At 42.8% G+C, this 126,327-nt stretch overlaps 3 protein-coding genes and 1 long non-coding RNA gene across 4 annotated transcripts; 3 read left to right on the top strand and 1 right to left on the bottom strand.

Annotated features, from left to right (window-relative positions):
• Positions 1 to 6,698: 6,698 nt before the first annotated feature.
• Positions 6,699 to 11,109, top strand: LOC137358648 (tubulin alpha chain). The gene is made up of 4 exons (XM_068024793.1): positions 6,699 to 6,878; positions 8,239 to 8,461; positions 8,690 to 8,838; positions 9,654 to 11,109. Exons 1-4 carry the CDS (start codon positions 6,876 to 6,878, stop codon positions 10,632 to 10,634), a joined length of 1,356 nt encoding a protein of 451 aa, XP_067880894.1. The 5' UTR covers positions 6,699 to 6,875; the 3' UTR covers positions 10,635 to 11,109.
• Positions 11,110 to 12,263: 1,154 nt separating this feature from the next.
• Positions 12,264 to 25,673, bottom strand: LOC137358637 (uncharacterized). The gene is made up of 3 exons (XR_010971263.1): positions 25,561 to 25,673; positions 19,131 to 19,254; positions 12,264 to 13,724 (listed from the first exon to the last, which is right to left on the bottom strand). It is a non-coding gene; the product is annotated as an uncharacterized lncRNA (long non-coding RNA).
• Positions 24,630 to 28,850, top strand: LOC137358636 (tubulin alpha chain-like). The gene is made up of 4 exons (XM_068024772.1): positions 24,630 to 24,812; positions 26,171 to 26,393; positions 26,675 to 26,823; positions 27,637 to 28,850. Exons 1-4 carry the CDS (start codon positions 24,810 to 24,812, stop codon positions 28,615 to 28,617), a joined length of 1,356 nt encoding a protein of 451 aa, XP_067880873.1. The 5' UTR covers positions 24,630 to 24,809; the 3' UTR covers positions 28,618 to 28,850.
• A 15,467-nt stretch (positions 28,851 to 44,317) lies between these two features.
• On the top strand, positions 44,318 to 108,047 carry lmbr1l (limb development membrane protein 1-like). Its single transcript, XM_068024876.1, has 17 exons — positions 44,318 to 44,486; positions 68,852 to 68,936; positions 75,653 to 75,686; positions 77,804 to 77,943; positions 80,227 to 80,330; positions 81,919 to 82,045; positions 83,575 to 83,643; positions 84,450 to 84,514; positions 86,830 to 86,902; positions 88,090 to 88,176; positions 88,297 to 88,373; positions 90,211 to 90,288; positions 91,945 to 92,018; positions 92,808 to 92,898; positions 94,218 to 94,284; positions 98,505 to 98,666; positions 103,123 to 108,047. Exons 1-17 carry the CDS (start codon positions 44,427 to 44,429, stop codon positions 103,203 to 103,205), a joined length of 1,476 nt encoding a protein of 491 aa, XP_067880977.1. The 5' UTR covers positions 44,318 to 44,426; the 3' UTR covers positions 103,206 to 108,047.
• The last annotated feature ends 18,280 nt before the right edge of the window (positions 108,048 to 126,327 follow it).

Genomic DNA, 126,327 nt, shown 5'->3' with positions numbered 1-126,327 from the left:
GACTTACTGAAAGGATATTGGCAAGTCCCCATGACCACTCGAGCAAAAGAAAGTTCAGCATTTGTCACCCCCAATGGCTTATACTAATGTAAAGTAATGCCATTTTGTTTAAAGAATGCCCCAGCAACTTTCCAAAGTCTCATGAACCAGGTAGTAGCTGGATGAAACAACTGTGTTGTCTACCTGGATGTCCTGTTAGTTTACAGTGATACCTGGGAAGATCACCTGAACCATCTAAGGAAACTCATCAAGGGTTTACAGAGAACCCACCTAGCTAATCTAGCAAAGAGTGAGTTCGCTCAGGCCAAAGTAACCTAATTAGGTGACATTGTAGGCCATGGTCAAGTGTTGCCAAGGGCAGCAAAAGTGCAAGCCCTGGTAGATTGCCCCATTCCCCAAAAAAAGAGGGAATAATGTGTTTCCTGGGAATGTGTGGGTTTTACCAAAAATTTGTTCCAAATTTCAGCACCATAGCTGCACCTTTAACTGACTTGTTGAAGAAGAGTGTAAAAGTGATATGGTCAGAGTGGTGCCAGATGGCTTTCAAAAAGTTAAAGGCAATCTTAACAAAAGATCCAGTATTAGCAGCGTCAAACTTTCACAAGTCCTTTAAAATGGCTATTGATGTCGGAGTGAGGGCCGTTCCATTCCAAGATGACGATTCAGGCCTAGAAAGGCCAATTGGCTATTTTCCAAAAAAATTAAATAAACATAAAAAAAATCCAACACAGAAAAGGAGGCATTAGGGCTCCTACTCACCCTTTCACATTTCAAAGTCGATGCCAAATACAGACATTGAGGAATTCAAATTTACACCGACCACAACCCCCTAAAATTCCTGGATAAATTCAAAGTTAAAAATTCCAGACTGTTTCAATGGAACTTGCTTCTCCAGGCATTCAACCTGAAAATTGTACATATAGCTGGAAAGAACAACATTATAGCAGATGCCTTGTCCATAATGTAAAACACTGTACAACCAAAAAGCCTGTACATAAGTCATGACTGGAAGCCTGAGATTGACTGAGATGAGTTCACATGGGATGAATGTGGACATGTCTGCTATCCTATATCATACTTTCCTTCTTTCTGAGAGAAAACAAAAAATGAAATACCAAGGAATTTCATTTTTTCCCTTTTGTGGGGAGCCGTGATGAAATAAACAATGGAATGGAAGAATTATGAATTTAAAAAGTCAACTGTTAAACAAAACCACAAGAACATGGATACTTGTACCACAGTCAAAATGGAGTAGCAGTCACGTGACCCCACCTGTACTGGAAATCAACAAATCTGTCTACAAGAATGGAACTTGTTAACCTGTCTGAAATAGCTCTGGGGAGAATCCCTTTGAAATTGAAAAGAGCACTATTGCATATTCCTCTTATCAGCATGAATGAAATAACAAAGGATACTGGAGACAGATAGACTCGCAACCCAAACCAATATTGAGTAGGTGTGAAGTAGCACTGTATTAACAAAAGGGCCCCCATTCAGACATCAATCGATAGCCATGGTCTCCACATTCTAATCCATTATGTGGTCACACCAGGGGAGCAGGCCACTCTAATATGATGAATTTTTTTTACCATAAAAAAGGGTAACCCTCTGGAGAGATAGGGGGAGATCAAGCCAACAGCTTCAGAAAGCAGTCCAGCCAGGGACTGTCAAAGAGATCTAGGCAAGCAAGGAAGAAACCCTGCTGCCAATTCTACACTTCAACTTGCTGCAGCAGAGAACATAAAGTGACCACCACCTCCAGTCTGAAGTTTTAACCATCAGAAAATCTACAACATCTCAACAAGTTCAAGACTACAAACACCCAGGCCTACACCTTTAAAAGAAACTGTCCTCCAGAGAAAGTTCAACAGGTTTACTGTAAACTGTGAACAACTACCTCACTTTCAACTTTAAACTACTTACCCTTTTTCTTTCTATCTATCTATTCTTGTGTAAGTGTGTGTGAGTGGATGTGTGCATGGGTGAGGTTGTAACCATTTCGGGAATTATGTAAAATAGTTATTTTTTTTAACCTACAAGAAAACCTGTCACTTGTCTATTTATTTGACCTGAAAGACACTCCGGGGCTAACACATCATTTTAACAAAACAAGATTGCTGTCAGTTGAGAGGTGAACAGTGGGAACCACCCACACCCCTTTCCAGCTGTCTATAACAATTTATAGAGCACCTTTAATGTAAATCTATGGCATTTTACAGGAGCGATTAACACATTTTAACACCAAGCCACATAAGGAGATATTAGGATAAGGAAACAAAAGCTTGGTGAAAGAGATATGTTTTAATGAGCATCTTGAAGGAGGAGAGAGAGGTTTAAGGAGGGAATTCCAGAGCTTAGAGCCTAGATGGCTGAAAGCACAGTTGCCAATGGTGGAGTGAAGAAAATCAGGGATGGACAAGAGAAATTGATGGGCAGGTAAAGGCCAATGGGTCCATCAAGCCTGCCCCATACCATGATGGCCAGGGCATCATGACTAGACACTGCCTTGTCTAGGTGCAGTACACCAGATGTGGTCTAACCAATGACCTGTACAATGACTTTTTTTATTCATTCACAGGATGTGGATGTCACTGGCAAGGCCAGCATTTATTACCCATCCCTAACTGCCCTTGAGAAGGTGCTGGTGAGCTGCCTTCTTGAGCCGCTGCAGTCCGCCTGGCGAAGGTGCTCCCACAGTGCTATTAGGGAGGGAGTTCCAGGATATTCTCCCAGCTATGATGAAGGGATGGTGATATATTTCCAAGTCAGGATGGTATGTCACTTGGAGGTTGTGGTGTTCCCATGAGTCAGCTGCTGTTGGCCTTCTAGGTAGTTGAGGTCATGGGTTTTGGAGGTGCTGTCAATGACGCCTTGGCGAGTTGCTGCAGTGCATCTTGTAGATGTTACACACTGCAGCCACGATGTGCCAGTGGTGGAGGGAGTGAATGTTTATGGTGGTGGATGGGGTACTAATCGAATGGGGTTTGTCCTGTATGGTGTTGAGCTCCTTGAGTGTTGTTGGAGCTGCAATCATCCAGGAAAATGGAGAGTATTCCATTTCTTGACTTGTGCCTTGTAGGTGGGGAGTCAGGAGGTGAGTCACTCGCTGCAGAATACCCAGCCTCTGACCTGCTCTTGTAGTCACAGTATTTATGTGTCCAGTAAAGTTTCTGGTCAATGGTAACCCCCAGGATGTTGATGGTGGGGAATTCAACAATGATAATGTTGTTGAATGTCAAGGTGAGTGGTTAGATTCTCTCTTGTTGGAGATGATCATTGCTTTGCGCTTGTGTGGCACAAATGTTCGTTGCCACTTAGCAGCCCAAGCCTCAATGCTCTCCAGATCTTACTGCAGGTGGGCACAGACTGTTACAATATCTGAAGAGTTGTGAATGGAACTGAACACTGTGCAATCATCAGCAAACATCCCCACTTCTACCTTATGATGGAGGGAAGGTCATTGATGAAGCAGCTGAAGATGGTTGGGCCTAGGACACTACCCTGAGGAACTCCTGCAGTGATGTCCTGGAGCTGAGATGATTGCCCTCCAATAACCACAACCATTTTCCTTTGCGCTAGGTATGATCCCAGCCAGTGGAAAGTCTTTCCCCTGCTTCTCATTGACTTCAATTTTACTAGGTCTCCTTGATGTCACACTCACTCAGAGGCCGCCTTGATGTCAAGGGCAATCACTCTCAGCTCACTCTGGAATTCAGCTCTAAAGTAGGCTGTAATGAGGTCTGGAGCCAAGTGGTCCTGCCCGAACACAAACTGAGCAGCGGTGAACTGGTTATTTGGTGAATAAGTGTCGCTTGATAGCACTGTCAGCAACACCTTCCATCACTTTGCTAATGATTGAGAGTAGGCTGATGGGGTGGAAATTGGCCAGAATGGATTAATCCTGCTTTTTGTGGACTGGGCAATTTTCCACATTGTTGGGCAGACGCCAGTGTTATAGCTGTACTGGAGCAGCTTGGCTGGAGGCATAATTAGTTCTGGAGCACAAGTCTTCAGTACAATGGCTGAGATGTTGTTGGGGCCTATTGCCTTAGCTGTATCTAGTGAGCGCAGCCATTTTTTGATGTCACCTGGAGTGAATTAAATTGGCTGAAGACTGTCTACTGTGATGGTGGGTACCTCAGGAGGAGGCCAAGATGGATCATCCACTTGACATTTCTGGCTGAAAATGGTTGCAAACGCTTCAGCCTTGTCTTTTGAACTGATATGCTAGGCTCCATCATTGGGGATGAGGTATTCATGGAGCCTCCTCCTCCCATTAGTTGTTTAATTGTCCAATTAGAAGGGCAATTAGGGATGGGCAATAAATACTGGCTTTCCCAGTGATGCCACATCCCATGAATGAATAACAAAAACTCCATCATTATTATCAAGCCAAGGGACCAACCAAAGTGAGGGATCTGCCAGGCCATGAGGTTACAGATTGTTGTGGAATACAATTCTGCTGCTGATGACCCCAAAGCACCTCATGGATACCCAGTTTTGAGCTGCTAGATCTGTTCTGAGGGAGCACAGTGTCTGCCAGTATGCTTGCGGCCTTCCGTGACTGGTGAGCACCAGAGGGACTGGAATGCCTCATCCACACCCAAAACCAGATTTTAATTTGATTTGTTAAGTTTCCTTTAAATTTTTGTTTTTGTGAGTTTATTGGTTGTGTCCCTTTAAGAAGGAGGCACTCACTTCCTTATTAATTGACTCTAACACCTGCCAGTCATCATTAATATAAAGAGGTAGATCTGCATCTATCCTATTTAGTATGTACCACACAACACAATGGTGGATTATCTCAGTATGAAGACAGGACGTTGTTTCCACAAGGACTGTGTGGTGGTCACTCCTACCAATACTGTCATGGACAGCTGCATCTGTGACCGGTAGATTGGTGAGCATGAGGTCAAGTAGGTTTTTACTCTTGTGTTGGTTCTCTCATTACCTGCTGCTAGTCCAGTCTGGCAACTATGTCCTTCAGGACTTGGCCAGCTCAGTTACTAGTGATGCTACCAAGCCACTCTTGATGGATATTGAAGTCCTCCACCATGAGTACGTTCCATGCCCTTGTTACCCTCCGCTTCTTCCCAAGTGGTGGTTTACATGGAGGACTAGTGATTCATCAGCTGGCGGAGAGTAGATGGTGATCAGCAGGAGGTTTCCTTGCCTGTGTTTGACCAGATGCCATGGGATTTCATAGAAGTCAATGTGGAGTTCTCTGACCTACTCCCTCCTGACTGTATACCACTATGTCGTTGCCACCTATGGTGGCTCAGTCCTGTTGGTGGGACAGAACAAACCCAGGGATGGTGAGGGAGGAGTCTGGGATGTTGTCTGAAAGGTATGATTGAGTGTGACTATGACCAGCTGGTTTCTTAACTCGTCTGCAGGACCGCTCTCCCAATTTTGACAAAAGTCCCCAGCTGTTAGTGAGGAGGGCTTTGCGGGGTTGATGTGCCTGGGTTTGCCTTTGTCATGTGTAAATTTGGTGCCTAGGTCCATGCTGGGTGCTCTGTCTGTTTTTATTATTATAGATTTTAGTTGTTTTGGTACAACTGAGTGGATTGGTAGGCCATTTCAGAGGGGGCTGAATTATGTCCTTTGATTTATACTGAATGGCTCTATTAATACAATGCAATATTCTATTAACTTTATCTATAGCTTCTCTACATTAGTGAAGAATATCTATATACAATAAGACCGAGATATCTCAACCTGTTTCAGTATCGCTCCCTGCAAGTGACACGTGTACTCTGTCGGCCCATTTGCCAAAGAAGTCTAAGAACTGCTGCCCTAACATGTTTAAATTTCTTTGCCGTAGATTGCATTTCTCTAGTGTCTTAAACATTGCACAGATTTTGATCTCCTTCGCAAACTCAGTGACCAAACAACCGTCATCACTGTCCAGGTCATTCATTAAAATAGCACACAGTAGTGGGCCGAGGACTGGTCTCTGGGGGGACACCACTAGTAATGGGCCCTTGGGCTCAGGCACATCCGTAAGCGACTGGGTGCAGTTTTGCACTGCATACTTCTATTTGAATGTTATCCACGCTGAAACCACATTTAACCAATATAGGATAATTTTTTATAATGCAGCAAAGGTTGGGCATGTTTAAAGTAATGATGCACGGCATAATTTTAGTATAATCTGTGTAGCGTCTGTCCTTTTTTGACATTCTTAAAATAAAGAGTCAAGGACACATGAGGGAAGTGTGATGTAAATTCGGCAGCAACTGCAGGCTCGGTCAAATTGCTTTTTCTCATAGTCCGCATTCTGCAATCTCGTTCATCCCCGCCCTTACTGCAGATGCCTGCAGGGAACAGATTTTATGATTCATATACTGAGACCCTATTAAAGTTTCCACTTGCGCTTTTTTCTGCAACCTTCTTACAAATATTAAGCAGATGAAATGTGAGGGCTTTTCAAAATGTCACTTTTTAAAGATTTGATCTTTGGAACATGAAAGCTTTGAATTAAAGAGTAGAGCTGGAGGAAGAAAATACATGTTCCACTTCAAATCTCATCAGTTGCTCATGCAAAAAGTACTCGCCCCTTTTCTAGTACATTCTGCAGTGGGTTTTTTTTGCGCAGTTCCTGAGATAGGATTTGTACCGTTAAAGCTGACGTGTTTTCCAATATCGATATTTGCCCAATCAAATTTGACTGACATCAACTCCCGCCACCCTACTTCTTCCTCGCAGCCAATATCAACGAAAGACCGGAGTAAAGCCGGCCTCCACCAATATAAAATAGCGCGATCCGCCAATATTTCCTATTCGGTTACTTATATCGACCCGTTACTGTCGAGCAAAGTAACAATCATCTTTTATAAATCTCAATTTCATTGATAATATAACTTGAAAAAATGGTGAGTATGCAATATTCGAACACTTTCCAGCATGTTTAAAATTAGTTTTTGTAATGTCCATAATTAGGATATAGTAATATTAAAATTGTAAATTTTCTCACTGAATTCATTTTGTCGCAATCATGATGCAGTTTCTGAAGATTCTGGGCTTGAAAATAATGTAGCAATGAAGCCAATAATGTGGCAACATTGTTAAATTGAGACCCAGTTCATCTTCAATATTTTATACTGCTATGGTATTAAATGATTTCTCTTCGCCCCCACTCCCAACATAACCTAACAAAGATGCCAATGTGGTGTTTGTTTGGGAGAAGTGGCTAATCGATTATTTCGCTTGAGTGAGGCAGAAAATGAGCGATTTTGGTAGCATCCATGTGTCTAATGCGCTGTATTGGTTGTAAGGAGGTGTTGTTATGCACCTTGAATATGAAGTTTACCCGCGAGAGTGAGAATCTTTCCTTTTTTAATCTCTGCCTTTTTAAGGCGCTCCAGCGAACACCTTTTTCGCTTTAAGCGATTGTTTGATGTAGAGGAAAAGCGCGGGAGTCGAGTATCGCTCAGGTTAACGTGTGGGTGCGTAGTTTAAGAGGAGACTGAGGGTGGAAACGGGAGACGGCCGGACAATGCAGTCATTCTTGCTCTGCAACTTAAATTGATGCAAGATTGAAAATCAACGGCACTGATTGGTTACCGGGCCGCATAAGGATGTTGTTCTATGGGTAGATCGGCTGGAACTGTGACCTCGTACCCGCCTTAGCGTTGATTTCGGCTTGTCTTCAGCATTGTAACTGGATTCCCGCAGGGGAATCTGGTGGCGGCTGTTGATGGTTAGAGACGGTCCACGGCTCAGCCTGTGTATTAACATGGCCGACACACTCTGGCCTGTTGGTGCCGCAGTGTGCACTGCATTGTGGGAATTGTAGTGCCTTCACTGGTTCCCGCGCAGTCGAGAGGAGGCAGGAAACTACATGTCCCATCGATCCTTGCGCGAGTGCCCTGCCCCCATGATGCGGAGTAGTGACGACAGCGCTTGGTCCCACTCTCTGCGCATGTGCAGTCTCCCCACACAAAGTGCCAAGTGGACACTTGGTTCATTGACCCAGTGTCATCTACTAAAAGGGCCACCTCAGCTGAGGAGCTAAACCATTCAAATGTTATGAAATCCAACCTATTACACTTGAAGCATATGCCCTGATGCTTCATTCCTAGGACTTTTTAAATTGCAGTTCTCAATTGCATGTGGAATTTGTCATGCGCTTTGGGAGCTTTCTATAAAGTAATGGTGTCCTTTTCAAATGAGGTACAGTAGTATATACTGAAATAATATCTGTATTTATTAATATTCTTTCCTCTCCCACAGCGTGAGTGCATCAGTATCCATGTTGGTCAGGCTGGAGTCCAGATTGGAAATGCCTGCTGGGAGCTCTACTGCTTGGAGCATGGCATCCAGCCTGATGGACAGATGCCCAGTGACAAGACCATTGGAGGCGGAGATGATTCCTTCAACACTTTCTTCAGTGAGACAGGAGCAGGCAAACATGTTCCACGAGCTGTGTTTGTAGACTTGGAGCCAACTGTAATAGGTAGGTGACAAATCATTTATGTCATTGCTGTTCATGAGCTTTTTGGAGTGACCGTTTTCAATTAGATTTGAAAGCAGTTCTTTGATGTATCCCAAAAACTAAACATAAGTCCTTGTGTTTAAATGGGTTTTCAATCCGCCACTTTTTTCTAATCATAAATCACCTTTTCCTACCTGTTTAATAATCCACAGCTGAGTAATGAAAATATTTTTTTTTCCTTTTTTCCAGATGAGGTTCGTACTGGTACTTATCGCCAGCTGTTCCACCCTGAGCAGCTCATCACTGGGAAGGAAGATGCTGCCAATAACTATGCCCGTGGTCATTACACAATTGGCAAGGAGATCATTGACCTGGTTCTGGACCGAATCCGTAAACTCGTGAGTTGCATTTTAAAATCTGAACAAGTAGTATGATTGTAGTGCCTTCAAAAACTGTTAAATGAGTTATTTTTGTCACCTTGAAAACATAACTGCACAATTATACTCCCAAGTTCTGAATAGGCAGTAAAGGAATGATCTAATCTTTGCTCAGTATAGTTTAAAAGAAAAACGTTACAATCTCTGGTTGTAAAACAGAGACATCCTATGAAATAATTTTTGTAGTCTAATCTAGTAATGTAGGAAACAAAGCAGCCAAATTGCATGCCAGGGTCTCAACAGCAATGAGAAATGACCAGATAACTGATGGTTGTGGCCTCCTGAAAGGGTAGTTTAACATCTCCACTGAAAGTTGGCAAGTCTGACAGTGCAGCACAACCTCACTACTGTATTAGTGTCAGCTAAGATTACTTGCTCGAGCCTCAGTCTGAAGCTTGTGGGTTCAAGACCCACTTGGTAAGATAGTCACTGCTGAAGGTCACAAGATGTCGTGGAGACATGTGGAAGTGGCCTCTTTTGGTTAACTAATTGTGGTTCAGGTGGATGCCATTGGCCTCATTTACTTCTGATGACAGTTGTCAGCTGTCAGTAATATGGGTGTTGCCTGTAGATGAGGCTTGGATGTATTTGCCTCATGGGTAGCACAGCAGTATTTCATTTCCCAAGTTTACAGAACAAATTTCTATTTGGAGAAGTGATGAATGCTGCCAGAATCCATGTTGCTGCTTTTAGGAAAGTGGATGCAAAATGAGGAAAGCGTTTCTTGATGTGCTTTACACAGTTTTTATTTTTTTTTGCTTTTTTTTTTTTTACAGGCTGACCAGTGCACAGGTCTCCAGGGTTTCCTGGTCTTCCACAGCTTTGGCGGTGGCACTGGCTCTGGTTTCACATCCCTGCTGATGGAGCGTCTCTCCGTTGACTATGGCAAGAAATCCAAGCTTGAATTCTCCATCTATCCAGCTCCACAGGTGTCTACAGCAGTGGTAGAACCCTACAACTCTATCCTGACCACCCACACCACCCTGGAGCACTCAGATTGTGCTTTCATGGTTGACAATGAAGCCATCTATGACATCTGCCGAAGAAACCTAGACATTGAAAGACCAACTTACACCAACCTGAACCGCCTCATCAGCCAGATAGTGTCCTCTATCACTGCCTCCCTCCGCTTTGATGGTGCTCTGAATGTTGATCTGACAGAGTTCCAGACCAACTTGGTGCCATACCCACGTATCCACTTCCCACTGGCCACCTATGCACCAGTTATCTCTGCTGAGAAAGCCTACCATGAGCAGCTTTCTGTGTCCGAGATAACAAATGCTTGCTTTGAGCCAGCCAACCAGATGGTCAAATGTGACCCCCGCCATGGCAAGTACATGGCCTGCTGTCTCCTTTACCGTGGTGATGTGGTGCCAAAAGATGTCAATGCAGCTATTGCTACTATTAAAACTAAACGTAGCATCCAATTTGTGGATTGGTGTCCAACTGGTTTCAAGGTTGGTATCAATTACCAGCCTCCCACTGTGGTACCTGGAGGTGACCTGGCCAAGGTTCAGCGAGCTGTGTGTATGCTGAGCAACACCACTGCCATTGCTGAAGCTTGGGCTCGCCTGGACCACAAGTTTGACCTGATGTATGCCAAGCGTGCCTTTGTTCACTGGTATGTTGGTGAGGGTATGGAGGAAGGGGAGTTCTCCGAGGCCCGTGAGGACATGGCTGCTCTCGAGAAAGATTATGAAGAAGTTGGTGTTGACTCTATTGAAGGGGAAGGGGAAGAGGAAGGAGAAGAATATTGAAGTGTTTTTCACATCACAATAGGGTGCTGCTGTAACAGGGAACCAAGATAAAAGTATAAAACATTGTGAGTTCAACATAGTGACTTGTAATTGAAGATTGACTAACTTTGAAGTGGGGGGGTGGGGGTCCTTCAATTTGCTAATCAGTTACACACTGCTGCATGATTCATGTCCATTCTTCATTCAAAACTGGAATGATGTTTGTATTCCATATTTAAAGCAAATGGCTCTGTTATAACGTTCTTCTACCAATGTTGAGTCTCTATTACCATATTTCACATTGTTATGCAAGCCTCTTCAATTAACCTCAGTTGGCTTTACATCAGTGGATAGATAGTCATAATTTAAGGTGTGATGTCAGCTAAAATTTCAGTGATCTGTAGAGATGTGCAGCATTGTGAAAGCAAACTTCTATTGCATATGTAACTCACATGTTCTGTCTTGCTTTCTCAATAAATAAGATCCCTGTCTTTCATCTGCCTCTGTTGCATTTTAACATTTTGTTAAACAGATCAAACATAAACTGCTGCTCTCACTTTCTACCAGAATCCATTGGCTAATGGGGCACAGCAAAACTGGCATCTTCAGTATTAAATGGAACTTGGTGGTATTTTGGAACCTCCCAAAGTTGATCCATAGCAAAGTTTAAAAAGGAACTTTGACACAATCCTTTGTATTCTAGGTACTTAAAATTGTGTGATTGCCCGAGATGAAGTGTGCATTCAGATGTTGATATGCATTGAAACAATTATATTGGGTTGACATAACAAGGGATCATAATTTCTCAAATGTTGCCACCTTCCCAGCAGAGATAACTTTGAAGTAAATTGAAAAACCTAACATGGGAACCTTTTTGTGCTGTGGTGTTTAGGGACTACGTAACATTTGGGGCTTGGGGTATATTTCATGGCTTGATCAGTTGATCAGCCAACCTGATGGTAGGGTTGGTTTAATTTTCACCGTTCTGTTTGTGGTCAGGACAGGGGAAAATAAATGTCCAGCAATTTGACGAGTGTAGATAGTCAACAAATTCAGGATCAGACTTGCTCCAATGACCTATTTACTTCCTTCTGTTTTGCTTTTGTTTTTTCAATTGCCCCCACCCAAAAAAAAAAAAGTTTGTATGTCAACTGGATGAGAAATTCTTTAGGACACATGGGATTGTGGGTAATGAATATTCAGGATTGGGTTAATAAACAGGACATTTTTGGGGTGGCAGGCTGCAACTAGTGGATAGTGCAAGGATCAGTACTTGGGCCTCAGCTGTGTACAATCTACATTGATTATTTAGATGAGGAGGGAACTGAGGTAATGTATCCAACTTTGCTGACAATACAAGTTAGGTCAGAAAGTGAGGAGGATACAGGGAGCCTGCAAAGGAATAGGTTGGGTGAGCAGGCAAGAACAGCAGATGAAATACAATGGGAAATTACCACTTTGGTCGGAAAAATTACAAAAACATTATTATTGACTGGGAAATGCTTACATTCAGAGGGACCTGGGTGTGCTTGTGCATGAATCAGTTAACATGCAGTTACAGCAAGCAATTAGAAAGGCAAATTGTTATATTAGCTTTTATGAAGGAATTAGAGTAGAAGAGTCAAGAAGCCTTACAATAATTCTAGAGCGTATTGGTGAGGCTACATCTAGAGTCCTGGGTGCAGTTTTGTCCTCACCGAGGGGAGGACATACTTACTCTGAAATGAGTGCAACATAGCTTTACCAGATTTGATTCCTGGGATGAGGGGATTCGCTGAGAAGAGGTTGAGTAGACTAGGTCTATATTCCCTGGTGTTTAGAAGAATGAGAGGTGATCTCTTCTTTGGCCTCCTTGTCTCGAGAGACCATGGGTAAGCGCCTGGAGGTGGTCAGTGGTTTGTGGAGCAGCGCCTGGAGTGACTATAAAGGCCAATATTAGAGTGACAAACTCTTCGACAGGTGCTGCAGAAAAAATTGTTTGTCGGAGCTGTTACACAGTTGGCTCTCCCCTTGCGCTTCTGTCTTTTTTCCTGCCAACTGCTAAGTCTCTTCGACTCGCCACACTTTAGCCCCGCCAGCTCTGGCGATCGCTGGCAACTGACTCCCATGACTTGTGATCAATGTCACAGGACTTCATGTCGCGTTTGCAGACGTCTTTAAAGCGGAGACGTGGACGGCCGGTGGGTCTGATATCAGTGACGAGCTCGCTGTACAATGTGTCTTTGGGGATCCTGCCAACTTCCATGCGGCTCACATGGCCAAGCCATCTCAAGCGCCGCTGACTCAGTAGTGTGTATAAGCTGGGGATGTTGGCCGCCTCAAGGACTTCTGTGTTGGAGATACGGTCCTGATGCCAAGTATTCTCCGGAGGCAGCGAAGATGGAATGAATTGAGACGTCGCTCTTGGCTGACATACGTTGTCCAGGCCTCGCTGCCGTAGAGCAAGGTACTGAGGACACAGGCTTGATACACTCGGACTTTTGTGTTCCGTGTCAATGCGCCATTTTTCCACACTCTCTTGGCCAGTCTGGACATAGCAGTGGAAGCCTTTCCCATGTGCTTGTTGATTTCTGCATCGAGAGACAGGTTACTGGTGATAGTTGAGCCTAGGTAGGTGAACTCTTGAACCACTTCCAGAGGTCGCTGATATTGATGGATGGAGCATTTCTAACGTCCTGTCCCATGATTGTTTTCTTGAGGCTGATGGTTAGGCCAAATTCGTTGCAGGCAGCCGCAAACCTGTCGATGAGATTCTGCAGACACTCTTCAGTGTGAGATGTTAAAGCAGCATCGCCAGCAAAGAGGAGTTCCCTGATGAGGACTTTCCGTACTTTGGTCTTCGCTCTTAGATGGGCAAGGTTGAACAACCTGCCCCCTGATATTGTGTGGAGGAAAATTCCTTCTTCTGAAGACTTGAACGCATGTGAGAGCAGCAGGGAGAAGAAAATCCCAAACAGTGTGGGTGCATGAACAGAGCCCTGTTTCACGCCACTCAGGATAGGAAAGGGGTCTGATGAGGTGCCGCTATGCTGAACTGTGTCTTTCATATTGTCATGGAATGAGGTGATGATACTTAGTAGCTTTGGTGGACATCCGATCTTTTCTGGTGATCTAATTGAAACAAATTTCAAGGGGCTTAGCAGGGTAGATGCTGAGAAAATGTTACCCTGGCTGGGGAATCTAGAACATGAGGTCTCCGTCCCAGAATAAGGGGTTGATCATTTCGTACTGAGATGAGAAATTTCTTCACTCAAAGGGTTGTGAATCTTCGGAATTACATATGAACGTATGAATTGGAAGCAGGAGTAGGCCACTCAGCCCTTCGAGCCTGCTCCACCATTCAATAAAATCATGGCTGAACTGATTACTCCATGTTTCCACCTACCTCCGATAACCTTCCACCCCCTTGCTTATCAAGAATCTATCTACCTCTGCCTTAAAAATATTCAAAGACTCTGCTTCTAACGCCTTTTGAGGAAGAGAATTCCAAAGACTCACGATCCTCTGAAAGAAAAAATTTCTCCTCATCTCTGTCTTAAATGGGCAACCCCTTATTTTTAAACAGTGACCCCTAGTTCTAGATTCTCCCATAAGGGGAAACATCCTTTCCACATTCACCCTGTCAAGACCCCTCGGGCTGTTTCAATCAAGTTGCCTCTTACTCTTCTAAATTCCAGCGGATACAAGCCTAGCCTGTCCAATCTTTCCTTGTAAGACAGCCTGCCCATTCCAAGTATTAGTCTAGTAAACCTTCTCTGTACTGCCTCCAATGCATTTCCATCCTTCCTTAAATAAGGAGACCAGTACTGTACACAGTACTCCAGATGTGGTCTCACCAATGCCCTGTATAGCTGAAGCATAACCTCCCTACTTTTGTATTCAATTCCCCTCGCGATAAACAATAATATTCTATTAGCTTTCCTAATTACGTGCTGTACCTGCATACTAACCTTTTGTAATTCATGCACTAGGACACCCAGATCCCTCTGCATCTCAGAGCTCTGCAATCTCTCACCATTTAGATAAAATGCTTTTTTATTCTTCCTGCCAAAGTGGACAATTTCACACTTTCCCACATTATACTCCATTTGCCAGGTCTTTGCCCATTCACTTAACCTATCTATTATCCCTTTGTAGCCTCCTTATGTCCTCTTCGCAAGTTACTTTCCGACCTATCTTTGTGTCATCAGCAAATTTAGCAACCATACCTTCAGTCCCTTCATCTAAGTCATTTATATAAATCGTAAAAAGTTGAGGCCCCAGCACAAATCCCTGTAGCACACCACTCATTACATCTTGCCAACCAGAAAATTACCCATTTATGCTTACTCGTTTCCTGTTAGCTAGCCAACCTTCCTCCATGCCAATATATTACCCCCTCCACCATGAACTTTTATTTTCTGCAATAACCTTTGATGTGGCACCTTATCAAATGCCTTCTGGAAATCTAAGTACAATACATCCACTGGTTCTCCTTTATCCACAGCACATGAAACTCCCTCAAAGAACTCCAATAAATTGGTTAAACATGATTTCCCTTTCACAAAACCATGTTGACTCTGCCTGATTACCTTGAATTTTTCTAAATGCCCTGCTATAACGTCTTTAATAATAGCTTCTAACATTTTCCCTAAGACAGATGTTAAGCTAACTGGCCTGCAGTTTCCTGCTTTCTGTCTCCCTACTTTTTTGAATAAAGGAGTTACATTCGCTATTTTCCAATTTAACGGGACCTTCCCTGAATCTCGGGAATTTTGGAAAATTAAAACTAACGCATCTCACTAGCCACTTCTTTTAACACCCTAGGATGAAGTCCATCAGGACCCGGGGACTTATCAGCCTGCAGCTCCAACAATTTGTTCAGTACCACTTCCCTGGTGATTGTAATTTTCTTGAGTTCCTCCCTCCCTTCCATTTCCTGACGTACAGCTAATACTGGGATGTTACTTGTATCCTCAATAGTGAAGACGGATACAAAGTATCTGTTCAATTCATCTGCCATCTCCTTATTATCCATTATTAATTCCCCAGACCAACGCTCACTTTGTTAACTCTTTTCTTTTTTAAATATCTACAGAAACTCTTACTATCTGTCTTTATATTTCTAGATCGCTTTCTCTTGTACTCTAATTTTACCTTCCTTATCAATCTTTTAGTCATTCTTTGCTGTTTTTTATATTTTGTCCAATCATCTGACCTGCCTCCCATCTTTGCGCAATTATAGGCTTATTCTTTCGGTTTGATACTATCTTTAACTGTTTTAGTTAACCTTCCCTGCCCCAGAGCTGTGGATGCTCAGTCGTTGAATATATTCAAGACATTGATAGATTTTTAGATAGTAAGGGATATAGGGGTAGTGCAGGAAGGTGGAGTTGAGGTCGATGATCAACCGTGATCTTGTTGAATGGTGGAGCAGGCTCGAAGGGCCAAATGGCCTATTCCTGATCTTATGTTTTTATGTTCTGAATTGGAAGACACCCACAAACCAACCTTAGCAAGAAGACAGTGTTTTCAGGAAGGGGTGGGAAAGACATTTGAGGAACCACCACTTTCTACAGTCACTTTAATTTTGGGGGTGCAAACATGCTGCCTTATATCCACTCACTTTCAGATATCTTTATCAGCTATTCTGTGGCAAATGCTGAGTGTGTGCTCACCTTCGGACAAGGAAAAGAGCATCCTTTAGACAAAATTTACTGTTGGTATTATATCACAACATACCAGCAACCAGTTAAACATCTTGTTGCAAATAAACATATCCAAGCTTAGAATTAATGATTGAAGACATCTGAAGATGCATAATTAATGAACAAAAATTAAGGTTTATGAAATGTAAGTTTGCAATATTACATGCCATCATGGTCTACGACTGGCTTATTTGAGTCTAACTTTAAAGATTCTTATGTAATAACATATATAATGTTGAATCAGAACAATTTTTCTTTTAAACAGAAAAACCTCTTAAGCAGTGACTCTAGTTCTGATTTGAAAATGAAGAAAGCTCATACATTGATCCCTCTGAACTGAGAGCACATTAGAAAAGAAACATCCAGGAGATAAATGTATCATTTGGGAGAGCTCAACAGATGTTTCGGTACACTGATCAGCAGCACTGACTCACTGTTGTTCAGGTATAGTTCAATGTGCACCTAGTACCTCACCCAGGTGGTCATTCTTAACATGTAAACCCAGTCTATGAACGTCAGTACCTGGTCTGTACTGAGATAGCTGATCTCAGCTGGAGTAGCAGTATAGGCCTGGGTTAAAAAGCTCCTGCTTACTGTACAGTGAACTCAACTGGAAGGTGTTTACAGGTGGGAAGACAGGATAAGGCATTGTGAGAACAACCCCCACCCCCATCTCACCCACACACAATCAAATAACCTGTTGACACTTCTTCTTCTTCTTTGGCCTCCTTGTCTCGAGAGACAATGGGTAAGCGCCTAGAGGTGGTCAGTGGTGTCAGTCGCTGTGAGGCAACTATGGAGTGACCTCTCCATGGCGCATGCCTGGGCGAATGTATGGAGGTTGAGAGTTGCCCAAGCGTCAAAACCCCCCTCTCGGCCTTTCTGGTGGGGTCCAAAGGAGTGCAGAGCACGACGTTTGGCACCGGTATGGCTGCAGGAACTGCCGGAAACATGCCAAAGGTGACACATGACCGCCTACGGGGTTCCACTCCGGATTTTCTGTTAGGGTTTACTCCCTTAGCCGTGGTCTCTCCCGAGACGCCCACAAGGCAGCTGTTCATTTGACAAATAAAACAAGTTAGGGTTATACCCTCATAACCAAAAAATACTTGCTGCAGTCAGGTGGGAGTTGAACAGTGCAAACCACCCTCACCAGGTGGCCGTAACCAATTGGGGGCTTGTCTGGGATCTGAACTGCCAGACAAACGGGAAATTTGGAAAACGGGAGGGAAAATTGACCTCTAAATTGTGGAAGGGTAAACAAACAGGTTTTCTTGTACTCTTCTGTTTTCCTCTACAGTGCTAGGAACAAAAGAAATGGCCACATTTAATGCTAAGGAGTTTGTGCAGCAGGGAGAGATATCCCATGATACAAACATACGAACACGAATTATGAGAAGTAGGCCATTCGACCCCTCTAGCCTGCTCCGCCTTTCAAGAAGATCATGGCTGATGTGTGTGTGTCTGGAATTCCACACTCCCATCTACCCACGATAACCTTTGATTCCCTTGCCTAACAAGAATCTATCTACCCCCACCTTAAAATTATTCAATGACCCTGCCTCCACCACCTTCTGAGGTAGAGTGCTCCAAAGTCGCACAACCCTCAGAGAAAAAATTTCTCCTCATCTCTGTCTTAAAAGGGCAATCCAAATTTTAAAATGGTGCCCCCTCGTTATGGACTCACCCACAAGAGGAAACATCCTTTCCACATCCACCTTGTCAAGACCATTCTTGATCTTATGTACTTCAATCAAGTCTCCACTCACTCTTCTAAATTCCAGTGAAAACAAGCCCAGTCTGTCCAACTTGTACTCAAAAGACAACCCGCTCATTCCAGGTATCAATCTAGTAAACCTCCTCTGAACCACCTCCAACGCATTCATATCCTTCCTTAAATAAGGTGACCAAAACTGCAGCAATGAATAAAGAAGGCTAATGGAATGCTATCCTTTATGATGAGAAGAATTGAAAATAAAAGTAAGGATGTTATGCTTCAGTTATACAGGGCATTGGTGAACAACAGGTATACCGTTTTGGATACTGTTGGGGGAGACGACTTACCAGGGGTAGGCAATGGGATACAGGTCTCTGGCGCAGAGTCTGTCCCTGTTGCTCAGAAGGGAAGGGGTAAGAGGAGCAGAGCATTATGTACCCTCTCCAAAGCCTCCACCGTCCTTCTGGTAGTGTAGTGACCAGAATTGCATGCAATATTCCACTATGCTCACACATGAAGAGTAACCACTTGGGCTGAAGTACCGAAAGCTGCCAGCACCCATGTAATACAAAATGGGTTGAGCTGTACTACCCTTGAGAGCAGCATGTGAAATGTGGATCGAATCAGCCCTCAAATGTCTTTACTGAGTTATAAACTGAAAGCACAGTCCCATTTCCCTAAATCACAAGAGCAGAAAATTTGGGCAATGGTCTCAAAAATCCCACTGATCCATAGTTAATATTACTTCATCCTGAACTTTTCATCCCAAGCAACCTAGCACCACATGACTTGGGCACTATGATGCATGGTAAAGAGTAGAATGTCAATCAACTTGCCAATACCAAAATCAAGTGTGATCTCATGGAAAATTTGTATGGTAGATACATGTTGAAAAGCTTAACATTCACTGCCTGGGGTCACACATTAATAACGGGCACTTAGTCAAGGTACAAGAGAGCAACGAGCATCCATGGAACAAATTGGAAGAGAAAACAAAGCGCAGTCAGGCTTTTAAAATGTTGCACGATTGACACATTTGACTAGTTTAAAGTAATTTCAGAAATAAAACCAATATTTTTCAAACTCAATGAAAGATTAAAGGAGAATTTTTACCTCAGGCTGGGATTTAGTTCCAAAGCTTGTTTACCATACCAAACTGTGGCTCTCCATGTGAGCCTCAAGTGTTGGGAAGCCGGCACCTAGAAATTTGAATTTTTCCCTTATCTGGAATTTGTACCTAGGAACATATATAGGAACAGGAGTAAGCTATTCTGTCCAATGAGCAAATCCACCATTTTATTAACTATGTGCATTCCAACTCCAATTTTCTGTCATTACTTCAACAACAATGATTTGCATTTATATAGCACCTTTAATGTAGTAAGACATCCAAAGGGACTCCACAGGAGCATTCAACGAATTTTAACACCAAGACATATAAGGAGATGTTAGGACAGGTGACCAAAAGCTTAGCCAAAGAGATAGGTTTTAATGATTTAACGAGCATCTTAAAGGAGAAGAGAGGTTGGGAGAGTATTCCAGAGCTTAGGGCCTAGATAGTTGAAGGCACAGCCGCCAGTGGTGGAATGAAGAAAATCGGCGATGGGAAAGAGAAATTGATGGGCAGAAAGAGGCCAATTGGTCCATCAAGCCTGCCCCACACCATGATGGCCAGGGCATCATGATTAGACACTTAATTGACCAATCCTCCAGATGTGGTTGAACCAATGACCTGTGTAATGACTGAATTATTTCCTTTGATTTATAATGAATGGTTCTATTAATACAACCCAATACCCTATTAGCTTTAGCTACAGCTTCTCTACATCCGTCACTGATCTGTACACAATAACCTAGATCTCTCAACCTCTTTAAGTAATGTTCCCTGCAAATGATATGTGTTTTCTATGTTGGCCACAACCAACATGCATGATGCAACATTTATCTAAGTTTAATGCCATTTGCCAGATTTTGATATATCTGCAAATTTACGAACCATACTCCCAACATCATCGTCCAGATCATTAACAAAGACCGTGAAGTGTAGTGGGCCGAGGACTGACCCGTGGGGGACACCACTAGTAATACGTCTCCAGGCTGAGACACATCTATTAACTACAACATTTTGGATTGGTGCCAATTCCTATGTCAGTATTTCAAATTGCTACTGATACAAGATTCGATCTTGTGAAGTAACCTAATGTGAGGTACCTGACAAAAGGTTTTCTGAAAATCTAGGTGGACAATGCCTATTGGATTTTTCTCATCCACTTCCCTGGTGACTTCCTTCAAAAACTATCCAATTTGCACAGCACAATTTATTTTTCCGGAAGCCGTGTTGTGACTTTCTAATGGCCCCTTCCTTCCCAGTGATCAAAAGTGCATCGCTTATGATCCCTTCCAGTATGTGTGAGGAATAGGCTACAGTGGTGCACTAAACTCCCAGAAAATTTGTCTCAGCATACTTGTGGGGCATGTGACACTCAGGTTTATCAGATACTATGCAAGCTATGTTCTTTGTAATTTATATATACGTATCCAATATTCTTGATGCCCTTCAGAAATGTTACTGTAAATACTGGATGGTTGTTTGTTTTCATCATCTGTCCTTTTTTGTTTATAGATCCTGAGATGGCCTAGATAAATGGTTCTCAAACAGGGGTCATGGATCCCAGGGGTCCATAGACACTTTCTAGGGGGTCTGCGAAATAATCAATAATGTTCCTGGGCTTTTGCTGAACATATTTTACAACAGTGGCAGAGGGTCATCTGACAATAACAATAATGCTGCACCACAATTATTTTCAAATGGAATCATTGTATAATGACTTATAATGGTTAGCACAGAAGAAACTTCTGTTGTATTTTGGATCTTGAGAACTGTACAGTTTACAATTACTTCCAGAGTGGTGCTGTGGTTGAGATAAGAGTAAGGCAGGCTTGGTGCAAGTCAGGAGGAAGAAGGGGAGTGTGGGCTGGCTGTCTCACCAAGGACGGGAGTGCGCATGGAGGAGCGCTGAAAACAGCACAAAGATTAGCAGGTGGTGGATGCCAGAAAGTTGATTGATAATAGTGTGTGTCTTTAACTTCTGCTATTCTCCAGATTTGGGGTGAGACGGGGGATGCTAGAATTCTAGACCTTTTGGTGGGAAAAAACATATTTTAGGCCATATTAGTGCAGAATTTACTGCTGCTATTAGAATTAGAATCAACAGTTTGTAAAAGGTGCTACATTATTAAAACACCCTTTAGGTGCAGTATTTCATATTATGAGCATTCTATATTATAATTTTGATGGGAGATCAATGATTATGAATCCATTTGAAAAGAGCTCCTTCACTCAAAAAGGTTTGAGAACCATTGGCCGAGATTACGTGCTTAAATCTCGAGTGGGGGTTAAATCCACCATCTCTGATGCAGAGGTAAGAATGCTACCACTGAGACAGAGGTCTGACGTCTGATGCTTTTCAATGAACTCACCAAAAAAAATCTCTGTAAAGGGAATTGGGTGCAGTTTCACATTTAAACATATAAAAAGTATCTTATATTGAATATTGTAATACAGCAAATGCATATTAATAGGGCATGTGACACGCAGGTTTATCAGATACTATACAAGCTATGTTCTTTGTAATTTATACTTATGTATCCAATAATATTTCTCTATAGTTGAATTTTTGGCTTTAGACTTTGTCTTTGATACCCTCCTGAAATGTTACTGTAAATACTGGAAGTTTTTTTTGTTTTCGTCATCACTGTTATTTTATAGTTCCTCAGACACCCTAGACAGGTTCCACTGCTTAAATCTCTGGAGTGGGACTTGAATCCACAATCTCTGATTCAGAGACGAGAATGCTACCAATGAGACAGAAGGTTAAAATCTGATGCTTTTAAGTCTATTAACTTTTTTTTTTATATATTCAAAATATACTTTATTCATAAAAATCTGTAAAAATTACATTCCCAAACAGTTTAAAACAGCATCAAGTCAAAAAATACAAACAGTGCAAAGATGATCAGTTTCCTTCAATACAATCATGAGTTGCCTCACAACCCTTCCATTTCATTGTCATGCCATATACATTTTTACATTTACAGCACACAAAATTTTCCCGATACAGTTTGAGGGGTTTCCCATGGATCCAGCCCCTCAGTTCAGCGTGCTGGGGGGACCTTACACTGTGGTCTTTCCCCATTGAGCCTTTCTTGCGGCTGTCCCAAGCTTTAGTGCGTCCCTCAGCATGTAGTCCTGGACCTTGGAATGTGCCAGTCTGCAACATTCGGTCGTGGACAACTCTTTGCGCTGGAAGACCAGCAAGTTTCGGGCAGACCAAAGGGCGTCTTTCACCGAATTGATAGTCCTCCAGCAGCAGTTGATGTTTGTCTCGGTGTGCGTCCCTGGGAACAGCCCGTAGAGCACGGACTCCTGTGTTACAGAGCTGCTTGGGATGAACCTCGACAAAAACCACTGCATCTCTTTCCACACCTGCTTTGCAAAGACACATTCCAGGAGGAGGTGGGCAACCGTCTCTTCCCCACCACAGCCACCGCGGGGGCATTGTGTGGAGGGGGCGAGACTTCGGGTGTGCAGGAAGGATCAGACGGGGAGGGCCCTTCTCACCACCAGCCAAGCTACATCTTGGTGCTTGTTTGAAAGTTCTGGTGATGAGGCATTCCGCCAAATGACTTTGACGGTCTGCTCGGGGAACCATCCGACAGGATCCCCCGTCTCCTTTTCCCGTAGGGCCTTGAGGACATTCCGTGCAGACCACTGCCTGATGGACCGGTGGTCAAAGGTGTTTTCCCGCAGAAACCTTTCCACGAAGGATAGGTGGTACGGCACGGTCCAACTGCATGGAGCGTTCCGCGGCAATGTGACCAGGCCCATCCTTCGCAACACCGGGGACAGATAGAACCTCAGAACGTAGTGACACTTGGAGTTTGCGTACTGGAGATCTACACACAGCTTGATGCAGCCGCACACGAAGGTGGTCATCAGGATGAGGGCCACGTTGGGTACATTTTTCCCGCCCTTGTCCAGAGATTTGAACATCGTGTCCCTCCGGACCCGGTCCATTTTAGATCCCCAGATGAAGCGAAAAATGGCTCAGGTGACCTCCACAGCGCAGGAGTGGGGTATGGGCCAGACCTGCACCACGTACAGCAACAACGTGAGCGCCCCACACCTGATGAACAGGTTCTTACCCACAATGGAGAGAGATCGCTGCCCCCACATGCCCAACTTTTGTCGTACCTTGGCTACTCGCTCCTCCCAGGTTTTGGTGCACGCCCCGGCCCTTCCGAACCATATCCCCAGCACCTTCAGGTAATCTGACCTGACGGTGAAGGGGACAAAGGATCGGTCAGCCCAGTTCCCAAAGAACATGGCCTTGCTCTTGCCGTGGTTAACTTTGGCTCCCGAGGCCAGTTCGAACTGGTCGCAGATGCTCATCAGTCTGCGCACGGACAGCGGATCCGAGCAGAAGACGGCGACGTCATCCATGTACAGGGAGGTTTTGACCTGAGTGCCTCCGCTGCCTGGGATTGTCACCCCTCTTATGCTCACATCCTTCCTAATAGACTCAGCAAAGGGTTCAATACAGCAAACAAACAAGACTGGGGAGAGAGGACAGCCCTGTCTGACTCCAGATTTGATCGGGAAACTTTCCGATTCCCACCCGTTGATTGAGACTGCGCTACTGATGTTGGTGTAGAGCAGTTTGATCCAATTGTGGATTCCCTCCACAAACCCCATTTTGGAAAGCACGTCCATCATGTCGGTGTGCGATATCCTGTCAAAAGCCTCCTCCTGGCCCAGGCTGATGAGGCAGGTGTCCACCCTCCTGTCCCGAACATAGGCGATCGTATCCCTGAGTAGCGCGAAACTATTAACTCACCAAACAAAATCTTCCCTTTGTAAAGGGAACTGGGTGCAGTTTTGCACTGCATACTTCTATTTGAATGTTATCCACGCTGAAACCACATTTAACCAATATAGGATAATTTTTTATAATGCAGCAAAGGTTGGGCATGTTTAAAGTAATGATGCACGGCATAATTTTAGTATAATCTGTGTAGCGTCTGTCCTTTTTTGACATTCTTAAAATAAAGAGTCAAGGACACATGAGGGAAGTGTGATGTAAATTCGGCAGCAACTGCAGGCTCGGTCAAATTGCTTTTTCTCATAGTCCGCATTCTGCAATCTCGTTCATCCCCGCCCTGACTGCAGATGCCTGCAGGGAACAGATTTTGATTCATATACTGAGACTCTATTAAAGCTTCCACTTGTGCTTGCGCTTTTTTCTGCACCCTTCTTACAAATATTAAGCAGATGAAATGTGAGGGCTTTTCAAAATGTCACTTTTTAAAGATTTGATCTTTGGAACATGAAAGCTTTGAATTAAAGAGTAGAGCTGGAGGAAGAAAATACATGTTCCACTTCAAATCTCATCAGTTGCTCATGCAAAAAGTACTCGCCCCTTTTCTAGTACATTCTGCAGTGGGTTTTTTTTGCGCAGTTCCTGAGATAGGATTTGTACCGTTAAAGCTGACGTGTTTTCCAATATCGATATTTGCCCAATCAAATTTGACTGACATCAACTCCCGCCACCCTACTTCTTCCTCGCAGCCAATATCAACGAAAGACCGGAGTAAAGCCGGCCTCCACCAATATAAAATAGCGCGATCCGCCAATATTTCCTATTCGGTTACTTATATCGACCCGTTACTGTCGAGCAAAGTAACAATCATCTTTTATAAATCTCAATTTCATTGATAATATAACTTGAAAAAATGGTGAGTATGCAATATTCGAACACTTTCCAGCATGTTTAAAATTATTTTTTGTAATGTCCATAATTAGGATATAGTAATATTAAAATTGTAAATTTTCTCACTGAATTCATTTTGTCGCAATCATGATGCAGTTTCTGAAGATTCTGGGCTTGAAAATAATGTAGCAATGAAGCCAATAATGTGGCAACATTGTTAAATTGAGACCCAGTTCATCTTCAATATTTTATACTGCTATGGTATTAAATGATTTCTCTTCGCCCCCACTCCCAACATAACCTAACAAAGATGCCAATGTGATGTTTGTTTGGGAGAAGTGGCTAATCGATTATTTCGCTTGAGTGAGGCAGAAAATGAGCGATTTTGGTAGCATCCATGTGTCTAATGCGCTGTATTGGTTGTAAGGAGGTGTTGTTATGCACCTTGAATATGAAGTTTACCCGCGAGAGTGAGAATCTTTCCTTTTTTAATCTCTGCCTTTTTAAGGCGCTCCAGCGAACACCTTTTTCGCTTTAAGCGATTGTTTGATGTAGAGGAAAAGCGCGGGAGTCGAGTATCGCTCAGGTTAACGTGTGGGTGCGTAGTTTAAGAGGAGACTGAGGGTGGAAACGGGAGACGGCCGGACAATGCAGTCATTCTTGCTCTGCAACTTAAATTGATGCAAGATTGAAAATCAACGGCACTGATTGGTTACCGGGCCGCATAAGGATGTGGTTCTATGGGTAGATCGGCTGGAACTGTGACCTCGTACCCGCCTTTGCGTTGATTTCGGCTTGTCTTCAGCATTGTAACTGGATTCCCGCAGGGGAATCTGGTGGCGGCTGTTGATGGTTAGAGACGGTCCACGGCTCAGCCTGTGCATTAACATGGCCGACACACTCTGGCCTGTTGGTGCCGCAGTGTGCACTGCATTGTGGGAATTGTAGTGCCTTCACTGGTTCCCGCGCAGTCGAGAGGAGGCAGGAAACTACATGTCCCATCGATCCTTGCGCGAGTGCCCTGCCCCCATGATGCGGAGTAGTGACGACAGCGCTTGGTCCCACTCTCTGCGCATGTGCAGTCTCCCCACACAAAGTGCCAAGTGGACACTTGGTTCATTGACCCAGTGTCATCTACTAAAAGGGCCACCTCAGCTGAGGAGCTAAACCATTCAAATGTTATGAAATCCAACCTATTACACTTGAAGCATATGCCCTGATGCTTCATTCCTAGGACTTTTTAAATTGCAGTTCTCAATTGCGTGTGGAATTTGTCATGCGCTTTGGGAGCTTTCTATAAAGTAATGGTGTCCTTTTCAAATGAGGTACAGTAGTATATACTGAAATAATATCTATTTATTAATATTCTTTCCTCTCCCACAGCGTGAGTGCATCAGTATCCATGTTGGTCAGGCTGGAGTCCAGATTGGAAATGCCTGCTGGGAGCTCTACTGCTTGGAGCATGGCATCCAGCCTGATGGACAGATGCCCAGTGACAAGACCATTGGAGGCGGAGATGATTCCTTCAACACTTTCTTCAGTGAGACAGGAGCAGGCAAACATGTTCCACGAGCTGTGTTTGTAGACTTGGAGCCAACTGTAATAGGTAGGTGACTGCATGTGTAACAATTGCCACATAAGAGGTCCTGAATTAAATGGTAGGTGACAAATCATTTATGTCATTGCTGTTCATTAGCTTTTTGGAGTGACCGTTTTCAATTAGATTTGAAAGCAGGACTTTGATGTATCCCAAAAACTAAACATAAGTCCTTGTGTTTAAATGGGTTTTCAATCCGCCACTTTTTTCTAATCATAAATCACCTTTTCCCTACCTGTTTAATAATCCACAGCTGAGTAATGAAAATATTTTTTTTTCCTTTTTTCCAGATGAGGTTCGTACTGGTACTTATCGCCAGCTGTTCCACCCTGAGCAGCTCATCACTGGGAAGGAAGATGCTGCCAATAACTATGCCCGTGGTCATTACACAATTGGCAAGGAGATCATTGACCTGGTTCTGGACAGAGTCCGGAAACTCGTGAGTTGCATTTTAAAATCTGAACAAGTAGTATGCTTGTAGTGCCTTCAAAAACTGTTAAATGAGTTATTTTGTCACCTTGAAAACATAACTGCACAATTATACTCCCAAGTTCTGAATAGGCAGTAAAGGAATGATCTAATCATCTTTGCTCAGTATAATTTAAAAGAAAAACGTTACAATCTCTGGTTGTAAAACAGAGACATCCTATGAAATAATTTTTGTAGTCTAATCTAGTAATGTAGGAAACAAAGCAGCCAAATTGCATGCCAGGGTCTCAACAGCAATGAGAAATGACCAGATAACTGATGGTTGTGGCCTCCTGAAAGGGTAGTTTAACATCTCCACTGAAAGTTGGCAAGTCTGACAGTGCAGCACAACCTCACTACTGTATTAGTGTCAGCTAAGATTACTTGCTCGAGCCTCAGTCTGAAGCTTGTGGGTTCAAGACCCACTTGGTAAGATAGTCACTGCTGAAGGTCACAAGATGTCGTGGAGACATGTGGAAGTGGCCTCTTTTGGTTAACTAATTGTGGTTCAGGTGGATGCCATTGGCCTCATTTACTTCTGATGACAGTTGTCAGCTGTCAGTAATATGGGTGTTGCCTGTAGATGAGGCTTGGATGTATTTGCCTCATGGGTAGCACAGCAGTATTTCATTTCCCAAGTTTACAGAACAAATTTCTATTTGGAGAAGTGATGAATGCTGCCAGAATCCATGTTGCTGCTTTTAGGAAAGTGGATGCAAAATGAGGAAAGCGTTTCTTGATGTGCTTTACACAGTCTTTATTTTTTTTGCTTTTTTTTTTACAGGCTGACCAGTGCACAGGTCTCCAGGGTTTCCTGGTCTTCCACAGCTTTGGCGGTGGCACTGGCTCTGGTTTCACATCCCTGCTGATGGAGCGTCTCTCCGTTGACTATGGCAAGAAATCCAAGCTTGAATTCTCCATCTATCCAGCTCCACAGGTGTCTACAGCAGTGGTAGAACCCTACAACTCTATCCTGACCACCCACACCACCCTGGAGCACTCAGATTGTGCTTTCATGGTTGACAATGAAGCCATCTATGACATCTGCCGAAGAAACCTAGACATTGAAAGACCAACTTACACCAACCTGAACCGCCTCATCAGCCAGATAGTGTCCTCTATCACTGCCTCCCTCCGCTTTGATGGTGCTCTGAATGTTGATCTGACAGAGTTCCAGACCAACTTGGTGCCATACCCACGTATCCACTTCCCACTGGCCACCTATGCACCAGTTATCTCTGCTGAGAAAGCCTACCATGAGCAGCTTTCTGTGTCCGAGATAACAAATGCTTGCTTTGAGCCAGCCAACCAGATGGTCAAATGTGACCCCCGCCATGGCAAGTACATGGCCTGCTGTCTCCTTTACCGTGGTGATGTGGTGCCAAAGGATGTCAATGCAGCTATTGCTACTATTAAAACTAAACGTAGCATCCAATTTGTGGATTGGTGCCCAACTGGTTTCAAGGTTGGTATCAATTACCAGCCTCCCACTGTGGTACCTGGAGGTGACCTGGCCAAGGTTCAGCGAGCTGTGTGTATGCTGAGCAACACCACTGCCATTGCTGAAGCTTGGGCTCGCCTGGACCACAAGTTTGACCTGATGTATGCCAAGCGTGCCTTTGTTCACTGGTATGTTGGTGAGGGTATGGAGGAAGGGGAGTTCTCCGAGGCCCGTGAGGACATGGCTGCTCTGGAGAAAGATTATGAAGAAGTTGGTGTTGACTCTATTGAAGGGGAAGGGGAAGAGGAAGGAGAAGAATATTAACTTTGAATCCTCTTCCCATTCACAAAAGCATGCTTTGTATCTCAGCTCCAGGCTCAATTCATTCAAGTGTTATTGTGATACAGCCAGGGTGTTAGAAATAGTACCAACATTGGTACTGTGCTGGATATGTAACTATATCCTTTACAGTTGTCCTTGATATGTGATCATGGTTGCTTATGTCTATGCATAACTTTTCATGTCAGATGCAATAAAGGAGCTTAAATTGCTTTCAATTAATTTTTCTTAATCAAAACTAATCCTGTCTAAGTTTGGATTAATGAGGGAAATTAAGACTGAAGCGCTATCTAAAATCTTTTTTATAGCAGAATTTAAATAGTCGTGTTTGAAATGTAAGTCGTGAATAGAGGCTGTGAAAGATGTCCCCAGTTAAGATCTAATGGTGTGCGCTGTAGGTTAAATTCTTCAACTTGGCTGATCTTGAGTGCTGCACCTTGCCTTGACACACACTCCATGGGAGAGGAAGAAATATTTTATATCCTAAAGCTGGCCTGGAGAGCCGAATAAAGCGTGACCTAAGTTTCCACCTCAAACGCAACCTGCTGTGAACTTCTCAATCATAGCTATTATTATTTGCACCTTCCTGGGCTGGAGGGAAAGAGAACCTCCAGCTCTCTGGCCTACCATCAGCTGTGGTACTGCTGCTGATCTGCACAGATTCTGCATCCTTTCCAAGTTACTTGCTTTACTTTCCTGGCGCTGCTGCAGAAATGGTAACTGCAATGAGCTGCAAGATGTGAGCATTTCTGGTATATGAATGGCTGACTTGGTTGTCCACTTGTGTTTTGCAATTTTTCCTCCCCCCCCCCTTTTCCTTTTTCATGTTATGCCTCTCTATTCCATGCTCCCTTCTAAACGTCATTAAATTAGGCCATGGCCAATATGTATCTTGACTTCACTGACCTACCTTGGTTCCATGATCTTTAATACCCTTGCCTCCAAAATCTGTCTTAATTTTGAAATTTTCAATTGATGGGGCATTTTGAGCAACAGTTCCAGGTTTCCAATACTCTGTGAAATGCCTCCTGACATCAGCCATGAATGACCTAGCTCTAATATCAGGGATATGCCCCTTTGTTCTGGACTCTCCCACCAGAGGAAATAGGGTAGAGAGAAATGATCAAATTATATCACTCCTTAATCTTTACTTAAGGGACTATGAGCTCAGTCTATGCAACCTGCCGTTTGTAATTTAACCTTTCTAGTCCTGCTGGCATTTGGGTGCATCTGTGCTGCACCTCCTCCAAGGCTAATATCTCCTTGAGGTGCAGTGCCCTGAGCTGAGCACAACACTCCAGATGCAGTCTAATCAGTGTTCTATATGACTGTAGTGTAACTTCCAGCCCCTTGAGATAGACGTATTCCATTAGCCTTTCTAATTTAGTTTTTTTGTACTTGTCCACTTGCTTTTAGTGACTTCTGTACACCAACCCTTAAATCTCTGATTCTCTGCAGTTTCTAGCTTTTCACCATTTAGAAAATACTCTGATCTATCTTTCAAAGTGGCTGATTTGTGCACTTCCCCACATTAAATGCTATATGCCATAGTTTTGTCCACTCAATCCATCATGTCCATTTGCAACTTTCTGCTTCTATCTAAATGACTTACTGTGTTGCATAACTTAGTGTCCGCAAACTTGGATATACAGCTCTCTCCCTTTGTTTTAGTCATTAAGAAATGCAATGAAAAGCTGAGGTGCCAATACAGATCCATGGAGGACACCATTAGATACATCCGAACAATGGGGGCGGCTGTTTGAGGGTAAATCAACATCTGACATGTGGGAGTCTTTCAAACGTCAGCTGATTGGAATCCAGGACCAGCATGTTCCTGTGAGGAAGAAGGACAAGTTTGGCAAGTTTCGGGAAGCTTGAATAACACGGGATATTGTGAGCCTAGTCAAAAAGAAAAAGGAAGCATTTCTAAGGGCTGGAAGGCTAGGAACAGATGAAGCACTTGAAGAATATAAAGACAGTAGGAAGGAACTTAAGCAAGGAGTTAGGAGGGCTAAAAGGGGTCATGAAAAGTCATTGGCAAACAGGATTAAGGAAAATCCCAAGGCTTTTTATCCATATATAAAGAGCAAGAGGGTAACCAGGGAAAGGGTTGGCCCACTCAAGGACAGAGATGGGAATCTATGCGTGGAGCCAGAGGAAATGGGTGAGGTGCTAAATGAGTACTTTGCATAAGTATTCACCAAGGAGAAGGACTTGGTGGATGATGAGCCTAGGGAAGGGAGTGTAGATAGTCTCAGTCATCTCATTATCAAAAAGGAGGAGGTGTTTGGTGTCTTGCAAAGCATTAAGGTAGATAAGTCCCCAGGGCCTGATGGGATCTACCCTAGAATACTGAGGGAGGCAAGGGAAGAAATTGCTGGGGCCTTGACAGAAATCTTTGTATCCTCATTGGCTACAGGTGAGGTCCCAGAGGACTGGAGAATAGCCAATGTTGTTCCTTTGTTTAAGAAGGGTGGTAAGGATAATCCAGGAAATTATAGGCCGGTGAGCCTTATGTCAGTGGTAGGGAAACTATTAGAGAGGATTCTTCGGGACAGGATTTACTCCCACTTAGAAACAAACGAACTTATTAGCGAGAGACAGCATGGTTTTGTGAAGGGGAGGTCGTGTCTTACTAATTTGATTGAGTTTTTTGAGGAAGTGACGAAGGTGATTGATGAGGGAAGGGCGGTGGATGTTGTCTATATGGACTTTAGTAAAGCCTTTGACAAGGTCCCGCATGGCAGACTGGTGCAAAAGGTGAAGTCACACGGGATCAGAGGTGAGCTGGCAAGATGGATACAGAACTGGCTCAGTCACAGAAGACAGAGGGTAACAGTGGATGGGTGCTTTTCTGAATGGAGGGATGTGACTAGTGGTGTTCTGCAGGGATCAGTGCTGGGACCTTTGCTGTTTGTAGTATATATAAATGATTTGGAGGAAAATGTAGCTGGTCTGATTAGTAGGTTTGCGGACGACACAAAGGTTGGTGGAGTTGCGGATAGTGATGAGGATTGTCAGAGGATACAGCAGGATATAGATCGGTTGGAGACTTGGGCGGAGAAATGGCAGATGGAGTTTAATCCTGACAAATGTGAGGTAATGCATTTTGGAAGGTCTAATACAGGTGGGAAGTATACAGTAAATGGCAGAACCCTTGGGAGTATTGACAGGCAGAGAGATCTGGGCGTACAGGTCCACAGGTCACTGAAAGTGGCAACGCAGGTGGATAAGGTAGTCAAGAAGGCATACGGCATGCTTGCCTTCATCGGTCGGGGCATAGAGTATAAAAATTGGCAAGTCGTTGCAGCTGTACAGAACCTTAGTTAGGCCACACTTAGAATATTGCGTGCAATTCTGGTCGCCACACTACCAGAAGGACGTGGAGGCTTTGGAGAGGGTACAGAGGAGGTTTACCAGGATGTTGCCTGGTCTGGAGGGCATTAGCTATGAGGAGAGGTTGGAAAAACTCGGATTGTTTTCACTGGAACGACGGAGGTGGAGGGGCGACATGATAGAGGTTTACAAAGTTATGAGCGGCATGGACAGAGTGGATAGTCAGAAGCTTTTTCGCAGGGTGGAAGAGTCAGTTACTAGGGGACATAGGTTTAAGGTGCGAGGGGCAAAGTTTAGAGGGGATGTGCGAGGCAAGTTTTTTACACAGAGGGTGGTGAGTGCCTGGAACTTGCTGCCAGGGGAGGTGGTGGAAGCAGATACGATAGCGACGTTTAAGAGACATCTTGACAAATATATGAATAGGAAGGGAATAGAGGGATATGGGCCCCGGAAGTGCAGAAGGTGTTAGTTTAGGCAGGCATCAAGATCGGCGCAGGCTTGGAGGGTCGAATGGCCTGTTCCTGTGCTGTACTGTTCTTTGTTCTTTATACCCATTATCCCTACTCTCTGCCCTCTTAACCAATTACTGCTCATGTCAAAAGGTTGCTTCCAATTATGTGGGCTTTCATTTTTGCTAATAGTGCCTTTTATGGAATCTTATTGAGTGCCTTTTTACTTGTATGCATTAATTCAGCTTCCCCCACATTGTTGGACTCATTGATCTCCCATTAATATCAGCATTTAGATGGAGCCACAGAAAAGAAAACATCTTCAATTATTTTGCATTTTAAAGGTGGGTTTCTTCCGGGTGCTCCGGTTTCCTCCCACATGTCAAAGACTTGCAGGTTGATGGGTAAATTGGCCATTAGCAATTGCCCCTAGTATAGATAGGTGGTAGGGAAATATAGGGACAGGTGGGGATGTGGTAGGAATATGGAATTAGTGTAGGATTAGTATAAATGGGTGGTTGAAGGTCGGCACAGACTCAGTGGGCCGAAGGGCCTGTTTCAGTGCTGTATCTCTAAACTAAACTAAACATGATAGTTAAACTCTTTTTTTAAAAAAGCTGGCTAAATAATCCATTGAGGCATATGGGAATACATAATTTGGAAAAATAATTAAACATTTGTTCAAGGCATTGAACCATGGGAACTATAGCACAAAGACCATTTGGCCCATCGTGCTGGTGCTAGCTCTCATCCCATTTCTCTGCCCTCTCCCCATAGCCTTCAATATTTTTCTTCAAGTCTTTTGATTGATTTGGCTTCAATAGCCACTTGGCTAACTGTTAACTGAGCCAAATCATTTTGTGCTTTTATATTTTGATTCAACATAATATTTAGTATTTAAGATGTGTAGGAAAGTTTTTGCAAATTGAGTGAGTAGCTTGAAAACTAGAAACATGTTAAGGTTGCCAGAGCTATGCTGTCAGGCAGCAATTAAGTTTTTCATTCAATTATGACAATTACAGTGCAGTGAGATGAGGTTCAATAAGGATGTAGTTAGTATAATGCTCTCAGAATCCAAAAAAGAACTTTGTTTTGCAAAGGGAAGTGAGGTTGATGTTGATTTTTAGGTTGATGTCAGCATCTTTTCAAAATGATTGTACATCTACTTCCTCTTTCTAATGAGCAAAGAGGGAATGGTGTTGCAGGTTTTGTACTGAAAATCCACATGCTGGATCTAATGCACTTGGATTTGATATCTTTAAATTGGTGTTCATGTCGCCATACTGAATTTCACAATCCAGATAGTGCGACATTTAAATCAACAGAAAATGCAGGTACCAACAGGGTAAGTTAATCCCACCCTCAGAATGAGGAAGCTGCACTTGAGAACATGGGTATGGAATAGGGCTGCAACATTGTGTCTCCGAATCTCTGAACTGTGCTGTGTGTGCAGCTACTCACTGAAGCACAGGACTGGAATTTCCCTTAAAATGCCTTACTGAGCGTATGTTGTTTTTTTTTTAGTTAGAGATTTAAGAACATTGTTAATGCACTTCCTGGTGCAAGCTTTTCTACCAATTTTTTTTTTCTTACCCCACCCATCCCTCAGGTGCTGCTTTTTGTGATTTTTTTCTCTCTAGGATGCAGTTTTGTTTTAGATGCCAGCAGCTCTCTGGTACCTCTTGCAAATGCCCATTCATAGGGTGTGAACCTCCGCTCAGTGTTGGCAGGCAATTTTATCATGCAAGGCAACACAGCCAAACTTGATCCAGGCCTCACTCAGTGGCCAGCATCGGTCACTGGTTAGTGATCAGCAGAATCAATCTTGGCTAATTTTATCCTCTCTGACTGAGGTCAAGTGTCGTACCCCAATTGCTACTCTGTTTGAGACTTGTTAACTCAGCACAGATTGCAGATACTTTTTGTGATGAAGCGAAGTAAAATTTTATGAAAATATATATATTTTTGTAAATGTATTAGCAGTAGAATTGGATCTAAAGTCTGTGCCTAAATTAATTACAACCTCCTCTCTTTCCCCCCCACCCCCCCAGGCCTTTAATGTGTTGCTTGCTAATGGACTCTTTATTTGAAATGAACATTTGTTCAGGCACTGTAAGCTGTACACTATCACTATTTGCTTAATAATAACATAAGGAAAATTTAAGGCATGCCAACCAAAGTAGTTTTTTTTATTTGTTCGTGGGATGTGGGAGTCGCTGGCTAGACCAGCATTTATTGGTGGCGTGGTATGGATCAATCCATTGAGCCTTCAGTTAAGTTCAGTCTGATGTAATTTTGAAATGTGTCAGTTCAGGTTTCATCTCCCTCTCCCTTGTAATTCTCACCAGTTCTGGAGGTGGTGAATCATACTGGTTGTGATTCCAAGGTCATTGTGCCCATATTAATTCATCTGTCCAGAAATTTACAACATTTCCCCCATTGCTGCATCTAATTGTTTCTAAGAATTCATATAGGCAAAAATTGTACAAAAATTTCCTTTCTTTAAGCAAACCCTTTCTATGCTGTTCTTGCTTATGTGTTCTCCCTCCGTTATACATAAGGGATTCAAATGTCCCCAGTCATTCATAACATTCTTCTTTGGGCCTCCTTATCTTGAGAGACAATGGGTAAGCGCCTGGAGGTGGTCAGTGGTTTGTGAAACAGCGCCTGGAGTGGCTATAAAGGCCAATTCTAGAGTGACAGGCTCTTCCACAGGTGCTGCAGAGAAATTTGTTTGTCGGGGCTATTACACAGTTGGCTCTCCCCTTGCGCCTCTGTCTTTTTTCCTGCCAACTACTAAGTCTCTTCGACTCGCCACATTTTAGCCCCGTCTTTATGGCTGCCCGCCAGCTCTGGCGATCGCTGGCAACTGACTCCCACGACTTGTGATCAATGTCACAGGATTTCATGTCGCGTTTGCAGACGTCTTTATAGCGGAGACATGGACGGCGAAATAAACAGGCGATGCAACATTTCAAATGCAATGGTTCACTTTTCACATCTTAGCTTGTTAATATTTTTGCCAATTTTTGGTACAAGGACAAAGTGTACATAACATTATTCACAAGCTATTGTCACATTTTCATCATTATATCACTACACTATATGAACATACAAATTAGCAGGAGTAGGCCTGCTCCGCCGTTCAACAAGATCATGGCTGATCTGATTGTAACCTCAACTCCACATTCCTGCCTACCCCCAATAACCTTTCACCCCCTTACTTATCAAGAATATATCTACCTTTGCTTTAAAAATATTCAAAGACTCTTCTTCCACCGCCTTTTGAGAAATAGAGTTCCAAAGACTCGCGACCCTCAGAGAAAATATTGCTCCCCCAATTCTCTAGTTCAGGTTCTATCTTCAGTTTGTAGTGCCGAAGATAAAAACTGGTCATTGTTCTCGGACTCTCAATTTATCTTTCTCCTATCATTGAAACTGTACTGTGGTCATCTCCATTGGCCAAGGGAAGGAAATGAGCTTGCATCAGAAGATTCCCATATACTGCTAGCTCTTCACCTGCTAAGACATATTCTATTCTATTTACTGGGATTTGTGTATGCTTCCCAACTATTTGGTACATAGTGGATTACCACTGGTCGGCTATCTTATTCTCTTTTTTTAATTAGCAAGAAGTATTGAATTGCTTGCTTCTATTGAGGCTCCTTTCACCTTCCAAAATACTGCTTTTGATGAGGTTGATACTCTGTTAGTATTCTCTAGAGAAAGTCAGATAGCTGCACAAATGTCTTCAGTACGTTGTAAATGTATGAACTATAATTTACAACACTTCTGCCCTGAACATGACTAAATCTATGGAATTATGGAATCTGGTCGAACACAAAGCAAAAAAAAATGTAATTCCTGTTAGGTCATGTACCATACAGCTGTAAGCAAGGGTAAGTATACTTTACATTGGAGGCTGTTTATTCTTACGACAGGAAGGCAGAGTTCCACCAAGGGTCTGATTAAATTGTTCCCCATTTTCACTCCCTACCAGTTGGTGAATAATGGAGAAATTACAGACCACGCCAGCAACCTCCAATAGCCCATGAATTAACTGGAGTTCAAATGCTGCTTCTGTTTGTCTCTATGTATTCCAGGACAAAGCAACCCGCTTGATTGGCACCCCATCCACAAGATGCACTGCAGCAACTCACCAAGTCTCATTAGACAGCACCTTCCAAACCCGTGATCACTATCCCCTCGAAGGATAAGGGCAGCAGATGCATGGGAATACCACCACCTGCAAGTTCCCCTCCAAGCCACGCATCATCCTGACTTGGAACTATATCGCTGTTCCTTCACTGTCACTGGGTCAAAATCCTGGAACTCCCTTCCTCACAGCTCTGTAGGTGTACTTACCCCACATGAACTGCAGAGGTTCAAGAAGGCAGCTCACCACCACCTTCTCAAGGGCAATTAGGGATGGGCAAAAATGCTGGCCTTGCCAGTGACGCCCACATACCATGAAAGAATTTTTTTAAAATTCTGAGAATTCATATATCCAAAAGAAGTGGTCCTAAATCTTTTGAGTGACCCGCTTTGCAGTCTGGCAGGCACAGTGAAATGCCTGAGACATCTTTGGTGAGTGCTTCATTATTACAATGTTGTTCTTTTTGCTGTCCAGTAATCCAAATAGTGCATCTCTTCTGAGTAAGTGGTTTGAATTGTTTCCGTGGCACTCTGCCCTCTGGCTCACAAATTTTACTCTCAGTGCATCTTTTATACCATTTCATCTCTTCACATATTCATTGACATATTTCTCCTGGCTTTCTCAAATGAATCTGCCTGTACAGATAGATGGATCTCCCTGATATCGTGCCTAATCATGGATCTGCTTCAGTACTTCCATCTTAAGAAGCGATGGCACCACTAATTGAATCATCTTCTTTGCTCAGGTAATAGAAGATCTCAACCCCACCTTTAATCTGCAACATGCCCCACTATTATAAAATTCTCAACATTTGTGACCACTCACACCTGGAAGGTCTTCACCCTCACTGAATGTGTTTGTACAATCTGGCAATAGTGATGTTATTGTTACGACCGAGGTGGGAGGAGTGCACTGTCTTTTCGAGTTCCACTTCACAGGTCACAACATATATTTAAATGTTTACTCAGTTACCGATACGGTCAATCATGTACTCTACTCTTTGTCCCAGAATAAAATACACCAACCAGGTTTCTTTAATAAACAACAAAATTATCAGTTTATTATACAACAAGACTTATCCAGTATTGAAGGAAAGCATTAACACACAGATTGAATTATGAAAGTTCCCTTTTTATTTTGGTCCCTCTCATTCACACACACACACACACACACACACACCAGTTAACTGAAAAATAAAGAGATTTTCTCTGCAGAGCTCTTATACAAAAAAAAACTTTGGCCAAATACTTGTTAATTCTTGAAGAAAATGGATGACATATGTTGTGTCCCAAAATGGCATACAGTCTGACATCTGAGTAGACGTAGACAGGTTACTGGGATCTTTTCTCGAGCAGTTCTTTTCAGGCAGCATCGAGAATTAATCTGGAAAGCTTTCCAGGAGAAACACGGCTTTTCACAGAGACAAGAGGAAGGAGGCAAGCTGGGTGTTTCTCTCTTGGCAGGTTGATCTCCAACTGCTTTCAAACACAGCCAACACCTCAACTGAACCAAAACAATGTCTCAGAAGCAAAACCAAACAGCAAGTCAGAACTGCCTGACCTTCATAAGTCGTGACATGTCACTTCTCTGTAAACATCTCCCCCAAGTCACCAAGGTTTCTGTTGTTTATTGAGCTTAAGGCATGTGACATCCAGTAAAGGTTGTTTTCAAACAAGACCTCAAGTGTCCTTCCGGCGACCTCTTTTAAAAAAACAAAGTCCAACATCTATAGAATTACTTCCATTCTCCAGTGATTCCATCTCCACAATTCTAACAAACGAATCCTCAAAAAAAAATTTTTTTTTAAATAGAAGCACCTTCATAACACTATTATGCTGTTATCCCCATGGGAATAAATTGGTTGTGTTTGATGCCCAGGTTGATCAAACAATTGAACATGTTCTCCAAGAGACATTACTCCCACACAGGCTGCAAACTCTTTTGGACCTGCTTAACCAGGCCTGATTATTACCGGCCCTTTTCCATACGCCACATATTCACCCTGTAGATACCACTCTCTCTTCTTCTGCAGGACTACATGATGATTAACTGTGTGGTGCAATGGCTTTTGTATTGTAACAACTTTCAATAGCACCTGTCAAACCTCCCCACAACCTCTACTATCGAGAAGGACAGGAACAGCATCATTGTGGAAACACTATCCTGAGGGAGTTTCCTTCCAAGTCACACGCTATCCTAACTTGGACATACACTAACATTCCTTCATTGTCATTGGGTCAAAATCCTGGAATACCATCAGAGGAGCACGATCACAACAAGGACTGCAGTAGCTCCAAGACAAGGTCCATCACCATCTTCTCAGGGTAATTAGAGATGAGCAATAAATGTAGCCGAGCCAGTGTCATCCGTATTTCAAGAGAAAATGATAAAACATTCCTTTCACCATGGTCTCTACCTCTGTGCAATTCTTCATAAGGCTCATGGATGAGGTGCTGAATGAATCTCTTTACAAACCACACAAGTTGAGGTTGTTTAAATATGTGCCCCAGTACATATTTTAATTCAAAGTCAAAATGCACTTGCTTGGACACCCAGACACCTAGTTTTGGCATTGTCAGAATGTCAGGAGGTTGTTATTGATCCACAAAGTTAATTGCCTCTCCTTTAATGCTGGCCGCACATGTCGGCCATGTGAATACTGTCATGCTAGACCCCCAACTGCCAAGAATGAGGCATATTAATTTTTTCATATGAACATTGATTTGAAAACTGTTGCTGAAGTGAAGAAAAGACTTGTTCAAAAATTCACCAGGCCCCTGGCTGGAAAGATGTTTGCATATTAACAGACAGTGCTTGTGGAGACAAAGGGGTTACTTCCCTTATCCAATTTAACCCACAATGGACTTTGAGCACAAGGTATTGTGTGTAAGAAGAGACATTCCAGGGTCGACTAAGACCAGAGAATCCACAAACAGACGTGGTCAGACCAGCTGGTCACGTGACTAGCCTGCTTGGCAACCTGTTTTTTTTCTGAATTGTACAAACAGTTTGAATTGAAAAACTGTTTGCTCCTGGACTGAGAAGATCTCTCCTCTCTGCTCCCATTTCTTTCTCACAAGCCTCTGAATCCATTGAAGACACATGAACCCCAAGAGAGAAAAGTCTCCTACAGCGAACAAGGTTTAAGAAGAATACTGGGCCCCAACGAAAAGCAAGATCTACCTACAATCAAGGACTCTACAGTGAGCTTGAAGAACCGTAGCAAAAACTTCAGATATTGCCTTAAACTTTTCCACTTTATTTTTCTTCTGCTCTTTTCTGTCTTTATTTGCATGTGTGTATCGTGTATGCTTGCTAGCATGGGCGCGTCGTGTATCCGTAGGCATTAACTGAATTAGAGTTTAAGTTCAAGTTTAATACATTTCAACTTTTCTTCTTTAAACCTAAAAAAACCTTATTTGTGCTGGTTTCTTTGCCTTATAATTGGAAAGTGGTGAACAAGGAATCACCAAGGGGGAGCTAAAAACAGTGTGTTTAAAAACAAAACCCTGTTATGGTAAGACCGGGTGAAGGCTGAGAGGGACCCCTAGACTTCTTTCTCACCTGGCCATAACAATACCAAAACTTCAAATCTGAGAGTCAGATATTGTCTGAGTTCAGCTCAAAGTATTGTTCGTGAATGGATCCTGCCCTTCCTCATGACCATCAACAGATATAAAATGCAGTGAGCTGCTATACCTGTAGAGGGAGCGCATGAGGTCTTCAGTCTTTCAAATAAAAACAGAAACAAAAACAGTCTCAGAATAAGGGGTAGGCGATTTAGGACTGAGATGAGGAGGAACATCTTCACTCAGAGGGCGATGAATCTTTGGAATTCTCTGCCCCAGAGGGCTGTGGAGGTTCAGTCTTTGAGTATATTCTACATATTAAAAACATCAAGAGATACAGGAACAGTGCAAGAAAATGATGTTGAAGCAGATGATCAGCCATGATCTCATTGAATGGCGGAGTGGGCTCGAAGGGCTGCATGGCCTACTCCTGCTCCTATTTCTTATGTTCTGCTGCAGATGGCGTTGGCTGAAGTGGAGGAACTGCTGCGTTTTCTAACTGAAAGGGATGGAATGAGAGATTTGAGAGAAGAGCAACCTCTAGCGCACCACCAGCTTCTGCAGCAGAAAACGAGAGATTTTTTTTTATTCATTCATGGGATGTAGGCGTCGCTGGATAGGACAGCATTTATTGCCCATCCCTTATTGCCTTTGAGCTTTAGCTTTTATTAATTAAGAAGGAAGACTTGAAGTTCTGTAGCAATTTTCACAACCTCAAAATCTCCCAAAGCGCTTTACAGCCAATGAAGTACTTCTGCAGCACAGTGGCGCAGTGGTTAGCACCGCAGCCTCACAGCTCCAGCGATCCGGGTTCGATTCTGGGTACTGCCTGTGTGGAGCTTGCAAGTTCTCCCTGTGACCACGTGGGTTTCTGCCGGGTGCTCCGGTTTCCTCCCACAGCCAAAAGACTTGCAGGTTGATAGGTAAATTGGCCATTGTAAATTGCCCCTAGTGTAGGTAGGTGGTAGGAGAATTGAGGGAAGGTGGGGATGTGAGGGGGGAAATGGGATTAATGTAGGATTAGTATAAATGGGTGGTTGATGGTCGGCACAGACTCGGTGGGCCGAAGGGCCTGTTTCAGTGCTGTATCTCTCTATGACGCTATGAAGTGTAGTAACTGTTGTAATGTAGGAAACGTGGCAGCCAATTTGCGCACAGCAAGCTCCCACAAACAGCAATGTGATAATAATCAGATGATCTGTTTTAATGATGTTGGAGGAATAAATATTGACTAGGACATTGGACAGAACTCCCCTGCTCGTCTTTGAATAGTGCCATGGGATCTTTTACATCCAGCTGAGAGGGCAGACAGGGCCTGGGTTTAACGTTTCATCTTAAAAACGACACCTCCGGCAGTGCAGCACTTTCACAGTACTGCAGTGGAGTATTAGCCTGATAATTTGCTCAAATCTCTGGAGTGGGATATAAACCCAGAATCTTCTGACTCCAGGGCTAGAGTGTGATCACTGAGCAAGGGCTGACACCTAATTAAACTTCATGATTCATAAAGAAAGGTCAAGAGTGCTCAAATAAATGTTCTCAGTGTGCATAGATAACAGGGAAAACACTAAATGTAGGGGCCAGTTCTGATGAAGGGTCACTGACCTGAAATGTTAACTCTGTTTCTCTCTCCAAAGATGCTGCCAGACCTGCTGAGTGTTCCCAGCGTTTCTTATTTTTATTTCAGATTTCCAGCATCCGCAGTATTTTGCTTTTATTACTACATGTAGGGGTATAGGACCAAATTTTACATCCGACTACTAATTCAAGGAACTGAATCTTCTTTGTACGGTTCACTGCTGTGTTATGTGGTATTATTTAGCTATTGAACCATCAAGGTGGCAGTGGGATGCAAGAGCCACAAAATGCCACATACAATGAATGAGCGGGTTATGAATTTAGGGATTGAGTTTCCGCTTGGTTCCACAAGTAATATTAACGTAGTCCAAGCGGAATTGGCTGAACAAGTGTGGGGAATTTTAAATGTAGCGATTAACGCCTAAACCCACTTACGTTCGTGTTTCCGTGATTTTTTTTGCACTCGTTTCAGATTCAATTCACTTGGATCAGGTCCCGCCCGCAAAACTGTCTGCACCGCCGGGATCAAATTTGCGAGATCCACCCGATTGCATTGGTTCTTCAAATTGGGCACATTTTCTTAAGTGCGCAGGCACCAGTAGACACGTTTTAAGAGTGTTTTCATATCAAAAAATACTTAATTTACTAAGATACTGACTAGTGTACACCAATAAAACTATTCAATAGTTCAGTCTAGTTTTTTAAAGTCATTTTCAGCTGTATTAATAAAATTGCACCTGGTTGCCACTCTGAAATACATCAAGAAATACTTTTCAACGGACATTTAAAAAAAAGAAACGATTATATTTTATTATGCTGCCTGATTGCTGGTTCATGGAAGATTTTACATTTGATGCGTAAATGAATTTTAGCGGAAACTTGAACTGTAACCTAGCCAGCGCAATTTGAAGTGCATTTTGGGCGCAATTTCTTGATTGCACCCAAAACGGAAACTCGATTCCTTATTTCTTATTTTTATTGGGTTTTTTTGTGCTTGCCTCTTCGCCTTCAGCTGCCGAGGTCTTAAGCTCTGTACCTTCCCCCTCCCCCTTTAAGGTGCTTCTTTAAACCTTGCTCTTTGATCAAACGTGGTTTGTTATCAAATTTTGTGTGACAGCTCTCCTGTAAAGTGCCTTAGGACGTTTTATTACATTAAATGTTATGTAATGCAAATTGTTCTAGTTCAAGATTTCTGAGGACAACTGTAGAACTGCTACTGCTGGGGGTGGGGAGTGGTGGTATTGAGGATCATTTTAAATACCGTACTATGTTTTAACATCTCAATTAACTGTGAATAATAACTGTCCACTTGTGAAATAGGACAATATTTTGCAAAACAGCATCCCACTTGCAGTATTTCCATAACATTTAAGATGTCTTTACTGTAAACAAGATTCTTCAAGCTAGAGGGAGACGTCTTGATTGGGGGAACAAATCAGACAGTAAGCTAAGCCATACATAAAAAAACACTGGAAATCTGAAGGGCAATGTGCCTGAAACGTTAACTTGTTTTTCTCCACTGACTTGCTGGGTATTTCCAGCCTGCTCTGTTTTTGCCACAAATAATACTTTGGAGGTTCGGGGAGGCTGGAAACAGAAGATAACATATGGTGTTAGCATTTTTAAAAAGCTGGTGCAAAGGAACGATCCAGGACAGGCCAGATGCTGGGGTTTGCCTCCAGGCGGTGCTGTGCCCACGTTGATTTACAAGTAACTGATGATTGGTCAATTTGAATTTCCCTCCCTTCATAATTAATTTATTAAACTAACCATCGACTTTAGAAGACAGTCTGTACCCGTTGTACCAATAGACTAAATCTGAATGGAACTGGCGACAAAAAATTCATTGATAAAATTTTGCAAATCATAGATTTTACTGTCCGTCTGTAATCCCATTATTTTACAGAAAATAAAAACGGAAAATGCTGGAAATACACATTTTCTGTAAAGAGAACACGTCTCTTCATCAGAATTTTGTTTTTATTTTAGTTTACCTTTTTAGTCGTCGTACTTGTTTAAGCCAAGTATAATCTCTCAATTTTGCATTTACAAAAGAATGTGCCTTTATACAAACCAGTACATCTTGTGTTTAGGTCAAACATTGCATACTAATTACTTTGGTAGAAATTTTAAACAGAATTTGATAAGGCCATTTTCATAGGTTCCCTTCCAGCTCTAATTTACACATTATTTCACAGCGCCAACGTTTAAAGTTTAATTTTTCGGCCACATTTCCAGGCATTGATGCATAGTTTAAATGGAGGATGTTCAACCAATTAAACGTTTCAGTCAAGCATTCATTCTCACCTCTCATTTCAGCCAATTATATTATACATCGTACAAAATCGCAGCCAATCAGATGCGCAAACTCTTTCCATTTCCTTTCACTATTGGTTAGCTTCTTCACGCTTCTCACCAATCAGCTTATACGTGAAGCCAATCTCAGCCAATCGCGCATCGCCTGAGATGCGTTCTAGCCAACCATACGCCACCTTCTATTTGGTAGTTTCTCTCTGCCAATGGTATGTTTGGGGCTATGTTTCTCGTGGTGTCTGCCAGCCAATCCGGGACCGTGTTCCATGGTGATTATGTAGCGGGTGGCAGATTGGAAGCCTGCTGCCGTGTGAAGCTGGAGCTGTGGAGATCGCCAACTTTATAGACAGAGTCAACAGGTAGCGTGCGTCCTTTTAGCCATGAAGGGTCGCGATGGAAGACGACGTTATGATTAGAGCAAAGCTCTTTCACAACCGAGTTCGTGAGTCTATTGTAAGTTTATTTGGATTTTTGGAACGCTGAATGATGACTTTCCTTTAATTCTTAATCAAGGTGGAATATAAGTCTTTTGCACAGTTGAATTCAGCGCTCGAAAGATTTTTAAAAGAAGATCTCTTGGACCAATACTCAACACATGTAAAAGTATGAGTGCTGTCTCCCTTCCCATTTGAAACTAATTGTGTGAAATGGTATATTTGGTTGGATGATTGGAGAGAGAGAGGAGGAGGAGGAGGGGAGAGGAGGGGAGGGGAGGGGAGGGGGAGACAATATAAAGTACAATTCTAAAAGGGGTGTAGGAGCAGAGGGACCTGGGGACATATGTGCAATCATTGAAAGTGGCAGAGCTCATTGAGAAAGTGGTTAAAAAGGCATACAGGATTCTGGGCTTAATAAATGGAGGTATAGAGTACAAAAACAAGGAAGTTATGGTGACCCTTTATAAAACACTAGTTCGGCCTCAACTGGAGCATTGTGTCCCATTCTGGGCACCACACTTTAGGGAAGGTGTGAACGCATTGGCGTAGGTACAGAAAAGAGTTACAAGATTAGTTCCAGGAATTAAGGACTTCAGTTATGTGGATAGATTGGAGAAGCTGGGGCTGTTCTCCTTGGAGGAGAGGAGATATGATAGAGGTGTTCAAAATCATGAGGGGTTTAGACTGAGTAGATGGGGAGAAATTGTTCCCATTGGTGGAAAGGTCGAGAACCGGGGACACCGATTTAAGGTGAGTAACAAAGAAGCAGTAGCGACATGAGAAACTTTTTTTACGCAGTGAGTAGTTAGGATCTGGAATGCAGTGCCTGAGAGTGGTGGAAGCAGATTCGATTGTGGCTTTCAAAAGAGAAAATTTTCAGGGCTACAGGAAAAGGTGGGGGAGTGGGACTAGCTGAGTTGCTCTTTCAGAGAGCCAGCAGGCCAAATGACTGCCTTTTGAGCTGTAACCATTCTATGTTTGTCAAGTAATGAGGGAATCTTTAGTATGTTAACTGTAAAACAAGTACCCCATCATTGAGTTATATCTTCATGCGTGTTAAGATATAGTCAAACCTTAATGGAATACGGCAAACCATTTTTGCTGTGCTTAATATTCCCATTTATTCACTGAGACTTTACTGACTCTACTGGGCTTGAAAACCAAAATGAGGTATGTTACTGGTTCTATATGGATGGAGTGTTTTCTTTGAACCTTGAATCACACATTCAGAGGTTGTCTATTGTGTGCTGTGTTGGGATCCTGCCCTGGTGTCCAACGCTATGGACATTAAGTGTAGGATTTGGAGCAAATTTGAACTTAATATAACAGTAATATCCAAATGCTGTACAGTATGTAAAATTGAAGTTATTATATATAATATATGTTTACAGATGATGGTGGTGAGGCACAGCACGTAGACAGAATCACAGAATAGTACATCACAGAAGGAGACCACTCAGCCCATTGAATCTCTTGAGGAATCTATCCAGTTAGTCCCACTCCCCTGTTGTTTCCTCGTATCCCTGCATTTTTTTTCTTTCAAGTATTTATCCAATTCACTTTTTAAAAACTACTATTGAATTTATTTTCATCACCTTAAAATGCAACAAGTAGTTAGGATTTGCATTGCCTGATAAGAAAAGGTTTTTCCTTTAGTTCTTATGTTCTTTTGGGCCTCCTTATCTCGAGAGACAATGGATACGCGCCTGGAGGTGGTCAGTGGTTTGTGAAGCAGCGCCTGGAGTGGCTATAAAGGCCAATTCTGGAGTGACAGGCTCTTCCACAGGTGCTGCAGAGAAATTTGTTTGTTGGGGCTGTTGCACAGTTGGCTCTCCCCTTGCGCCTCTGTCTTTTTTCCTGCCAACTACTAAGTCTCTTCGACTCGCCACAATTTAGCCCTGTCTTTATGGCTGCCCGCCAGCTCTGGCGAATGCTGGCAACTGACTCCCACGACTTGTGATCAATGTCACACGATTTCATGTCGCGTTTGCAGACGTCTTTATAACGGAGACATGGACGGCCGGTGGGTCTGATACCAGTGGCGAGCTCGCTGTACAATGTGTCTTTGGGGATCCTGCCATCTTCCATGCGGCTCACATGGCCAAGCCATCTCAAGCGCCGCTGACTCAGTAGTGTGTATAAGCTGGGGGTGTTGGCCGCTTCAAGGACTTCTGTGTTGGAGATATAGTCCTGCCACCTGATGCCAAGTATTCTCCGAAGGCAGCGAAGATGGAATGAATTGAGACGTCGCTCTTGGCTGGCATACGTTGTCCAGGCCTCGCTGCCGTAGAGCAAGGTACTGAGGACACAGGCCTGATACACTCGGACTTTTGTGTTCCGTGTCAGTGCGCCATTTTCCCACACTCTCTTGGCCAGTCTGGACATAGCAGTGGAAGCCTTACCCATGCGCTTGTTGATTTCTGCATCTAGAGACAGGTTACTGGTGATAGTTGAGCCTAGGTAGGTGAACTCTTGAACCACTTCCAGAGCGTGGTCGCCAATATTGATGGATGGAGCATTTCTGACATCCTGCCCCATGATGTTCGTTTTCTTGAGGCTGATGGTTAGGCCAAATTCATTGCAGGCAGACGCAAACCTGTCGATGAGACTCTGCAGGCATTCTTCAGTGTGAGATGTTAAAGCAGCATCGTCAGCAAAGAGGAGTTCTCTGATGAGGACTTTCCGTACTTTGGACTTCGCTCTTAGACGGGCAAGGTTGAACAACCTGCCCCCTGATCTTGTGTGGAGGAAAATTCCTTCTTCAGAGGATTTGAACGCATGTGAAAGCAGCAGGGAGAAGAAAATCCCAAAAAGTGTGGGTGCGAGAACACAGCCCTGTTTCACACCACTCAGGATAGGAAAGGGCTCTGATGAGGAGCCACCATGTTGAATTGTGCCTTTCATATTGTCATGGAATGAGGTGATGATACTTAGTAGCTTTGGTGGACATCCGATCTTTTCTAGTAGTCTGAAGAGACCACGTCTGCTGACGAGGTCAAAGGCTTTGGTGAGATCAATGAAAGCAATGTAGAGGGGCATCTGTTGTTCACGGCATTTCTCCTGTATCTGACGAAGGGAGAACAGCATGTCAATAGTCGATCTCTCTGCACGAAAGCCACACTGTGCCTCAGGGTAGACGCGCTCGGCCAGCTTCTGGAGCCTGTTCAGAGCGACTCGAGCAAAGACTTTCCCCACTATGCTGAGCAGGGAGATTCCACGGTAGTTGTTGCAGTCACCGCGGTCACCTTTGTTTTTATAGAGGGTGATGATGTTGGCATCGCGCATGTCCTGGGGTACTGCTCCCTCGTCCCAGCACAGGCATAGCAGTTCATGTAGTGCTGAGAGTATAGCAGGCTTGGCACTCTTGATTATTTCAGGGGTAATGCTGTCCTTCCCAGGGGCTTTTCCGCTGGCTAGGGAATCAATGGCATCACTGAGTTCCGATTTGGTTGGCTGTATGTCCAGCTCATCCATGACTGGTAGAGGCTGGGCTGCATTGAGGGCAGTCTCAGTGACAGCATTCTCCCTGGAGTACAGTTCTAGGTAGTGCTCAACCCAGCGGTCCATCTGTTTGCGTTGGTCAGTGATTATGTCCCCCGATTTAGATTTGAGGGGGGCGATCTTCTTGATGGTTGGCCCAAGAGCTCTCTTCATGCCATCATACATTCCTCTGATGTTTCCGGTGTCTGAGGCCAGCTGAATATGACTGCATAGGTGTTGCCAGTAGTCGTTTGCGCAACGCCTAGCTGTTCTTTGTGCAGTACTTCTGGCTGCTTTAAGTGCTGCGGATGTTAAATCGCTGGGGGCTTTCTTGTAGTTCAAAAGTGCAATGCGCTTAGCGGCTATGACAGGTTCCAGCTCTTCATTATGAGATTGAAACCAGTCTGCATTTCTCTTCGCACTTTTGCCGTAGGTGGTCAAAGCTGACTCATAGATGGCGTCTCTGATGTGGGCCCACTTGGTCTCAGCATCCCCTGTGGGAGTGTTTTGAAGGGCTGTTACAAGTGAATTTAGAAATTTTTGTAACAGCTGTGGGTGAGAAATTCTGCTCGTGTTGATGCGCGGGTGGCCCTTCTGCTTGGAATGATGCAACTTCTTTGGTCTGAGTCTAACCTTGCTGCACACCAGGGAGTGGTCGGTGTCGCAGTCCGCACTGTGGAAGCTGCGTGTGATTTGAACACTGTTTAAGGCGGCTCGCCTTGTGACAATGAGGTCTAGCTGGTGCCAACGACGTGATCTTGGGTGCCTCCATGAAACCTGGTGACAGGGTTTAGTGTGAAAGAACGAGTTGGTGATGCAGAGGTTATGATAGGTACACAACTCAAGCAGTCTCTGCCCGTTCTCATTCATCCTTCCAACGCCATAGCGCCCAAGGCAGGAGGGCCATGAGTCATGGTCGGCCCCAACCCTGGCATTAAAGTCCCCCAGCAGGAATAGGTGTTCGGTGTTGGGGATGCTGCTAATGATATGGAGTTGTTCATAGAACTGGTCTTTAGCTTCAGGTGCGGAGCAGAGTGTTGGAGCATAGATGCTGAGTAGGTGTACTGGACCAGAGGTGGTGAGCAGTCGGATGGACAGTATGCGTTCCGAGCCATTTGAGGGAGGCTCTATCATGCTGAGCAAGGAGTTTCTGATGGCGAAGCCCACTCCATGCTGTCTTGGTTCTTCAGGATCCCTGCCCTGCCAGAAGAAGGTGTAGTCTTGCTCTGCTAGAGAGCCACTCGCGGGGAGGCGAGTCTCCTGAAGTGCTGCAATGTCTACATTGAGTCTACTGAGCTCGTTGTTAATGATGGCGGTCTTCCGAGAATCGTTGATTTGTGTAAGGTCTTCCGACAGGCCAGGACACATAGTTCTGACGTTCCAGCTTGCAAAGCGAAGGGCTGGTACCTTCTTTCCTTTTTTCATGTTGTTTGGTGCGGTGTATCAGTCCACCTTTCGGGCAATGACCCTGAGCTCCAAGCACCCATTGAAGCAGGCAGACTGTGGCGGGACAGAACCTTATTGACCGGGGGCTGCCCGGTTTGAGGCGGGCGGTAGCTGTCCAGTGAGGTGCAATGACCTCTCCCACCGACAAAGGCAACCCGTGGCGCCCAGTTTCTACGCCAATTTATCTGGACTTATAACCCGTAACTGCTGCCTTCCGTGTTGTTTTAGTCGCTGTGAGGCAACTATGGAGTGACCTCTCCATGGCGCATGCCTGGGCAAATTTATGGAGGTTGAGAGTTGCCCAGTCGTCAAAACCCCCCTCTCGGCCTTTCTGGTGGGGTCCAAAGGAGTGCAGGACACGACGTTTGGCACCAGTATGGCTGCAGGAACTGCCGGAAACATGCCAAAGGTGACACATGACCGCCTACGGGGTTCCGCTCCGGATTTTCTGTTAGGGTTTACTCCCTTAGCTTTGGTCTCTCCCGAGACGCCCACAAGGCAGTGGGGTTGTTGGGGCCCCTACACAGGTGTAGGATGGTGCCGGTGGGAGGAGGGGATGCAAGGGGGAGGGGTAGAGGGAGGGGGTGGGGGGGGGGTGCAGGGGAAGGGGGTGCGGGGTGAAGATGGTGCGGGGGGGGGCGGGCTGGGACGGGGTTGTGAGGGGGTGAGCTGAGAGGGTGGAGCAGGGAAGGGGACGGGGGTGGGGGGGGGTAAAGGGGGGGGGAGGGGGGGTGGAATCTGGTGCAGGTAATAAGCCATTTCCTCAGTGCCCACCATCGGCGTCCGGAAAGCTCATCCACGTCCTTCGGGAGGTGAAGCATCATTTGGCAGACTTAGGTGATTACATTTGCTAAGGGTTTTTTTTGCAGTGGTTTAAATAAAGGCATGCAGCATTGCCGACAGTGCGCTGCAGATGCTCTCCGAGCCATCTCCCGCGGGCGCTTTGAAGTTGCGGCCGGGGGGGCCGTTCGTGGATGTTTTGGGTGCTCGGGGCACCTTTTCACAGGACTTCTCTCGGGTCCCGCAGCTCCTTCTTATGTAAATCACCTTAAATCTGTGCCCTCTAATTATCAGCCCTTCAGCCATTAGAAACAGCTTTTTCATTTATTCTATCTAAACCTTTCATGATTTTAAACACGTCTATCAAATCTCCTCTTGGCCTTCTCTGCTCTAAGGAGATCAACCCCAGCTTCCCCAGTCTCCAGGTAACTGTAATCCCTCATCCCTGGAACCATCCTGTACCATCTCCAAAACCTTCATGGATAAAGGGAAAAGGAGGCTAAGGATTGAGTCTTGGACATGTGTATGTGGAGGGGCTGGAGGAGAAGCTCTAGGAGATGATGTATGACCTAAACTGGGAAAAGTAGGAACAGAACCAAACTGGGATGGTGCCCCTGAGATGGACTGTGGAAGAGAAATGGAAAAGGATGCCATGATCAATCCTGTCAAAAGTCAAAGTTGGATATTATGTCGTAATTGCAGTCACGTGAGGTATTGGGACTTTGAATCGGGTCTGTTGGTTAGAACAGAGGAGATTAAAGAGTGATTTGATAGAGGTGTTGAAAGTTATGAAGAGGTGGAACAGAGTAGATAGAAAAAAATGATTCGGGGATCTAGAATGAGGGGATATATGTAAAAGATTAAATGTGAGCAATTTAGGACAGCAGGAGATACTATTTTTAAATACGGTGCATTCGGCAGCTTCTCAACCCTATCAGCATTAATGATGGAAGCAGAAACCATGTCCACGTTTTAAGTGTAGGATAGGTGGTTGAAGGAATGGGGACTGAAGTGATGTGGGAACAGAGTGGGTGCTTGGGTTTAGACCTACTGCTTGTGTGGAGGATAAACACCAACACTGACTATTTGGCCCAAATGGCTTGTTCTGTTTTGTAATTTTTGTGTTTTTAACAAAAAAACATATGGTGCTGTAGATGGGAGGAATTTGAATAGGGAGTCTGTGTGTGTGTGTGTGAGATGGTTGCTGCTGGAGCACCATTTTCACTGGCCCCAGGAAGATGCAGTTTTTAGAAAGGGTTTTGGCTACCATGGTACAAAAATCGAGCAAGTTGCTTTTCACATCACCACTGGCTGCATGAGACCCTTGTGACAGGAGTCCCCAGTCAAAGACCATGGTAAAAAGCAATTTAAGAAATCCATGAGCTCCTTATTCTTCATGTGGTTGTGGGAGGACGAAGGTGGCAGTTAGAAGTAAAGAGGAGTTTGGAATTGTCCTTGTCCTCCAAGGTGATCCCAGAGAAATAACCAACTTAAGTTAAAACGCATAGCCAGAATGTATGAAAATATAAAAGTATATTTGGCACTGCACAGTTATTGAGAGAAACAGTTGAAGTTGTATGCTGATTTATCTCCTTTTGAGTGAAATAGAAATTTTAATTGTTATCCTTTGTGTTGCCTGATGCAATTTTTACTTTGTTTTTTAAAATGGTGGCTATGTGAAGAGTATGCCACTTGCATTATCACACAATAGGTTGGTATATCTTCTGTTTGTCATTGTGAATGTGATGCATGTAATGTGTTTATACTCCCTTGAATGAATTATATCCGGTACTGCTTTCAGAGACGCTTTCTAACCCAACATGGTGTTAGGCTCTGGTAAATTGCCCAGCTTTTCAACATTTTGTGCTGACTTGTGTTTAGATTAAGTTTTGGCATGAATATTTGCATTTGGCAACATTCTTCAGGAAAATTGTGTGACTTCCATATTGTACACCAATCCGCTACATAAAAGACGTGACAACAACTTTCTCCCCCGCCCCCCCCCCCCCCCCCACCCCCACCAACACCACTTGATATTTAAATTAACTAATATTTGACAACAGCAGAACTTAATTGCCTCTGTGTGCAATAAGGGGCGGCGCAGTGGTTAGCACCGCAGCCTCACAACTCCAGTGACCCGGGTTCGATTCTGGGTACAGCCTGTGTGGAGTTTGCAAGTTCTCCCTGTGACCACATGGGTTTTTGCCGGGTACTCCGGTTTCCTCCCACAGCCAAAAACTTGCAGATTGATAGGTAAATTGGCCGTTGTAAATTGCCCCTAGTATAGGTTGGTGTTAGGGAATATGGGATTACTGTAGGGTTAGTATAAATGGGTGGTTGTTGATTGGCACAGACTCGGTGGGCCTGTTTCAGTGCTGTATCTCTAAATAAATAGCTCAGTGGGTAAATACATCATTTAATCCATCCAGACCAAGAGGATAAAAGCAAAATACGGTGGATGCTGCCAGACCTGAGTATCTCCAGCATTTTGTTTTTATTTCAGACCAAGAGGATTTGTAGCTAGATCGTTGGTCTAGGCTGTGGCAGTCGTGGCCATTACAGTTTATTTCCATGTCCATGAGTGAAGGTGTGGGGGGATGGATGGAGTCAACCAATGTTCCCACTCCCGATGGATATCTAGTGACCTGACTGCAAAATGCACGTGTTTGAACTTTGAGGAAGAACAAAATTTGTCTGTGACTGTGATGCCTGTGGCTGTCAAGCAGCTTGTTGAAATTCACTGTTTGAAGAATGGGCACTTGGGCAAGGTAGCAGATAACTGTTGGCACCCTCTGTATTATATCCCAGCATTTCAACGCCTTTGGTTAAGGACAAGGAGCGAACCAGTCCATTGAAAATCATAATGAATCAATATCTGGGTTTTGTGGGGTTGGGGTGGGGAGCGGCGGAGGGGGGAGCCGGGGAGGGAATGAGCTTTAAAGTAAAACCAGTGCCAAGTACTTGTTGAGACATAAGGCTCAAAGTTTTCTGCATATTTGTCAAATGTTTCTGTTACAACGTGGAACCATAAAATGTACCTTTAACCTTCCCATAGAGCACTTGGCAATCAATACATTATTGCTGAGAGCAGCATTTGCTGGAGTACTGAACAGATTGGCTTCTTTCTGATTTGTAGAATTACTGAGATAATCTGTCGCTTGCAAGTGTTGGAAGTTGGCTAACCTCTTCTAACAGTCTCACAACAATATGTATCCTTTTTGGGTTTTTGAAAATCAGTAACTGTGTACAACCATAAAAGATTCAAGAATAGGGTACTAGTAATGATGTATCTGCCCCTCAATTTTAGTGAGATATTAAACCGAGGTCCTGTCAGTTCTCCAAGATTGATGTAAAAGATCCCATGACACTACTTTGAAGAAGAGCAAGGGAGTTATCCCTAGTGTCCTGGCCAACATTTCTCTCAATTAACATCACTGAAACAGATTATCTGGTCAGTATCACATTGCTGTTTGTGGGAGCTTGCTATGTACAAATTGGCTGCCATGTTTCTGACATTACAGTAGTGACTACACTTCTGAATTTTTTTTTTAATTGGCTCTAAAGCTCTTTGGAATGTCTTGGTTGTGGAAGCTGCTATAGAAATGGAAGTTGTTCATTCAGTTTTTTTAAGGCTGCTTTTCCCCTCCTACCTGCTGTGCTGACTGTATTGACTCCATGCTAGTGTATAGTTTTACAGTTACGATGAAAGGTCATCGACCTGCAATGCTGACCATACATTCGTGTCTCAGAGGTGCCTGAGTGTTCCCAGCATTTTCTGTTTTTATTAGTTTTACAAGCATCAGTTGCTCTTCAGTCCCTTGCCTAAATGACCATCATCTCCGAAACGTGGGAAAGACCAAAACTATTGTCTCCGCCCCCGCCACAAACTCTGTACCCTTGCCACCGATTACATCCCTCTCCTCAGCCCCTGTCTTGGGTTGAACTAAATTGCTCGCAACCTCAGCATCCTATTCAACTCTGAGTTGTGCTTCCAACCTGATATCCTCTCCATCACAAAGACCTCCTACTTCCACCTCTGGAACATTGCTTGCCTCTGCTTCAGCTGAAGCCTGGCTCGGGTATAAAATTAAAACCTGACGTGGACTCGACCCGACCACAACCAGTCCGAACCCAACCCAACCCGAGCCCTTTAATTTTTTTTCGTGCCTGACCCAACCCAAATCTCCTTCATCCGTTCCGGCAGCAGGCTGTTCCTGCAACTGGAGTTGTGGGGAATCATGGATAAGTCTGATCCCATGACTTCCCGGAAGCAGTGTCCAGCCCGACCCCGAATGCTGGACTCAGAATATAGACCTGACACATGTAGTCGGGTCTAGTTGGGTTCGGGTCGGGCAGCCAGGCTTTAGCTTCAGCCCTCCTGCTTGTGAAACTCTAATCTGAATAAAATAAAATAGAAAGACTTCATTGTAAATATCATGGAAATGTACATTTTAGTAAGAAGCTTGTATAATGAGGTGAACCTGCAAACTATTGTGAGCATTATATCATGAGTTGTAGATTATGAAATCACATCACCGGATTAGGATCAGAGGTCATCTGAAGGTTTTGCAACAGTTGCATTTTGATCCTGCTGTACTTATCAACAATGCAGGATTACTTTTGCCAATTTCTGCAAAACAGTCAATTCTTTTTTTCTTGCATTGTACAGTGCTATCGTTATCATTTCTAAATGATTTAAGTTGCAAATTGTTTTCATTTTTATCGTGCCCTTCTTCCACCCCCTCCACCACCAACTTCCATAGGTTCTCTTTAAATCACGCACAATGCAACATGCCATACCCTACTCTGTCAGCTCAGTAAAATGACATACCTTTGGGTTCTTTCTTACTGTGTAAGTAACTGCTAGGAAGTGCATAAGAATGACTCGGGTTGGCATCTTTTTTTTTTCCCCCCCTGCCCTAAGACTGCCCTTACCCTGGGTCTTTCTCTTGCAATATAGCAAATTGGCAATTTGCTGTGTGTGTGATTGAGAGTAAACCTGTTGCCTTGTTTCATGGTGCTTTGATGCCCACGAAATTTCTTCGAGTTTTCTCTCCGACATTCTCCCAGCTGCTCCTGTCGAGCTACTGCTCCATAAAGACCAAGTCTCCTCTGCTGCTGACCAAAATGGCCAATCTTCATTCTTAGATATAGGTAGGCATTTGTTTTTCGTGTGACCTTTGCCAGAAGTGGCAATTTTAGTCCTATTTCATGACTCACTGATATTGCTCAATTCCCTAGGGTAAAGATTTTAAAGCAGATTCGGTTGCTTGTGGGAAATAGGAATAATTTATGCTTTCATCAAGTTTAACCTAGATTGTCAGGAAATCATACTCTAGGATCTGTGTTTTCTTTTGTAGACTTGACACCATATTGAGCCAATTTTTGTAAATTTAAAATGGGGGAGAAAGGACCAAGCTACTGCTGGACGATGGGTGTTGGCAAGGTGTTTGTCCATGTGGACTTCACAGCTGAACCCATCACGCTCTTGGCTGATTATGTATGTACGCAAGCGTAAAGCCTGGCTACCTGACCCGAACCTGACTACATGAGTCCGGGTTGGGTCTATGTTCCGAGTCCGGCACTCGGGCTTGGGTCGGGTCGGGCTGGACAGTGCTGCTTCCGGGAAGTCACTGGATCAGGCTTACCCATGATTCACCACAACTCAATCTGCAGGAATAGCCTGCTGCTGGAATGGATGAATGATATTTGTGTCAGGTCGGGTTGGACGTGAAAAAGAATGAAAGGGGTTGGGTTCGGGTTGGCTGTGGTCGGGTCGGGTTTTAATTTTATACCCGAGCCAGGCTTTACGCACGTGTACTTTCCAGTAGGTGTTGATGAACAGTGATCAGGAGCAAAAGTAGGGATTTTCTTTTCCCCCAAAGGCATTGAGACCCATTGTAGCACTATTGTTGCTACTGTGCCTGAGATGGACTAACTGCAAAGATCAGGGATCTGACTTGGAATCATCCAATCAGTATAAACTCCATTACATGCTACATCTCTGTTCGATTTCTTGTGCTTCTGGTTTGAGTAGAGGAATGTTTGTAAGTTGATTTCATAACAGGATATAATTTTTATTAGCATTTGGGCAAACAAAAGGAAAATTTTTTTGTGTTTTTTCAAATTCATGCTGGTGCAACCACTCCTAGGTGGAGTATAATGCAAATTGTATGCATAGTGACTTTATCTGCCTAGTACACCCTGTAATGTGTTTTCATCCCAGTTTTAGAGCACCCTTTAATCCACCAGACTGTTTCCATTTCCCACACTGAGCATTCTTCGTGGCCCATATGACTGAAACTGCTGCAGACTGTTCATAAATTGGAACTGTACTGGAAATGACTCTGCTTGTTTTTGTTGGGAATGTCTGCTGGCAATAGGAATTTTGTCTTGTTGTACTCAGTAATCTGACATTACCCAGTTCCCTTGGGTACAGGTTTTTCAACCACATTGAGTTACTTGTGGAAATTGGCCCAATTGAATCATGATGAAAGCCTGAGGTAGATTGTCAGCAAATGTTACACTGGAATCTGGTTTGGGTTTTCTTGTAGACTTGACTCCGTATTCAGAGTCAATTCTTATAAATGATTTCCCTCCATCATTGTGGAGGGAAATGAATGAGCTCCTATAATAGAGAATGTTTTGATAAAGTGGATTGACGAGAAAGATTAGGTGGCTGTAGGTTGTGCAGTTTATTCTATCCGGCAAAATATGTCTTCAATATTTATAAAGGATATTGTATCTGTTATGGTGGGGTAATAAGTTAGAGTGTTGTTTTTCCTGTTTCTCCTAGCAATTAAAGCCCTTGGCCTGAAGTTTCTGCTCAGTTGCGTTGCTTTTTCTTTTCAGCGCAATTCACCTGAAATTAGCCAAACCAATGCAAAAGGTCAAGGAATTTCATCTGCAAGTCCTGTTCAGTGCAAATCAAGTTTCGCAATCGTTTGTGTAAGTTGAAAAAAAGTCACGTTAGAAGCCGGCCCCATCCACACAACTGGATAGGCTCCCGATCAAATTAATCACATGGTGAATTTCTGCTCGTTTGTGCCTGATTGTGGGCCTTTGAGGAGGCTTTTTAGGTACAAAGGACACTAATGGCACATTTTAGAAAGCTTTTAAATTGTTTTTAGTTTTTTTCTTTAGTCATTTTCAGTTATTGAAACTTGTGTTAATCACAGGTGGTGGACAAGGCACTGATTTTTTTTGTGATCATCCCATTTTCAGCTGTATTCATAAAGCTGGACCAGGTTGCCACTCTTAAATATATAAAGCACCATTTCTAATAATCACTTCCTAAAATGCTGCCCGTATGTGCTGGCTAATGGTAGATTAGTTTGGCGATACGCAAATGATTTGCGCGGAGACTTAAAGGGAAAGCATACTTAATACTCGTGCAATTTGCGCCCAGTTCACAATTGCACCCAAGGCAAAAACTCTTATTCAGTATTTTGAGTCTGACCTCACTAAGTGGAAAACGAATAGAATTAATAATTCACAAACAAAATGAAAGAGAACCTGCATGCAAATAAGCAAAGGACAGCTAGTATAGTCTTCGAAAGGGCAGGTCTTGCTTGACCTACTTCATGACATTTTTGAGGATGTGACATCCCATATTGATCGAGGGGATGTAAGCTGCACGATGCTTCAGCTTTCAGTGGCTGTAGCAACAGGCTATCCAAAAAGGGGAACAAGATAAATAAGATGTTAATCGTCATTCTTTGGAGCCATTTGATCTCTTTAAAGGGTGCTGGTAGTGATGCAGCCCAGTATAGCCAAAGTATCAGCTGTGTACATCACCATAAAATAAATCTGTATTCAAACTTAATGCTGACTGAACACTATCCACTGGCTCAAAGTTTCTTCCACACTGAATCTTCACACACTTGCAACTTGCCTTTTAATGCTAACTGGACAGTCACCAATGTTATGGGGAAGATTGAAGGCTGCTAACCCAGCGCTTTGATTTTAACCAGAAAAAAATTCCTGGTCTCCCAAGTCTCCCGAGGTACTCTTGCTTCCTGGTTTCTAGCATTACTGGGTTTCTTTTCCCACTGTAACTAGGGGTGCAGAGGCCAATTTGAAATGCGCCAATGCCACCTGGCTGAAATCAGTAAACACCAACCAGAGATCTAGAATCTTCTTTGTCTGAAGACTCGGCGATGCACTGGATAAACTTGCTGAGTGATCAGAGAAACACTTAAGTTGGGTTATATCTCCTATGGAGTGCTGCCTGACCCCCCACAAGGTAATGCAGTATCATAATCGGGGAATAAGTGTGAGGGTTAACTGCCATGCAACCCTTTGTAGTGCTGTGTTATACATCTGTAAAAGGATGAATGTCTCATTGAAGGTCGCAGAGTATGTAGCTCAGGCTAAAACTCCTAATTCAAATTTAAATCTAGTGGACGAAGGCAAGAGTGAAGGCTTGTCATATTTATTCTGATGATTTGAACTGCCCCGGGTGTCAATAAACTCCGATTTCAAGCAGCTACCACTCTGGTGCGAATAATTCTCATACTTCGGTAAGAAAGCAAAATTGCTCCAATTTACAAAAGTCTTGTTATTAGGATACCCCCTGGTGGGTTGGTCAGTCTGTATTTCGGTTTGAAAGTGGGTATAAGGGCAAATGCAATTGACTGGAAATGGGAGGTAATTGACCTCCTGTGCATTTCCAGCATTTCTAACAGCATCTTAAGAGAAAAGGTGGGTTAATGACAGCCTGGTGATCAATATAAACTTTTTGTCACTGAGGTGAGTTTAATTATCAGGCAATACCTGTAGCATGGTGCGAAGTGCCAGAGTCTGAGCAATGAAGCCAATTCAGACATGATGAAAAACCATTAATAGACCAAGTCATGAACAAAGGCAGGATATCCTCTTTGAACATTAAAGTACACTCTAGACAGTATCGTATCACATCACACCACACTCTGTTAAAACTCTAATCATGCCTCTATCACCTCCAGATTATTCTGATGCCCTCCTTGCTGCTTTCCATTCACCACCCTCTAAACCTCAGCTTGTCAAATTTGTGCATGAATTCTGTTGCACATTAAAACGACTCACCCATTGTCCTTTTTTTTTGTTTTCACTGACCTCCCTCTCCCTTGGTCACTTGAGCACTCCCCGCCCCCCAAATGCTGCCATTAAAGATTTATCTCAATCTTTGCAAATTCTTTATAAAATTTATCCCTCTTAATCGTTCATTTTCTCATGCCTATTTGTGATGCGCCTGGAACATTTTATTAGGGGTATGGTAGCCTAGTGGTTATGCTACTGGACTAGTAATCCAGAGGCCTGGACTAATCCAGAGACACATGTTCAAATCCCACCATGACAGCTGGGGAATTTAAATTCAGTTAAATAAATAAATCTGGAATAAAAAGCTAGTCTCAGTAATGGTGACCATGAAACTACTGGATTGTTAAAAACCCATCTGGTTCACTAATGTCCTATCAGGAAGGAAATCTGCTATGCTTACTTGCTGTGGCCTACATGTGACTCCAGACTCCACAGCAATGTGGTTGACTCTTAACTGCCCTCTGAAATGGCCTAATCAGTCACTCAGTTGTATCAACGCACTATGACCAGATATAATGAGCACCACAGACTGCAGTGGTTCAAGAAGGTGACTCACCACCTCTTTCTCAAGGGCAATTAGGGATGGACAATAAATGCTGACCGTCTCCACATCCTGTGAATGAAGGGGGAAAAAATGTTATTAACATAACAGTGCATATGATCGCACCCCCCAACACTTTGCCCTCATTTTTATGTGGAAACAGTTGACCTGCCAGCTCTGTTCTCAATGCATTCCTTGTGATGGGACCCAGCACAGACTAGAGAGGGAGAGAACTAAAGATGGTTTCTTGATGTCAACTCTGCTCTTCATTTTTTCCACTTCTCTTTCTCCCCGCACCGCCTCCCCTCCTGCTGTGGTAGTGAGTGCTCAAGACAGCAGGAGCTCATCTCCAACAATCCCTTCAGCAACTTTCATAGCACTGGTGACTTTGAAGGAGACCAAAGAAATCAGATCTGAGCCATATCTTGCCCTTGCTCAATGTACATGGTGTGCATTTCTAGCAAAGCTTACTGGAAGTGGAGAGCAATTAGGAACCTTTTTTCTTTGACCCCCTCCCTATCCCAAAGACCACCAAAATGGCAGTGCCTTTTCTGCATTTCACCTTGTGGTCTTTTATTTTTGAAGTTTCACACCTTGGTTCAAAATTCTTCACTGTCACTGGGTCAAAATCCTGGAACTCCCTTCCTAACAGCACTGTGGGTGTACCTGCACCCCAAGGACTGCAGTGGTTCAAGAAGGCAGCTCACCACCAACTTCCCAAGGGCAATTCGAGACGGACAATAAATGCTGGCCTAGCCAGCGACGCCCACATCCCATGAACGAATTTTTAAAAAAAAATTAACTCTCTTCTTTACACTGCACTTCTTGCAGATTAGAAATGTAAATCTTCACATTTGAACCTTCCAACCTCCTCTCGCCATCAGTTCATTTGCTGCTTAAACAGTTTGCTGCAAGATGCCCTTGGGTTTGTGCACAACAAGATAACTCAATCAACAATGCAATTCCTTTGTTACATTCTTGAGTGCATAGAAAACAGGTGCAGTTAGTGAAGCTATTTAAATCTCAGTTGAATTCAGCCAAAGCATATTTAAAAGCTCCTCTGTCGCAGGCAGCATTGGCTCAGTGGGTAGCATTCTCCGTTCTGAGGTGGAAAGTTATGGGTTCAAGTCTCGGTGCAGCACTCGCTCAATACTGTCAGAGGGGCAGTGCTGAGGGAGCACTGCGCTGTCGAGATGCCATCTTTTGGATGCGACATTAAACTGAGGCCACCTCTGAAGAGTTTTCCCTGGTGTTGTAGGCAATATTTATCCCTCAACCAATATCACTAACATAGATTAGCTGGTCATTATCACATTGCAATTTGTGAGATCTTGTTTTGTGCAAATTGGCTGCTGCGTTTCCTACATTACAACAGTGAGTACACTTCAAAAGTACTTCATTGACTGTAAAACGCTTTGGAACGTCTTGAGGTTGCGAATGGTGCTATGCAATTCAAGTTTTTTTCTTTGTCTCTTTCTTGCTCTTTCTCAGTAAGAGGGTTATAAAAATTACTTCGTTTAACATCTTGATCGCTGTAAGAAGGGTATACTCAGCCTTACACCAAAATAAATCTGGTGGAAGAGGTTCCCAAAGGCTTGTATTGTTCGTATCTTTCAGCAAGTCAGTATTGGTGAGTTTTAGTACACCTTGCCTTTTCTGCTGTATCCAACCTGTTTGAAATTGAATCTTAAATTCTATCCTGACATTTGCTTAACAATATGAGGTCCTTCCAAAAGGAATTGGTATCCTTGATTTCGATATTTTTATTGAGGATTTGTAGTAATTCTTATGTAAAAGGTAGGTTTTACATCAGTTTTAAATCCGTGCCTTATGGGTTGGGTTTATAACCGAAGAAAACAGAAATAATAACTTCCATCATAACTTTTGGCAGAAGAATGTCACGTGAGCAGAGGTGGGATAAGCATTCCAATGGCCTCTTAGGAAAGAAATTGGTGCACTGATCAGAGAGAATGTATAATACAGGCTTTCTCTAATGCTTCAAATCCAGATTGCCAGTGCATACTTTCTAGACCTGTATAATTTGGAATAAAGTCCCAGGCATATAATTGAGCACACAAAAGCATGGAATTAATTGGTTTTGGTAACTCAGGTTTGCGTCATTAGTAATGTTTCCTTTGCTGGGCTGAGCATTGTTCTTAAGGAACCTTACTGAATAGATGCCATCATAAGGTTGCAGTGTAGAACAGTTAGTTGTAGGTTCCCATCAAAATGAAGCTGTGTACCTTGGACATTACAGTGAATGAAATTACTGTAACATTGGGAATCTTCAACTATATCCTTAACCATATCTTGAAGTTAGTCATATTGTTTAAATTTTGTTTTGTAATCTTGATCGTGGACTACCATTTTTCCAGGGCTATCAGTTAAAGCTAATACATTCACAGTTAATGTTCTGCAGAACATTGAGTTTATGATAGACTTCCAATAAATGGCAAAGAATTGTCCTTTGAAATGCTATGGGCTTAAAATAACAAATGAAATCTAAGCTATACAAAACATGAAGTATCTTTACATTTGTCTGAAAGACAGTCAATTCCTTTCTTCCCCTTTTTAAAGATAAAATTTAACTTGATTTGGGTTACCTAATTTGCATGGGGCCATTTATCAGAGAGAGCAGATTAATGTTAGTAAATGTGCACAAGTCCCCAATATACTATAAATATAAATCACTTTATAAAAAGCTTGGTATTGCAAGTGGCAACTTTATTTTTGGAGGAGCCCTTTTATTTAAGGGAAAAGTGTTTTGAACCTGCAATATTTAGGCAAAGCAACTTATTAATAACTGGATAGGTATGAAAAATGAAAATGTAACTTGGTTTAGAATAGTTTCCTGTTTGGACCTGATTCAGAGGGTTTTAAGTGAGGAGCTATCCTTCATTGTGTTTACTTTGGTTAAAATCCTCCTACCAAAATTGTCCACCATGCCCTTTTTGCACTCTTTTTTTCCCTCCCCAAATGACTTTGAGCTGAGAGACAGAAGGATGCTCCTGAACCTTTGACCTTTTCATTGTCAACGTTGATTTTGAATGGCTGCCAGGTTTGCTGGTGTTAAGTGTGAGCAGATCTGATCCTTTAACTCAATTACTGAAAGTTAATAGTTCAACTGCTGCACTGAGGGCAGGACAGAAACCTGAGTCACCACTGGTTTGCAGACCTTGTGCTTTTTGGTTTAGAGTCCACTTCTGTACTACTGGGGCTGAAGGCCTCAGTACAGTAAAACACATTTCAACAACCAGCTGGGAGGAAACTGTGTACTGGGCTGACTGAGTGAGTGAGTTGCTCCCAATAGAGTTTATTGCAGTGTTTCTGTAGAACAGGATGCTGGGACCTGAGGATGTTTACTGCCCTACATCCTAGAACTGTGGAGCATCCTTCCCGCTTGTGTGTGACAATGTTCACTTACTTTCAAGCAGGAAAGACTGCACTTCTGTTTTTGTTCGGATCAGTGCTTTGAAGCCTGTTTTTACTTTTAGGTTTATAGGCTTTGAAGAAAGGACTTGCATATGTATATGCACATTTCACATGCTCCTGGAATCCCACAGCGGTTCAGAGTCAATAAATTTCTGTGTAGTCGCTGGAGTTTATGTAGGTAATCACAGCAACCAATTTACACCCACAGAAAGGACCCCCAAACAGCAAAGACGTCAATGACTAGTTAATTTATCTTGGTGATACTGTTTTGAGGGGGAAATGTGATCAGGATACTGGGGGAACTCCCTGCCCTTCAAATCATGGGATCATTAATGTCCACTTGAATGGTTTAAGAAAGATGGGAATCTTTTAAAAACAGGGTCTGCAAAACGTGAGAGTGAGAACTTGCACTTGTATAGCCACTTTTGAGACCTTTGGACATTCCCATATATGGTCACTTCTGTAATTCAGGGAGATGATTCTGGGGGTTCAGAGTTTTAAAATGTGAAACTTGCTGCTTCAAGCTGCTGGGTAATGTAAAAATTGAGCAGTGTTTTGAACCCCACTTTCACACTGACTAATGTTTAACGTTTTAATTTGTGTACTAGAGAATTGTGGGAATGAGCCCATGTTCTACACTGGGACTGTGTATATTTTAAATGTCATACAGTTAGAGATTTGCAATGATTTCAGTCACTTTTTTATTTAAGACTCCTAAGTTGTGCATGGTACTTGCAAATGAATATGGGGGCTTCTAACAGGCACTTTTCCTGGCAATTGAGCTCAGTCCCTCAATACCAGGAGCTGTGCCACTTTTACAACACCTTCTTGCATTTATATAGCACCCTTCATGTAGTAAAGCATCCCAAGGCATTCCAACAGTGTTATCAAACAAAATTTGACACCGAGCCACATAGCAATAATCGGACTATTGACCAAAAGCTTGGTCAGAGGTTTAAGGAGTGTTTTCAAGGAGGAGAGAGGGAGGGAGCGAATTCCAGAGTTTGGGGCCTAGGCAGCTAAAGGTGGGGTGAAAGGGAGTGGGGGATGCCTGTACATATCTCCCTTCACTTCCCATCCCTCCTCGCTGACACCAAAGATGGGCTGACAGCGACATGAAGTCCTGGAACAGAAATATTGTGCAATCAAACCAGGCAAATGGACAGGATCAACCCTGAGGGTATTGCATAGTTTTAGAAATGCAAACAGGCAATCTTACATATTTAAAAAAAAATCTGCAGTGAGCAGTTTGCATATAAATGCATACTTCTAGGCTTTAGAGATGTATTTTGGTGTGGGGGAGGGGTTACATTGACCTTGCAGTGTATTCTCAGAACCACAAACATCAGAAAATCTGTAGGTGGGAGGAGTTAACTGATTTGTCTAATATAGTGACTCTTTTACTTAATGCATCCTGTTGTCCTCCAGATGTATCTGAATTTTATAATTTAGAGCAGATCCTTGTGTGGGATGAGAGTTGTAGAGTTTTTTTTAAAATTCTGAGAATACAGTTTGTATTGTATTGTATTGAGAATACAATATATTTGTGGCAGTGACTTGCTCTTTGAGATACTGTTGCTGTGTACATATAATGCACAATTCCATTCAGTGATTAGCATGTTCACAAGGTTAATATCTTGGCTTTGGCAGTGATGTCAGTTTTTAACATTCTCTTTCAAAAGGGTCATTCAATCACATCAATTAGACACTTCATATAGTGTCATTTGCAGTTTTTCAAATGGTCTGTTTCCATTGTCTAATGCAAATCTGTAGAGATCTATAGCCACATTTGGCAATTAACCCAGGCATGTAATGTGGCTTTAATTTTGCTTAGTAGGAACCCTTTTTTTAGCACTAGTAGACAGTTGGAATACGATAAAGGCTCAATTGTTGCAAGAATTGCTCTGCTTTGGTTCAGTAAAATTGTTCAATATTTCTGTAAACTATGGAGACTGACTAAAACTCTCCCCTGCAGCCCATTAATCATTCAGCAACTAGAAGATGCAAAACTGACCAAATATTGTATGCCGAAGTTCTTCTGTCCATCTATTATGTTCTGCCCCTGAGGCAGGTCCTGATTCAAGTGTCACACATGAGGTAAAAACAAGAAATGCTGGATTCACTCAGCAGGTCTGGCAGCATCTGTGGAAAGAGAAGCAGAGTTAACGTTTCGGGTCAGTGACCCTTCTTCGGAACCCCGGAGTTCCGAAGAAGGGTCACTGACCCGAAACGTTAACTCTGCTTCTCTTTCCACAGATGCTGCCAGACCTGCTGAGTGAATCCAGCATTTCTTGTTTTTGTTTCAGATTTCCAGCATCCGCAGTATTTTGCTTTTATTTTAGTCACACATGAGGTTCCTGAGTCACTTACTAGAAGAGTAGCTGAGGTTTCCTGTTGCCTTCCTCACAGTTTTTTATCTTCGGAGTCCCGCCTTCTAGGTGGGTCCAAACAAGGCTAAAAAGCCGACCTACCCTTTACAATGGGGGTGGCACCTGCACCCATCGGACGCACGTGCCTGCCCACTGGATGTCATCCTAATACTCAGAGCCGGCACTCTGATCTCCACTTGCCAGTGCTGTCTGGAGTGGGGCCTGAACTTGAGCCTTCTGCTGCAGCTAGTTTTCTGCTGTGCCCTGGGCTAGGGAGAAAATTGGCCAAGGCTGTTGCCCTTGATCACTTCACATTAAACTTTCAATACAGGTGTTGGATGAGGACAGGATTGGATTTAGCTGTGAAGCTCTTTCTTTCCCTCCCCCCACCCCCCCCCCCCCCCCCCCACATATAAAAACTGAAATGAGATTGTCCAATGTTAGGGGATGTGACAAATACAAACTTTTTTTTTTTCTCTTTCTGAATGCTAGTGGCAAATTTAAGAGGAAACACAAATAGTCACAACCCCTCCATTTTCCACCCACACTCTGATCTTAATATGATTGGAGAAGTTGTGCATTGAGACGAGGTGCTTCCTTACAGTCAGAGGGGTAAATAATCTTTAACTTCTTTCTTACCAATTGGCTTGAATGACCTTGGTAGAGGTTGGGGAGCTGGTTCTTCTCTTGGCCAAGAGTGTGCATCTGTGACGTAAAGGCAACAATGAGTTTAGCACAATTTGTGGCCTGCTACAAACCCATCATATTTCTTCCTCCCAGCCCCAACCATACCCATGTAAACTTTGAGCTAGAATGCTGCGGAACTGAAAGAAGCCAACAAAGACTAGTTGGAGTTAACCAATCTTTAAAATAAGATTCTCCAGCCCTGATTTAACTTTTTTTGTGTGTATGCTGTCTTAAAGCATTTCAGAATGACACACAAAATAAAACTCTTCTTTTTTGGCCAAATGTTACTGATTGCTCTTCGATTTATTGCAGGAAGAACGGCAATGGGTCTGATAGAATATCTCCCTGTGTCATGTGTAGATGCCTGGAATATGGGTTATGTAGATGCCAGGTATCTGTTACAAAATACACGTGTGGCTTTTAGATGTCACTTGAGACCAGTGCATATTTGTGTCTATTCTTGGATCTTGCGTCAAGCTAATGCACCGTGTGATTTTCTATATTATTCGATGTGCAAAATAAGAAACTGCTCATTTAATCTGTGTGCACTCAATGCAAGAACATACTTTGTTTTGTGATCAGGTTTGGGTCGGCAGTGCAGGAGTCCTACCATTTTCAAACAGCTCGGCTTTCTATTTCTATTTTCCATCGGTTTTCTTTTCTTTTGCCTGCCCTTCCTCCTCTTTCTCCCCCCCCAACATAAAGTTGATGGCGAGTAGGACCATTTCCTTCCACATCTGTAAACACTCTCAACACTGAAGCCTTGGGCTGCGCCTGATTCAGGAGGGTCATTTGGTTAATTAAAAGAAATGCAAGAATTTTCCGTGAAACTTCCGTGACAGTATTTAACAAAATAGCCCATAGTTTTAATGTCTCTGTATTGTTTGGCCATATGTTCAGTTTTTGACATTGCGCAGGAACATTTCTGGGTAAAGGACCAAGATTACACATAATTAAATAAAGGGATTAACTCACTTGAATGAAAGGGGGGTCTTGTGTAATTCTGGGATTATAGGAACAGGAGGAGGCCGTTCAGCCCCTTGAGCCTGTTTTGTCATTCAGTTAGCTCAACTCCATTTACTCACCTTTGCTCCATATCCCTTAATACCACCCCAACAAAAATCTATCTATCTCAGTTTTCATGTTCTCTCCATTTTTGGTAAATTTATTATGCACGGATACCATTATTACGAGGCAATGTTTAGCATTCAGATAATCTAGAGTTTGAGGCACAATTTGTGGGTAAGGAGAGGGAACAAGAATGAAGATCTTTTAGACCAAAAGAAATGAATCCCTAAGTGGCAGTTTCTGTGCAAAATAACCCAGCAGCTCATGGAAATGAGTGCAATTTACATTCTATAGGAAACTGCAAAAGCCCAAAATAAATGATGTTGGGATTTGAGAATGTGACCTTTCCCTTGTTTGCTTTGTTGGGGGTGGTGGGAGGGGTGGGGGGGGGTGGTGTTGAAGAGTCCTGGGGGTATTTGCAGTGCTTCTGCTAAGATTTTAAAATGCAGTTGAGTTCTGGGATCATTCAGTTTTCCCTAGTTGTAGAATTGTATTCATAGCATGCTTCTGTGGAGCAGTGCGAGAATGGAGTTTGGGTGGATCTTGCAGCTCTGCATTCTTCAAATATACTTGTGGGTTGGGGAAGGGCAGTAAAGCAAGTAAAACATGAATGAAGAGTGTCAAATGTGCACAGCTTTGGTCTAGGAAAAAGACTTAACAGTCTGGATTTTTCAAAACTACTTCAACAAAATGGAGAGGTGATTATTAGAGTGTGTGCATATTTTCTCAGCACCCAAGAAACTGCTGTTGGAGATCTATGCTCCAAGCTGTCAAGGGACATGTCTTGTGCACTGTTTTTCCAAAAATAGTGGGGGAGAAATTCCTCCTGTTGTAATTTTAGTAGCAAAGTTTGAATGCAAAACATTTGAGGTATTTCAATCCCATTATGACTACTGCATCCACCACTCAACAGATTTCTCCCAATTGAAGTGGAGGATTTAAGACTGGATTTGTCCAGTAAGTGGATGAGTGAAAGAGGTGCTGTTTTCAGAGTTTTATTTGGGGAAACAAATATCACACCAAAAAGAAGTCCATCTTGTTTCCCCACCCCACCCCCTCCTGATGGAAGCTGTGGCAGCCGTCTGGTACTTATCCAAATGGCTATTCATATGTGAGACCTGACGATAAATGCTGCCAAGCAGTTCTCTCATGGGAAGGTACTGTAGCTGTTCTCTCATACTGCTCCAACAGGCGATATGGGTAATGATTTGAGAATGTGAACTCTTGTGTTGCCCAGCTGACTCAGTGCCGACCAAGGATCCAACCATAGAATTTCTACACTGGCTCAATTCTACCTCAGCAAGTCACGGGCGATGCTGGTCTTGTGCAGATTCTTTTGTCCTGTCCAAATGAATAGATACGTTTCACTTTGTGTACCTGGATTTTAACAGGTGATGATTGGAGAAGGGGTATTTATGAATATTCATGAGTGCCATGTGTCTGTTGTCTTATCCATGTGTTTCTGCTTTTAACTTTTTTCATGTTCTTTCTCCACAGATCTGTGCCCTACTGTTCACTGCTCTGTATATCCTCTCCTACCTGGTGATCACTCGGTTTAAGAAGAATGCAGACTTTGCAGCAGGTGACTTTTTAAAAACAAAAATAAAAGTTTATTGCAAGTTCTGAAATAATTTATACTGACTTGGTCTCGGATGACTGCTTTAAACCAAGGCTTTGGGTGGCATGTATAATTGTGTATTGATTTAAGACTGAGGATACTTCCAACGGTGGTACCACCAATAGATCGTTGATACTGTGCTGATATAGATAAATACTACAGCATGAGCCATTCAGTGCACCTTGTATCTTTTCATTTCCAATGTATACTGTAACTCTTTCTAAAGCCTAGTAGTAGGTTTAATGTGATACTTACAGGTGGGAAAACCCCCTGATTCTGGATGGGCTGTCACCAGGGCAATAGAGGTATCCTGAGCTTGTATTTTTCTTTTTTTTCTATTCTTTCTAGGCACACACCTACTTGTGTTCCATGCTTTCTTTTGTTTGGTTACAGTTTTGGTGTGGGACTTAAAGCCTGTTTCCTGTCTAGCCTGCCTGTTGGCAATGGTATGATGCATTAGATGGGGAGCAGGAGGATAATGGTTTTGAAAAGTAACTGAAGATGTTGTATCGATCACTGAGATTTCACATTAGAGTAGAACAGTGCGACACATTATATTTGTGCAGCACAGTTGCTGGTCAGGCTGTGCTGCTGCCATGGTAAAGTTGCCTGCTAATGCTTGGTAGATCGGTTCACACATGAAGAATGGACACATGGGTGAGGTGAAAAAGTGGTCCTGGTGCCTGCAGAACTATACCTTAGCAAGAATCAGTGCCTTCAAGAAGGCAGGGCTGGTGAATATTTGGTGGCTATGCCAAAGCCAGTATTGAAGTCTTTTGGAAGTACAAATGATCAAAACTCACCCACAGTTCCATTCAAAAGCAGTAAGATAATGTTCTAAGTAGCCACCTCCTGCTCTTTGGCCTCTTGTGCACCCCCAGCATTGGTGGCCATGCCTTCAGCTGCCTAGGCCCTAAGCTCTGGAATTCCCTCTGTAAACCCCTCTGCCTCGCTTTCCTTTGAGACACACTCCTTAAAACCTACCTCTTTGATCAAGCCACCAGCCGCTCATCCTAATATCTTCTCCTTTGACCCGGTGTCAATTTTAATCTAACTATGCTTCTGTGAAGCTCCTTGGGACATTTTCCTATGTTAAAGACGTAATATAAATGCAAGTTGCTGTAACAAGTACGTCTGAAAGGGTGGTGGCTGTGAGCCTGAGAACTCTGATGAGTGACTCAATGTTTAGATATGCAGGTTACATCTACAGTTTCAAAATTAGTATTTTGTTTCAAGTTCTCGTAAAGCTGCCAATCTAGTGGTGAAATGAAAGGTGATCTTTGTAAACCAATTTAAGTGGGCTGTGCTGAAATGTTAAAAGATTGCATGTATTTGAAATGCAGCATCTGTAATTCATTCCAAGTGTTTCATTGTGTTTTAAATTTCTCCTACCTTGCGGCATGGTGACCCACATGCAATAAAATCTCTGATTTAAAAACCAAATAGTGTCGTCAGTTAATGAAATTCAGAAGAAATGAGTCAGTTCTGAAATACATTAACTTGACTTTTATTTTATATATATATATGTATGTATGTATATATATATATGTGCAACGCTGAGTTATGAAGGTTACAGGGCCTCCTCACATCAAGAAAACGAAGTGAGTGACATAGATTCTCTTGCCAGTAGCATATTCTGTGTCTATGAACAAAAGTGGCCGAGTCCTCAGTTGCCGTGCAGTTGCCTTTGTCACTCTCGTCAATGCTGTTATCGTTTTAAAGTCTGGACAGCTCTCCCAAGGCAGAACCCTGCCCTCGGGGGAGAAAGGTTTTTTTCCATCAGGTTCATATTAAATGTTCAGGCTTGTTTTCATTCACAGGGCATGTTTCTATTATTGGGTTTGTTTGGAAGGCTCTTTAATTTATCTACCTGAGAGGCTGAACTGTAATAACCCCTCAGCAAGGTTAGGGTTTATGTGGAAAAACTGAAATACAAGTGTACATTTGAATACTAATTTCTGTGGCATTTCCCCCAAATCTCCATGTTTTTATTACCTGTCCATTGGAAGAGTTAAATTGAAGAAATGCTATCATTGAGAAATTTCCCACAGCAACAAATCATACAGTTACTTTGGGGAGTTTGGGTTGGAAAATGAAGAGCAAAGTTTCTGTACAGCAGAATATTGGCTGTTGCATTTCCGTTCACTATTGGTTTACATTCCTGCTGAATTGACCCCCCCCCCCATCAACTTTCTCTGCTTCTGTTGCGATTTATTTAGAAGCATGGTTTGGCAGGACCTTACCCGAGGGTCTATTCATCATCCCCAAGTCAAGAAGGCAATTGTAATGAAATTATTTGAGCACAGAAGACTCCACAACTGGGTCCTGTTGGTCTCGTTGAATGAGTATAACATTTTCTCTTGTTCTGCAAGGCCACATGTCATGCCCACTGCTACCCAGGATAATTTTAGCATAGATCAGGGATTGAATGCAACACCTTGTTGATCTGAACATCTTAGCGACACCCAGGTGCTTCATTTATCCACTTAATGGCAGAATCTTAGTTTTAATTAGACCACATGGTTTTACATGGAGTTATGTTTCGATGTGCACTGCTGTCTAAATCTGGATTTGCTATCCTCCACTGACTGAATTATTCCCTCCACTACCTTCCCTCGCCCATAGGCACTGAAGTTAATTATAGTGCCCCCTACTGCCCCTCTTGCTGAGGTCAACTAATTCCACACAGGCAAGGCATCAATCCTCGGGTTTGGTTGGTCTGTGTGGCTCAGCTACTGAAACTTCCAGAGCTGTTGGGGGCAGTGTCCTCCGACCTCTGATCGCATTAAGTTTCAGGACAAAAAATCTCTGCAACAATTCATTGTTGCACAGAATACGGACAACAGCTGCAGGGGCTATTTTTATTCAGTTTTTAATCTTATTTCAGTTATTCCAAGATTTCATACAGTACCCTACACTACATGTTACTTAACCGGATCTTGTACTGATGGATAGGCAATGACATCTGTGTGTGGCTTAAACTTCCTCGGTGTCTTGTCGGCATTCTGGACATGTTGTTCCTCTATTAATGAGTGATGTACGTTGGCACATTTCCTCAAATATCAGAGCAGCTTCTGAAATGCTCTCCAGTTGAGTTTTAGGTAAATAAAAATGCATCCTATGGGTTGTGGTTGATTTTTGGACCATAGTGGCTTTTATCTACATACAACAGCGTGCATTTGTATAGAGCCTTTAATGTAGGGCAACATTAAAAAAGAAAACTTCACAGCAGCGTAATCTGACAAATTGACATCAAGGCGAAGGAGGTACGAGATGCAGTGGCCAACAGCTTGGTCAAAGAGATGAGTTTTAAGGAGCGTCTTGGAGGAGGAAAAGCGGTTTACGGAGGGAATTCCAGAGCTTGGGATGTAGACCACTGAAGGCATGGCCGCCAATGGTGGGGTGAAGGAAGTCTGGATGTACAAGTGGTCAGAATTGTAGGAACGCAGTGTTTTGAAGGGTTGGAGGAGTTTATACAGATGGCCTCCTCTTCCCTCTCCCCCCTCCCCCCAATTGGATTGAAATTTAAAATCCTCCTCATCTACGAATCCCTCTGTGGCATCACCGCACTTTCTGAAACCTTCTCAAGCCTTCTACCCCCCTCAAGTCCTCGGAGTCTGGCTTCCTGTGCACTTCCTCCACTCTGGTGGTAGAGCCTTTGGCTGCCTTGACCTGACTTTGGAATTCTCTCCCCAAACCCTGTGTACCTCCCTCCATGTTTTTAGAGCCTTCTGAAGACCTATGTCTTCAACAAAGCTTTCAGATACCTCCCCTACCCCATTCATAAAGGCTCAGTGCCTGCTCCCTTTCTCCTCTCTGTAGTGCTGTGGGACTTTTTTATGTTAAGTGTTCTATAATTGCTTGTTTCTGCTGGTGCTACTTTGTCTTTGCAGGGTATGAGTCTGCCTTTGTTCTTCGACAGTCCTTAATGCGAGTGTAGTTACATTTTAGTTTCAGGTGTCTGTTTCTTCCACTCCTGTCCCCAGTTTTTTTTTTCTTGACTCATTACAGCATTTCTCCACTTTGCTTTCTCCCCTGCCATGCACAATGTGAGAGCAGCGTTAGATCTGGCCTCGAAGCTATTTTTTTTCCTCTTGGGGTGCAATGTGATCAAGACTGATCAGAAATGTTAACAGGAGAGGTTGGCAAAGTGGGACAAAGAAAAGAATGCCAATCCCAACTGTGCAGCCTACCACCTCAGCACAATGTTCCAGTGGAGGATCCCTAATCCAAGTGCCAACCCAACATTTCTCCTCTTTACCATCCTCAAAATAACAGACATGTTCAGTTTGCATTTGAAGCATCTCCTAAAGTAAAGAGAAAGGAGCTGTAATTTAAAAAAAAAAAAAATCTGTTTATCAGAGTCAATATTCAGGCCAGAGAGCTGCAAAGTACCTTTTATAGGTAGATTAAGTGCTTGAGTTTGTGTTGAGTTACATTGGAGTAGTTTAGAAGTACAAAGGTGGAGAAGTCTAAGTGGGATGGGGAATTAAATTGGTGAGTTGGAACAAAGGAAACTCTCCCTCTCTTCACAGGATAGTGGACATGTGGAAAGGACTCAAAGTTGTTTTGGGATCAAGTAATACTTTTAAACGGAACTGAATTGCTATCTGCTGAGAAGGAGGATTGAAGGCAATAGAGACAAGGAAGGAACTTGGTGCTTCCTGAAGTAGGGGCATCTATGATGGAATAATTGTGCATAGGCTCTGGATGGAGTGCGCTTGATAACGTCACATGGCCTTTTCTTGCTTCAGTCTTTGTGTCCTTAAGACTGTAGAAGTTAAAGCAAAGCAATACTTTATTCACTTGTGAAGAATGGAAAATCTGAATTATATAAAAAAAAAAGTCATCCAGGGTTCTTCTTTGGCCTCCTTATCTCGAGAGACAATGGAGGTGCCTGGAGGTGGTCAGTGGTGTGTGGAGCAGCGCCTGGAGTAGCTATAAAGGCCAATACTAGAGTGACAGGCTCTTCCACAGGTGCTGCAGATAAAATTTGTTTGTCGGGGCTGTTACACAGTTGGCTCTCCCCTTGCGCCTCTGTCTTTTTTCCTGCCAACTGCTAAGTCTCTTCGACTCGCCACATTTTAGCCCTGCCTTTATGGCTGCCCACCAGCTCTGGCGATCGCTGGCAACTGACTCGTGATCAATGTCACAGGACTTCATGTCGCGTTTGCAGATGTCTTTAAAGCGGAGACATGGACGGCCGGTGGGTCTGATACCAGTGGCGAGCTCGCTGTACAATGTGTCTTTGGGGATCCTGCCATCTTCCATGCGGCTCACATGGCCAAGCCATCTCCAGCGCCGCTGACTCAGTCGTGTGTATAAGCTGGGGATGTTGGCCGCCTCGAGGACTTCTGTGTTGGAGATACGGTCCTGCCACCTGATGCCAAGGATTCTCCGGAGGCAGCGAAGATGGAATGAATTGAGACGTCGCTCTTGGCTGACATACGTTGTCCAGGCCTCGCTGCCGTAGAGCAAGGTACTGAGGACACAGGCTTGATACACTCGGACTTTTGTGTTCCGTGTCAGTGCGCCATTTTCCCACACTCCCTTGGCCAGTCTGGACATAGCAGTGGAATCATTTTCCATGCACTTGTTGATTTCTGCATCTAGAGACAGGTTACTGGTGATAGTTGAGCCTCGGTAGGTGAACTCTTGAACCACTTCCAGAACATGGTCGCCGATATTGATGGATGGAGCATTTCTGACGTCCTGTCCCATGATGTTCGTTTTCTTGAGGCTGATGGTTAGGCCAAATTCGGTGCAGGCAGCCGCAAACCTGTCGATGAGACTCTGTAGGCACTCTTCAGTGTGAGATGTTAAAGCAGCATCGTCAACAAAGAGGAGTTCCCTGATGAGGATTTCCCTTTCCGTACTTTGGACTTCACTCTTAGGCGGGCAAGGTTGAACAACCTGCCCCCTGATCTTGTGTGGAGGAAAATTCCTTCTTCAGAGGACTTGAACGCATGTGAAAGCAGCAGGGAGAAGAAAATCCCAAAAAGTATGGGTGCGAGAACGCAGCCCTGTTTCACACCACTCAGGATAGGAAAGGGGTCTGATGAGCCACCATGTTGAATTGTGCCTTTCATATTGTCATGGAATGAGGTGATGATACTTAGTAGCTTTGGTGGACATCCAATCTTTTCTAGTAGTCTGAAGAGACCACGTCTGCTGATGAGGTCAAAGGCTTTGGTGAGATCAATGAAAGCAGTGTAGAGGGGCATCTGTTGTTCGCGGCATTTCTCCTGTATCTGACGAAGGGAGAACAGCATGTCAATGGTCGATCTCTCTGCTCGAAAGCCACACTGTGCCTCAGGGTAGACGCGCTCCGCCAGCTTCTGGAGCCTGTTTAAAGCGACTCGAGCAAAGACTTTCCCCACTATGCTGAGCAGGGAGATTCCACGGTAGTCATCCAGGGTTATAGTCCTTTAATTGAAGACTTAAACTGAGCCTTGTTTCTCTGGTGACTAACAGCTGAAATCTGCTGGAACTGAAGCTTTGATCGAAAGCTGGTGGTGTTGTCAACATTGCTGTTAGAATCACTGTTTTATTCAGCCTGATCTAACCTCCTTAAAGATGTTACACAGAATGTTCCTGGTTTAATCCAAGAAAGCCATTGTTGTTAGAATTAATGCTTTACTCTTATATGCTTGTAATGTGAAATTATCTTTCTTCTCTAGACAATAATGAAGATGCAACAGTCAATCGCATCACGTAAGTGTAATCTTACCAAGCTCAATCTCTCACTTTAAACTTCACTTCACTATGACGTGAATTTGGTTGGTATTGTTGATCTGGCATGGATGTGCCTAAAGCAGGAGCTCTGGGAACTACTTCCTCAAGCCACAAATTTTGTTATAATGACTCAGTGTTGTAATTTGGTCCCAGTCAAACTGATGACGTCTAAAACGTGCTCGTCAATTGAACTTTGTATCTGTCAGTGATAGTGTGGTGTTAATGCCAGCCTATACCTGCCCTTTATGCAGCCACAAAGTTAATTCATACAATTATCCAGTTATCTGGGTGGTTGTGTTACCGGACTAGTAATCCAGAGAATGACAGTTCAAATTCCACCATGGTCATTTGAAAATATGAATTCACTTTTTAAGTGACCAGGCAGCTGTTTGTCATTTTTTTTAAAAAAGAAAAACATCTGTTGGCAAATTTCCTTTTAGGGAAGGAAACCTGCCATTCTATGCTTGGTCAGTTCCACACCAACGTACAGACTTGCTGGACCAAATGGCCTCTTTCTGTGCTGTACTATTCTATGACTCTTAACTGCCCTCTGAAGTGACCTAGCAAGCCACTCAGTTGTATCAGAACCACTACAGCAGTTTAAGAAGGCTCACCACTACCTTCTCAGGACAATCAGGGATGGGCAAAAAGTGCTGGCCTTGCCAGAGACATCCACATCCCAAGAATGAATGAATAAAACTTAGCCAAAGTCCTACAGAAGATCTTTGGAATGTTATCAATGAAGGATTCGTACTTCTCCGTACCCCTCCATGTTTTGACATGGTTGGCATTACAGCTTGTGTATTATAATATTATAGGGGAGGCGGTGGCGTACTGGTATTGTCACTGGACTAGCAACCCAGAGACCCAGGTATTTCTCTGGGGACATGGGTTCGAATCCCACCACAGCAGAAGGTGGAATTTGAATCCAATTGAATAAATCTGGAATTTAAAGCTAGTCTAATGATGACCATGAAACCATTGTCGATTGTTGTAAAAACCCATCTGGTTCACTAATGTCCCTTTCGGGAAGGAAATCTGCTGTCCTTACCTGATCTGGCCTACATGTGACTCCAGATCCACAGCAATGTAGTTGACGCATGCCCTCGAAATGGCCTAGCAAGCCACTCAGTTCAAGGGCAATTAGGATGGGCAATAAATGCTGGCCTGGCCTGCGATGCCCACATCCTATTAATAAATAAAACAAAATAAGCTAATATTTATTTTGGCTACAAAATTGCTGTATTTGTGATGCAATAAATGTTGAAAATCTTTGTTTATTAAGCAAAAGCTAAGAAAGCAGCTGGTGCCAACTGTCTAGAAATCTAGCCAGTTCTTTCTCTGAGCACGTGAAGTGTTTGACTTGACTGTGTTAATAGCCACTTGTATGTGGGGAGGGACAAAAGAATTTGTATTAACAAAGCATCTTTCACATCTTCAGGACTTTACAAAGTGCTTCAACACCCAATGAGTTACATTTGCAGTGTAGTCACTTGTTTTGTAAGCATTTAGATGTGAATGCCATAGTGTTCTTGTACCTTGAACTGGATAATGCGTTATCTCATTGTCTCTGTCTGCTACCATGGTGTTCAGAGGATTATCTACATTGTTTGAAATGCTGAGGAGTCCCTTTTTAATCTAGTCAGGCAGTATTCAGAGAAATATGAAACTAGCTACTTCCCCCCCCCCCCCCCCCCCCCCCCGCAACCAGGGAAGGTGGTTCCAGTGCTATATGGAGCGCTGCTGAATGCAAGCACACATGACCGGCTCCCCGCATTTGTTCTCCTGGAACATGCGGCCTTAACCTGTTGGTAGATTCAGAAAACAGGCATTTTTGTGGCTCCTTTTGGCAGTTGGCTTTCTATGCAGTAGTAGTCATATTTCGGAGTGCAGTTGAACGCAAGAGAATAGGGGAATCTGCGCCAGCTGCCTTTCGAAAAAAGGAACTGAGCTCTGTCTCAGTGCACCACATCTGAGCCACGTGCTTGTTCAATGGAAGGTGTTTATCTATTGGTGTGATGTAGATTCAACAACTTCTAGAAAAATGCAACAGAACACACACATGCCTAATGGTAGCCTCTTTTTTTTTAAAATAGATTATGGATGTGCACATTCACCCTTGCAGTATCTGCTGGTGCGGTGTTCCTTCTTCCGTTTTCAATTATTAGCAATGAAATCCTGCTTTCATTGCCAGAAAACTATTACATGCAGTGGTTGAACGGTTCCCTTATTCATGGTGAGTAAATGGAAGCTCAAATAGCAATGTTGTCCAGTTCTAGGTAATGTATAAGATTGGCAAGGCTGCAGAGATTTGTTGTTAGCTGTGATAAGGCAGCACATTTAATAAAGAACTACATTCTCGAGTGAAAGATGAAAAATTTCAAATACAGTGCCAAGCTTCAGCCCTTTACCAGCTTGCTATTTGCAAATGGAGATTTGCAGAGGTTATACTAAAGTAACAACTGGTTGTGGAGTGGTGGTTTGACTGTAACTGTGGAGTAGGACAGAGCCCCAGAGAATTGACAATTTGGGAGATTGTAATGAGCTTTTAAAAAAGCTAAATTAGAGGGGAAACTTGCCAGTTTTGTACAGTATAGTTTTAAAAAAAAAATCAAGGCCACTTATCTGCTACAGTTTTTCTTTTTTTCCAAAACCCCTCCACTCCTTGTACAAGAGTAGAACAGCTGATGAGAGCAACTCTTGTAAGTTAGCTGATTTTTAGCTGAGGCAGTAATTAGGGTGGTACATTTGGTATCTGTCTCATGGCTGAAGAGGAGAAAATGAACCAGGGTTCCTAGTGCTGATCACTTGCCAGCAACTCTGCTAAAGGTGTGTGAGAATTTGTCAGATGGTACTCGCTGTGCAGACTCTCAAAGAATGGCCAATGGGAGCAAGGTATTGGAGGGTGCCGAGGACGCATGGAGCTATATGCCCCCAAGTGTCAGCAACTTAAACGACGAGAGAAAATTAGCAACAGAAAATCTCTACCGAGGAATGTGCAGAACTGGAATGACTGTTTCAGTCTAATTGGCTGGCCAGAGAATTCAGAACCAAATCCACTGCTCACTAAGTGTATTCCTCATTTTAATTTTTATTTGCCACATTTCTGTCTACCTGATATTGGGCTGAACTCTAATTTGAATCATTAATGCTGCTAGAAGTATGAATGTTTTTGGACCTGAAAAGCAACACTTTCTTTGAATTTGGGTTGTTAGCTTTTTAATTTAAGTACTTTCTGTACTTTTCAGCAATGAAACCGATCCTGCAGAAGTGAAAAAGTTGCCATCTAGTGGTGAAATAGGGTAACCCTCAAGCGCAAACAATTACTAGCTTTGAGAAAAGTGGCCATGTTTTCATTCATGTTTGTCTTGCCCTGTGTCGTCAAAAATCTCGACTCGGGCATATTTTTCCTCCTCCTTCACACTTGAACTTCCTTTTGTCATTCAATGCTGAGCTTTTTCTCATTCTGTAGTGTAGGGATCAGTCACATACAGTGCCTAAAATGCTGGATATAATTGGGGTTGTCAACCCTCCAGGATTAACCTGGAGTGCCCAAAGTATCAAAGATTAATTTCCAGGACACTGTTGCGAGCAACCCGGGAGAAAAATCTTTTGAGCATTAGCAAACATTTTTTTTCCAATTTCTTTGGGCATTTTTGTTTTGGTTATTAAAATATTGGCGATTTGCCAGGGGCTGTTTGGCAGTCAAAAATCATCCAGTCGGCTAATTAAGTCTGTTTGCTTTGCAATTGGTGCGGTAAGGGAGTACACTGAGAGGGTGGATGTTTAAGGTCATGTGTTGAAATTTCCAGGAATACACCCAGCCAGAGTTGGCAACCTGAGATTCAATTCAAATGAAGTGATGGAAATTTGAAAGACTTCGTTTAGTTTAGTTTAGAGATACAGCACTGAAACAGGCCCTTCGGCCCACCGAGTCTGTGCCGACTATCAACCACCCATTTATACTAATCCTACACTAATTCCATATTCCTATCACATCCCCACCTGTCCCTACCACCTACCTATACTAGGGGCAATTTATAATGTCCAATTAACCTATCAACCAGCAAGTCTTTGGCATGTGGGAGGAAACCGGAGCACCCGGAGGAAACCCACGCAGACACAGGGAGAACTTGCAAACTCCACACAGGCAGTACCCAGAATTGAACCCGGGTCGCTGGAGCTGTGAGGCTGCGGTGCTAACCACTGCGCCACTTGTAAAGTTGAAGTCTACAGCTGCAGAGGATGAACATTATTTCCTTGAAATGGCTTTCTTTTATCTTCCAATAGAACTTGTGTTCCCAGTTGGCATTCAGTGACGGTTCTAGTGGATATTTCCGATAATTAAGCTTCTTTTGACTATCTAGCAGTAACACTGGCTGTAGTAGCCAATTATTATGCAGCAGAGGTATTCAAAATTAGTCAGGTGTTAACCGAGAAATCTCCAGAGAATTTAATTGTCCTCTCTCTCTCTCTCTCTATTTTCCACCCCCCCCCCCCCCCCCCGACCCCCTTGCAGGCCTGTGGAATCTTGTTTTCCTCTTCTCCAACGTCTCTCTGGTGTTCCTGATGCCTTTTGCATACTTCTTCACTGAATCGGAGGGATTTGCTGGCTCAAAAAAGGTAAGAAGGGATTTTTTGGTGTTGTAGAAAGACCTGGAAGATTAGCGGTAAATGATTGAATATAATCAGAATTAAAATTATCACTGTAAAATGGGATGGTATGGGTTGCTTTCTGCAGTACAATAACTCTGGTCATTGAGTAGAAAGTGCAAATATCCCAAGATGAGTGAAACCTGAATAAGCCCTCCCCTCCAAACTTAGCTGGAGAAGTATTCTATGCGAGGGCAGAATTTGTACAGCTCTCAAACGAGCAGAAGGTGGTTCTCATGGGCAAGTTGAACTCTGAGGGCATGATGGGAGAGAAACTAGAGAAAGATGTGAGTTTAGGCCTAGGGTGGTGGGGAGGTTTGGCTTGGTGGGCTAGAGGAAGGGAGGGAAGTGGCAGAAACAGCTGAATGGATGCTCTCAATCTTAATGACAAAAGTCTATAGCTCCTGTTGTTAGAGATGAGAATGGAGAGGGTATTAAGATAGTTGGTAGGGTCGAAGAGATGCTGGGGGTTATCTTTGATCCTGGAATAGTGAACAGTTTTGATAACAAGAGGAGAGTAGGACCAGGTAGTGCTTTGTTCCAGCTGGATCTCGCAATGAGTGGCTAAACCATCGTATGAGGTTGATACAAAAGCAAAATACTGTGGATACTGGAAATCTGAAACAAAAACAATGCTGGAAATACTCAACAGGTCTGGCAGCATCTGTAGAGAGGAAGTTAACTTTTTATGTCGATGACCTTTCATCAGAACAATGTGGTTGATAGTTTCTTGTCAGGCTTTGAATTTGCTGACTGAGATAATTCAGTTTGTTGGCATGTAGTCTATTTTGTTATTAACTAAAGTTTTGAATTAATGAACTGTTTTGACAAATCTCAGGTCAAATCTTGGACTTTTCTGATTATTTTATGTAAACAATTGATTGGACTTGAGCTCATCAAGTGCCAAGTTATCTTAAATAGTCCATTCACAATGACATGTTTTTTAAAAAAACAATTAAAGCAGACACTGTTGAGAATGTTTGTTTGTTTGTCTAGTGTTCTTTTAGTCAAGAAGTTTAATGCTCTTAAATTTCTCCTTTTCCCCAATTTAAGTAATTTTAAAGGAGGAGAAAACTTTTATTTTAAATCCACTATCTTGATGGATGTGTTTGACTGGGGTCTTTTGGCAGTGGCTAGTTGTGTAACCCAGGTAGTTTCAGCTCTCCATTATCATCTGTCATCTATCATTGAAGATTTTCATACTCTTTCATTGACTTGCTGTGTACTGTGGCTGTGCCACCCATTTGCAGGTTATGGACTCTTATCAGCTAATTCAAGGATTAGCTTATCTGTCTATTGATGGCATTTCCTTTAGCGAGGATTCCACTGCCCTCTTCCAGGTACTCATCCAGCTGAAGCCATTGGCACTTTCTGCAGATGACCATGTCAATTGACCAGCACTCTGCATTGACTGGACACTGGTAGTACTGACTACTGTCATTCTAGTTGCTGGTTTTAGCATCTCACTTGACTTGTTTCAGCTCAAATATGGTCAGTTGGGTGGAGTTGTCCTTCTAATACACAGGAACCCAGTCTTAAAGATGTACTTTTTCCACAGGGAATTATGGCTCGAGTTTATGAAACATTTGTTGTCCTCTTTCTTCTGACCCTTCTGGTTCTGGGGATCGTGTGGGTGGCATCTGCAATTATCAATAACGATGCAGCTAGCAGAGAATCTCTGTACGGTGAGTTTCTTTTGAAAAGCTAAAGGGACTTAGGAACATAGAAACACGAGGAGGCCATTTTGCCTCTTGAGTCTGTTCCACCAATCAGTGAGATTAAGTCTGATCTGTGACCTAACTCCATACACCTACCTTTGCCCCGTATCTCTTAGATTTTTGTTGGCTAAAGGTATTATCAATCTTGGATTTAAAAATTAAGAGTTGGTCCAGCATTATTTGCTGTTTGTGGCAAAGAGTTCCAAACTTCTCCCACCCTTTTGCGTTAGAGGTATTTCCTGGTTTCACTCCTGAAAGGTCTGGCTCTAATTTTATCTACACTATCTGTTCCCGTTAATATCTTAAACTTCAATCAAATCGGCCCTTAATCTTCTAAATTCCAGGGAATATAAACCCTAGTTTGTGTAATCACTCCTGGTAATTCAACCCTTGGAATCCAGGTATCATTCATACTCTATACTCCCCCAAGGCCAATATATCCTTCCTAAGGTATGGTGCCCAGAACTGCTCACAGTGCTCCAGATGTGGTCTAACCAGAGCTTTGTATAGGCAAAGCATGACTTCTACCCCCTTGTATTCTATTCCTCGAGATATAAAGGCCAGCATTCCATTGGCCTTTTTGATTATTTTCTGTCCCTGTCCACGACTTGGTGACCTATGTCCCTGCATCCCTAAATCTCTTTTGACCTCGATTGTTTCTAGCTTTTCACCATTCAGAAAGTACCCCGTTCTATCCTTTTAGGTCCAAAGTGGATGACCTCATTTCTTTTTAATTCGTTCATGGGATGTGCGAGTCACTGTCTAGGCCAGCATTTATTGGCCATCCCTAATTGCCCTTGAGACGGTGGTGGTGAGCTGCCTTCTTGAACCGCTGCAGTCCATGTGGGGTAGGTACACCACAGTGCTGTTGGGAAGGGAGTTCCAGGATTTTGATCCAGTGACCGTGAAGGAACGGTGATATAGTTCCAAGTCAGGATGGTGTGTGACTTGGAGGGGAACTTGCAGGTGGTGTTCCCATACATCTGCTGCCCTTGTCCTTCTAGGTGGTAGAGGTCGTGGGTTTGGGAGGTACCTACATTGATATCCATTTGCCACAGTTTTGTCCATTCACTTAATTTATCAATATCTGTTTGTTTGTAATTTTATGCTTCCATCTACGCTGCTTATAATGCCATTTATCTTTGTGTTATCTGCAAACTTGAGTACGTGGCTTTCTATCCCATCAGCTAAGTCATTGCTGGAGAAGGCGTAGTAGCAAAAAGTGCAAATTGTATTTTTTTTTTTTTTTAAACTTGTTATAGTATCTGCACAGGGTTGGAGAACTTGTAGGTCTTGCAGTCCTAACAGAGTTTGGAAGACCACTTCATGCCTCCTGTGGTCCTGTTATTTTGGAATGGAGCTTTACACTTCCTTGTGACTGGGCCTTTCCAGCTGTTGCAATCAAGGAGAGTCTAAAAGCTGAGAATGGAGGCCCTTCTCCAGCTGTTCCATTCTTGTTGAGTCTATATTCTAACTATGTCTCTTTTTACCAACAGATCTTTGGGACTATTACCTTCCATACCTGTACTCCTGCATTTCTCTATTTGGAGTTCTGCTTCTCCTCTGTGAGTAACTCCTAGGATAAAATGATGGCCTGTGCTGCCTTGGATTGATATTACTCATGAAAATTAGGAGAATTTAAAAACACTTTTTTTTGCATGTTTATATTATCCAGATTGCTTAAGTAGCCCAGTACTTAAATTCAAACTGTTTGTAAGTTGTATACTTGGGCAAGTGTGAATTTTGAAGTTTGTACATGCATGCTCTTGACCAGTGTGAGGACAGAGCTTTGCTCAAACAGATTTAATGTGGGAAGCAGACTGAAGCTGTTGACCATACAACTGGAGCAGAACTGGCCAAACTTGTCATGTTTAACTTGCCCCTTTTTTAATTTGAACCTTGGCACAAGGAAGAGAATATTGAGGTTTGATTTGCCTCTTTAAGCAGCCAGTTCTTTGATCTTTGTTTGATTATTGTTTTACTATGATTTTTCTGAAATGAGTCTTATTATACAACATTTCATTGATTCGGTGTGTATCTATCCTTTTTCTTTACAAAAAAAAAAATGGAAATGTCATAGAATACTTTAGTTTTAATTTTTAAAATCAATTTAGTCATTTAATAACTTTCTCCCCTACTTAAACATCTGTGAAGTGCGCGAGATGTTTATCTACGCTCAAGGCACGCAAATTGTTGGTCATCATTGCTAATGCAGTTAACCATCTACTGCTTTTAAAAGCTACAGGTTTGTGCAGAATTAGGCAACGGAGAAGGGATTTAAAACTGTCTGATTTCACCAGCATTCAACTAGAATGTAGAAATTGCATAGGTTTTTGATTTCCAGAATTAACTTGTTTCCTTCTCTTCACAGTGTGCACTCCTTTTGGTTTGTCCCGTATGTTCACTGTCACTGGGCAGCTACTTGTGAAACCCAGGGTAAGGAATCTTATTTTCCAACCACTCAGCATCTACGGTAATGTTGTATAATTCCAACATTTCCCTGTTCTTCTCAATAGGCTGGTTCTTACTGGAATGCACTTCCATGAGTCTCAGCAACACTCTGATATCTCTCTCCAGTTTCTGTTCTTTCTGTGAACTGAGATAATGTCAGTAGGATGTCTAACCATTGCAGTCAAGTCTGGCTTTGTGTGCACACCTGCACTTAGCAACAGGCAGCCACTGGACTGTAATCAGGAACAAGAATGCAATCTGATTTTCATTTCGGTGCAAGGGCATTGCAGCACTCCCAATCCCAATTGTAGCCTAACTGCGATGGTCTAAATTACAACAGCAGTGAGCAACCAAATGTGAGACCTTTTTAATCCTGTCCTAGTATACACAACCTTGTGCATTTACCCACTGTCACTGAAGGAGCTCCAAAAAGAATTGCATCCTCAAATTTCCTAAGTGTTCATGTATACTTTCAGAAACTTAAGGTGTCACTCATGGCTCCGTGGTAGCACTTGCCTATGTGTCAGAAGGTTGCGGGTTCAAGCTCCACTTCAGAGACTTGAGCGCATAATCTCGGCTGACACTTAGTGCAGCACTCCTTCAGTACTGGCATTCATCAGAGGTGCTGTTTTTGGATGAGACATAAATCCGAGGTCCCATCTGCTCTATCTATCGGGTGGCACTATTTTTTTGAATGGTAGAGGTGGTGTCCTGGTCGATACTTATCCTTGACAAACATTATTTTTTTTTAAAATGGTCAAAATTATCTCATTGCTGTTTGTGGGACCTTGCTGTGCGCTAAGTGACTGCTGCATTTCCTACATTACTAACTTCAAAATGCCTTCTTGTGTTGCGAAGCCATTTGGGATGTTCTGAGGTCATGAAAGAAATTATAGAAATACAAGGTTTCTTTCTTTCTTTATCTTTATGCCAGAATGAAAGTTTTGAAATCGAGCTTTAATAGCGTGTTTATACTTAGTTAACTGTACCTCTAACATCAGCAATAAACGGAATATAAATAAAGGCATTTATGCTGTTGGAAGAAGCAAGCATTCCCATGCAGGTATATGGTTGTTTTAAAGTGGATCCTGTTGCTTCAAGAAGCAATTGTCCAATATAAGTGCAGCATTAAAAGAGTCATGTGAAAACTATTTTATTTTTGATCAATGATGACTCTCCCCTTTGTCCCTTTCCCTGAAGTTCATCCCTCATGGTATGTAGGAGAGGTAGTGTCTAATTTTATTTTGAGGTGGATGAACTGCCACTGACTTGTCATGCTGCTTGTCCAATACCCAGTATTTGATGAGCAAAATTTTCTCCAATTAAATATTATCGATTATTAATTAAATAACCATCATCTTAGGCCCCCACCACAAACACTGTTCACTAACCACTGACTTCTTCCTCCTCCCTGGCCATTAAGGCTGAACCACATGTTTGCAACTTCACCGTCCTATTTTGACTCTGAGCTGAGCTTTCGACCCCTTAGCCTCTCGATCACCAAGAGCACCCGCTTCCACCTCTAATATCGCCAGTCTCCACCCCTGCCTCAACCCATCACTTGCTGAAACCCTTATCCATACTCTTGTTACCTGTTGTTAGGCTCAACTATTCCAATGTTCCGAAGAAGGGTCACTGACCTGAAACGTTAACTCTGCTTCTTTTCACAGATGCTGCCAGACCTGCTGAGTGGTTCCAGCATTTCTTGTTTTTATTCCAATGCTCTGTTGGCCGGCCTCCCACCCTTCATAAACTTAGGCTCATCCAAAACTCTTCTGCTTTTACCCAAACTCTCTCCAGGTTCCATTCGCCCATCACCCCTGTGCTCACTGACTTATGTTGGCTCCTAGTCCAGCAACACATCAGTTTTAAGATTCTCATCAATGTGTTCAAATCCCTCCATGGCCTCCCCACCCCCATCTCTGTAATCTCCTCCAGCCTTGCAACCCTCCGAGATATCTGTGCTTATCTAATTTTGGCCTCTTGAGCAACCCCCATTTTAATCACTCCACCATTGGTGGCCATGTCTGCAGCTGCTTGGGCCCTAAGCTCTGGAATTCCCTCTCTTTACCTCTCCACCTCACTTTCTTCCTTTAAGACACTCCTTAAAATCTGCCTTTTTGACCAACTGTCCTAATATCCCCTTATGTGGCAATGTTAATTTTTGTTTGATAACGTTCCTGTGAAGCGCCTTGGGATATTTTGCTATGTTCAAGGCGCTATATAAATACACCTTGTTGTTGAAGGGCAAGGGAATACTGGGGAGAGGATACATTATTCCTTTACTTTTTTGTTTTTAGCTTTTGGAGGATCTGGATGAACAGCTCAACTGTACACGATTTGAGGAGGCTGCTGTGGTGCACAAGCTAAATGGTATGCAGAAAAAGTTCTTGCCTACAGTAATAGAGTATGTATGACACCTTTGTACATTACCATCAATGATGGAACAAAGAACAAGAACATTAATGATTTGGAGGAAAGTATAGGTGGACTGATTAGCAAGTTTGCAGACGACACTAAGATTGGTGGAGTAGCAGATAGTGAAGGGGACTGTCAGAGAATACAGCAGAATATAGATAGATTGGAGAGTTGGGCAGAGAAATGGCAGATGGAGTTCAATCAGGGCAAATGCAAGGTGATGCATTTTGGAAGATCCAATTCAAGAGTGAAATATACAGTAAATGGAAAAGTCCTGGGGAAAATTGATGTCCAAAGAGATTTGGGTGTTCAGGTCCACTGTTCCCTGAAGGTGGCAACACAGGTAAATAGAGTGGTCAAGAAGGCATACGGCATGCTTTCCTTCATCGGACGGGGTATTGAGTACAAGAGTTGGCAGGTCATGTTACAGTTGTATAGGACTTTGGTTCGGCCACATTTGGAATACTGCGTACAGTTCTGGTTGCCACATTACCAAAAGGATGTGGATGCTTTGGAGAGGGTGCAGAGGAGGTTCACCAGGATGTTGCCTGGTATGGAGGGCGCTAGCTATGAAGAGAGGTTGAGTAGATTAGGATTATTTTCATTAGAAAGACGGAGGTTGAGGGGGGACCTGATTGAGGTGTACAAAATCATGAGAGGTATGGACAGGGTGGATAGCAAGAGGCTTTTTCCCAGAGTGGGGGATTCAATTACTAGAGGACACGAGTTCAAAGTGAAAGGGGAAAAGTTTAGGGGGGATATGCGTGGAAAGTTCTTTACGCAGAGGGTGGTGGGTGCCTGGAACGCGTTGCCAGCGGAGGTGGTAGATGCGGGCACGATGGCGTCTTTTAAGATGTATCTAGACAGATACATGAATGGGCAGGAAGAAAAGAGATACAGAACCTTAGAAAATAGGCGACATGTTTGGAGAGAGGATCTGGATCGGCGCAGGCTTGGAGGGCCGAAGGGCCTGTTCCTGTGCTGTAATTATCTTTGTTCTTTGTTTGTTCTTTGATAGCTGACCATTACAATAGAAGGTTCGATCTTCAGTTGAATGGACAAGTTTAGACCACTTTTACTTGTTTTTAAAAGCCATTTACCGTGAAAGGAATTTAAAAGCAACATTTTTTTTATGGTGGCAGGCAAATTGTCATCCTGCTGGGTGTTCTTCAGTGTGGAGTCCCTCAAAAATCAGTTCCTGAGTATCCATGCCAGGAGGCTTAAGTTAGGTAAGGACAGAAAATTTGTATTAGCTGTGTGTGAGAATTATTGCTGTAAACTAGAGCAATGTCTTTTTTGATAACTTTGTGCAAAGTGTGGCACATCTAACAGCAAATCTGTTCCTACAGAAATTAGGAGAAGAGCATCACCTTGGCAAAGGAACCTGGGATACCCATTGGTCATGCTGCTGCTTCTGGCATTAACAGTAAGTGTTAAAATATTGGTTGGGTTTTGGTGAAGTGAAGAGATTCTAGCCACTCGTCTGTCCAACTGTAATTAATGCAACTTTTGACCTTTTTTCTACTCCATGGCCATTTTATATATCAAATTAACTTTAGTTTTCGAAGGATACCATCTATATCCATGTTACAATGATACAAAGAACAAATGCGCAAATTAGACTTGGTTCAAATTACAGTCCTCTTCTGATAAATGCACACCTCGTCCAAGCATAGAATGCAATGTACCCAATCCCACCTTGTTCACTCATTGTGCAGAATTGCTGATCTCACAGAACATTTAACTACAAAGTGTTCCGTAAACTGTTTTTAATGCTTTGCCAACTAAATGCAGCCAACCCACTGTCAAATGTCACCTGGAGACAGCGGCACACTTTATAGTCTGACCTTTTAGTGCAAGAGATTTTTGAGCTTTTTGTTTTGGGTTGAACTACCGAATGCAAAGGTTTGCCAGTTGTCTGTGTATCTGCTGTTTATAGAAATCCTGAGTGTTTATTTGCAAATCAAAAACTGATCCTGTCAGGATTGAATTGTGTGTATTTTCCTTCTTGCAAAATCTTAAGCATCTCTGTTGTAAACAAAGTCTACTTAAAGCCTTTTCAACTGAAGTAATTGCTGGGGATGAGCATTTTCTAGCAACTTTGTAAATTGTGGATGAATGGAATGCTTCTTGGGAGTCCCGATTCCAAAACGGCAGTGCTGGGAAGAGTGGAAGTTTTAAATGCAGGGTTTCATTTTAAGTTTGCTTTGAGAGCATACTGCTTTTGAATAGGAGAGCTTTGGGCCTTTTGTCGTGGTCACATTCTCAATTAGCTTGAGATTGCTCCATGGTGTCCACTCCACTCAATTCCAGTTTTATTGGGGGAATGAGGGTCTTGCACAATCATTGCAGTTTGTGATATATGTGCAGAATATACTGTACTAAAAATGTCATTTCTCAATAAACATGCAGCAATGGAGTAGTGGTCTGGGAGTTGATTTTTGTGGCCATTTATACATTTTGTAATTCTATGATTTCGAAATTCTTTCGTTTGAGTTCAGTCTCAAGTCCCTCCTGTCCCCTTGAGCTGCAAAGCTTTTAATGCAAGGCTGCATTACTCTTGTTTTAGGAGTGACTCATTTGCATAACTCAAAGAACAGCTCTTTATTTTTGAAATCAACTTATTTTATGCAGAAATTAATTGTGCTTGTTATGGCTGAATCCAGAAAACTCAACTTCACATGAAAGACCACATTGAGGAGATGAACTGTTTGTTGACCTTTGGCACAAACATGTTTGGCTCCTGTTTGAGTTCTGATGTAACGTGAGTCAGGAATTGTATATTACTCAACCCATAAATAAAACTTACAGAAGTATATGATCAAACCAAGTGTGATTATTGTGGGTTTTAAAAAAAATGTTGTATTCCCCAAGTGAGGATATTCTATGCTGGTGAGCAGTGCAACATGTTTGTAGCTAGCGTTGGCATCAAGCACTTCCAGGTGAGGTACATCATGGGCCAAATGCAGCATAAGGCACATTTTGCACTACCTCAACAATGTTTTGCAACTCTTATTGTGCCAGCCCTGTATGAGTGTGTAGAGAAGGGTTTGGTCAGGACAGCCCCAACCTTATTTTGCATCATCCCATCAGCGTTAAGGGTCATAAAGACAATACTTGAATTAACACAGTGCTTCTGAAACATAGAGCAATGCAGCTTCATCTCTACTGCTTTGGGACTGAGCATGATGTCTGACTAACTGGGGAAGGCTGGAGTACACTGTTCTTCGCAGTTGATATGTTTTTATCTGGTGCTATTTCAGGGTATCTCAGTTCTGCTTGTGGGATTCCATGTTTTGGAGTTGCTTATTGATGAAACAGCCATGCCCAAAGGAATGCAGGTAAAGAACTTGAAATAAAGTAAAGTGTCATTTAATTCAGCTGTTTGTGTTCATGTTCATATACATGTCTGAGCATGGAGCCATCTACACAGACCTGGTTACACCATACATTTCACCTCTGCACAATGCGCCCCCCCCCCACCCCGACACTAATTATTTATTTCAAAGCTGCACGTCTTTGAGTTGGGAAAGTCAGCATGGTCGATTTGCTTAGGCAAGGTTATTAAGGGTTACAGAGCCATGATCTAATTGAATGGTGGAGCACGCTCAAGGGGCTGAATGACCACCTGTTCCTATGACACACCTCTAGTATTGTGAAGTATAGCAGCTGAAATTTCCCAGACCTATTCCTGTCGCTCTTGTCTGGCTATTGTCCTGTAACTATAGCTGGAATTACCACACTGAGTCTGGTGGCTTTATCGCCCCCAAGAATCTGCAAAGGGGAAGTCTCCAAAGCTAAATGTACATGACTGGCGCCCAAATGCAGGGACAATTGCACGTTGACTTCTGTAACCAAATTGAATGCCTGTGCCCTGCTACAGTGGAGTGAAACCTAACTTGTTAAATGTTCATCTTGAAGATAGAAGCCACTTAGTTGTGTTTGAACACCTACATAGAGTTAGAATATTTGATTCTGAACGTAGAATGCATGATCATCTGTGTAACAGAGCCTGTTGCAGCTCCATTTTCAAAACTGCTGTTTATTCACTTGGAAAACTAGTGTTTGACAGTAAGCTTCCCAGCAACTCTACAAACTGGCATTTTTTGCTGAATTACAAGTGCCAGACTCTCCTTTGTTCTCTGCACAAGCAGAGGATCAAAATGTGTCAACGTAAATAAAAATAAATTGTATATAATTTGTCCGTATAGATGGCCTCCAGCCACTTAAGCTATTACTTGTGCTGTGTTATAATGTGGTCCCTAAACTTTTTTTTATCAGGGTATATCTTGCACTAGCTTTAGTGACCTGGAGAGGGAGCTCCCCTACCACATATATACCATATCTGAATTATGACCAGAAAATACTGGAACATACACTCTTGTAGGTCTGCCAGAATTTGGAAAGGGGAAAGATGGGTTGATCCCTCGCAACTCATCTGTGGTTCTAAAGAGGGACTAACGGTAAAATGTTGGCTATTGTTTCTCTTTCCTAATATAGCCTGGCCTGTTATGTACCTGCAGTGTTTGCAGTTTTTTCCCCTTTTCATCATGTACAGTATCTGTGATTTAGAGGAAAGTGGCAGCTGAGAGTTTGCAGGCTACTCTTGCAGTGTGGTGGTGGATTTCTGGATTTTGTATCCTCCCCACTTTATGCTTTATTGCAAATGCTGCAGGAACTAACAGCTATCCAATGTGTCTAAATGGCCATTTTTCTGTGTACTGTGACAGTGTGTTTTGACTATCCAATCTTGACGTCTCAACAGTACACTTCCAGCAGTGAGCTTTTTGGGTAGTGATCATCACACCCAGGAACTCTGGCTCCTGCCCTTCCCTTCTCTCTTTTTCCCCCCGCCACCATCCATCCCAAAAATGTTTGGCACCCTGAAGCCAATTGTACTTGTGACTGCAGTCCCAGCTTGAGGATGTTGGTGTGTTGAACCTTGAGTTACTGTGTGTGATGTTTTGTCATGCTGTTAAGTGCTTTTTCTATTCTAGGATCCTCTTCTGGGGAAAGACTCTCTCTCTATGTTTGGTTCACTTGGAGCTGCTGTGGAAGTCGTTCTCATTTTGTATCCTTTCAACATTTATCTATTTTTTAAAGACTGACTGACAGAGTCCTGTTATGTCAGGTCTCCACCCACTTTGTGTTCCACCAGGCTTGCCTAAGGTTTCCCCACAGCATGTCATTGGATCATCACCTGTAGTAGGCAGAGGCCAAGTGCCACAATGAGAGTGAGGGCATGTTCCCTCTCATTTTGCCTCAGTTTGCTGTTCACCAATCTGTTGGTCACCCCAGTGTTGGTGTCTGAAGAAGCCTGATGCAAGGCCCTGCCCCAGGACCCCCATGGATCAAAAAGTTGTATGCCCTGCTCTATAGCCCCCAGCCATCCCCACCCTGATCTTTCCTCTGGGCTCCCCAGCAGCAGTTGGAAAGGCCCTGATGGCAGCTGCCTCTCAGGGACTCTGTTTCCTCCCTGCTTGTCCGGCACAAGGCTTGGCCAGGGGCTGAGTGGTCCAGTGCTGGAAAAGGAAGTACTTCCTTTGAAGTGTAGTCACTATTATAATTTGGGAAACGTAGCCAATTTGCACACCAGAAGATCCCAGAAACATTATTGTGCTAATGATCAGGTAATCTGTTTTGGTGATGTTGGTTGAAGGATAAATATTAGCCACAGCACAGTCGAGAACTCCATTCTTATTCAAGCAATGGATTTGGACTCTTTTTGGGCTCACCTGAGAGGGCAGATGGGGCCTTGGTTTAATGTTTCATCTGAAAGATGGTTCAAGCTTCTAATGCTCCAGGACTAGTTCCTGTTTGGTATGTTGAGTATTTTTATTGCACCTTAACCTCAATGCAGTTACTTAATGGTGTCGTCAGTTGTTGGGTTTTACAGTTCCCCATTTTTCATCAAACTTGCCCCCAGGAAGCAGGACACCACTATGACCAAGGTAGGTGTTAACAGTTGGAGAAGTGTTGATTAAAATCATGTCCTCTGAAGATTATAATGGCGCTTTTGCACCAAAGTCTTTTTTTAATGGTTGGACCTGTGTTGTATTCTGAAATGCCACATTGTTCTGTTTGTTTTCTTGTGTACCCTGTTAGAAGCTTGGGTAACTGCATAGTAATGTTTTGGGCAAGAGAAGACCAGTGGCTAGCTTACCCTTCCAAATCTACTATCAGATTCTCTTGGATTCTCGAATTGTATGTAAATATTATGATCTTAAATCTGCAAACAACATTTGCACTCGGGGGCTGTAAAGAATTGTAATCTGGTTACTAATGCCTGTCTGAGTGCTGCTCCTACTACAAGAACAAAGTTAGCCATCAACTAAACTGTGTTGCCCAATGGCACAGTAGTCTTAGGCAGCACTATTCAGCTTGTTCTTATGGGTATTCTGCAGTGATTAATATTTGAATATGGCATCAGGTAGTCAGTTAAATATTGTATGGTCACAAACATATGAGAGGGGACAGGAAAGGACCCACTGATCCTGTCCCTGTATAGCGTAGCTTGCACACCGTTCCCCACCCGCACCGGCAGTCTCATTCTCCTGTAAAAGGCAACTTTTAAAGAAAGGAAAAAAATGTTCAATTTAGGAAAAGGACCTCGACAGCAATCCTCTCCAACCACTGGAGGTGATCAAACAGTGACTGGTGACACTGGCCTCCAGTGACTCCTCTTCAGATAATTCCATTGGATCTTCTGTGGCCACTTGGAAGTAGACAGGGCCTCACTTTAGTGTCTCGTTCAAAGGATGGCATCTCTGACGATGCAGCACTCCTTCAGTACTGCACTTGGAAGTGTTTGCTCCTTCTGGTTAAATAGCCTGCACATACTTGCTGTCAATGGTCACTTGTGATGAATGGTCACTTGGCTGAGATACTGTGGAGCCTTAGCTAACAAAGTTCTATGCTTTTGTAACCTATGCTGTGTCCCTCATCCTTCCTAACCTGTCAAGCTTAAGTAGCTTATTCATGTCCTTTTAATTACTTTAAGAATCTCAATTATATCTCTTTGAAGTCTCTCTTTCAAAGATAAAAAGCGCTGGTCCCCTCAGCCTGTCCTGGTAACTGAGGGCCTTTAAATTTGGTTATCAATCTAGTGGCCCTCTTGTAAACCTTTTCTGGGGCCTCTATCCCATACTCTTTGAGGAGACCAAAACTGGACACTGTATTCCAGATATGGCCTGCTCAAAGTCGTTTTAAAGGATACCATCATCTATTTTGTTATGCATAAAAATCTTTTGATCAATTTTTTTTTATCTAGATAATCGGGAACTGTGTGTCACTGCTTGTTCTGAGCTCAGCCCTTCCAGTATTCTCCCGGACACTCGGTAAGCAGTTATAAATTTCTCCAGTGACTGTAGCTTCTGTTTAACTTTCAATCACTGTATCTAGCTAATTCAGACCTTCCTGGTCTGTGCTGAGTTTACACATCACAGCTGGGACAGTGTTGCGGTTGTTCTAGTTGGCTTCGACCTGCTCAGACTAGGGTGGGGAGCAAAATTAACCAGAGTTCTTAATTTGTTAGCCTGTGTACCCAGCTGGAGTGCTTTTGTGTGTGCGTGTGAGGGAAATATTGGGTGAATACAAGCTTGAGTTTTTTTATTTCATGCTTTATTACATTCTTGATGGCAGAGCTTCACCAATGCATTTTTTTAAGTGCAGTTATTATTATGTAATCAAGCACAACAGTCAGCTTGCCACCATAATCAGCAAGAGATGAATGACCTTGAATGAATGAATGAATTAACCTGCTTTTGGATGAGGGAGGAATGTTGTTCAGGACACAGAGCTCCTTCTCTTCAAATAATTCCATTGGATCTTCTGTGACTGCTTGAACAGGCAGACAGGGCTTCAGTTTAATTTCTCGTTCAGAGGATGTCATCTCTTACCATGCAGCACTCCCTCAGTACTGCACTTGAAAGTGTTTGTTGCTTCTGGTTAAATAGCCTGCAAACACTGGCTGTCGAGGGTCACTTGTGATGAATGGTCAGCTGGCTGTGAGACTGTGAAGCCTTACCCTATGTTACAGCTGAGGTGTGAGGAGTGCACTGTCTTTTCCAGTTCCACTTCTCCACAGGTCACAACATATATTTAAATGTTTACCCAGTTACCAATGCGGTCAATCGTATACTCGACTCTTTATCCCAGAATAAAATACACCAACCGGGTTTCTTTAATAAGCAACAAAATTATCAGTTTATCATCAAACAAGACTTATCCAGTAACGAAGCAAAGCATTAACACACAGATTGAAATATGAAAGTTCCCTTTTTAAATTCCCCACGCACACAAAAAAAATTCTCTCTGCAGTGGTCTGTTACAAAAAAAAAAATACTTTGGCCAAATACTTGATAATTGAAGAAAAAAGAGAAGATATGGAAGAAAGTCAGCTGTCCCTTTTGGTCTGGCGTGTGGATATACGAAGACGGGTCACTGGGATCTTTTCAGAAGCAATTCATTCTAGAGATGTCAAAACCGTCTGGTATGCTTTCCAAGAGACAAATGGCATCAGGAGTTTCAGCCAACCCACGCTTGAAGCGCAGGTTTTTTCCGAAGACAGGAGGAAAGAGGAGCTGACACGCTGGCCTTCTCGGGGTCTTTTCGAGAGGTGCAGGCAAAATTAGCTTGGGTTTCTTTTTCCTTGGCAGGCAAAACACCAACTGTCTTCAAAACAGTTCACACCCCAACTGAACTGAAAACAATATCTGAACCCCAAACAGAAAGTCAACATCCTGACCTCCATAAACCTTGACATGTGGCTTCTCTGTAAACATCTTCCCAGGTCACCAAAGTTTCTGTTTGTTGAGCTTAAAGCACATGATTTCCAGCAAAGGTTGTTTTCAAACAACATCGTAAGTGTCCTTTCAGTGAACTTGGTTAAAAAAAAAAATAGTCCCTGGAATCTTTTCAGTTTTAAAACAAGTTCTCAAAAAAAAAAAATTAACAAAAAATGGAAGCATTTTTGTAACACCTAGTATGGCTGTCTGAGAGGGATGGAGAAAATAGGAGGAAAAACTGAACTGGATAATCTGTTGATAAAAGTAGCATTTCTGAAGTGTGTGTGTACACTCCGCACTGCACCAGTCTGTCATTTGTTGCCCAACTAGTAATTTTTGCAGCTTCTCTGAATGTAACCAATAATAGTGAATCAGGCCCCTATTAACTATACTGTTTGAATGACTTTTTGCTACCACTTTCATATTGCCTTTGGTAACCAGAGAACATGAACATGAATATGATATTTGAGAATAAGGAATAGTTGCCTCTTTGTATAATGCAAGGAAGGGACTGGTTTTCTGTTTCCACAGAAAACTAGATTAAATTGTGGAATGTGATCTCCAAAATGCTAATTAAAGAGATCCCAGAAGCAAATGCAATAAAAAAAAACAATTTGCTTTACTCAAGTCATGACAAGCCCTTGGCGCTGATGGCACCTTGTGACCACCAATCCTGTTGGAATTTGAGTTACCTAAGACTGCCTGCAGATGGCACCAAACTCCTCTATGTCCACTGGGAGTTCTGAGCCCCATTTTCAGTTTGTAAAACATACATCTGTAAAATTCAGTTTTTCCTGCCTTGTTTTATAATGCAGAATTTGGGAACATTTTATATAACTTCTTAAAATAATTTCTCCTCTCTTGAAGGCATTGGCTCCCTCACTGGAATACAGTTGCATGTGTTTGAGGTGCCTTGTCCATTAAATATTTATGCATATGCTTTGACTGTTAACCAACTATTTGATTATGAAGGCACACGTGCATGGCTGGATAGTAATCAGGAGCAGAAACCTTGGTCTTTTTCTTTTCTTCACGCCTAACACAGGGACACTGCAGCCAATTGCAGCACCATTGATTAGAGATACAGCACTGAAACAGGCCCTTCGGCCCACCGAGTCTGTGCCGAACATCAACCACCCATTTATACTAATCCTACACTAATCCCATATTCCTACCACATCCCCACCTGTCCCTATATTTCCCTACCACCTACCTATACTAGTGACAATTTAGAATGGCCAATTTACCTATCAACCTGCAAGTCTTTTGGCTTGTGGGAGGAAACCGGAGCACCCGGCGGAAACCCACGCAGACACAGGGAGAACTTGCAAACTCCACACAGGCAGTACCCGGAATCGAACCCGGGTCGCTGGAGCTGTGAGGCTGCGGTGCTAACCACTGCGCCACTGTGCCGCCCATTGCTTCTGTCATGGCTGAGAATCAGGTACTTGGCATTCAGGCCAGGGATTGAACCTAGGACCTTCCCAGTCTGTATGATGCAGAATTTATCTCTTGGCCATTGTTGGTTGCCTTATTAAAAAAAAATGAAAAGCTCATTTTAGATTTTTCTTATTTTTTCTTCTCTTTCCCCTCTCTCTCTCTTCTTCCCTCCCCTCTCTCTCTCTTCTTCCCTCCCCTCTCTCTCTCTTCTTCCCTCCCCTCTCTCTCTCTTCTTCCCTCCCCTCTCTCTCTCTTCTTCCCTCCCCTCTCTCTCTCTTCTTCCCTCCCCTCTCTCTCTCTTCTTCCCTCCCCTCTCTCTCTCTTCTTCCCTCCCCTCTCTCTCTCTTCTTCCCTCCCCTCTCTCTCTCTTCTTCCCTCCCCTCTCTCTCTCTTCTTCCCTCCCCTCTCTCTCTCTTCTTCCCTCCCCTCTCTCTCTCTTCTTCCCTCCCCTCTCTCTCTCTTCTTCCCTCCCCTCTCTCTCTCTTCTTCCCTCCCCTCTCTCTCTCTTCTTCCCTCCCCTCTCTCTCTCTTCTTCCCTCCCCTCTCTCTCTCTTCTTCCCTCCCCTCTCTCTCTCTTCTTCCCTCCCCTCTCTCTCTCTTCTTCCCTCCCCTCTCTCTCTCTTCTTCCCTCCCCTCTCTCTCTCTTCTTCCCTCCCCTCTCTCTCTCTTCTTCCCTCCCCTCTCTCTCTCTTCTTCCCTCCCCTCTCTCTCTCTTCTTCCCTCCCCTCTCTCTCTCTTCTTCCCTCCCCTCTCTCTCTCTTCTTCCCTCCCCTCTCTCTCTCTTCTTCCCTCCCCTCTCTCTCTCTTCTTCCCTCCCCTCTCTCTCTCTTCTTCCCTCCCCTCTCTCTCTCTTCTTCCCTCCCCTCTCTCTCTCTTCTTCCCTCCCCTCTCTCTCGCTCTCTCTCCTTTGCACCCGTATATGTGATTACAGGTGGCTTTAATGCACATATGGTACTCCATGTTCAGGCACCCACATGAATGACCACACTATTTATGATGCTGTCCATTATCAACAGTCAGCACCCTGAGAGGAAAGAGAATTTATTTAACTGCAAATGTGATCAGCAGTACAGGCTTTTTAAGAAATGCTACAGAAGAATCGTATGTATCTGTTTTTCACTTGTGTGCTCTCGGGTGGTGCGTGTTTATTCAAGGTTTCAATGCAGTGTCCATTTTGACAACACTTTCACTTTTCCTACTGTGTTGCTTCGTGTTAAATGATCTGAGTAAAGTCGTGCATGCAGAGTTTCTGAATTATCTTACAGATGTTCAATCAGGTATTGGAATTGCTTCCCTCTTTATTTAAAAAAAAATATTTTTTGTTCTTTTAGGAATCACAAACTTTGACTTGTTGGGGAACTTTGGCAGGTTTAACTGGTTGGGAAATTTTTACATCATCTTTCTCTACAATATGCTTTTTGCTGGCCTTACTGCAATGTGCCTGGTCAAAAAATTCACCAGGGCTATACAAGCAGAACTTCTCCATGCATTTGGTAAGTACTAGCTGTACAACTGTAACAGTATTATGACACCAGTAAATCTTATGCCTGAAAAGAAGGTAGTTATACTGACTGTGATTTTAGTTATTGAACAGCACACTGGGGATTAGATACCCTTCTCTTCCTGTCAGGCATTCTGCTCAGGTACATCTTGACAAGACCAAGGTGCTTTCAATAATTGCTTGAAGAACCTTTTAGAACTAGAATCCTATTGGAAACATGACAGGATTTGATATGTTTCACATAATTATAGCTTTTGTAGTAATTCCTTTCAATAGTTGGGTACAGAATCCTAAACTGAATGCTGCAGCTGAGGCATCTTGTCTCATTAAACCTGTAGTATCCTTGCATCAGGTAGATATTTGTGTGTAGGGCCGCAGATGCTAGACTTCACCTGAGCATACCAACTAACGTTCTATAGAGCATCTGAAACCAATATGGTGAAACCATCCAACACACATCAAACATCCCTTGTTGCTGAGTAATGGTACCACTTCTGGGATGAGGTTAGTTTGGATGCTTTAAGCACAATTCTCTGATAAGTTTATACTACAGAGCTGCTCCAAGAAGTGTTTACATCAGGGTTCCATGCCTTTTGTGCTGCTGGGCAGATTCTACAGTTTCCAGAATATTAGGTAGAAACTAGGTTTTCATAATTTGTGACTTCTTCTGGCCCCTGGAATTTCCTTCACTGGCTGGAGGGATGCATACAGGCCAGTGAGCACAGAACAGCTTTGCCATCAAATACAAGTGGGCTCAGTGGCTGGCAATGTTTGGGTCATCAGGAGTCATGCCTTTGGAGCCATCCTTGAAAGCACTTCTAGTGGGTTTCAGACTCTCGAAAGGCACAGTGTTGCTTGTTTACCTTGGATTGGTCTGAATTGTATTCTCTTTTTGTTTTTTCTTTGTTTCTATTTTCTGTATTTCATCTTGGGGCCCCTGCCACAAACTCTACCACTGACTCCCCATCCCTCTCCTTGGCCTGATTTCAGGCTAAACTAAGCTGTTTACAAATTGCTGTCCTATTTGACCCCAAGCGGGATTTCTGACTCCATACCATCTCCATTCCAGTGACCGCCTACTTTGACCTTTGTATGAGCCCTCTGTCACTAAAACCCTTATTTGTGCCTTTTTTAACCTTTAGACTTAACTATCCCAATGGTCGTCTGGCAGGTGTTCCATCCTCCACCCTCTGTAAACCTCAGCTTATCTAAAACTCTGCTGCTCATACCCTATTCTGCATCAAGTTCCTCTTGCCCATCACCTCTTTCCTCGCTGATCTACAATGGCTTCTGGTGCCCCAATGCCTTAATTAGAATTCTCATCCTGGTCTTGCTCATCATTCCTCCTTATCTCTGTAACCACCTCCTAGCACTAAAACCGCGACTCAACTCCATTCCTCTGATCCTAACTTCTTTTGTCTCTCGCGCTCTCTCCTGCCTCAGCCCCCTGCCCTGGAATGCTTTCCCAAAACCCCTCTGCCTCTCTGCTCAACATTTCTAATATTTCTTTCCCTTGCCCATGTCTCTTTCCTGCCCTTTCCCTCTTCATCCCTGTGGAATAGCCTGCTGGCAAATGAAGAATGGCCACTTGGGTGAGTTACTAGACAGCTGCAGGCACCAGGGAACTATACCCCAGCAAGAGTCGGTACCATTTGGCTCTCCTGGGTGCTCAACAGGTCAATCTGCTGCAAGTCACCAAATTCTACTTCAAATGGAGGCGGGGGCTGGGGGGTGGGGGGGGCTGGTGGTGGAAGGAAGAAATAACTGAATTAACACAAGTTTGAACTCCATTCAATGTTTGGGTATAGAATTCTAATTGAACGCTACCACAAACTCTACCATCTTCTCAACTGTCCCAAAATTGCTGTTTTTGGTACCGCTTGGAGCCAAATTGAACGCATGTCTTTTAAAAGTTAGTTTCCTTGCCTTTGCAAGCTGTGCATAAGGAACTATAGAGTCCCCTTTCTCCAAATATTTTGCCATTGGTTTGACACAGATCCAGTCCCCAGTTTCTGATTGAGTGATCTCATCTGTGTTATTGCACAAAATTTGGTACGGCTGTGCCCATTGTGCCAACGGGGAGGGACAGCTGAAGATTTTGATTGTAGTATGTTTGTTCTTGTAGGTATATGAAGCCGAATACTGTAGATTTGAATGCTGTTTTTGGATTGGGGTACAAAATGTTGAGCCTTGTAGTAACCTGGTGCTCCCCATTTTGCCCTTAAATGGGTTTCAATTTCACTTTTTACTTTTGCCTTTAAAACGTATCAATAAGGGTTAAAATACACTCTGGCCACGTTAGATCTGTGGTCAGTAACTGGTGACGTTTGTCCTGAAATACAATCCCAGTCTGGTTCCTCTGGGTAAATGTTGCTATGAAAAGTTTTGTCTCCTGGGAGCCATTTCTAATCTCTCATTGTCAACAAATTGAATGCAATGGCTGCCCAAGCACAAAGTTGGGGCCGCCACTCATTCCAAAGGGTCAAGATAAGGAGGGCTGAAGAGCCTCGCCCGCACCATATGAGTGGAAATCTGTACCCACCTATTGAATGGAGTTGATATTAGCACGTTAGCAGTATTTTATAAAGGCACTTTCTGGATTGTGTGAGGGTTTCTGGACTTCAAAAGCAAACGACAATGTGTCTAATTGTATGGTATTTATAAGTTTATCAAGATAATTTGCACAGATTGTTGAAACGGTTCAGTTACCCGCCATTGTTTGTAGTATTCCTAAATTTATGGACAGACTTTCTTGAGATGCCAAATGCCTTTTTTTTTTTGCTTCATTAAATAAGGTGCTTTGAACCTGGAGTATGAAGTTATTGTACATCCTCTGTAAAACACCCTCTACTGTGACAAGTTGTTCCCTAGAATATGTAATATTAAAACCATTAGTGCTTTCAGATGTCCATTTGATTGGCCCCAGGGTTGGGGAGGGATAGGAGCTTGCAGTAAGGAACTGTATTTCTGTTGTCCAGCATAATGTTTTCACATGCTGGATAAATGCTGAGGTAATGGGTCTAACCCGATAGTTCATCTCATTGCTGTGTGTGTGGGAACTTGCTGTGTGCAAATGGCTGCCACATTTGCCTACAGAATAGCCACTGTGCTTCAAGAGTAATTCATTGGCTGTTAAGCGCTTTGGGACGCTTTGAGGACGTGAACAGCACCATATAAATGAAAGTTCTTTTAAATTAGTTGATCTGATCAGTGTTTCATTTCCCCTTCTCCTCCTTGCTATACACCCTGTTGCTCTGTTGTGAAAGATGCTGAATTTAAAGTTTCCTGGCTTTGTGTGACTTGCTGAAATCACCTACCAAGTAGTAGATACAAACATCTGGATGTAGCTGCTTTTCTAAACTGAACAGTAAGACAACTGGGTAGTTGCTGGGTTTTTCCTCCTCCTGTCCCGCCCTCAACACTTGAGTCTATAATAGAAACATAGAAATACTTACAGTGCAGGAGGAGGCCATTTGGCCCATTGTGTCAGTGCTGGATATCCTAATAAAATTTAACTGGTTATTCAGACCAAATATTTCAAAATGTTTTATCTGTAAAAGTATTTTAAAAATTTTGTTTTGTTGCTTTGCAGATACTTATTCACCCAATTGACAAATGCGCCTTTTGATTTTTCACATTCGCTTTTTTTGCTTTTTGAATAATTTATTTGACCAAGGGCAAACTTTCACAATAACTAGAGACTCTGACCAGTTGGAATAAATCCAAAATATGGAAAGAACTTGAGCATTATTGACTCAAATCCTGTGTTCTAAAATAATTAACTTCCATTTCTGGATGTTAAGATTAAAAAAAAAATTCAAACGGGCCTGACTAGGCCTGGGCTCTCAGCGGGGGCCTCCTTGATCACAATGAAGTCTGACTGAAAAAAGTGCTAAGTTATTTATAATTAAATTTGATAAGTTTACAGTCTATTTTAAAGTAATCTTTTGTAATGCTGGCTTATCTCAGAGAAAAGAGTAGGTTATGTGAACTGATTGTTAGAATCTGATTTGCCTTTCCTGCTCGTTTGTGGATTACAAATCTTGAGACTGACTGGTTTGATATTGGTATTTGCTTTTGAAAATGTTATTGCCAGCCTTGTTGAATTGTGCAGTGGTAGTTATCAGATGCTCAGAATGATGAGGTGTAAACCTTGGTCTGAATGTGAATGTTAATATTGTGCAGCACTTGCCTGTAGGCTGGGAGTTAATGAGTTGGAGTTTGGATTTCCTTATCCAACAGTATACATGGGTGATGAACCAAAGCAAGCACATGCGCAGAGGAGTGAGTGTGCAAAAATTAGATTTAATTAAAAGTTGCAATTAGGGTAATTACCAAGCAAAATGGACTTTCAACTGTTTTTCATTTAAGAGGATTTTCACCCCCTGTAGAATTTATGCAATGAATTGATTGTGAGTCTAACTTTTTTCAACATTTATTTCTTTCAGGGTTAGATAGATTGCCTCTTCCAGTCACCAGATCCAGCACCTCTGCCAAGATGGGTCCAGCTAACAGCAAGAGACTGGTGTAACATTGCTGGATAGATATGACTGATGAAATTTAAATGGACCAGCCACGCAAGGGACTGAACTATGTTAAAACTATACTGTGAATGCTGCTATTGGTTGAGTTTCTAAGTTCTAAGGCCCCATAACCCCAGGTCCAAGGAACATGAACTTTAAACTCAGGATCAGGCAGTTATTTTCAGCAAATCTCTAAACTCTTGGGGTTGCCCAATCGAATATCTCTTTCCCACCAGAGAGAGACCAAACTTTGTTTACATCAGTCGGATTTTGAATTACCATCGAGATAGACCTCATTATGCAACTGTACAATATTGTGGGATGGAATTAATCCAAAGAGGCAGATATTTCAAGCAGTTAAATGTTTACACTACGTACTCTGTGCAATATTTCTTTTTTATGTGGTTTTAGCATGTTTTATTTAAAGTGTTTTCCCCCCTTGGATGTTGCCAGTGTTTTTTTTAAGTTTACTGTTGACCGATGGGTGTTCCTTCCATTTTTGTTTTAAATTGTTTTTCAGTAGTGCTGTCAAAATGGATAGACTCTGAAGGATTTCCTTGTATGCTGGGAACAGTGGAAATTGGGGACAGGGGTGGGGAGTGCAGAACTTTTTAAACTCAAAGGCACATTTCCTTTATCTATGTGTTTATTATATATACATATTTTTTATAAAGTGGCTGTGAATTTTAAGAGTTTTAAACATCTTAATTGTTACAAGATGCTATTGGGGGAAAAATCCTTCAGGATATTCTTCCAGACCATGCTCCTTCAAGAACCATTTAATGGAAGCAGTGGAGAGCATCTACTGACAGAGAAGCCCAGGCTGTTAACCATGCAGGGAGTTGGTGAACATTGTAAAGAGTAAATGTGCAGCTTTAGTTATTGGAATTCAGGTAGAAGAGATGAGATGGTTTTCATTGTTTAACATGTTTCAATGCAAAATTACAGGAGTTCTAATCGGCACTGGTTATTGGCAAATAATTTATTTTTGTGTTACTAAACTGGTGCTTTATAGATAGTGGGCAGTGTTGGTGTTAAGGGTACTGATGAAGCAAAACCTCTTGTCCCACTGCTTGGTAATGGCCCTTATATCCTTCAACATTTTAGTTCTGTTAATGGAAGTAAGAGTGTCAGGAGCTCCAACTGAATCTCTGCACACACATTCAGGCTGCATCCTGCCCACTCCAAAGCGAAGACTTCATTTGATTGAAGGATTGAATTGAATTGCATTTCATTTCTACCGGATTTGAACAGTAATAGCTGAGTTATCTGCTGGCTCTTGGGATTGGAGACGTTTCCATACTACAAAGTGTAGACTGTCTAAAAAGATGAGCCATCAACAAACTATTGCCACTTGCAATGTCAAAAATAAGATGATGGTTAATACTTTCTGGCCATTGATCTGTTTTTGTAAGTTTATTATAAAATTGCTAATGTTGTTTTGGGTTATTAGTTGTTGGTTATTTTTCCACTGGTGAGTTAAGTCTCATGCTTCATTGATAAATTACATTAATTATCATTAACCAATTTTTAGAGAGGCAGAGATGACCTTTTTTGCTGATGCATTTCTCTCTACGGTGGCGCCTGCCATTGCTCGATGTAACCATCCACTAGAAAGGTGTATGTGGGCACTGGCTCTCCTGCCGCCTCTCTCCCTCCTATCAGTGATGAATTTCACCACGATGGCATCAGAATATGGAAATTGAAAACTCGTTTCCAACTGTTCTGTGGAAAATACATCGATCCTCCAGGTAGCCAAGCCAGCCTGACAATTTAATTATCCACTTGATTTGCATCACTTGGAAACATGCAGTAATAGAGAAAAATGAAGCTTTAAAACAACTTTAAAATGGTTTCACAAGATTGGCACTTGTCACTGCAAAACTTTTGACAGACTAACTCTCCAGTTGCAGCCCTGCACTCTGGTTATTGGGCCTTTGTCCCCCAAGTGTTGTAGATAAATCTATTTTTCTGTTCCTTAAACTTCAGTTAGCAGAAAACTGGCTTCAAATTTGCTATTCGTTAAATTTATGCAGTTAAAATCTTCGGCTAGTTAGCAAAGGTGGTAAATAACTGAAGGACATCATTTGTTCTGGTTTGCCATTTGAGGCCTTTTAATGTAGGCATTCATTTTAAGCTAGTAAACCTGTGAAAGTTTTAGGAATGGTAACTTCTGCAGAACAACAGGCATCAATGGTGGTGTGAAGGATTGGTGGCAGAAGCCAAGGATATCAATGGATTTCAGTACAAATGGACAGAAACTTTTAGGAAGCTTTGCAGTAACCACTTGGGCAGAATGGATGTGATTTTCTCAGCCTCCCAGGCAGCACCAGAGTGAAGGAAGATTCAGAATTTAGGAGAGGAGGGGGAAGCTTGATACTCTTTAAAGTTCTTAAAGTTGTTCTTGAGTGAAATCCCGTCCCGGTAATGCTTGCTTAAAATATCCTTACGGAGGATAATGGAAATTGCAGTTTGGGGTGACCCAGTGGTTATCCTTGCAGTTGCTTTGTCTAATTTCTCTGAAGGCCTTTACTGTACATATCTCCACTATGTGTTTCTGTAGAATATCACTCAGACTAACTATATGGACTTGTGTTGCTTGAATTAGATTTTGCTTCCTCAAAAGCAACAGTACTCTTGCACGGTGTCTATAAAGACAATGATGTAAAAAAAGGTCCAGGAAAGGTCACTAGATCCCAGCTGGTTGTAAAATAATAGAGGGCTATCATTTATATAAACCTAAATGATTTGCAAAAGCTGAATGGACAGTTTGCATTCCTATCTCTATTATGAAAGGCAGGGGTAGGAAGGTGAAAAGTACAAGAAGTTTGAACTCCAAAGTACACGAGCGTCCTGTGTGTGGCAAAATTTCTATGATGATACCTGTTTAGTAGAAGCTGCGAGAATATGTATGAATGAAACTAATATAGAATGCTTGTTAAAGTTTGAGATTTAATCAGTGCTCAGCACCTCCGTTTGGTGGTAGAAAGACTGGTTAGCTTGTGTGATACAAGTTCAACACCAGCAATTTAACAAAAGGGCATCCTTTTGGCAAAATCTCTATCCTAGTAAATCCTTAATGTCCATCTTAGATTTTTTTCCCTCTCTGAGTGTCAAAGATTTCACTCATTTTATTGGATTCCTAGTTCAAAGACTAATGACTGGAGCCAGTGTTTTGGCATCATGATACCTCTTGGTCAAGAAATTTATTTTACAACTGAAGCTTACCCTATTGTTACTGAAACAAGGAATCAACTCTCAGATGTTTGTGTTTGAACTCTGCACTCTTTCACTAATGAAGCTTGTGTGTAATAGGGTAATTATCCCTTCTGGCCAAGAATGGTTTTATTTAGCACAGTCACGGGACCCTGATCAGATTGTTACTTTCAGTCCTGTGTATGATGATCTCTGATCTGCCCAAGGTCCTGAACTGCTATGACAAGGCAGCAAAGTTTTAAGAACCCATTCTGATAATTTTGATGGGTTTATTCTTTGTTTTAAACCTGTTTATAATGGCTCTTAAATTGAATTGCAGGAGTTGAATTTTGTAACGAATCAGCCTCAGGGATTGTGTCTGCTGATTATTTTTTTTTAACATAAGGAATGTGCAAAAAGGAAACAATCCCCGGGCAAGAAATACATTTCTCTCTCCTCCCTCTCCTCTTCCTCTTGCATTGCTGTGGTGTTTCATTAGACAGTGCTCATTTAAAGGGCATGCGAGATGTTTCAGTAGATCGCTAATAAATACTTCATTGCCAGTCAATCTGCCCTCCTATGCGGAATCATATTTGCTACCTTGGCAGTGCCGTCATACAGCCCAGTTCTTGCAGATGTAGTTAACCTTTTTATGCTGCTATAAATTCTCTTGGCAACTTTGAGGTTTTTTTTTAGGTTTCAATATTGCCATTTTAAACCCTCCAATTTAGCTGAAAAAATTGTTTTTTAAAAAGTATATTGGCAAAACATGTTTGAGAGGTAGAATGGGATTGGTTACAGTTAAGAGGTTGCCTTCTGGTTGTAATGTGCATGTATAACGTGTCATCTTTGGCACTCTCACTGCATATTAAATGGTTTTGCACATCATAGTTAATTTTCTGTACGATGGATGGGAATACAATTTGGGGAGCATGGTTTATTTTTTCCAGACTAGTCTATAAACTGGATATTATTGAGCACCTTGTTCCAATGTAGTTGTGTTTTAGTTCATCACTCGATTATGTATTTAGTGCAAAAGTAGTTCACTTCGCTCCCCAGATGGCTTAGTGGGTAATGGGCACTACCTTGTTCATTATAAGTAAGCCATATAGATCAGTTGATCTGCTGCCCTTAACGATCAAATAGTCTACTCGCACTTGCTGCTTAGGCTTGCATATGAAGGGCTGCTTGGAGGTACAGAGGCTGGTACCCATTGAACTGTACCCCAATATAAATCAATGCTTTCAGGAGAGGAAGGGAGAATCTTGGGGTGAGGGGAGGAATTTACTTCAGTGAGCATCAGCTTTTGCCCCTCTGTCAAAATATCTGTCCCTGTCTTCAAAGATTTACATTCCAAATGTAAGGTTCAGATTTTTTAAAATTGCTATAGGAATTATGGCCTATGGAAATTCCCAGTCATGGGGCATATCCTTAATGTCGTTTTAGTTAAGGATTCTAAAATACTTGGGTGACCTGGCATTTGAGTCCCAGCAACCTTGTCTCCTAAAGTTGCTGTATATTGGAGTGAAATGGCTCTGATATAATCATCACTCCTGTGAAAAAGAATGTCTTTTTTGAAACCCATTGTTCAATAAATGTTATGATTTAAAATTGTGATGCATACTTGTTTGTATCTTTGTGTACAATCTGTTAAATACAAGTAAAATGCATTAAAAAAAAAAAAAAATTGGTTGTGTTTTCACTTGTCCTGCCTAACACAAAATTTTGTATGATTTTCCCACTGCCCCCTACCCCAGTCTGAGACTTGATTGTGAAATGTGTCACAAGTTAGGGGTTTCTTCACTTTTTTTTGCTGCAGATATTTTTGAGTCCAGTGTTTCTGGCAGCTCTTGTATCTGGTGAACTAGGAGAATTCGAGCACGAACGGAGAACCCTCTTCCATTTATTTCAGCATCTGGTTTTAACCTGTATCTTGATATCCTCCTGTCTTCAGAAGACAGCAAAATAATACACTATGTTTTAACTGCCAAACAATTTCTTAAATAGCAGTACACAGTTTCACCTGTAGTTAAGCTAAATGTTTTTCTTTTTGTCTTTCCACATCCTTGAAAAAGATAGGCTGATAGTTATCTTCAAAAAATTACTTGAGACCAAGCAAATTTAAGTAACTGTTCAATTTTAAAAATCTGCCAATCAAATATACATTTGAACAAATCAGCAAAGATGTCGCTATTTAAATTTAGTGGCTTGTCCCTTCCCTCTGACATCTAGTTCAAACAAACTAATTGTTAATCATATAAATTTATGCTGGAATGTGATTTTATTTTGGCAGAGTGAAAGAAGCCAAATGTTAGAAAGGAAGAAAACACCATTTCCCCTTTCCCTCTTTCCTAGGATGTGGTTGCATTGGAGGCAGTTCAGAGGAGGTTCACTAGATTGATTCCAGAGATGAGGGGTTTGTCTTATGAAGAGAGATTGAGCAGTTTAGGCTTTTACTGTCTCAAGTTTTAGAAGAATGAGAGGAGATCTAATTGAGGTGTATAAGATGATTAAGGGGATTGACGAAGTAGACGTAGAGAGGATGTTTCCTCTGGTGGGGCAATCTAGAATGAGAAGTCATACTTTTAGGATAAGGGGTAGCAGATTTAAAACCGAGATGAGGAGAAATTACTTTCTTTATTTAGAGATACAGCACTGAAACAGGCCCTTCGGACCACCGAGTCTACGCCGACCAACAACCACCCATTTATACTAACCCGACAGTAATCTCATATTCCCTACCACCTACCTACACTAGGGGCAATTTACAATGGCCAATTTACCTATCACCTGCAAGTCTTTGGCTGTGGGAGGAAACCGGAGCACCCGGTGAAAACCCACGCAGTCACAGGGAGAACTTGCAAACTCCGCACAGGCAGTACCCAGAATCGAACCCGGCTCCCTGGAGCTGTGAGGCTGCGGTGCTAACCACTGTGCCGCTCTTCTCAAAGGGTCGTGAGTCTGTGGGATTTACTACCCCAGAGTGCGGTGGATGCGAGGACATTGAGTAAATTTGAGGAGATACAGATTTTTAATTAGTAATGGGTTGAAGAGTTATGGAGAACGGGCAGGAAAGTGGAGTTGAGGCTGAGATGAGATCAACCCTGATTGTATTGAATGGCGGAGCAGGTTTGAGGGGCTGAATTGCCTGTTACTAGTTCTTATGTTCCTTCCTCTGCCCCCCGCTGCCTCCAACTCGATACTCTGCAGTACCACTGAAGCAATAAGAGTGAGCACCAAAACAGAATTCCTTCCTGATGGGACAGTGTGTTGACATTCCTGTTTTTAACAATAATGTTGGGTGATGATGCTGCATCTTTGCAGAGTCTTGTTCTATTGCGCTAGATGTGCATTGTTTTGTCAACTCAATGCGAGAGGATTTTAGTGAGAATATGGAGTAAATGCAGTCCTGTATGAGTATGGTTGTAGCTTCTGCAGTGCCCAGGTACAACTTAAATGTTCAGCAGCTGAACATTTATTCCCTGTGGCTGCATTTTGCAATTCAGGTGTTCCTCTCCAAGATGATTTACCTAGCTCAGCCACCTAGTGTCAAGTGTGCAGCCTGAAAGCTTGAACATAATTTGGACCAGCGCATACTATTGTGGATTGCACATACAGCATGTCTAATCTTTCAAAAGCATTTTCTGCAATGAACCAGATCACTTGGTTGGGATGAAAACAGACAATACTGCCTGACCTGCTGAATATTTCCAGATTTTATTTCCGATTTCCAGCATCTGCAGTATTTTCCTTTTGCACATGGTTGGGATTCTACTTCGGAGTCCTATAGACCTGCAATGGCAGCTGGCTAATCTGAGATGTCCACATCTGTTCTTTGGTTATGGGGTAGACCCACCAGCATCTCGGGACTCTTTCCTGCACATACCACCACTGCCAACATCCCCCAATGACCCAAGTACATTACCAGTCAGGCATTTATTTTTGGCTTTTATTCAACTCTGCTGTACTTGGTTAGTATGTTGGTACCATGAGTGAGGTGTTCATGCCTGACTTAAAATTGAGATCATCAATGTACACCAGGAAGTAATCCCTGACCTTGTCTGAACTAGAATGGAGAGCTTTGCAGAACTATGGGGAAAGGCAGGGAAATGGAACTACTGGGATAGCTTTCACAATCCAATCTGACTTAGTGTGTGTGTGTGTCTGTCTGTGTCTGTGTCTGTCTGTTTCTACCATTCAGTTACTAGGACCTCCTGTGGGTGCCGGCTCTCATAACTAACTCAGGATCTTGCATTAATCACCATCAGGATTATCAGTATAGGGGAGATGGTGGTGTAGTGGCAATGTCACTGAACTAGTAATCCAAAGGCCTAGGCTAATACCTGGGGACGTGGGTTCAAATCCCACCACAGCGGATGGTGGAATTTAAATTCAATTAAGTAGCTTTCAATTGCAGATTTTTATTAGTCAGTAATGGTGCCATGAAACTGTCATTGGTCATTAAAAAAAAAACCCATCTGGTTCACTAATGTCCTTTTAGGGAAGGAAATCTACTGTCCTTACCTGGTCTGGCCTACATGTGATTCCAGATCCATAGCAATAAGGTTGACTCTTAACTGCTCTTCTGAAATGGTCCAGCAAGCCACTCTGTTCAAGGGCAATTAGGAATGGGTAATAAATGCTGGCCTTGCCAGCAATGCCCACATCCCCTGAAAGAAAAAAAAAAGGATGGGAGGGAAAAGTGGAGGGTTTTTATAAGTAGTTGGGGTATGGGGAGAAAAGTGAGGGGAATTTCTAGTAATTTTACAGGAGTAGCAAAGCCTCTAAATCTGAAATTGGAAGGACGTGCTGGATCTTTACAATTGTGGGGGCGCGGGGGGTTCTCTGCACTGTGACAATCTTTGTATGGGCTGAGATCTTTATCAAGTTTGTGCCTATGTTTTTTTTACTATTGATAGTGCCATTCTTTCTGCCAGACAACAGCCACTATTTTTTGTGATGTAAAGCAGGGGTGGAATTGCATGGTCAAAAGTCATTTTGGAGTTTTGAAACTGATAAAATAATCATCCCACACTTTTGAGCATGCAAAGCACCAAATTAACTTCATATCATTAGATATCTTTGATTTTCAGTTGCTGGCAGCGGGATTTATAAAGCCTTTCCTTTCCTTCCCTTCAGTTCCTGAACAGTTGTCATCAAGTGGCACTTTACACTGGGAGGATTGTAGGAAGAAAGCTTTCCTATTTTATTTTGCCATTCTATTAAGTACAATTGTGTTTGTCACGACAGCAATTTCTATTTTTTAAGAAAAGGAAATTTGATTTCAAACGTTGCCTATGCTGCATTTGCAGATAATGCTGAGAAAATGACACCACTGTTTTGGATTTTGAAATTTATTTTTCTTTTTAATGACTCTGTGCTTCCTGCCTGCTGATTGCTCCAATCTTGCATGGGAGGTCCTTGCTGAGGAGAGATGTGCTAAAACCACATGGTACATAACCATTTAAGTTTCCTGAAGTTCCTTAATAATCTTCTACACTAATGAAATGGAATCAGATTTTTGATGGCAAATTACAATGTACAATAAACTATTTGGAGCAGGAGTGAAGGACTATTTCTAAAATGGTCATGACCGACCCAAATAAGTGGAAATGTTTGCCCTTCAGAGGCTGCGGTAACTTGTACAAGCTTTTGATGTTTAGATTTGTTAAAGGATCTGTACCAATTTTTGTAAATCTCCCCCACCCCAATCAAATTGGTGCTGGGTAAAGAACCCTTTCCATTTTTTCCCCAGTGTTGGCATTCAGTACTTTAACGTCAGATACACGAGGGCTGGCTGCAGAATTACATAGGATATACAGCACAGAAACAGGCCATTTGCCCCAACCAGTCCATGCTGGCATTTATGCTCCACTTAAGCTGCCTCCCATCTTTCCTCATCTAACTCTACCATTGTAACCCTCTATTCCCTTCTCCGTCTTGCTTGGCTAGCTTCCCCTTAAATCCATCTATACTATTTGTTTCAACTATTCCCTGTGGTAACGAGTTCCAAATTCTCACCACATTTTGGCTACAGAAGTTTGTTCTGAATTCCCTATTCGATTTCTTGGTGACTATCTTACATAGATGGCCTGTAGTGATGCTCTTCCCCACAAGAGGAAATATTTTCTATCCACTTTATTAAAACCTTTCATAATTTTAAAGATGTCTATTAGGCCACTCCTCGGCTTTCTTCCAAGAAAAAAAGAGGCCCAGCCTGTCGATCCTTTCCTGATATGTATACCCACACATTTCTGGTATCCTTGTAAATCTTTGCTTCGATATCCTTTCTATAATATGGTGAGCAGAATTGGACACAGTACTCTGAAGTATGGTCTGAGCAAGGTTCAATGCTGGTTTAGCATAACCTTGCTACTATTCAGTTCTATCCCTCCAGAAATAAAGCCTAGTGCTTGGTTTGCTTTTTTAAATGACCTTGTTAACCTAACTTTTAGTGATTGGTGTATTTGTACTCCAAGATATGAGTTCCTCTACCCAACCTAGACTTGCACCTTCCAAGTAATAAGTGACCTCCCTATTCTTCCTACCAAAATGTAATACCTCATATTTATTTGTGTTGAACTTCATTTGCTACTTATTTACTCATTCTGCAAGTTTATTAATGTGCTCCTCAGTATTAACTATCCTCTCTTTTTTTTTCTCCCCCTGCCCCTCCACCCAAATTGGTTGTCATCCACAAATTTAGAAATGGTGTTTTTAGTTCTAAAGTCCAAATTGTTAAAGTAAATTGTAAACAGCAGTGGTCCCTCTACTCCATCCCCACATTGAGCCTTTGTTTCAACCTCAAGAGCTTCCCTTCCACCACTGCACCAGCATGTCAATCACATTTCCCATACCATCAGCCTGTGAGACTGCCTGTTCTGTGCTGAGTGCTCACACGCATTAACAACTGGCCTGAAACTGCCCAAATTCATTTGAAGTAAGATGCTTTTCAGTCAGTAGAGAGAGGTGACGTCCATTCCATCAGTCTGGACTGAACTTGAACCCCAGATCCAAAACTGAAAGACCCTTGGCAGTACCCAGTCCCTTCATTACTTCTCCATTGCCGTTAAGTTACAGTACTGAAAATTGTAAAATGGCCAGAAGTTGGCTTGGATCTTCTGTACCATCTGTGAATTTGGAATTTACTTCAATTACGAATGGAAACATGGCATGGAGTTTAGCTAACTGGTGGGGAACAGAAGAAATGGCTGAAGATTCCGTTGTAAAAAGAAATACTTTGAGTGGAAGAAATTAAGTTTCCTGCTTTTAATTCAGTTTTATGAAAATTGTTCAAAATAAATGTGTTCTTAAATTGCTCAAGTCCAGCCAAAAAGGCAGCAGGCACTGGTAGAACTGTACCTCCCAGGCGCTGCTACTGAGAAGAGGGGAGACTATTTTATTTTTATTCTTTTATGGGATGTGGGCGTCACTGGCCAGGCCAGCATTTGTTGCCCATCCCTAATTGCCCTTGAACTGAGTGGTTTGCTAGGCCATTTCAGAGGGCAGTTAAGAGTCAACCACATTGTTGTGGGTCTGGAGTCACATGTTGGCCAGACCAGGGAAAGACAGCAGATTTCCTTCCCTAAAGGACAGTAGTGACCCAGATGGGTTTTTATGACAATCGATAGTTTCATGGCACCATTACTGAGGCTAGCTTTCAACTCTAGATTTTTTTTTATTCATTGAATATATTATTTAATTAAATTTAAATTCCACCAGCTGCCATGGTGGGATTTGAACCCATGTCCCCAGGGTAGATCAAAAAGTAATTTATGTTGGCATACAGATCTTGATGCACATTTTTAACATTTACATTCAGGAACTGGTATTTAGAAAATAAATAGATCTCTCATTTCACATATTCTTTTCTCTTTAGTATCTCTTTTTGCCCATCATTCTTGCTGTTCTGTCTCTTCGCCTTGTTTAATTTTTAAATTTTCATTCTCCATTGCAGGAGGAGAATGTGAGAAAATGTACCAAAGGACCCTTCCAAAAAGTACATATGCAGTAGGAGTACATGACTGGGATAGCTCTGTGGAAATCGCCTCCTTTACTTTAAGGTGTGTGCATCTCTGCACTACATTGAGAAGTAATATGTATGTAGACACATGTACACTAGGCACCAAAATTACAAGTCAAAGAACAGGGCTGACTAGGTACATACGCTGCCCAATGTGGAACTAAGCCATACCAAACCTACAGTCCCAGATCTTACTGATGGCCTGTATATCATTAGCTGATCTGTCAGGATAGTGGTAAAGAAAAAGGTTCTGAATTCATACAATGCCTTTCATGATGTCAAGACATCCCAAAGTGCCTTACAGCTCATGAAGTACTTTCAAAGTATAGTCACTGTTGTAATGTAGGAAACACGGTAGCAAATTTACACATCGCAAGGTGACCAGATACTCTGTTTTTTAGCTATTAGTTAAGGGATAAGTATTGGCCCAGGATACTGGGGAGAATTGCACTTGCTCTGTGTAGCTGGGTAGGATGGGGGGGGGAAAAAAAGTGAGATGTGGGCATCGCTGGCAAGGCCAGTATTTATTACTCATCCCTAATTGCCCTTGAGAAGGTGGTGGTGAGCCACCTTCTTGAACCATTGCATTCCATATGGTGTTGGTACACCCACAGTGCTGTTAGGGAGGGCGTTCCAGGATTTTGACCCAGTAACAATGAAGGTTCAGCGATATATTTCCAAGTCAGCATAGTGCATGACTTGGGGAACTTGTAGGTGGTGGCGTTCCCACGCATCTGCTGCCCTTGTCCTTCTAGGTGGTAGAGGTTGTGGGTTTGGAAGGTGCTGTCAAAGATGCCTTGGCAAATGCTGCAGTGCATCTTATAGATGGTACATACTGCAGCTACTGTGCGTATGCTGGTGGAGGGAGTGAATGTTGAAGGTGGTGGATGGGGTGCCGATCAAGTGGGCTGCTTTGTCCTGGATGGTGTCGAGCTTCTTGAGTGTTGTTGGAGCTGCACTCATCCAGGCAAGTGGAGAGTATTCCATCACACTTGTGCCTTGGAGATGGTGGAAAGATTTTGGGGTGTCAGGAGGCAAGGTACTCGCCGCAGAATTCTCAGCCTCTCGCCTGCTCCTGTAGCCACAGTATTTATGCGGTTGGTCCAATTAAGTTTCTGGGCAATGGTGAGCCCCTCCACACCACCCCCCCCACCCCCAAAGATGTTGATGGTGGGGGGATTCACTGATGGTAATCATGTTGAAAATCAAAAAGAGATGGTTGGGCTGTCTCCTATTGGAGATGGTCATTGCGTGGCACTCGGGTGGCACAAATGTTATTTGCCACTTATCAGTCCAAGCCTGAATGTCATTCAGGTCTTGCTGCAGGCGCGCACAGACTACTTCATTATCTGAGGAGTTACAAAGTGCCAAGTTGCCTTCATCTGACCGCTGTAGAGTGACCTGCCAGAAACTCTTATTTTTTTGTAGAGGGAGCTTTACTCCATATCTAACCCTTTTTTTGTGTATCTAACCCCATTTTTTAAATCTTACGGGGGCCTTTATTCCCCATGCCCCCTTTTATGTATGTTCAGTTTTCAATAAATAACTTTATTAAAAGTGAAACAAAACTTAAAATGCCATTCTCAGCATCAATGATGTACTCCAGCCCCTGCGGTGCCCACTGGTTGTGGAAGGATACCAGAAACTGTAGGTGTGTTGACGTTGGGTGAGGCCAAGATGCGGCTCGGTGGATGTGCGCTGCTGTCCTTAACTGATCTGTGAATTTACACTGCCTGAACTCAAACATGGAGCCTGGTTACTTGGACAGTATAGAAGACTTGCCCGTTGCCTGTAGAACAATATCCTAGCATAAATCAACACCTCAAAGGAGATGGGGAGAAAACAAATTGGGGAAGCGTATAAATAAAGAAAATAATGTCACCAAAAATCTACAAAGCATATTTTGCAACATTGTAATCATACTGATTGTTACTCTTGTGATTTGAGATAATGGAACAGGTTTATATGTTGGCAGATGTAAAGGAAATATACTGGAGTTGTCTGGGAACAGTACCAATCTTGAGGGTTGAGTGTCCTTCTGGCTAATTTTAGTTTGAAGGCGAACGAGTTGCTTTGTCTTTCTCAGTATTTTTAGGAAATACAGAGTACATCTTTCTGTCAAGTGTGCGTTAATTATTCAGATTACATCACATTTATTTTGTCTAATGAGCCTCTTCCGATTGGCTTTTGCATGTGTTGTTGCAGGTGGATGTTTTGGGCACAATCTGTTTGGCTAAGGAAATTGTAAAATGTGAAATCAAAGGAGAGTTTGTGTTTCCGCAGGAGACGTAGAGGAGTCAAACTTATACAGTTCCTGGTCATTTTCATGCCAGTTCATACATCAATCAACGATGCACAGAAATGAGACGGCAACACACACTATCCGCTGATAGTTCATCTATGAAACGATGTTGCACTGACTCATAGTGATCTCACTCTTATTATAAAATGGCAAAAAGAATAAGAATGTTATCTATTTATTCCTGCTTCTGCATTCTATTTTTGTTGTTCAGCTCCATCCGCATTTGAACTTTTATCAAGAAATGTATTTGTGGCAGCATTGAACAAGATAAAAGCTGTATTTTCCTTTTTTTTTTTTGGATCTCTAAAACAGGTTGGAATAACTCAAACCATTCCCGTAATGACATCTTTGAGGTCCCCTCATACCAACATTCAGCCAGCAATGCAATGCAATCTCTGTAGCTATGCAGTGCCTACTTTTTATCCAGTGAATTTTACACTCATCCATTTCAGGCACCCAGTATAACAAAGTGCACAGTGGAAAGCTGCTTCTACTCTGTCCCAGCAATGTGTCTCAGTCTCAAGATGGTACTGGAGCAGTGCGCCAATTTTTCCACTTCCCAGACCAACTGTTTTATGTCCTCTCGGTGAGTGCCAATTTAGAGATGATTGTGGGCCATGTCCACTGGGAATTGGATTGAGACTTTGTCGGTCATATCATTGGTAAGAGACGTAGATGCTACTATCTCAATTGTACCAAGCTTTACACACCCAGAATAACATTTAATGCTCGTTAGTGTCAGGATATTCAGCAATATATGTTCTGGTTATGTATTCCCTTCAGACAATGTTCAGTAAGCATATACAAAGCAGTAAGAAACAAAAGAAAAAGTGCTGGAAATACTCAGGTCTGGCAGCATCTGTGGAGAGAGAAGCAAAGTTAACGTTTCAGGTCAGTGACCTTTCATCAGAACTGGCATAGGTTAGAAAAGAATTAGGTTTTAAGCAAGTGAAGAGGAGGGGAGTGGGGAGAGAACAAAGGGGAAGGTGTTTGATCGGGCAGAGGAAGAATAAATAACAAAGCTGTCCTGGGACAAAGGCAAAGTGTGTGTTAATGCTTGTGGTGAATGACAAAGCATTAGTCCAGAGAGAGTGAGTAGCTCTGACTACATGAAAAGCAGGCATATGGTTAAAAAATAAAATATTAAAAATAGGCCAGTCGTGTTCTGAGGTTGTTGAACTCAATGTTCAGTCCGCAAGGCTGTAGAGTGCCTAATCGAAAGATCAGGTGCTGCTCCTCGAGCTTGTGTTGATGTTCACTGGAACACTGGAGCAGGCCAAGACAGAAATGTTGGCATGAGAGCAGGGGACAGTGTTGAAATGGCAAGCAACCGGAAGCTCAGAATCATGCTTTCGGATTGAACGGAGGTGTTCCGCAAAGTGGCCACCCAACCTCCGTTTGGTCTCCCCAATATAGAGGAGACCGCATGGTGAGCAGTGAATACAGTATACTAAATTGAAAGAAGTACAAGTAAATCACTGCTTCACTTGGAAGGAGTGTTTGGGGCCTTGGATAGTGAGGAGAGAGGAGGTAAAAGGGCAGGTATTACACCTCCTGCGATTGCATGGGAAGATGCCATGGGAAGGGGGATGAGGTGTCGCGGGTAATGGAGGAGTGGACTAGAGTGTCGCAGAGGGAACGATCTCTTTGGAATGCTGACGGGAGGGGAGGGGAAGATGCATTTGGTGGCATCACGCTGGAGGTGGCAGGAAATGGTGGAGGATGATCCTTTGGATATGGAGGCTGGTGGGTGGAAAGTGAGGACAAGGGAATTCTGTCATGGTTCTGGGAGGGAGGGGAAGGGGTGAGGGTAAAGGTGCGGGAAATGGGTCGTACATGGTTGAGGGCCCTGTCAACCACATTGGGGGGGAATCCTCGGTTGTGGAAAAAGGAATACATATCAGAGGTGCTGTTGTGGAGGGTTGCATCATCAGAGCAGATGCGTCGGAGACGGAGAAACTGGGAGAATGGAATTGAGTCCTTACAAGAGGCAGGGTGTGAAGAAGTGTAGTCGAGGTAGCTGTGGGAGTTGGTGGGCTTATAATGAATATTAGTGACAGCTTATCCCCAGAGATGGAAATAGAGAAGTCGAGGAAGGGAAGGGAAGTGTCGGAGATAGACCACGTAAAAGTGAGAGAAGGGTGGAAATTGGAAGCAAAATTGATAAAGTTTTCCAGTTCGGGGCGGGAGCAGGAAACTGCACCGTTACAGTCATCAATGTACTGGAAAAAGAGTTTGGGGAGGCGGCCTGAGTCGGACTGGAACAAGGAATGTTCGACATATCCCACAAAACGACAGGCATAACTAGGACTCATGCAGGTGCCCATAGCAACACCTTTTACTTGAAGGAAGTGAGTGAATTTGAAGAAGTTGTTCAATGTAAGAACAAGTTCAGCCAGGCGGAGGAGGGTGGTGGTGGATGGGGACTGGTTGGGCCTCTGCTCAAGGAAGAAGTGGAGAGCCCACAAACCATCCTGGTGGGAGATGGAAGTGGTCAGAGATTGGACATCCATACTGAAGAGGCGGTTAGGGCCAGGAAGCTTGAAATTGTTAAAATGACGTAGGGCGTCAGAAGAGTCACAGATGTAGGTGGGAAGAGACTGGACCAGCGGAGAAAAGATACAGTTAAGATAGGAAGAAATAAGTTCAGTGGGGCAGGAGCAGGCTGAAATGATAGGTCTGCCAGGGCAGTCCTGTTTGTGGATTTTAGGAAGGAGGTAGAAGCGGGCTGTCCGGGGATGACTGTATTGGTGCCGTTTCCTGCTCCTGCCCGAACTGGAAAACTTTATCAACTTTGCTTTCAATTTCCACCCTTCTTTCACCTTTACACGGTCTATCTCCGACACTTCCCTTCCCTTCCTCAACTTCTCTGTCTCCATCTCTGGAGATAGGCTTTCCACTAATATTCATTATAAACCCACCAACTCCCACAGATACCTTGACTACATACCCTGCCTCTTGTAAGGACTCCATTCCATTCTCTCAGTTTCTCCATCTCCGACGCATCTGCTCTGATGATGCAACATTCCACAACAGCGCCTCTGATATGCCTTCCCTTTTCCTCAACTGAGGATATCCCCCCCCCCAATGTTGTTAACAGGGCCTTCAACTGTGTCCAGCCCATTTCCCGCACTTCTGCCCTTACGCCTTCCCTTCCCTCCCAGAACCGCAACAGGGTTCGTTCTTGTCCTCACTTTCCACCCCACCAGCCTCCACATCCAGAGGATCATCCTGCGCCATTTCCGCCACCTCCAGCATGATACCACGACCAAACGCAACTTCCCCCGCCCCCCCCCCCTCCCCTGTCAGCATTCCGAAGGGATCGTTCCCTCCGCGACACCCTGGTCCACTCCTCCAGTACTCCCGACACCTCATCCCCTTCCCACGGTACCTTCCCATGCAAAAATAGGTGGGAAGGCATGTTGTGATGAGGACAAAAATAATCTGCAAAGGGATATAGAGAGGTTAAGTGAGTGGGCAAAAACTTGGCAGATGGAGTTCAATGTGGGAAAGTGTGAGGTCATCCACCTTGGTAGGAAGAATAAAAAGGCAGATTATTATTTAGATGGAGAAAGACTACAAAATACTGCAGTACAGAGAGATCTGGGTGTTCTTATACAGGAAACACAAAAAGTTAGCATGCAGGTGCAGCAGGTAATTAGGAAGGCAAATGGAATTTTGACCTTTATTGCCAGGGGGTTAGAGTTTAAAAATAGGGAAGTCTTGTTACAACTGTACAGGGTGTTGGTGAGGCCACACCTGGAGTACTGCGTACATTTTTGGTCATCGTATTTAAGGAAGGATATACTACCAGCATTGGAGGCAGTTCAGAAAAGGTTCACTCGGCTGATTCCTGGGACGCAGGGGTTGTCTTATCAAGAACGGCTAAACAGGTTAGGCCTTTATTCATTGGAATTTCGAAGAATGAAAGATGATCTTACTGAAACGTACAAGATTCTAAGGGGGCTTGACAGGATAGATGTTGAGAATATGTTTCCACTGGTGGGGGAATCTCAAACTAGGGGACATAGTTACAGAATAAGGGGTCACACATTTAAAACTGAGATGCGAAGGAATTTCTTCTCTCAGATGGTGGTGAATCTCTGGAATTCTCTACCCCAGAGAGTTGTGGAGGGTAGGTCACTAAATGTATTTAAGGAGGAGGTAGATAAATTTTTGAAATCTCGGGGAGTCGAGGGTTATGCGAAGTAGGTCCAGAAGAGGAGTTGAGGCCTGGGACAGATCAGCCATGACATTATTGAATGGTGGGGCAGGCTTGAGGGGCTGAATGGCCTACTCCTGCTCCTATTTCCTATGTTCTTAATCGCAGGAGGTGTAATACCTGCCCTTTTACCTCCTCTCCTCACTATCCAAGGCCCCAAATACTCCTTTCAGGTGAAGCAGTGATTTACTTGTACTTCTTTCAATTTAGTATACTGTATTCGCTGCTCACAATGCGGTCTCCTGCCCATTGGGGAGACCAAAGGGAGGTTGGGTGGCCGCTTTGCTGAACACCTCCGCTCTGTCCAAAAGCATAACCTCGAGCTTCAGGTTGCTTGCCATTTCAACACTGTCCCCTGCTCTCATGCCACCATTTCTGTCTTTGGCCTGTTCCAGTAAACATCAACGCAAGCTCGAGGAGCAGCACCTGATCTTTCGATTAGGTGCTCTGCAGCCTTGCGGACTGAACATTGAGTTCAATAACTTCAGAGCATAACTGGCCTTTTTTTAATATTTTATTTTTTAACCATGTGCCTGCTTTTCATGTCGTCAGAGCTGCTCATTATTCCACTATTAACAGTCTCTCTGGCCTAATGCTTTGTCATTCACCACAAGCATTAACACACGCTTTGCCTTTGTCCCAGGACAGCTTTGTTATTTAACCTCCCTCTGCCTTATCAAACACCTTCCCCTTCGTTCTCTCCCCACTCCCCTCCCCTTCACTTGCTTAAAACCTAATTCTTTTCTAACCTTTGCCAGTTCTGATGAAAGGTCACAGACCTGAAATGTTAACTTTGCTTCTCTCTCCACAGACACTGCCAGACCTGCTGAGTATTTCCAGCACTTTTTGTTTTGTTTCAGATTTCCAGCTTCTGCAGTATTTTGCTTTTATTACAAAGTAGTAAGTCCTCCTCTCCTTACAATGGGTGTTGTGGTATGCAGTAGAGATTCCAGCAGTTATATAATCACAGGTTTATGTGTGAGTGTCAATTTTGAACAGCTTTTTTCTCTATGCGACTTTATTTTAAAAATCTGAAAAATAATTGCAAACTCAAAACCTTCGAGAGGCAATACTTGACAACTACTGTAAGAAGCTTCATACGTTACAACTTCAAAAGTACACAACTGGCTGTTAAGCACTTCGGCATGTACTGAGGTCGTGAAAGGCACTAGATAAATGCAGATCTTTTCTTTCATAGTCGCAGTTTAAAAATTTTAAATGTGCTTGAAATTCTGGATTTAATGACGATTTTTGAAGCTGCTGATGACTGCTAATTCTATTTAAGTTAATGAAAGGTGCCTTGTTATAACATTACTCTTGGTTCCAAGCCCAGAGGTGTTTGTTGTGGTGAGCCTCTATAGCTACCAATGAGGGTGCAACAGCTTGATTTGCATTGGCCCCACTTGTAGCTCATTTCCAAAGTATTGAAGGCCGTGGCTGCTCTCTAGCTGGCTCAAACTGAGATGTCATCGATTGTGTTCACTACCATCTGGTGCCTACACTCAGCCTGTGCATGAGCTGTGAAATCTTGCTGAAACAATAGGCGATGATTAGAGATACAAAGCTGCAAATCCGATCTGGAGAAGAGGTTTGGCTTTCAACAGCACTTTAAATTTGCAAAACTAATGCATACCTAGCTTTAATATGAATAATGTGTGGTTCGAGAGAAAGGGAGGCATGAATTTGTTGTGTTATAAATGGGATTGGGGTTATCCAAGGCTTGTTATTAATCATAGCATCATAGAATGGTTACAGCACAGAAGGAAGCCATTCGGCCCATTGTGTCTGTGCCGGCTCTCTGCAAGAGCAGCTCACCTAGTACCATTCCCCTGCTTTTTCCCTGTAGGCTTGCAAATTGTTTTCTCTTCAGATAATTATCTAATTCTCTTTTGAAGGCTTTGATTGAATCTGCCTCCAACACACACTCAGGCAGTGAATTCCAGATCCTAATCACTTGCTGTGTAAAAAAAAAAAATTCTCATCTCGCCATTGCTTTTTTTCCCAACCACCTTAAATCAGTGTCCTCTGGTTCTCGATCCTTCTGCCAATGGGAACAGTTTCTCTCTATCTACTCTGTCCAGACCCCTCATGATTTTGAGTACCTCTAACAAATCTCCCCTTAATCTTCTCCTATCCAAGAAGAACAGTCCCAGCTTTTCTAATCTATCCACGAAACTGAAGTTCTCCATCACTGCAAACATTCTCTGAATTTTTCTGCACCCTCTCTAAAGTCTTCACAAACTTCCTAAAGTGTAGTGCAGAACCAGACACAATACTCCAGTTGAGGCTGAACCAGCATTTTATACAGGCTTATCATAATTTCCTTGCTTTTGTACTCTATGCCCCTATTTATAAAGCCCAGGATCCTGTATGCTTTATTAAACGCTTTCTCAACCTGCCCTGCAACCTTCAATGATTTGTGCACATATACCCCAGGTCCTTGTGCTCCTGCACCCACTTTAGAATTGTACCCATTATTTTCTATTGCTTCTCTTCATTCTTCTTACCAAAATGAATCATCTCACACTTCTCTACATTAAATTTCAATTGCCACTTGTCTGCCCATTCCACCAGCCTGTTTATGTCCTCTTGAATTTTATCACTATCCTCCTCACAGTTCACAATACTTCCAAGTTTTGTATCATCCACAAATTTTAAAAATCTGCCCTGTATACCCAAGTCCAGGTCATTAATATATATGAAGAAAAGCAGGGGTCCTAACATCGACCCCTGGGGAACTCCACTATGTACCTTCCTCCAGTCCAAATAACAACCTTTCACCATTACTCTGTTTCCTGTCACTCAGCCAATTTCATATCCATGTTGCTACTGTCCCTTTTATTCCATGGGCTCTAACTTTGCTGACAAGCCTGTTATGTGGCACTTTATCAAAAGTCTTTTTAAAGTCCATGTGCACCACATCAACCACATTATCCTCATCAACCCTCTCTGTTACCTCATCAAAAAGCTCAAGCAAGTTAGTTAAACATGATTTTCCCTTAACAAAACTGTGCTGGCTTCCCTTAATTAATCCACATTTGCCCAAGTGACTGTGAGTTTTGTCCTATATTCTCATTACTAAAAGCATTCCCACCACCAAGGTCAAACTGACTAGCCTGTAGTTGCTGGCTTTATTCTTTTCCCTTTTTTGAACAAGTGTGTAACATTTGCAATTCGCCAGTCCTCTGGCACTACCCCTGTATCTAAGGAGGATTGGAAGATTATGGCCAGTGCCTCCACAATTTCCGCCCTTACATCCCTCAGTATCCTCGATGCATCACATCCGGTCCTGGTGACTTATCAACTTTAAGTATAGCCAGCCGATCTAATACCTCCTCTTTATCAATTTTAGCCCATCCAGTATCTCAACTACCTCCTTTTTCATTATGACTTGGGCAGCATCTTCTTCCTTGGTAAAAAAAAACATGCAATGTACTCATTTAGTACCTCAGCCATGCCCCCTGCCTCCATGTGTAAATCCCTTTTTAGATCCCTTATTGTCCCCACTCTTCCTTTTACCACTCTTTAATTACTTATATGGTTATAGAAGACTTTTGGAATCCCTTTTATCTTGGCTGTGAGTCTCTTCTCATACTCTCTCTCTCTCTCTCTCTGCTTCTCTTATTTTTTTTCACTTCTCCTCTGAACCTTCTATGTTTAGCCTGATTCTCAATTGTATTATCCACCTGACATCTGTCATAAGCACTCTTTTTCTGTTTCATCTAGCAATCTATCTTTTGCCATCCAGGGAGCTCTGGATTTGTTTGCCCTACCTTTCCCCATCATGGGAATGTACCTTGATTGTATCTGAAATATCTCCACTTTAAAGGCAGCCCATTGTTCTATTATAGTTTTGCCTGCCAATCTTTGATTTCAATTTACCTGGGCCAGATCTGTTTTTACCCCATTGAAGTTGGCCCTCCCTCAATTAATTACCTTTACTCTTTGCTCCTTGTCCTCTTCCATAGCTAACTAAACCTTATGATGCTATGATCACTGTCCCCTAAATGTTCCCCTCCTGACACCTGATTCACTTGACCCACCTCCTTCCCCAGAACCAGATCCAGCAATGCAATGCCTCCTTCCTTGTTGGACTGGAAACATGCTGATGTAGAAAAGTTTCCTGCACACACTAGAAACTCTTGCCCTTCTCTGCCCTTTACACTATTCCTATCCCAGTCTACATTAGGATAATTAAAGTCCCCCATTGAAACTACTCTATAATTATTTCACCTCTCTGTAATTTCCTTGCATATTTGTTCCTCTATATCTTTCCCACTAGTTGGTGGCCTATAGAATAGACCCAGCAATGTAATGCTACCTCTATTGTTTCTTCTAAGCAAATAGATTCTGTCCTTGACCCCTCTAGGACATCCTCTCCCTCCAGCACTGTAATGTTCTCAGTCAATACTGCTACCCCTCCTCCTTTCTTTTCTTCCCTATCTTTCCTGAACACCTTGTATCCAGGAATATTTAGTCCTGCCGTTTTTTGAGCCAAGTCTCCATTATTGCCATGACATCATATTTCCACGTGGCTATCTGCACCTGACCAACCTTATAAATCGCACTCTGCGCATTCATATACATGCACAGTAAACCTAATTTAGACCTTATCACATTCCTTCTTATTCTGACCCCACCTAATACCTTACTATCTCCTACTCTAGTGCCATCTGTCTCTCCCAATTCTCTGTGCACCTTGGTTTTCCTCTCTAGTATTACCTCCTAGTTCCCACACCCTGCTAATTTAGTTCAAACCCTTTCCAATTGCATTAGCAAATCACTCCGCAAGGACATTGGTCCTGGCTGAACTGTACTGTGCTCCCTGCATAACAACAGTCACTGTTCTCGAAAATAATTCATTATGTGAAGTGCTTTGAGAAGTTTTGATGATGTCACTATATAAATGCAAGTTTTAAAATTCATTTTGAAAAACATGAAGAATTTATTTGATGCAATGTGACATCTCTGTGGTAACTGTCAAGCTGTCAGGTAAGTGCTCCAAGAATTATTCCCCCTCTTTTTTGTTAATCTTAGTTTTTTTTAGTCCTTTTATTACTCCCCCTACCTAGTCCAGGAGAAGATAGGCAAGAAGCCTGCTCCTACATAACCATGGCTGCTCTAAAACTAGATGCTGTTGATTGGATTGCATGTGATCTGTGGAAGGAGCAAGCCCTGATAGGCTGAATGGACCTTTTCTCATGCCATACTTTCTAATGCTCTTACTCTCTGGCTTGGGAATTGAAAAGGTGACCTGCCTCAGGCCTCTTGAGTGTGGGGTCTAGACGTCGAAGTGCATGAGCAGCCTATGGTTGCTTCTATTTATGCTTGCTGCCACTTCCTGAAACAAAGAACTATGTGTGAAATCACTAATGTAAGGATGCATCC

This window comes from Heterodontus francisci, chromosome X, assembly GCF_036365525.1.
Source record: "Heterodontus francisci isolate sHetFra1 chromosome X, sHetFra1.hap1, whole genome shotgun sequence".
In the NCBI taxonomy this organism is placed as follows: Eukaryota; Metazoa; Chordata; class Chondrichthyes; order Heterodontiformes; family Heterodontidae; genus Heterodontus; species Heterodontus francisci.
The sequence above is the reverse complement of the archived record's forward strand: the minus strand, read 5'-3'. Positions and strand labels throughout refer to the sequence as shown.

Coding starts and splice junctions, on each gene's coding strand:
- LOC137358636 (XM_068024772.1), top strand. Junction 26,394..26,674: donor CTTGGAGCCAACTGTAATAG/GTAGGTGACTGC, acceptor CCTTTTTTCCAG/ATGAGGTTCGTACTGGTACT. Junction 26,824..27,636: donor TGGACAGAGTCCGGAAACTC/GTGAGTTGCATT, acceptor TTTTTTTTACAG/GCTGACCAGTGCACAGGTCT.
- LOC137358648 (XM_068024793.1), top strand. Junction 8,462..8,689: donor CTTGGAGCCAACTGTAATAG/GTAGGTGACAAA, acceptor CCTTTTTTCCAG/ATGAGGTTCGTACTGGTACT. Junction 8,839..9,653: donor TGGACCGAATCCGTAAACTC/GTGAGTTGCATT, acceptor TTTTTTTTACAG/GCTGACCAGTGCACAGGTCT.
- lmbr1l (XM_068024876.1), top strand. CDS start 44,427: ATGGAAGACGACGTTATGATTAGAGCAAAGCTCTTTCACAACCGAGTT. Junction 44,487..68,851: donor ACCGAGTTCGTGAGTCTATT/GTAAGTTTATTT, acceptor CTTTCTCCACAG/ATCTGTGCCCTACTGTTCAC. Junction 84,515..86,829: donor AGCTACTTGTGAAACCCAGG/GTAAGGAATCTT, acceptor TTTTGTTTTTAG/CTTTTGGAGGATCTGGATGA.